The 144179-nt window shown below is 43.1% G+C and overlaps 6 protein-coding genes and 1 pseudogene across 6 annotated transcripts; 3 read left to right on the forward strand and 4 right to left on the reverse strand.

The window, feature by feature from the left end:
• Positions 1-47519: 47519 nt before the first annotated feature.
• LOC140536250 (uncharacterized) lies at positions 47520-71795 on the reverse strand. Its single transcript, XM_072657971.1, has 7 exons — positions 71729-71795; positions 70586-70771; positions 69823-70176; positions 69320-69682; positions 51806-51930; positions 49634-49816; positions 47520-47645 (listed from the first exon to the last, which is right to left on the reverse strand). The coding sequence occupies exons 1-7, from the start codon at positions 71793-71795 to the stop codon at positions 47520-47522; spliced, it is 1404 nt and encodes a 467-aa protein (XP_072514072.1).
• Positions 71796-74223: 2428 nt separating this feature from the next.
• LOC140536251 (C-type mannose receptor 2-like) lies at positions 74224-75910 on the reverse strand. The gene is made up of 4 exons (XM_072657972.1): positions 75868-75910; positions 75512-75676; positions 74736-75089; positions 74224-74594 (listed from the first exon to the last, which is right to left on the reverse strand). The coding sequence occupies exons 1-4, from the start codon at positions 75908-75910 to the stop codon at positions 74224-74226; spliced, it is 933 nt and encodes a 310-aa protein (XP_072514073.1).
• Positions 75911-79237: 3327 nt separating this feature from the next.
• Positions 79238-80881, forward strand: LOC140536252 (C-type mannose receptor 2-like). Its single transcript, XM_072657973.1, has 4 exons — positions 79238-79442; positions 79872-80267; positions 80404-80766; positions 80877-80881. Exons 1-4 carry the CDS (start codon positions 79238-79240, stop codon positions 80879-80881), a joined length of 969 nt encoding a protein of 322 aa, XP_072514074.1.
• A 2451-nt stretch (positions 80882-83332) lies between these two features.
• Positions 83333-85115, reverse strand: LOC140536253 (C-type mannose receptor 2-like; annotated as a pseudogene).
• Positions 85116-89129: 4014 nt separating this feature from the next.
• LOC140536255 (putative C-type lectin domain family 20 member A) lies at positions 89130-91907 on the forward strand. Its single transcript, XM_072657974.1, has 5 exons — positions 89130-89172; positions 89364-89528; positions 89952-90302; positions 90402-90764; positions 91885-91907. The coding sequence occupies exons 1-5, from the start codon at positions 89130-89132 to the stop codon at positions 91905-91907; spliced, it is 945 nt and encodes a 314-aa protein (XP_072514075.1).
• Positions 91908-93003: 1096 nt separating this feature from the next.
• On the reverse strand, positions 93004-94912 carry LOC140536256 (C-type mannose receptor 2-like). The gene is made up of 5 exons (XM_072657975.1): positions 94884-94912; positions 94536-94572; positions 94252-94441; positions 93469-93822; positions 93004-93371 (listed from the first exon to the last, which is right to left on the reverse strand). The coding sequence occupies exons 1-5, from the start codon at positions 94910-94912 to the stop codon at positions 93004-93006; spliced, it is 978 nt and encodes a 325-aa protein (XP_072514076.1).
• A 5855-nt stretch (positions 94913-100767) lies between these two features.
• On the forward strand, positions 100768-108440 carry LOC140536257 (macrophage mannose receptor 1-like). Its single transcript, XM_072657976.1, has 4 exons — positions 100768-101191; positions 102582-102929; positions 103017-103379; positions 108364-108440. The coding sequence occupies exons 1-4, from the start codon at positions 100768-100770 to the stop codon at positions 108438-108440; spliced, it is 1212 nt and encodes a 403-aa protein (XP_072514077.1).
• The last annotated feature ends 35739 nt before the right edge of the window (positions 108441-144179 follow it).

Below are 144179 nucleotides of genomic sequence, written 5' to 3' on the forward strand. Positions count from 1 at the left end.
TGGCAACACAAATCAAAGAGATTGGGGCACTTTCCTCCGAGCATAAAAGCCAAATAGCAACCACCAACGTGCAACGCTGTAGCAGTTATCTAGAAACAATTAAGCAATTCCACTAAGCAACACCATAGGAACCACCTGAAATACTATATCAACTACCTACAACAGTATAACAGCCACCTGGGATACCATACCAACCACCTATCAAAAACAATGCTGTACATGATAAAAATTGTCTCAAAAGCTGGCCCGGAATCCGGCTTTGGGTGGGTAGCAGATCTCTACATGGAATCCAGCTTCTTCACAATGAGTTTTAACTGTACAGGAAAACAGATTCAGTCCGTTAATCCGTATGGTACCATAGACCGTTAGCGACCGTATGGTACAAGTGGTGCAGATACAGTTCTGTTTATATTCCCACAAACTCTGGCATGTAGGTTTCCTCGTCGATATTCCTTCAGTAGTCCTGAGTCTGGTGCTCTGGGAAGACGCTATCCTTACAGATGGCTCTGGCTTGTCAATCGTGAAAGAAAATAAATAAGTCAACAAATAAATAAATAAACACAAGGAACACACAGACTGCCATATTACACATTTCACAGGCTTTGTGGAAGTGTTTGATGGATGTGGCAAGTCCCAAAGTCCAGTAAAAAAAAGAAAAAGATGTGTTTAAAAAGCTCGTGCCCGTGGATTCAACTGGCCGTGTAAATAACCTTTGCCGCCGTCCTCTAGAGCAACCTTTATTCCCTCCCCTGAGCACGGGCCACAGTTTTACAGACAAGCCATGAAAACGACGGCACTTTCTTACTTTCACGGCCGAAGGTGAGTTTTAATGAGACCCTGTTTCAAGAAGCAAATATTCTCAAGGTGAAAGGCTTTTCATGTAGTCTACAAACATAGTTATTGTTGTAATTTTACAGCAACGTTTAAGTGTAATTACACAAACAACATCATTATTAGGTCAAAAATGGTTTACACTTACGTTTGGTTTATATTCTGCATTTGTTCCATTTGTTTTGATGCCAAACAACAAGAAAACATGGCAAGGTTACGCCATGCTCTTATTGTCCAAAAAAGCAACCAAACAACAAAAATAAAAAAACAGCAACCACTTTGCAACACCCTAGCCACCACCAAGCAAAATCATACCAAACACCTGGAATACCATATCAACTATCTACACCAGTATAACAACCACGAGATACCATACCAAACACTTAGCAATACCATAGCAACTACACAGCACATCAAACATCTATAAACTACTTAGCCACATTCTAGCTTCCACCAAGCAACATCATACCAACCATCTGAAATACCAAATCAACTACCTACAGTATAACAGTATAACAACCACATGGGATACCATACCATATCAACCATTTAGCATCAATACCAATGCAACTTCATAGCACATCAAACACATCTAGAAAACACGCCTTTGCCACCACTAATCAACACCATAGGGACCACCTGAAATGCCAAAGAATTCACCTAGCACTATAGCACCCATCTAGCCACCACTAAGCAATAACATAGCAACCACATCAAACACATCTAGAAACCACTTAGCAATGCCTGACTCGTCAATCATATCAACCACCTGAAATACCATATCAACTACAGAAAACTTCGTGTAGGCTGGGATTTCTGCCACTGCTGGTAGACCCGTATGACCAAACACTTCCATACACCTGCAGATGCAGCTACTTCCTTCACACTATGGCCTTTGGCCACGCCCAAATGCAATCACTCCTTTTAGCCAATCATTGACATCTGCTTTGCGACCCATTTTCCACACATCCAACAAGACCCTTACTGCACTGTACTCTTCTCAATGTCTGAGCCCTGTAACACAACCCACTGGTATTTATAACCTGGTCATCCTTGTGGAGTGCCATCTGCAGGAGCCTGAAGTTACTAGACTGTCTAAGCTATGAACTAGGAACCAAAATAAGTAAGTAGTACTTTGAATTTGTACAACTATGCTAAACAAGTTAATATCTAGAACCTTTTCCATATTTCAGTGTAATCAAAATACCCAAGATACCCATCCTGTTACCCAAGATAATCCCTGAAGAATAGCTAGAGGGGCCTGTGCAAAAAGTGGCACCTCCATTCCCTGTTACTTGTTCATCCCTGCTACAAGGGTTTGGTGTCTGTAGGCTCTTCAACTACGCCTCCCCTTCACCACCCACCCGATTCCTCTCCCCTGGTCCCACTTCACCAATATCAGGCTTCGCTGCCTGGTCTTATCACGCTTGCACTAATCCTCAGCACAGATCTCCCTGATTTTCCCCTGCCGTCTGCACTTCAACACACTTTATGTCCATCTGGAAGCCTCGGATAGCATCAGACTCTTGGGGTTAGTAACAGCTCATAACAACAGCTAACACAGCAGCACGGTGGCTTTAGTGAGGTCGTTCCTCTCCAGGGAACTGAATCAAAGACTGAGGATAAAGACTCCATCTCCACTGTAAGTTCAGGTTCTGTCATCGCCATGCTAGATACTGGGGCTGAAATTGTGTGGAGGGATGGTCCAATATCCCAGCTTCATCTTCAAACATACACATCATGAGGGCCATCAAAGACCGGAGCAAGAAACTCTGAGAACTACTGGGAATTTGAACTTAGATCTCGGAGTGGCTAAGTGGTATAAAGCACTACCACTATTGCCCAGGGGTCATGCTGCTTTGCCATCAACATCCAGAGTCCTGGAGAGCACAATTAGCTGTACTCTTTCCACTCATCAATCTAAAGTAACGTTGGCTTGGATGAGCACAGACAAGCTGGGGACTTTTCTAGGCCCAGTAGTTCGAAAAAAGAGGCAGTGGCTTATGTTCCATAATTGCCATAATTGAAATAGCTCAATATCAGATTTGCACAATTCTTTAAATTAATCAAAAAAAGTGTTCTCTACAGTTTTCTTATGTGGAATTTGACCAAATGGAGAAATATTGGGACCTTGGATCATATTTGGCTTTGACCCAAAGTTTCCATATTGGTCTATCTCCAGGGTTGGGAGGGTTACTTAAAAAAATATTCTGCTATAGATTACAGATTACATATTCAAAAATGTAGCTGTCTCAGTATAGAGACAGGATCAGTATATTAAAGTAACGTAATCAGATTACTGTCAGTACTGTCAGTCTTTTTAAAGACACATAATAAAAACTTTCAGTGTAAATTTACACGAAACAATGCTGATTGTCTACACCAAACACTAGACAGTCGTGAAACAAATCCCCCATCTGCTACATTAAATGTACCATCATATAGCATAGCATCATAAATCTTTAAAATTTATGTAAAAATTCAAGGATTTTTGATGGTTTATTTTGGTCCATTCATCATAAATTGTTCAAACTTTCAGATGAAACAAAGCATGAATTCAACGTTTATCTAAAATGGTCTAAACTGGTTCATGCTGGTCCAGTTTGTTGGCGTATGCCGTATGCAGGGCAGTGTAAATGTGAAAGACATCATCTATATTGGACAGTAATATTCTTTTCCTAGCCAAAGTTTTGAAATGTTAATTAATGGATGGCATTCTCCACAGGGGGCGCTGTTGCACTCAACTAGCTCGGTATAAATCGTTAAAAAAGAAAGAAAAACAAATGGATGAACATGGTAAAAGTACCGTTAGTGATCCTGTTTAGGCTGTAATGCAGCCTTGCTAGTAATCACCCTATTTTAAATTAGGTCTAATAGGTCTAAAGACTTCACTGTAACTGATTAGCAAAATGTCGTAAACAGATATAGGGGTGTTAAAGCTGGAAGTTGGACTTTGTAGTATTTGGAACTTTCATATAAACCCCCATGTTTGCTGTCGCCAATGTCCAGCCATGTTTACCTGTTGTCCCTCGGCTAGATTCAGATCACGTCCACTCTGTAAGATCCCGATGTCTGACGGATTAATACTGCTTTCCACAGAGTGTGTATAAAGTTCTTTGTGAAACTCCTCTCGCATGGCCTTGGCTCCTTCATGTCACAGCTTGGGCCAGACGCTGCTGTGATTAAGCTAAGCCTTGAGCTATTGGGCAATATGCTAAACAGATGAGAAGGAAGATCCGTGAATAATTAACTACATTAATTAATCGGCCAACGCTCCTTGGCTCCACTTGTCCTGAGGGGGAAAAATGAAAATGAAGTCCTCCCACCTTAGAAAACTGCAAAGAGTTCAGAGGAGTTTCAATTGAGCAGTCTAGCAAGGCTACTGGTTTTGTCCATTTCAGGTACTGGATGTGTATCAGTAGAGGTTCTAAATGCTGGGCCATGAAGAAAGGAGGTTCTAGGGGATAAATGAATGAATGAATGTGCCATTAACATTAAAAATTCCAAAATTCCAAAATTCTAGCTACATTAGCTCCCTAACTCAGTGGTGTCCACATCTTCTGAAAGACTTTGGATCCAACCTTAATCCACCCCCACCCCCATGCAACTAATTGCAGCCACCAGAGGTTCTTGAATGGCTGTATCAAGCTGTTAGATTTGGGTTGGAGCTGAAACCTGTAGGAAGGTACAGCAGTTGTCCAGGAGAAAGGTTGGAAACCACTGCCCTAGCACATGGGCAGCTGGAATGGACCGGATAAACCTGCATTGAGTAGGCAGCCTTGTGCAGCCAATACAGCTCTGACTCGTCAAGCTATGGACTCTCTTTCACAAGACCTCTAAAAGCCTCCTGTGGTATCTGGTACCAAGGCAGTCTCAGCAATAGGTGCCAATGACCCTGTCGTCGGTTCACTGGTTGACCTTTCTTGGAACACTTTTGGAAGGTACATCCCAGGAACTGCATACCAGGAAGACCTGGCCTGACATGCTCTGACCCAGTTGTCTAGAACATCACAGTTTGGTTCTTGTCAAAGTGTCTCAGATTCCTGACTGTTCATTTGCTGTCAAAAGCAGTAGCATAATCCATGTCTTCACCTGTCAGTGGTGCTAATGTTATGGCTGATCTGTGTATTTTCCTTCCATAAAAAAGCTGCAACTACTATCAGTACCACACACTTACCTGATTAGCTAGAACCTGTTGGGTGTTTTAATGGTATTTTTGTTAAACTGTCTTGGAACTCACTGTCATGCATCTTACAGCATGCCAACCTCCAATGAGACATTGTCTAATAAACGACTGTCTAATTTTCTAGATGCAATTTGTTTGAATAACAACCTAAAAAGGATGGCATTTATTAAAAGAAGCATTTCATATTTGTGATGCTTTAAGATATATTTGAGCTGTCCTTGCACTCTCTCTAGTGAAGGAGAACCATCGTTCATTTTTGGTCATTTGCATTCCAGACTTTTTTCCCAAGCCAATGTGTTTCCGTAATACAGGGGTGGCGAACATTCTGTGCTTTTCCAGTATGGTTCCTTTTGACATTAATTTTGTATCCTAGAACAAATAAAAGAACATTAATCTTTTTTTAGGCACAATCTTTGTCTTTTGTGTGGAACTTCGAAAGTTCAGACTATGGAATTTCGGGAATTTCTCAAGTGATGCCCAGCATTTACCTGAAGAAAAGAAAGCTCAATTACCATTGTCGATGTCAATTAGGACACGTACACACAGCAGCTAAAAGTGGCCCAAATCTGATGAATTTTTAAATCATATGTGACACAGATGTGCTATCAGTGTGATGCATCTCAATTGGTTCTGTAATCTCAATTGGTTCTTTATGAGGGGACCTCAGGAGAATGATTCAAATCAGTCTGTAATTGGACCACGTAGAAGAACTTAGACCTGGTGGTATCTGGAGAAGCTATGATCTCCGTCTGCTAAGTTAGTCTACAAGTTTGACTAATTAAAGCATTTTCTGAACCAGCTATTGGTTTTTGTTGGGGGACTAAATTAATTTTCCTGTCATGGGAAATCCCATTCAGGATTCAGCACACCGGGGCAGCGGTGCCAACAAAACCATTTATTCCCGTCATTGTGAGGCGGCATTGTTATTTTCTATCAGAGAAGAGCTCCTTTTAACTGGGCTGCTCAGTGAGTGGGTGTGGTTTCTCAGTGATTCGGGGGTTAGTGGAGGGTGAATTAGCTGGATTTTGTGTTGCTTAATAGCAGTGCCTAGTCGAAGCCACCTGTCCGTATTCTCAGAGGCAACTTTTTTAATTAAACATTGTCTTCTCTTTCTAATCCTTTGCCCTGTCCTCCCAGCAGGGATGTGTGTGTTTGTGTGATTTGAATATAGTATATTCTAGTATATTCATGCAAAGAGGGGTTTTACTTTAGTTAGTAAAGGTCCTATAAGCCGTAGTAGGGTGGCAGTCGCAAAGCAAATTGACCTATGGGCTCAGCATGGTGAAAGTCTAACAAAGTCTATCTAGGCCTATCATTTGAAGAGCATTAGCACTAGTTGCAGAAATCTGACCATAATTATGGGGCAGTGGTCTAGCGACATGGCGGCAACGGATTCAGATTCAGACAGATTCCTTCGGATAATATTTCATTTCATTTTTTTAATACCTGCACTGGATAGCACTGTGCTGAAGCCGATGGTGTACCTACCCACCCAGCAAAGGCAAGGCCAAGTGTGCTTGGCGTTTCTCTCAGCCAGGGATGGCAGTGGTATCGCCAAGCATCAAGCAAACAAAGTCCCAATGGTCTGTCCAATCTTCTCAGGAACCCCCATCTGCACTGCCTTTCTGCCACGTCATTGGTTGTTTAGAAAACTGAATGAATGAGTTGGTAGACAGTATTAGGTTACATTTACATTTACAGCATTTAGTTGACTCACTTATTCAGAGTGACTTCCAGGGTTACTCATATTACAGGGGTGAGTCAATGTAGTGTTAGGAGTCTTGCCCAAGGACTTGGGACATTGTCACCCAGACCGGGAATCGAACCCCAGTTTCCCACATAGTGTGGTAGCTCAGTGGTGTCGCCACTGTTATATGTTGCGCCACACCAACCACTTTATTAGGTGCGAAGCACTTTATTAGGTGTTCCTATTAAAGTGCTTGGTGAGTGTATGAGTATCTGTATACAGTATAGAAATAATAATGTTCAATATATTATTGTATGTAAGAAGAATAGAAACCATAGGGTAATGTGCTTCTTTTGATGTGTGTCTTGTGTACTATGTCCAACTGCTTAAGCATTTATGAATTTATTTCTATGGAAATGGTGTGAAATGGTGTGAACTGGTGTGATGGTGTAGGAGGCATCAATAAATCATTTTGTGTTTGCTGAACATCCTTATTATTTGTTCTCTAATGAACAGGTAATAATTTTAAGCATAATTGCTTACCGCCAAGCTTTGGGTGATAATTATAGAAGATTAAAGGGGCTGGAACTGAAGTTGTCGCTTCGCTGATGCGTTAAACATGCCTGTCAGACAATTCTACTTTTGTTTGCCTTGTTTTATTTATCGTTGTCCTGCTTACTCCACCCACGGCTTCGAAGTGACAGCCACAATCTCCCTGCGAGTGGTGCATCTGATTTACCTTGGACCTTGGGCTATGCAAAACGTGGCTAATTAAACTTGATGATTACCTTCATGATCAGGGTAGCGCATGCTAACGCAACACTGGCCAATGAGGGCACTAAATATTTGAGTGTGTTGTTTTCAGGCCTCAGAATCCAGAACATTCAAGTCATTTTCCAAAAAAGACCCACCACACAGCAGCCGAGCTGGTTAACGCTAACCCTGTTTAGCATGTTCGTCTGCCATAGCAGAGCGTCTTGTGTGGCACGCACTTGCCTTGGACCACCAGGCGTAAGCCAGTGTGCGGATCGATGTGCTTTGATGGTGAGTGTGGATAAGCGGCTAACGAACGAGGCAGCTAACAGAGCCATTGATCCCCCTCACCATAGAGCCATTAGCACGCTAATTACATCAAGCACGGCCTGGCGCTGCTGCATGGAGGGCAGGAAATGGCTCTCCACCTGCCAGCGTCTTCCTCAGACATGCCAGGGAAAGAGGTGCAATGTCTCGTTGGGCTCTAAGAGTCCTAGCTCCAATCTCAACCCAAAGCTAATGTCCCGGACGTAATTAAGTCATTATATGTATTTTATTCGTCAAACCTTTAAAACATCTACTTGAAACTAATTACATAATAACCATACATCAAAATGTACACAGTCATATTAGAACATTATGACCACCTACCTTATAGTGGTAATAACCATCCTTGTGAGTTGTTGTGCCATGAAGTGTATAAGGTTGTGGAAGGTGGTCATTATAGAGGTTAGCTGGTTCACCGTGGCGTGTCCATTGCTCTGTACCACCACTTGCCAGAGTCATCGTTCCTTCTGACATCAGTGACCCAGGGACACCACAGTTATGCCTTTGGGAAGCACCTAATGTGTGAGAAGTCAATACTTGGTACCTTCACTACAGCGGGTCTAGAATATCCCACAAAGCCTGGTACCCTATTATCAAGCCGTTGTCCTTTGCCCATGTTGATCATTTAGCACTCTGCTACAACTGACTAGTGTGCTCGCTTAGGTATACCTGCAGCAGACCAGTGGTGGTCGTAATGTTCTGATACAGTAATTGCTTTAAATAATTCAATAACATTAACGTTAACATTAATGAACCACACTCACTGCCTTGCTGATGAGATCCACGGAGGACCCACCCACCTCACAACTGACACGGCGTAAAGGATCTGCTGCTAACGTTAGTCTTGGTGCCAGATCCTATTCCACAGAACACTTTCAGAGGTCTTGTGAGGGCTGCAAGGCCTAATTCTGAGACCTTCTCAGCATTAAGCAGGTGGTATTCATGTTCAGAGGCAGAGAGCATTGGACTTTCATTGGACTCTCGGTTAGACTGTACGTGCCCAGTCACTGGAAACTTGCCTTCTATTGGAAGCAAACTGACTAGTTATCAGGGTCGCATCGTCCCAGTGGCTTTTTATAGTAATTAATTTTTGAAGAAGAAGAGCTTGTGTAACAGCCCATTAAACATTTAACATCTTTGCCAAGTCATTATAGCGCTATGATCAACACTGTGCCTGAACTAGCGCATTCTGGATTTACTCTTAAAATAAAATCTACTGAGATCATGGAGTGTAAACCAGCACAAAAAAACAGCATATTAATCAAAGAAGCCCTTTGAGTGCATCAAAGCGGCTGTTTGAAGGGTGGGGGGGGGGGGGAGGCAGGAGGAGGCCTGAACAGGACAAACTGCTTCATTAGTATGATCGGCGGAGGGATCTCTGCTTTCCAAGCTGCTCTGGAGAAAAGCCAGGATGCCTCTGGAAGGAGCGAAGCAGGACCCGGTGTTTGAGCTACGCACTGTGGATCTGAAATCGGTAAATACACCGAAATAATAGCCCTGACTGGTTACTGCGATGAATTAGTAATGGACATTGAAGGGAAAAAAAACAACAACGAATGAATCACTATTGATTTGGATCCTTTCCAGACATCCTCTCCTTGGGGCCATTGCATTGGACACTGGCTCGAAGGACGTGAGACAAGGCACTTGAAATGAAGGAGAGGGACTGTGCTCACTGTCCAGTTTGGTAGAAACCGCTACCTTGTGCTAACACTCAATTGCCATCTTATGAGGTCCACCATATATATATATATATATATATATATATATATATATATATATGCCAGTGAGCTACCACACTACATGGGAGCCTGGGGTTCGATTCCTGGTCTGTGTTACACCAATAAAAGTCCTTGGGCAAGACTCCTAACACTACATTGGTAACACCTCTGTAAAACGAGTAACCTCATAAGTCACTTTGGATAAGAGCGTCAGGTAAATGCCGTAAAATGTATGTGTTCGGTTCTTGTTCCTCACAAAATGCTTCTGGTTCTGTGGGATTCCTGGGTCATCTTGTTGCTCTGCTCTTTTGAGGTCTGTCTACAGACGTTTAGCACTCAAAAGAGAGTTCGGATTTGCTTTTCTAGGAGTCCTACGGGATTAGTACACCTCCCACGACCCCCCACCCATGCTCAACCAGCCACCATCGCTTTTCATACTGATGCATTGGCTAACATGTTGGGAGAGAGAACTGTCTACCCACCCCAACAGAGCTAGGCCAGTTGTGCTCAACCAGGCTCTGGCTGCTGATGGCAAGAAAGCATGACCCAGGATTCGAACCAGCATTCCGTCCTCTGGTAGCGCCTTAGTCCCTAGTCTGCTGGACGACTCGCAACCCGCAAGTCAGGACGTCTTCTATCTTCTTCTATGCTTCTCCAGCCTTGTAGGCATCAGTTAGGTTAATGTTCAAAGTGCCTGGCAATGGCTAGAGGATGGCTAACTCTGGAGCTGGGTTTCTAGGAAAGTAGCCAATAAGCGTAACAGTTATAGTCCTTCCTGAGGGCTGGCTTTGAGAACCACTGATGTAGAGGAGGCTCCAGCAGAGTCAGAGAACGGGTGGGTTCATCAGCAGTATCAAATTTGGGAGACCAGGAAAAAAATTTACCAAAAAAAAAAAAACAGATTCAGGATGTGTCCACAGCTCTGCTCTTATAATGACGGATCCCATTGTCTTCCTAAACCGAGCAAATCCCAAGTAAGAACACAATGCTTGCCTAAGCTACGTAAGTGGGCTTTAAGAAGAAATGTCTTCTGAAGAATAAATGCCAACTAAGGCCCAATCTTAGCAATGCCCCCTAGACAGCTATTTCCAGTCACTGAAGACCAGGCTTCTATCGACTTGACTGGGGAAAGACTTGGTAAACCCAGTACTCCTGCATTCTTGTTGATGTGTTCCATCGAATGGAACCCCACCATCATCACAACCGAGAAGGAGCAAAGGAAGCTTAAGGACAGAAGACACTAGGAGTGTGTGTTTACAGCCCACTATACATTCAAACGAGACGAGACAAGCCGTATAGATATCCAATACCGAGAGAGCCGTGGGGTCAAGCTGGCGGAATAGAGGTTGGGCCCGTTAAATTCCCAGAGCAACAAAAGTGAAATCTAATCAGAAATGGGTTCTGACAGTCTCCAGGCTAAATGTAGCAGCCGAGACTCCCAGCAAGGCTAATTCATGCTAGGCTAATGTTCATTGCTTTCAGGAAAGCGCTGGCTCAGCACAGCTGTCCTCAGCCTATGAGACAAGTCCATATTCGCAGTGACATACATGTATGCAGATATTTAGCTTCGTCTCCGAAATTACTTAGTGGACGTCAAAACCCACAGCTCCTGCGTCCGTGTCGTAGCGTGCGGTGGGGAAATCGCATGTATAGTAATTTGGTATATGGTCTAGGAAAGTGATATTAACTGAACAACAGTAAGAGCCTTTGGGGGGGGGACTCATGAAGCTAGTATTGTGATACTGGCAGAAAAAAAGGTTGTCAGGAAAGGTGAAATTGGTAGACCTGTTTTTTTATTTACACAGCATTTATGCTAATTTTAGCATAAAATTGTAAAGGGGCAATGTAGCAAATTGCAAATTTGTCCAGTGGCCTGCAGGTGACCTTAATGCTTAAAGAAAATAGCAGGATACGCTCTTTTTTTTTAAAACCATTGATTTCAGAAAAAACTATGAAAGAGGAGGTGTCCCAATACTTTTGTCCACATAGCGTAGTTCTGGAATTTTTGGGAAGACAATGAGCCTCGTTTGTGCTCTGTGGTATGCATGGGATTTACCTCTCTTGATTTGACCTCTTTAGACCAATGCATATATTCGAGTACCCTGGCTCTATAATGTCAACATTATAGAGTGGGTGGGGCTAAACTGCAGAATGCTGAATAGGTGGAGGTCGCAATCACACAACATCACAACAACGAGTAAAAAATGAGCTTTTGCAGCTTTTGCTTTTGATTCCATGTAGACTATCTGGACGAAGGTGCGAATGGTACATGGTACTGGTGGTGGTGTTTGTGTCAAATCCCTGCTGGGAAATCCAGCTCATTTCCAGTTTCAAATGGTCTAAGCTGGTTTACAGGCTAACATGGTGATGGGATTTTTTTGAGGATAGTGTTTTTTAGCATATTTCTGCTTTGTGTTTCCCACTTAAACTTTGCTGATCGCTTCACTGAACACCCAAGTTTAGTGTTATACAAACAATTCAATATATTGAAACGTTTTCCTATGAGCTTTTAAAGCCCACCACACCTAAAGCCATTTTAGAAGAATTTACATCTGAAAGAATTACGGCTGAAATGAATCAGTAATACTACATGGGCTGTATTCATAATACATAATATCAGGATCTATGCATTGGTAATGTATACATCTAGGGAAATGTATATCAAATCTTCCAAGCCATTTTTCTTAACTATTAAAAGAAAGATGTAGGTAAAATGCAGCAGAATTTCATCATTTGTACCTTAGTCTGAACAAAACAATATATTAGAGACTGAAGAACATGACTGTAACAGTATGACAGTAGCCAGGGATGCTCCAAAATCAATTTTACTCCTTCTGAATAAAGCAATGAAGCACAAAAATGCTACAGCCATTTCAATAAAGGCCCAATGTACCGATCAATAACCAGAAATCTGTCTATAAAATGCTGTTTAATCCATTAAAGTACACAAATGATGAACTTTTTCAAATGTAAATAATATTTAATAATATTTCACCCAATGGCATCACATAATGACAACTGATCAGTCATTTGAACGAGCAAATTTACATATTTACGTTTGTTCTGACGATGACGTTTTCTTACCTGCAGTCCAGATGAATCACTTCACATATAGTTTCCTCCGGTGGCCGAAGTGCTGACTCCCCAGATTGCCCATTCCACTAATGTGGGCGAAAAAGTCAAGAAGTCAAGATTCCACTAGAAGCTGTTAACTGTGCTTTCGCAGGTTTTTGACCTCTAATGGAGACCAATTGCACTGCTCTTTGCCGAATCCACCGAATTGCCTGGAGGTAAAGCAGAAAACATCCCTGTTGAACTGTATTCCAAATAAGCTCACTGTAGAGGCAAAGGCTGCTAAGAGAAAGCCCAAGATCTTACCTTATGAGGTGGAATAATGCTTATTCATTCATAACAGCAGATCATGACATCATTCAATTATTAGTCAGCAGTTTTAGCATTAAAATGAGAAGGAATAAGTCAAAAGAGCATCAGATCTCACTGGTTTCTAAATGGTCTTAAAAACCATTAATAAATATCCATAGTCCACATACATCATTGGCACTGCCTTCCAAAAACGCTTTATCTTGCAAGGCAACTAGAATTGCAGACAACCTTTCCCACACCCCACCCGGACCCCTCACCCTCCTATTGCCTGGGAGGGAGAGAGAGAGAGCAAAAGAGCAATATATATGTATGTATGTATACATTATATATGAACTCAAGGTGAAGTAAATGTTTGCTAGCTGGTGCAAAAAGGGTCTAATGATTGTAAATTTGGAAGTACAGTCTATGAATGGTTGTAGCCAGTGCTATCCAGTCCAAAGAAGCTTTCAATATTTTGTTTTCTTCATTAAAAATAACTAAATAAATAAATTAAAAAACAATTTTCGGAGCAGAAACAAGCGCTGCTTACTGGAAGAAGCCTTTGTAAGTGTCTAAAATTGCTGTGATTTATTGATTTCAAGCTGCAAAAATGTTATGAATCCTAAGCTAAAGTACATGTTTGTTTTTATTATGTATTTATTTTTTTATTTGTTAGATTTACGTATTTTTTTGTGAAAGTGAAGGCGGAGTTAAGATGTTTATTCACCAGTCATGTTGATCAGCAGCCCATCTGTCTGCATCTCTTTCACACTTACACAGCACTTTAGGAGTTTTCCGACAAAAATAAATGAAATAAATAAATAAAAACAAGCTGACAGCTTCCTCCATGCTCTGTCCCATTTCTAGCCTGATCAGGAGCTCGTCTCCGAGATCAGAGGTAAAGGCAGTGTTGTTTGAACCTTTGCGATGTGTTTTAAATATTCTCCTGCTTAATCACGACACCGGTTCAATTATTAATGGAGCCGCTTCCTATAACAGGCCAGGGAGAGGGTATTAGCATAAGCAGCGCGGCTGCTGCATTTTATCTTCATGTTAGAGCGTCGAGATTACATCGTATACATCATGTTGAACAAAGGGAGAGCTTCTCTATGAGTATTTCAAAGAAGAGGAGGAGGAGGAGGTGGAGGGGTGGGGTTATATTACTTGATTATATATAAAACGTATATTTACACATATGGACATATAGAAACTACGCTGATTATTAATGACAGTTTATGGAGTTTAGAGGCTTTTATGCTGTTTCTCCAAACCTGCTTGCACTCACGAGGAGTTATGAGGATGGATAATTAACTGAAGAGCAGATTAGAGACTGTGAGTTATAGCAGGTCCCTCAGGACTGGCAAAGAAAGCCAAGCCATTGATATTATGTCCTCCACAGCTAGCATAGAAGTTGGCTTTCTTCTGAGAGCAGCAATTCTCGGGTTGCAGTCCTGAGGGACTTCTTCAGTGTACGCTTGGTTCAGCCTTATGAAAGACTTGATAATTAGCTCATGAGGTAAACCGGGTGTTAGATCTGAGGGAAACGTCAACCCGTTCAACCGCCCTCCTAAAATCAAGGGTTCCTTATTGCTTCTTGGCTCAGATAGACGGAGAGTTCTGGGAGGAAAACTGGAGGCATGGAATTGGTCTGAAACTGGCGGAGTGGAAGCGAATAGACGAGGCCAGAAAGTTAACAATTAAATATTTCTTTAATTTTTTTACAGTTTAAAATGTTCAAAATTAGAAAAAGAGCCCAGTGAAAAAGTCAGGGTACCCCAAATGTGGAATGGGCGGTCCTAAAAGTGAGTCAGGTTAACATCAGCATACCCCTGATCAATCACATCACAAGGCTAACATGGCTCCGTCCCTCTCTTCGAGTCTGAGCAAGGAGAGCTAAAGATAAGGCTAAAGCTAAACCTAGCAAGCTAAAGCTTGGGCTGTGACCGAGGGAGCAGCTGCCCCGTGTACCATGTTGTCCCTCACATCCTCTGCACATGTCCCCCTCCGAGTTGTTCTCTTTTCGAACTGCCGCCGATCCACAGCAGCAGCTTTACTAGGCGGTCGACGAGCTCGGAGGAAAGCGATGGATCCCCAGCTCTGATCCATCAGCCAACAGATGCCGGTGCTGGCCAGCATCACAATGGGAGTGATTAGGGGAAGAAAGCACCATCTACCCACCTTGAGACTGCATGGCTAATTGTGCTCTCTCAGGCTTCGGCTGCTGATGGCAAAGCAGTCGATTCTGAAAGAGTTTTGGGTTGTCTTGCTGCACTTTTGCACACCCTTTCCGGTAAAATCAGTGAAATGGTTCCTTGACCACTGGCTGCAACACAACCTCATGATCGATTCACCCCAGATGGATAGGTGTTCTTGTCATGAAAGTCTGCACCCTTCTTTCTCCAAACGTACCTTTGCTCATTGCGGCCAAAAGTCCTATTTAAGTTCATCGACCAGTTCCAACCTGTTTCAGACTTGTTTAGCATGTTAGACGTGTTTATTTAAAAGCTTCTGGCACTTCTAAATGTTGTGGTGAGGACGCAGTAAAGGTTTTGCTTCGACGACCCCTTCCATGAAGGTCTTCCTGCAATCAAACAAGCTTTTCTAGCAATCCTACAAGAAGTATTTTCCAGAAAATCTGGCCTTCCTGGTTGAGACCTTTACCATTCCTGTTAGCTGCAATTCGTAAGTACATCACAAACTTTGGAAACAGCTACTTGACAATGCTTTGCTATCTTCTTATAGTCTTCTCCTGCTTTGACGGCAGCAGTTTTCAGCAATTCTGAAGGTCCAAGTGCCCGGCTGCTGCTTAGAGGAGTCCAGGGCTACTGATTGTCGGGACCAAGTTTGAGGAGTCCGAGCATTTAAGGCTTGGACATTTGCATCAATCAAAAACAGTCAGTTCAAATGGGTGCATCTTTGCTTGTAGATAGTTTCTATATATGGACCATATGAACTTGGGAGGGAAATGCTACACGCCGAAACTTTATTTATTTACCAAAAGTGAAGAAAGTTCAGTTGTCCATGACCTGGGCCTCTTAACGATGCAACATCTTAGGAAACAGGTTACACAAACACGGATGCTGTAGAATTCGTAGCCGAGAGTGGCGTCCCTAGTGATCCGATGCTCCCGGACAATTGCCTGTTGTGCCCTGCCCACGCACTGGCCCTTGTTGTTGCTGGCTTATTTGTCTCGCAACACAATTCTGCCACCTTGAAACTGGAGAAACTCCGCGCCAAAAGTCTCCCGATTCCCCTTTTTCCGATGCATCTCATGCCAAGTGTATAGATATATCAAAGTATAGGGGGGGCTGGGGGACGATGCACCGCTCCCTTCGCTGATCAGCCAAGGCTGTGTGGAGGAGGACGTGTGAAGCCCTGTGCCCGATACTGTAGCTTGGGGAGTGGGTGGAAAGCACACCAAGGTTATTGGATTAATACCACTGCGCATCGCAGCGCGTTTGTGTACATGAATACGTATGAGGATCCGGCGCGGGACAAGGAGAAGTTAGCGTAGCATGCGGGAATAAATTAGGCAGCAAGGTTGTGGACTCAGCAGAGTTGAGCTTATGGACAGGAAAAGAATTAGGAAAGCACTCATTTGCATATCTTTAAACTTCTGGTTGGGGAAATGTTTTTGGCAAGTCGTTGGAGTGTATTTAGCGGCACCAGGCCTATTTTAATTAGACTGGTTGTGTAGCTGGTGTTGCGAGCTGGCTGCTATTTTACTGCTAAGTGTTTTTTTAGGTGGTTCCCAAGGGTTTTCCCTTGGGTTTTCCAATTGCTATGGTTTCTCAGGTGGTTGCTATGGGGTTCCCTGACTGGGAAGAAGTGGATAAGAAATTATATGGATGGATAGATAGAAGACATAGCCAAATCCAGCCAAGGCATCCAACATACAATGTATAGAATGCACTACTATGATTGATGGCATGAATAACGAAGATCTTTTCATTTTATTGGCTTTAATGTTCTCCTACCTCCACAGTTGATCTTTGGGGACACAGACTTATATTATATTCTCTGTTTGACCTCAGGAAGGCAATATTGAGAGCCTTCGCCGGCATAAATTACTTTCGTTGCCTAATAACGGCTAGCTAAACAGATTGCAAGATATCTGAGGGTAGATGTTCCAGCTCTGGCTTTGTTTGTTTTTTTATTGTAAGCCACTTTTGTGTTGCCGAGTGGAGCTCCGAGTGGACCAGCAGACTAAGGTGCTGCCACTATGACCCGAGGATCACTGGTTTGAATCCTAGGGTCAAGCTGCCATCAGCTCCCATTGGAGGGAACACAATTGGCCTCTTTTTTACCGCTTGACTTCAGTGCGATGCTAGCTGGCAAGGAAGTCTGCTAGCCAATCAGCATCGGAGCTGGATTGCCTGGCAATGTTGTGGAAACTATGGCAGTTGGCTGGTTGGGCATGTGTCAGTCCTTACCCTCTCAGTGTCTGGAGTATCACTGGAGTGTGATGGGGGAGGGTTACTGTCTATCCAAAACTGGGGGATAAAAATTGTGTAACCACAGCCAGCCTCCACGTAAACCATGCCAACATCATACCAGCATGTTTCTAAACTGCTGAAGATCTCCAGCTTTTAAACTACACAGCCAGACAGATCAAATAGGTACAAATAGCATGTGTGCATGTTCTTTCCTCAGAGTTCCTGAAAAAGGGGGGAATTCATTTGTGTAACTCCTCTTGGATCAGCTCAGATCATTTCCATATCTGTACACAAGCAGTGCGCTGGCTTAATTGGTTTGTGCCGTGCAAACCGAGACCCCTTCGGAATTAAATTAGGGAAGAAAGAGGGGGTTTTATTTTTTTTACAGAGTGCAGAATTCACAGGCTTGAATGAAAGGAGGGAAAATGAATTAACTGAGTGGTTAAAGGGTGTGTAAAAAAAAACAGTGCCTCGGAACTACAGCGCAGCACCAGAGGTGTAGGTTTCATGCAAGTTAATGGAAAATTATGTAGCCACTGTAGCTTAAAACAGCAGCTTCGGAATGATGTTGATGGTCCACTGGTTGTAATAGGGAGTACGAGGAATAGGGCACCAAGCCGGGCTGGAATGGCGGCCACTGCACTATGTAACTTTTGGGGAGGATAGCTAGCTAGCTAGCTATAACAAGAAGCTAGTGCAGAATTCCCAGGACAGACGTCTAAAAAAAGAGAAGCCAAGCTTAGCTAAGCTAGCCTTCCTGCTGTTAGACTAGTCAGTAATAATTAGCTGAGCACCTGTCATGTGTTGTTGAGCTTCCTTGATTTTGGTTTTGCTATGTTAGCATAGTTGTCCCCTCACTACCATGCTAAGCCTGGTAAGCTTAAGATGGTCAAGCTGGTTAAGATGGATGACCAGTTTAGCTCTTGTCCAGCATAGGGCATGTTTTTCTTCGAGTTTGATGGTGTAGCTGGACAATCAGCATGACCAGCAAGACCAAGCTGGTCGACTAGCGTGGCCAGCATCACCAAGCTGGTCAACCAACACAACCAGCATGACCAAGCTGGCCAAACCACCATGTCCAAAATCAAATGCAACGTACACTATACTGGCCAATCTTCTTACCAGCATGGGGTATGTTTTCACCAGCCTTCAGAAAAGCTGAATCTGGTCTTGAGCTGAATTCAGCTGGTCAAGCTCTTGTCCAGCATAGGTTATGTTTTTGTTTGAGTTTGATGGTTTAGCTGATCTACACGTATGATCAGCCTGACCAAGCTAGACCACCAGAATGACCAAGCTTGACCATGCTGAATCTAGGATAGACTGCCCGAAATCCATCTACTGACTGGTCTTGAGCTGGATTCAGCTGGTCAAGCTGGTTAAGCTAGTTGACCAGTTTAGCTCTTGTCCAGCATAGGTTATGTTTTTGTTTGAGGTTTGATGGTTTAGCATGACCAGCAAGACCACCTAGACCAGCCTAGACCATTCAATACCATCTACCAGCCAAAGCTGGTCTTAAGCTGGATTTTTCAGTGGGCTAAATTCCTCCCAGTGTCCGGTTGCTACATTCTTAGAACATGGCAATACATCCGTGCAAGAAATTGGCTGGCTGGGTTCTTCTGACCAGTCCACACTTGATAAATATGCCTCTCTCGGTGCTCAAAGGGTGAATCAGAGATCATCCTGTCCCTCTGGTGATGAGCTATGTGAAGAAAAACACATAACCTTAGGGCTAGTGGCCGGCGAAAGCTGTACTACCTCGATGATATCATCAGCTGCTTATGAAGGCCATTGTTCATGCAGCCCTTCACTGGAAGTGTGGCACATGAGAGGGTCCAAGTAGAAGGCTAGTGGTGAGCGTGCTATCAAACGAAGAAGTAAGCAGTCAGCAGTTATGCTAGTCACGTCTTGCCTCATGGATTCGTCAACACAAATCAACTACAGGTGGATCAGAAAGTGTGGTGGGCCTTCTTAGCTCCTGTATCGTCTGTAAAAGAGACACATTGGGACTCTGACTCGGTCTCAGGAGGCCAGGGAGATGCTATCATTTCCTAATGCACCACACTATTGAATCAGAACTGATAGAAAAGTGCTTTGTTCAGTTCACAAGGCTCATCTTAACACTGTTACACAGATGACACTCAACTCCATTTCACCTTTCTCCCTTCCATCTCCCAAAAGCTATCGGATTTTCTTTCTCGCCGGCGTCCCGGGAGCAGGCCCGCCACCCCCGGCTGAATCTGGACTAAATCGAATTGTTCTACCTCCACAGTAAAAGAGAGCAGGCTGTGCCCTGCCCAGGTTTAACTCGAAGAGGCTCCACTAGACGTAATGTCATTTTGTAGTTTTCACTGACTAGCGTTAAAACTCATTTGCAGTGCCAAGGGCCTTCGAGAAAACGTGGATGACCAGCTCCATTTCTCAGCTGAGGAATCAGGTACCTGCTGTTTTCTCGGAAGTGAAACTTTCAGAATTGGAAGCAAGGACTTTGAAAGAGTGCGTCTTCAGAAGAGACAAGGTGTGAATGGTGACTGTGGAGTCACTCAGATTTTCACCTTGTGAAAAGGTCTTCCTATGCACACCATCAGGGACCCTGCAGTTGATCCAGAATGCAGTGGTCCAGAAGTTCAGCCATGTTCAGCTCCTTTGCTGGGTTTTCTTCGCAGGCTACCTGCAGCGGCAGTCGGAGAAGAGGTGACGGCTGGCTTTGCATGTATCAGAGGAGGCATGGCTGGTGATGGGGGGGGGTGGGGGGGTCAGTGGTTAGGACATTGAAACACTGCTGTGTGAATTTGCTTGCATTTAGCCCCACAAGACCATTCGTGAAGTCATGTAGGGCACCTTACTGCAGGCTAACAGGAGCAATGATGGTTAAGTAGTTTAATAATACATAATTGCAAAGGGTGTCTGGAAACTTTTGGACAAAAAACATTATCAAATAAGGCTATACAGTAGGACTATGAGGTTGTTTGTGGTTTAATTATTAACTGCCCCAGCCTCCGGTCTTCACAATCACTTGGAGAAAGAGCAGTAAGGAAGAAGAAGAAGAAGAAGACCGTCTCTGCTAGCTTCCTCCTTCATAGGGGATCAATCCTACAGCCCAGAGGATTATTATTATATTGAGGGAAATTTGCTCAAATCGATGAAGGACTCAAAAGAGTGGCCAGCACTATCCATAGGGGCAGCATTGGGATTACCCAGCCACACAGCCATGTGAAAGTTAGCTTTAGGGAAAGGTTGCACTGTTGTTTCCCTCCTGAACTCTAGGCCTGTGGGGTGATTAGGCCCGGAGTTCTGTGCCTACAGGGTGGGCATGGCTCAACAAGAGATTTGGTGGTAAACGCTTCCGTTGTGGTTGTATTCGTAGCCTGGTAGCTCCAGTTTGAAGCCTAGGGACTGGAGTGGTCCATTGTGATCGCCAAGGTTGTTCCCAATTGGTCGGAAGGCTGTGCCTAACTGGTCCAAGGCTGCTAAATAAATACATCAAGCTCCTCCTCCCAAATCTAGCATCCTAGAAATTCCATCTCTACCTTGTTCACAGGTCTACAACAAGTCTACGCAACCCTCCACCATCCCGTCACCTCCCTGTTAACCCGGTCAACTTTCATTCCTGGCTTCATTTATCAGAGGGGGCCGGCTTCCTACCACTAGGCACCCTACCACGCTCAATCAATCGCTAAATCATAACATGGCCCGAACTTGCAAATTCCACGGTTTGACCAAACTAAGCACCACCTGGTTTTTACCCTGATTTTGACTGTGTCTGTGATAGTCGGCTGGTTGGGCTCCAAGTTGTGGCCCATCAAACATGACCGATTTTTTGGACCCAACTCTGAGCATAATCTAGTAGTGCATACTGGTCAGCTGCTCAATCTGAATGAGTCTTGTCCAAGGACTCTTATTGGTGTAATGCAGCATAGCCACCCAGACCAGGAATCGAACCCCAGTCTCCCACATGGTGTGGTAGTTGGCAGGTAGTGGTGTTATCTGTTGCATTACACCAACCACGTCACCCCAACCACCAAGACCTGTAGTGTACCCAAGGCTTAAGTCAGAAATTCATCATTATGAGAAAGCCACCCAATCCTGTTTGACCTCATGGGGTTCAAAGAACCTACCTTTGAATTTGTTCAGCAGTGTGACTGGAGTGGAACATGATGACTCCACAAGGGAACAGCATGCCCAGACTGCACTGTGGCTTCTAGTGCAATTGGACTTGCACCCCTCGACTATTATCTGGTCATGTAAAGCAACCATCAGAACTAATGACTTCCCAGAAATGGCCTCCTAAACCGTTATGGATCCACCACTGAGATTCTGAGGTCTGAGACTGAGGACATCCTTTGACTGCCAGAGTGTCCGATTTAGGTGTAGAAACAAGAGGAGAGACAACTCGTCAGTTAGCAGTATTCTTCTCGACTGCTGGAGGTCTCAGATTCTCTGCTTCTTCCAGCTGGTTAGGTGTCATCGTCCTGTTGACCATGGTTACCAATGGCCTCTGATTGACAGTTCCTGTCAGAACAGGGTTACAGATGTGCCGCTCCAGTGCTACGTTAGGTTTAGAGGTCACTGCGTTCTGGGGCTGGGCGACTGGTCGCGAGGGCGCTGGTCCCCCATTTCATCGCGTTCATCCTTGCCGTATGCGGCCATGGTTTCCTAGAAAGTGCTCTTTGACACGTTCACACAGTTTGAAGCTCTTGTGATGGAAGCAAGAAGTGTGGAAGCTTATCACCTTGAAACTCAACCCCAGCAAGGGCCGAGCGACTGTACATGCCTGGAACTACTGGACTTCACCACGATCTTGCCATCTCCATCGAGAAGTCACTGGTCACTCCATCTACAGTTATCATTCTCGACTCATTGCATGCAGATGTCCCCATTGTGACATCCAGAGAAGTCCTGCCCATCAGCAAAAACAGTCAATCAGCTTGCTGATGTTTTGCTAGAGCGGAGGTGTGGTCAATGTGATAATGGAGCTTCCCCCTCAAAGTGGAGATCTGCTCCAATAGCCAGAACAAGCCAAAAAGGGGCACTGGCTTGCTATCCCAAAGCACCCTACCAACCGAACTCCAGCCCAAAGTCCACTGGGTTCTCCTCTATCTCTTAGAATCTCCTCCTAAACCCTAATAAGCTGAAGGCCTGGCCTGATCTAGAAAATCCAGGGTTTGATCAAACTAAGTTCAAAGTTCTAAACCTCCTGATTTTTTTACCCTGATTTTAGCCCTGAGTCCTTGCCGGGTGGCTCTAGTCTGCAGATTCGCCAGTCAGAGTCGACAGTTGGAGAGTGAATCCATGTATTTTGTGCATTATTGAGGCTAATGCCACAAACTATTAATGAGGGTTGGATCAGATTTTATCAGTTATTTAAAATATGGCTTTGGAATGGTGACCAGACTTTCAGTTTCCAGTATTCTGGTCTCCCTTCAGTCATAAAGATCAGAGCCTGGTCTTGTGTGACTGGAAATAACTGCCCGGTGGCTTTGCAAAGATGGTTGCCTAGTGAACAGACTTTCCTACAAGGATTTTGGCCTCCATCACCAACAGCTCTGAAAGTATGTGTACAGCCAAAAAGACACATGAAATCCAGTCAGATTTCAGGACACCTCCACCACCATGTTTAACAGATGAGGTGTTATGCTTTAAATCTTGGGTTGGGGGGGTGATACTGACAGTGAGTCCTCTGACTGGACTGGAAGTGGACTGGAAATCAAATGAATGGGTGTGTGAATGTTGTGGTTGAGTCTAGGCTTTCCGTTGTAAGTAAGGAGTCTGGACAAGAGGCAGAAATGGGAGGGCGGTGGCGGGGGGTTAAAAAAGGAGCTGACAAAGCCATGCCACAGTCATTGACAGCTGCCAAGTGCCGCTAATGCTAATGGGAACCTGAGAGCATGCTGGAGCTAATCATGTTAACCCACGTGGGAGAAGATATTTGACTTGTAGCGAAGCGGCTGGGAACTCCAAATGGTATCGATCTGTTGACCGGCTGTCTGTCTGCGGGGGATTCTGCCGATATTTCAGCACTGTAAAAGCGAGGTTTCACAGTCTATCAATTCCTGCACACCGGACGCCTTTTGGCTGCGTGACCCAGCTGGGAAAAAAAACACGGACCACTAATTGACAGATTTACACTGTACAGTGTCTTAATCATGGTGTTTAGACTACGAGCCTGTTTAATGATAGAGTTGTCATCTTACTTCAGCAGTTCCCACATTATTCGATAGGTTCTACGGACAGCACACTGCAGAGGCCTTTAGGCGAGGGGTTCTACGGTGCGTTTGATGATTTATGAGAAAATACTATTTCTTAAAGAGTAACGGACTATTTGGAATAGCACTGGCCATTCCCATATGCCTAACTTCACCAAAATAGCATTTATTTATATATTTATTTATTTATAGACTAATCATTCCTCGGCTGTGGCTAATTATTGCTGGTATTGAGGGTTGACCCGTTGGCTAGGTTGTTGCCGTGCCATAGTCAGTAACTCTAACCTACAAGGGAACTGATCTAGCCCGGCAGAATGGACAGAGCAAAACGACCCAGCGTCCAGTAGACTTAATTAACTAATTAATGAATTTATTTATTCACGCTAACTTGCTTTCTCTATAAGTAATATACCGTGGCTTTATATGACAATCGCAGAGAGGAAGTAACATCATTGGGTATCATTGTTTGTTGCTTTTCCATGTTAAACAGGGTCGGTCAAGCTTAACCCAACCACCCTGTCACGCAGAATCCGTACTTTCAGGGGTATATGGGTTACAAAACTGAGAGTTCTGTCAAACTGGTGGGGCTTAGGGATGTAATGCTGGGATAGGGGATGTCGCATAACACAGCAAACAACACAGGAAACGCTAGTATCCGTCTGGAAAGCCTCTTTAAAGGAAACTGGTGGAAGGCAGAGCTGCTAAATACGTATGCTAATGATGGTAAAGCGGGGCTTTGGCCAGACCTCGTGAACCTCTGTGCTTTTCTTGCCTGTTTCACTTCCTTAGATCATTTTTAAACAGTCCTTGGAAAGCCGCATTGACCTGTTGCCGTTTTTTTCCCCCTCCGAAGCTCAGGCTCAGGCTCCGTGTTTATGTGCTGCCTGCATTGGAAAAGCCTAAAGACCTCAGCACCGGTGCAGCACGCAGCATGTCTAATTCAACAGACTGACTCAAGGCCGTGCCTTGGCAGTGCCGCTCCTCTGTGGACTGCAGAAGCTGTGAAGTTAGCATATGGCCTGCACAAATTGGCAGCTCCAGCGCAGACCCACGTCCACTACTAGAAGTGCAGCAACCCTGTGATCTTCCATTAAAGCAGACGCTGGGATGCCTCTTGCTCTCCAGAAGCACATGGTCAAAGTATGAGTCATGTAAATACGACACAGACTGTGAGTCATGGAGGTTCTCGGAGGATTCAGGAGGTCTGCAGCGCATTAGTCAGAACGCTGTATATGTTCAATAGAAGCGTGCACTTCCACTCACTGGCCACTTTATTGGAAACGCCAGCCATGTGGCCACTTCATTAGAAACACCTGCTATGTGGTCACTTTATTAGAAACACCTACCTTGTGCTTCCACTCACTGGCTGCTTTATCAGAAACACCCACCATTTGGCCACTTTATAAGAAACACCTACCGTGTGCTTCCAATTAGTGGCCACTTTATTAGAAACACCTACCATTTGGCCACTTAATTAGAAACACCTACCATGTGGCCACTTTATTAGAAAGTAGACACACTTCCCATGCGGCCACTTTATAAGAAACACCTACGTTGTGTTTCCACTCACTGGCTGCTTTATTAGAAACACCCACCATTTGGCCACTTTATAAGAAACACCTACCGTGTGCTTCCAATTAGTGGCCACTTTATTGGAAACGCCTGCCACGTGGCCACTTTATTATAAACCCCTATTTTGTGCTTCCACTCACTGGCCACTTTGTTAGAAACACCTACAATGTGCTTCCAATTAGTGGCCACTTTATTAGAAACACCTACCATTTGGCCACTTTATTAGAAACACCTACCATGTGGCCACTTTATTGGAAACGCCTGCCACGTGGCCACTTTGGTGGACACACTTCCCATGTGGCCACTTTATTAGAAACCCCTATCTTATGCTTGCACTCAATGGCCACTTTATTAGAAACACCTACAATGTGCTTCCAATTAGTGGCAACTTTATTAGAAACACCTACCATTTGGCAACTTTATTAGAAAGTAGACACACTTCCCATGCGGCCACTTTATAAGAAACACCTACCGTGTGCTTCCAATTAGTGGCCACTTTATTGGAAATGCCTGCCACGAGGCCACTTTGGTGGACACACTTCCCATGTGGCCACTTTATTAGAAACCCCTATCTTATGCTTGCACTCAATGGCCACTTTATTAGAAACACCTACAATGTGCTTCCAATTAGTGGCAACTTTATTAGAAACACCTACCATTTGGCAACTTTATTAGAAAGTAGACACACTTCCCATGCGGCCACTTTATAAGAAACACCTACATTGTGCTTCCACTCAATGGCCACTTTATTAGAAACACCTACCATGTGGCCACTTTATTGGAAACGCCTGCCACGTGGCCACTTTGGTGGACACACTTCCCATGTGGCCACTTTATTAGAAACCCCTATCTTATGCTTGCACTCAATGGCCACTTTATTAGAAACACCTACAATGTGCTTCCAATTAGTGGCAACTTTATTAGAAACACCTACCATTTGGCAACTTTATTAGAAAGTAGACACACTTCCCATGCGGCCACTTTATAAGAAACACCTACATTGTGCTTCCACTCAATGGCCACTTTATTAGAAACACCTACAATGTGCTTTCAATTAGTGGCCACTTTCTTATAAACACCAACCATTTGGCCACTTCATTAGAAACACCTACTCCATTCTTCCACCAGCATCAACAGATGTCAGTCTCTTCAGTGAATGTAGACGCCGCCTTCACGCTAACACAAACAAGTCTTAGCGTTTGAAGTGTTACCTAAAATTAGCACGGGGGGATGGGGTGACCCGCGATTGGGTCCAGATTAGTCATCCAGTCACTGTGATCTGTGCTGACCCTGCTCGAGGCCACCTCGAGTTGGCAGCCACTTCTGGGCTCCTCACAGTCTGGCAGCCGCTCTGCCGGCCCAAAAAAACAAAACAAAAAAAAGCCCTGGCGGTGCTGCTTCTCTGTTACCTAGCAACAAAAACTGGCCTTCCAAGGTGGGGCTGGGGGCCACCGGCAGGATTTGTGGTTGCAATTTACCTCATTTATTTAAGGGATTAGTCTGATGTCCGGCACCTCGGCCCCGCCTGTTGCCTTTTTCTTCGACAGTATTCAATTCCAGCTTCCTTTTTATCGTTCTGAGGAATTCGCCGGATCGATCGGATTCTCCGTTGCCGGGAGGAGGAGGGGCGCATGCAGTAAACGGGTCCGTTCCCCGTTCCTTTCGCGCCTTCTTCAAATAGACTCTTCGGCCTCGTTTCAGAGGTCGCTCGTAACGCAATTAATTCAGTCGTCATGTAATTGGACTTACGAGAGCTGCTGTTTCTGCGTGGCATTCGTCGCCGCGGCTGGCCTGGTCTGATTAGCGCAGGAGTATGCAAAACACACACTCTGTTAATTAGGATCGTGGAACTATAGGAGCAGAAAATGAGCCTGGGAAATAAATTATTTACTTTAGGAGCTTTAGGATCTTCCAGACTCGGAGCGAAATGCATGCACCAGGCGAGCGTAAGTCTGGGAAGCACACAAGCGAGGAATGCTATTGATATTTGAAAACGTCAGCTGGGAGCGCTGAGAAGTGAATGTGCGTTTCAAGGCCTGAGGCTATAAGAACTGTGAGCACCCCTGCGCCACTCACACCACACACACACTCTCACACATACACTCACAGCCTACCTGTCAAGTCATCCCTCTGTCCCGACACTCCTAGGTAAGGACAGAAGGTCACACTTTAGCGTAGCAAGCACTGGGGAACAGCGCCTCCTGCTGGACGGGCCTCTTTTGCTAATTTTGAGCAAACAGCGACGTTCACACGGACCTCATAGGTTTCCATCGTGACGTGTTTAGGACTTACACACTGCTAAAAATGAAGATGCTGCAAAGGGTTATTTGAGGGATGCCATAGAAGAACCTTGTTTGGTTCCATAAAAGAACCAACACCTTTATTTGTAAGAGTGCAGTCATACAAGTCATGCAGCAACAGTGCCGATTTGCTAAAAGCACCCAGCTCCAGCAAACAGCATCAACCTGGATGCCAGTGCCTCACAAAGAAAGAGAAGTGACCGACATCATGTTATGCTAATGGTGAATCTCTTCCATTACAATCAGAGCTCAGAATCTACAACCACACCCAGGTTTCAGATCTGGTGTATGAAGCAAGCATTTTTATTTGTGTTTTATTACCAATAAGTAGTATTTGTACATTTTCTAGTAGATCTTCTAAGAAATATCTAACACAAATAGCTAAGCGAGCAACAAATTCCCCAGCAGTAACCGGTACAGAGAGAAGAGCAAAGGCCCTACAACTGAACCTTGTGGGACTCCACAAGTAAGTAATGTTACTTGAAATGTTTTATCTTATATGCCTTCTGTTTATATCATCGAAATGATAATCAAATTCATTAATCAAGCCAAGAATTTACAAGAATTACATTACAAGTACTAAGTAAAAGCTAAGAATCTAAAAGTAAACTCTTTATTTCTTCGGATTTGATAGACAAAGGGGCGAAAGGGCCCAGCATCTCACCAAGCATTACTATTTGTGTTTTAGTACCAATAACCATCTACCAAGAAATATCTAACACAAATGGTTGAACCGATCATTTTCCAGCAGTAACAAGTACAGAAAGAAAAACAAAAAGCCTTACAACTGAACCTTGTGGGACTCCACAAGTAAGTAATGTTACTTGAAATGTTTTATTTTATATGCCTTATGTTTATGATAATCAAATTCATTATTCAAGCCAAGAATTTACAAGAATTACATTAGTAATACTAATTAAACCTCAGAATCTAAAAGTAAACACTTTATTTCTTCGGATTTGATAGACAAAAGGGCGAAATGGCCCAGCATCTCACCAAGCATCTCTATTTGTGTTTTAGTACCAATAACCATCTACCAAGAAATATCTAACACAAATGGTTGAACTGATCATTTCCCAGCAGTAACAAGTACAGAAAGAAAAACAAAAAGCCCTGCAACTGAACCTTGTGGGAAAAAATATTACTTTTGTAAGGTCTTATGTTTATGTAATTAAAATTATAATCAAAATCATGTGTTAGTTCGGAGCTGTCTTTTACAGCCAGACTCGGCCTCCCAGAATTCTCCGGGAGATCACAAGAGTCCTCATGAGACTGCAAGCTCCTATCCATGATCGCTCTCTCCGGAATTCTAAGAACTAGCACCTGTGTTTGATCATGTGATTGTATTGGGCTTGGCTCCTGTTTACTGACCTGTATTGTGGATTACATGTTTGCCTTGACCCTTTTTGGATTGATCTTGGTGTGATGTTCGTGCTTTTGCCTTTCATCTGTCTTTTGGCATTGACCCTGGACTGTGTATCGACTACGAACTTGGACTGTGAATATCCCAGTAAAGTCTCCTTTACATTTTACCCCTGCTTGTGTCTGACCCTGTTTGGCACCTTACACTTAGTACGTATTATAATTTAGATTTATCGTTTACTACATAAATTAAACACTGAATTTGTCTTTTACCCTGTAAATACATTTTACGATGCACAGGCCGCAAGAAAGGCTTTAGATTTTAATTACTTCAAAAAAAATTATAATTATAAAAGTTATAATAACTTACATTACAGATGACTAGGGCAGCTTTAGCAGGTCAGGAAATGGAAAAAGTGGAGTTGTTGGAAAGTGTCCACATACATAAAGAGGTGTATTACACTGTTTTGGGTGTTTCTTTGATGTTTCCTGGTGTTTCTAGATGTTTCTTGGAACTACTCAAACTTCTTAAACTACCAGAACCTCCTCATAACAGGTCCATATTGGTCTGCGGGTAAACACACATTACTTCCGCGAATGCTTCAGACATTCTCTTCTAAATGTCTCTCATCGTATCAGACACCAGGTAGGTGACCTTACCCTTTCTTCTCCTGCATCCTGCAGAGGAAATCATAAAAGAGCAAAAGCGCGGTAAATGTTAGCGCAGTCGTCTATGAAGGACGCTCCGCGCTGCGTGCATAACGAGAGCGATATAAGGGCTTCAGATAGTCAAGGGCGACGTCTACCTTTACTCTTCTGTGCTCACTTTTTCATGGTTTAATTAGATCTCGGGTTCTGAATGTAAACCAACTGGTTTTGGTTCCGCCGGGCTGGAATCAATTCTGATAATCCTATCTACGTCTAAGTAGCACATGTACCAGCTGCGCTTTTGACGGCCTTGATTTTATTATTTCAACACATTTTTGCTTATTTCTTGACATCTCCCTGCTAGACGCCATGCTGGAGAGAATGGAAGGGCAGCCGAGGCCCATCCTCCGGCACAGACATCAGAAACAATATAAGCGTCACTGTTGCTGTTTGCCACAATCTGTTTGTTCCGCCCTGTGTGGCAGACGCCGCAGCGCGGCACATATTTGCCCAGAACCAGCTGGCACAGAGAGATATTAAAAATCCACAGAGGGAAACAATTTGAAGAGGCTCATAAATTAAGCGCTGCTGAATATTCGCCAGGGGCAAAGTTTGGAAAGCATGAGAACTCTAATTTAAACATGAACTTCAATTTTTTCTATGAAATCACAGGGTTGTGGGGTCGATACCCAGGTCTCTGCTCCAGGGGCTCAATAACATGTACCGTGCACTTCCGAAACAAAATACAGTACAACTTTAGAATACAATTACAGCACTGGGTTATTGATCACAGGGTTGTGGGGTCGATACCCAGGTCTCTGCTCCAGGGGCTCAATAACATGTACCGTGCACTTCCGAAACAAAATACAGTACAACTTTAGAATACAATTAGAGCACTGGGTTATTGATCACAGGGTTGTGGGGTCGATACCCATGTTCACTAACTGTTGGGCACTGGTGAGCTTTTGAGCAAGCCACTTAATCTTCTCTGCTCCAGAAGTGCCATAGCATGAACCATGTTTTATTAAACACTTTTACAATGCTGGGTTTTTAATCGCAGGGTTGTGGGTTCAATACTCACATATTTTATCCTCTCTGCTCCAGGTCTACCATAACATTTCCTGTTCTGTATTGTACAACTACAATAAATGTACTTAAACCTATATTTTCAATTAAACCAAAATAAAGCACTGGGCTATCGATCAGAGGGTTGTGAGGTCTATACCCAGGTCTGTTAAGTAACTCAGTCGGGAACTACTAACTTAGTTGTGTGAGAACTGTGAAATACTTTTTTTATATTCTGCTACGTCTTTAAAAGTCCTGTAGTGTACCCAGGGCTTAAGGTGTGCAGAGCTTAGAATGTTTTCCATTCAGAGGAGTTACTAATATAGTGAAAGGATGTTGGATAGACAGGCCAATAGTGAAAATGCTTATATGACTCAAGTGTTGGAATTGTAGCAAATGTAGACACAATTTCCCTGGCATTGCCATGCTATTAGTGAATAGTGATTAGCGTTAATTTGGGTTTGGGGATTTGACCAGTGTAGGGTTTATGTAGCATCTGAAATAAATAAATAAAAAATATATAGGTTCTTGAACCTGAAAGATGAGGTCAAAGCCAAAGATGAAGTCCAGGCTTCACTACTTAGCCACTAGCTCTAATTGATTCCGTCCACTAATTACAACCTAACTCTTTGTCATGGTCAATACTGTGCCGATTTCACACGGTCAGAGGCACCCTATGGAGTCGTTGTGATGAATGACAAGTGTTCAATTATGGTGCTCTCTTCATTGTCACCACTTTTAATTTAACAGTCATCATTTCTCCGTGTCTGTAATGGCCGTGAAGATTTCATTACACCTTCGAGAGTCTCCCACTTTGCCGTGTCAGATCTAATCAGGCTTCCGGCGTCTTCCAGCATGCCAGTGAAGAAGCGCGTCATTTTAGCACAAGATCTCCACTGCTTGTCATTAAGGAGGGCCCCTACCCCCACCCCCAGCCTAAAAACCAGGCGGCGCTTCCTTAACGAAAAAATACTCCTATTTAAGATGTTAGAAAGAAGGACGTACCATAATTGATTATTCCCCTTCCACTCATGTCAGGTTGTCATGCCGTTCTGGCGATCCGGTGACCCTGTCATGCGGTGGCGTCAACTCGGCCCAAATGGTGTTGGACAGGCTATTAAAACAGACTGGCCGGTGGAGTCCGTAGCGGCATCTTAAGCTTAAGCCGCTGGTAAGAAGGCAGACCCACGCTGCTGAGGGGTCTCAGGCACAGGGGCATGAAGAGACTTAGCTTTGTCTGATGTGGTGTTGATGACATGCTGTCTTTGTTATCTTCTTTGGTTTGGCATGCAGAACTGGAGCCTTCTCTGAGGGCTTTTTGATTCCCTCCAGGGTCCCTGTTCTTTACCTAGTATGTAAGGCTAAAAGCTACCGCTAAGCTGACAGAAGAAATGAGAACGGCTGACAACAACACTACCCAGCTAGGAAATAATCACAAAAATTAGTTCTTAATGGTACAGTGCTACACTAAGCTAGGCTAAGTTATGCTATGCTATCTGGCTACTGAGGGGCCATTCCAGTGCTGTAAACCACAGAGCTTGTGTAAATGCAGAGCTTGCCATTTTTCAGTGCGTTTCACTTTTGGGGAAAAAATAACAGGGTGGTAAACAGGGTTGTGAAATCAGTATCTGGGCATTTTTCACATCAAACAAAGTCACAGATTTACAATTGATATATCAATCAACAACTTAAATACTCGGTAAATGTATTTTATGGGACTTTTCACTGAAGGTATATTAAAGTGGTGTTTCTTAGTAAAGCCAAAAACAGGAAATGATGTCAGTTATGAACTGCAAGGAGTTTTTGGAAATTGTTGGGGTAAAAAAAATATTTTGAAAGCGTTCCTAAGGTTTTATGACTGTAGTATAATTGGATGAAAATAGTCTACAGTTGAAATGCACATGAAACGTTAGCTCATTAGCTTGTTAGCTTGCTAGCTCGCTAATGTAATACAAAACGATGATTCATGCTAGCTTAAACAGACCAAGCGCTGTAGGATAAGAACGAGAATAGTACTTCCTATATCTCCGAATTTCCATCACACACACCATGCTCCGGCATTTTATGCTAAGCCGTAGCTAACGTAAGCCCGAAGTGTATAATTAGCAACATCTCCAAACCTGTTAGCGTAGGTGAAGAGAGGTGAGCAGTAACAATGCCCTGATTTCTCCTCAAAAGCTGCAATTAAGCTAATGTTAGTGCCCGGAGCTGCCCTCGAAACGATCTCTCTGCTGCCTACCCGCTAGTCACAGAGCACAGAGAGCTAACGAGAGCATGTTATTAGCCCGCCGCCGTGATTAGCGCTTTCTTTCGGCACCCTCTCCAACCTTTGTTCTCTCTCGTCGTGCAGATTGTCTCTCGGCTCGGCGAGCGGTGGCCACCCGGAGAGGGAGCAGGTCGTCTACAGCTGAAGGAGGAGACGAGAGAACAATCGAGTGGTTTCATCGCCCTCCTCTCGGCTAAATTATGGCCCTGCTCCTGCTATTCATGCCCAGGATGAGTGGCCTGACATTGAGCTCCAGATAGAGAGCGCGAGGAAGAGAGGGGGGTAATGTTACTGCTTGTTAAAACCCGGGGGGGATTGCGGACGAGTACAGTCGTGAAATTATAGGTGTAATGCTAAACTGTAGGAAGTGGAAATGAGACAATGGGTGTAATTACAGCCCCAAAAAAATCCATGTTCACATATAAAGGGATCGGGAAGGTGGCGGTGAATGGACTAAACTGGCCCTCACAGCAACAGGCCTGTAAAAGAATTGATGGTTGTTGTTTTTTTGCTGCTTAGGACGACAAGCGAGGTCATTCAAAGAAACCTAGCATGACACAGCATGCTAGGCTAAGTTGAGACCCACAGTTAATTGCGGCTAATTGCTGCAATAACGTCCAGAACCTTTCCCGGTAGAAACGCTACAAAAACAGAATGGTTCAGACTGTGCAGAGAACAGGGCGAGTCGTGTTTTCCTCCTCTACCTGACAGGTTCAGAAATAGAGATGATGGCATGTCAGACTGCTAAAGAAACCTTATATATAAGGTAAAGCTAAGGTAAAGCTAAGTTTACAGGAGTAGGAAAAACCTTCTTAACTTTTAATGGAAGTCAATGGAAAAGGATTCAATTCAGAGTCGTTTTGGAGCATTTCTATTGACTTGTTCATCATGAAATTCAACGTAAACCCTAACAACTGCCAGGTACACATTATGCTAGAAAAAAAACAAAAAAACAACCCACACTTCTATGGCCCAGTTCGAATCCTGGGCCATGCCGCTTTGCCATCAGCAGCCGGAGTCAGAGAGAGCACAATTGGCTGTGCTCTCTCCAGGTGGGTAGATGGCGCTCTCTCTCCCCTCATTACTCTTAAAGTGATGTTAGCTTGTGCAGTTTAGCTAAAGAGTGTGTCGGCTGCCTTGGTTTGCATAGGCCTTACCCTCCTAGTGTCTGGAGCATTGCTAATGCTAGGAGGAGCTATGAACAGGTGGATTAATCGGCAGTATCAAAACTGGGAGACCTGGAGCAACAGCACCAGCTTCCCAGTTTACCACAATTCGCTTCCATGATGTCCATGAACTCCATGCATCTGCAACCATTATCCAAAGCGAAACATTTATTCCCAAAAGCTAAACGGGATAAACAGATGGGTTTAGCTTGAAAATTGAGTCCCGAACTTTATCTGGAAGGTTGTTCCAGATTTGGGGGGCTTTATAAGGTAATGCTCCTCCCCCCACTGAGCCCTCTTTCTGCCTCGGTTTAATGGCCGTACAGCCTCAAATCTCCTCTATCGTCCTCTGTCTCTTTCGTTGCCGAAACCCCAGCATAATCTGCCTCAGTTTCGGTCGCCATTGCGTGTATTACGTCAGTAGAGTCAAGTAGCACAGTGGCATTGAGAACACCACCTTAGCACTGGAGTTTTCTTCCTCACCTGCAAACACGCCTAGTCTTCTTGAACGATACTCGGAACCACCACAGATCTGAACATTCACAACTGAGGAACCCATTCAGTTAGAACCCTTTAGCCTATGTTTTGCTACTGCGCTGGTTGCCATGCTCGCCCAAAATCGCTACCACCATGTTGATAAGGTCCTAGGCCATTCACATCGAAACACTGGTAAATATTGGGTCATCTTAAGGCTCAGAGGGCAAGGCTGCTGACCAAACTTTGTCCCTCAGACCAAACTATCATCTTTGAAGAGCAGTCGGACCCACTCCTGAAGATCAACGCTCCTGCTGAGCTTCGCTCCAGCCCTTCACCTGGAGATTTGGCCCTCCAGCTAAGTAGCTCCAGCAGCCCATGCAGAGAACGACACCCCTGCAGAGCTGAGCGAACTGGAGGACTTGAAAGCGGAGATCGATCGCATTCCTTCATCCTCGACCCTGAATCCAGAGATCGTCCTTCAGAGAAGTCAAGATTTCCCACCACGTGATAACACAATCTGCTGCTTCCACAGAGTCTTAGTAAACTGACAGATAGAGGGGTAGGTATGCCTGTCACATCACCCCTAGAAAAAATGGGATGAATAATGGATGAAAAACTTACCTTCCATTTGGCACCAGAAGAGGAAGAGTACAGGTAGAGGGAGTAGATAGCCTCTCAGATGTGGAGTAGGCCATGTTCTCCAAAAAACCGTGCTGCTTCCGCTGATGGAAAACAGCAGGTGAAATTGCACATTTGAGAGCAGAGCAGGAGCGAGAACCTAGTAAAAGTGTAGCCTGACAGCCCAGTGGCTAAACTAAAGGTTTTTAGCTGCAGGAGTGAAGATGCTCTGCTGCTCTTTTACACTTCATTCATTAAACAGTCTAGACCGGCCAGCCAGACGTGACCGAAGGAACTGTATAACATGTAGAGCCAGAAAAACAAACTCTTAGCAAGAGCAAGGGTCAGTTAGCATTACACAGCTTTTCATTAGCAGTACAGTTAGCATTATGTAGCCTTGCATTCTCAGTAGAGTTAGCATTATGCAGCTGTGCGTTCTTAGTAGAGTTAGCATTATGTACCTTTGCATTAGCAGTAGAGTTAGCATTATTTAGCTTTGCATTAGCAGTAGAGTTAGCATTATGTAGCTTTGCATTTTCAGTAGAGTTAGCATTATGCAGCTTTGCATTTTCAATAGAGTTAGCATTATGTAGCTGTGCATTCTCAGTAGAGTTAGCATTACACAGCTTTTCATTCTCAGTAGAGTTAGCATGATGTAGCTTTGCATTCTCAGTACAGTTAGCATTATGTAGCTTTGCATTAGCAGTAGTTAGCATTATGCAGCTGTGCATTCTCAGTAGAGTTAGCATTATGTAGCTTTGCATTTTCAGTAGTTAGCATTATGCAGCTGTGCATTCTCAGTAGAGTTAGCATGATGTAGCTTTGCATTCTCAGTAGTTTTAGCATTATGTAGCTTTGCATTCTCAGTAGAGTTAGCATGATGTAGCTTTGCATTCTCAGTAGTTAGCATTATGCAGCTGTGCATTCTCAGTAGAGTTAGCATTATGTAGCTTTGCATTCTCAGTAGAGTTAGCATTATGTAGCTTTGCATTCTCAGTAGAGTTAGCATGATGTAGCTTTGCATTCTCAGTAGTTAGCATTATGCAGCTGTGCATTCTCAGTAGAGTTAGCATTATGTAGCTTTGCATTCTCAGTAGAGTTAGCATTATGTAGCTTTGCATTTTCAGTAGTTAGCATTATGCAGCTGTGCATTCTCAGTAGAGTTAGCATTATGTAGCTTTGCATTCTCAGTAGAGTTAGCATGATGTAGCTTTGCATTCTCAGTAGTTAGCATTATGCAGCTGTGCATTCTCAGTAGAGTTAGCATTATGTAGCTTTGCATTCTCAGTAGAGTTAGCATTATGTAGCTTTGCATTCTCAGTAGAGTTAGCATGATGTAGCTTTGCATTCTCAGTAGTTAGCATTATGCAGCTGTGCATTCTCAGTAGAGTTAGCATTATGTAGCTTTGCATTCTCAGTAGAGTTAGCATTATGTAGCTTTGCATTTTCAGTAGTTAGCATTATGCAGCTGTGCATTCTCAGTAGAGTTAGCATTATGTAGCTTTGCATTCTCAGTAGAGTTAGCATGATGTAGCTTTGCATTCTCAGTAGTTAGCATTATGCAGCTGTGCATTCTCAGTAGAGTTAGCATTATGCAGCTGTGCATTCTCAGTAGAGTTAGCATGATGTAGTTTTGCATTCTCAGTAGAGTTAGCATGATGTAGCTTTGCATTCTCAGTAGAGTTAGCATGATATAGCCTTGTATTCTCAGTAGAGTAGCATTATGTAGCTTATCAACGCTCCTGCTGAGCTTCGCTCCAGCCCTTCACCTGGAGATTTGGCCCTCCAGCTAAGTAGCTCCAGCAGCCCATGCAGAGAACGACACCCCTGCAGAGCTGAGCGAACTGGAGGACTTGAAAGCGGAGATCGATCGCATTCCTTCATCCTCGACCCTGAATCCAGAGATCGTCCTTCAGAGAAGTCAAGATTTCCCACCACGTGATAACACAATCTGCTGCTTCCACAGAGTCTTAGTAAACTGACAGATAGAGGGGTAGGTATGCCTGTCACATCACCCCTAGAAAAAATGGGATGAATAATGGATGAAAAACTTACCTTCCATTTGGCACCAGAAGAGGAAGAGTACAGGTAGAGGGAGTAGATAGCCTCTCAGATGTGGAGTAGGCCATGTTCTCCAAAAAACCGTGCTGCTTCCGCTGATGGAAAACAGCAGGTGAAATTGCACATTTGAGAGCAGAGCAGGAGCGAGAACCTAGTAAAAGTGTAGCCTGACAGCCCAGTGGCTAAACTAAAGGTTTTTAGCTGCAGGAGTGAAGATGCTCTGCTGCTCTTTTACACTTCATTCATTAAACAGTCTAGACCGGCCAGCCAGACGTGACCGAAGGAACTGTATAACATGTAGAGCCAGAAAAACAAACTCTTAGCAAGAGCAAGGGTCAGTTAGCATTACACAGCTTTTCATTAGCAGTACAGTTAGCATTATGTAGCCTTGCATTCTCAGTAGAGTTAGCATTATGCAGCTGTGCGTTCTTAGTAGAGTTAGCATTATGTACCTTTGCATTAGCAGTAGAGTTAGCATTATTTAGCTTTGCATTAGCAGTAGAGTTAGCATTATGTAGCTTTGCATTTTCAGTAGAGTTAGCATTATGCAGCTTTGCATTTTCAATAGAGTTAGCATTATGTAGCTGTGCATTCTCAGTAGAGTTAGCATTACACAGCTTTTCATTCTCAGTAGAGTTAGCATGATGTAGCTTTGCATTCTCAGTACAGTTAGCATTATGTAGCTTTGCATTAGCAGTAGTTAGCATTATGCAGCTGTGCATTCTCAGTAGAGTTAGCATTATGTAGCTTTGCATTTTCAGTAGTTAGCATTATGCAGCTGTGCATTCTCAGTAGAGTTAGCATGATGTAGCTTTGCATTCTCAGTAGTTTTAGCATTATGTAGCTTTGCATTCTCAGTAGAGTTAGCATGATGTAGCTTTGCATTCTCAGTAGTTAGCATTATGCAGCTGTGCATTCTCAGTAGAGTTAGCATTATGTAGCTTTGCATTCTCAGTAGAGTTAGCATTATGTAGCTTTGCATTCTCAGTAGAGTTAGCATGATGTAGCTTTGCATTCTCAGTAGTTAGCATTATGCAGCTGTGCATTCTCAGTAGAGTTAGCATTATGTAGCTTTGCATTCTCAGTAGAGTTAGCATTATGTAGCTTTGCATTTTCAGTAGTTAGCATTATGCAGCTGTGCATTCTCAGTAGAGTTAGCATTATGTAGCTTTGCATTCTCAGTAGAGTTAGCATGATGTAGCTTTGCATTCTCAGTAGTTAGCATTATGCAGCTGTGCATTCTCAGTAGAGTTAGCATTATGTAGCTTTGCATTCTCAGTAGAGTTAGCATTATGTAGCTTTGCATTCTCAGTAGAGTTAGCATGATGTAGCTTTGCATTCTCAGTAGTTAGCATTATGCAGCTGTGCATTCTCAGTAGAGTTAGCATTATGTAGCTTTGCATTCTCAGTAGAGTTAGCATTATGTAGCTTTGCATTTTCAGTAGTTAGCATTATGCAGCTGTGCATTCTCAGTAGAGTTAGCATTATGTAGCTTTGCATTCTCAGTAGAGTTAGCATGATGTAGCTTTGCATTCTCAGTAGTTAGCATTATGCAGCTGTGCATTCTCAGTAGAGTTAGCATTATGCAGCTGTGCATTCTCAGTAGAGTTAGCATGATGTAGTTTTGCATTCTCAGTAGAGTTAGCATGATGTAGCTTTGCATTCTCAGTAGAGTTAGCATGATATAGCCTTGTATTCTCAGTAGAGTAGCATTATGTAGCTTTGCATTAGCAGAAGAGTTAGCATGATGTAGTTTTGCATTCTCAGTAGAGTTAGCATTATATCGCCTTGTATTCTCAGTGGAGTTAGCATTATGTAGCATTGCATTCTGTTAGAGTTAGCATGACAAAACTCTTCATTTAACAGAGGACTCTTTGTCTGGTGAGCTTCCAAGCTGCACCTGAATGTATGAACCTGCACCAGGGACTGTAGAACCCTCTCCCCAGTCTATCCTCATCCAGCCTTTCCTCCAACGGGCAGACTAGCACCTACCCCTCTTCCTCGGAGGCTGCAGCACAACCGAGAAACTAGCGAAGCAAGAGGACACTGATACACACACACACCCAGCGAGAGGAGAGTGTACTTGACAGTAGCGTCATACCTACTGATATCCCTTATCAATCCCCCAGACACTTAATTGTTGTGCTAATGACACCATAGCTAATGGAAATGTTTATGGACTCCGTTTTGAAATGATAGTGCGGTAATTAGCTGTACCTCAGCTCATTAAACACAGCGGGATGCAAACAGGAAGTGGCGCTCAAATAAGGGAGCAGAGGCCGATAAGCATGTTTTGGTGGGAGGGGGGTGTCGGAGTGGGTTGCTCAGTTGCTCAATGTGCCAGTGATAGTTTAGCTTTCATAAAACTTACTTATGTAAATATATATTTATATATATTTTAAGCCATAGATATTTTTCTAGATACTTTTATAAAGGTCGCCCGGGGAGCAGAGGGTGAAGGGCCTTGCTCAGGGGCCCAACAGTGGCAGCTTGCCGAGCCCGGGTATCGAACCCACAACCCTGTCATCAATAGCCCGGAGCTCTGACTGCTGACCACCACTACCCCTATAGCTGGTTTTTGCACTGTCCTCGCTAGGAAAGACCAGGTGGTGCAAATTTCAGTGCTCTTCTCAATCTCCTCAATCCTTGTCCCAAACAATCAGCAGCCCAGGGCTCCTCTAAGCAGCTGCCGAGCACTCTGGACATTAACAAAACTGCACTCATGCCCACAAAGCAGGAGAGGACAATGTTCCCTCAGTCCAATGTCCTTAAGACATGTCAATCGACAGGAACGATGGAGGTCTGCTTGCCAGATTACCAGATCAGCTCAAAATCTGAAGAGTCTGGAGTGGTGGTGCACTGTTCTACTGTGCAGCCACACCTGCACTAATATGCCACTCAGGGATAGGGATAAGTTAATACGTTGTGTAATATCTCTTGTTTGTCTGTCAGATATCTTACTGCTGAATTAAATAATGAAAAGAAATACAAAAGTAAGCAGTAGATAAATACACAAACCAATGGATACTTTCTTAAACATACATAAACTTATTACAAACACAATTAAGTTTTTACCAAATTTTGTCAATGTTTGACATCAAATCATATAGAAAAGCTGATACAAACGTAACAAGGAGGAGGTGCAGCAGCTGACAGACTGGTGTACAGTCAACAACCTTCACTGGAATGTAGAGAAGACCAAGGAAATGGTTGTTGACTTCAGGAAAACAAGACACGACCACTCTCCGCTCAGCATCAACGGCTCCTCTGTGGAGATCGTTAAGAGCACCAAGGTCCTTGGTGTCCACTTAGCGGAGAACCTCCCCTGGTCCCTGAACACCAGCTCTACAGCCAAGAAAGCCCAGCAGCGTCTCTACTTCCTCCGGAAGCTGAGAAAGGCCCGTCTCCCTCCACCCATCCTCACCCTCTCCTATAGAGGGACCATAGAGAGCATCCTAAGCAGCTGCATCACTGCCTGGTTTGGGACCTGCACAGCCTCTGACCGCAAGACCCTCCAACGTATTGTGAGGACAGCTGAGAGGATCATCGGAGTCTCTCTCCCCTCCGTCATGGACATTTACACTGCCCGCTGCATCCGCAAAGCAACCAGCATTGTGGATGACTCCACCCACCTTTTACACAGACTGTTCTCCCTCCTGCCATCAGGAAGAAGGTACCGCAGCATCCGGTTCAACACGACCAGACTCTGCAATTCTCTTCCCCAGACTCTTCCCCCAAGCCATCAGACTTGTACTGTGCTGTGTTGTATTGTCTGTCCACACTTGTATTGTGCTACACTTGTGTTCTGTATGCACTGTATCTATGTTGCACCATGGTCCTGGAGGAACATTGTTTCGTTTCACTGTGTACTCTGTATGTAGCTGAAATGACAATAAAACCCACTTGACTTGACTTGACAATACATATTATCACAAAAAAGTAAATACATCAACTTTCTATGGAAACTTACATAAACGTATTGTGTATTATAGCATGTTCAATAACTGATTTTTAATATTTAGAAATGGTTTATTAATAAACTTACAGTCTTATTTTGCAGTATGGCTGTAATGAGTACTGTGTTTACCATATTTTGTCAGTGTTTGACATCAGAATAGATAGAAAGGCTGATGCAAACCTACCAATACAGATTGTATATATATAAAAAACAACAATAATAATAAATGCATCAACGTTCTATGGAAACGTACATAAGCATTCATAAACCTACTACTATTTATGGAAATTGTTGATTTTTGTTAGTTATTAATGATTTCTTAACCTACACTCTTATTTTGCAGTACAACAAACAACACATAATTATCAATATATTTTGTCAATGTTTGATATCAAAATAGATAAAAAGGCTGATGCAAACCTACCCATATAGGTTAGAACTCAAAGAAAATAAATCCATCAACTTTCTATGGAAACATACATAAACATTCATAAACCTACTATATTTATAATTTTAATTGTTGATTTTTAATAGTTATAAATGATTTCTTAATTTCTTAACCTACACTCTTATTTTGCAGTACGACAAACAACACATAATTATCAATACATTTTGTGAATGTTTGATATAAAAATTAATAAAGATTAGAACTCAATACAAGTATCCACAAGTAGTAATCCATCAACTTTATATGGAAAGATACATAAACATTCATAAACCTTATTTATAAAGTTATTAATAAACCTAAAATTTTATTTTGCAGTACAACAAACAGCATTTAATTTCCACCATATTTTGTCAATGTTGGATCTGTAATTTCGGCGAGGTGGTGATACTCTATGGGCCACACAGACCATTTTCTGCCTTGCCAATGTAAAATTGGGCCCTTGTCCATGGCAAGCCTCATTATTTCTGAAAAGATGGCAGGACAACAAGGACTTTTATTTTACCGTCCCTCTTTCTTCCTTTGTCCCCTTAGCCATCATTCCGAAGCGCAAAGGAAGGGGAGCGTAAAGCACAATGGCTCTATTCGCCAGCCTTCACTTTGCGAGTGGTACGGCTTCATTCACAGCATACAAATAGCTTTTGGGACGGTCTGAATACACAGTCGTTGTCTCCAGTGTAAAGGGAGAATGTGTTTGATAAAAAAAACTGAAACTGAAAATAATGCACATCAGGGCAAGTGTCATGTTTGACAGTCAAACTGTTAGTGTCGAAGGGTTTCGCTGGAATTCCATGACTTTTACATCACATTTACAACGTTTGGCAAACGCTGTTTTCCAGAGCGACTTACAAAAGCACTTAGTCAGTCATTCATAACATCCACAGCTAGAATCAACAAGGTACTTTTGAGCTCTGACAGGAATATGTAATTGTGTAATCACATATCGGAATTCCACAACTTGTAATGACATTTCAGAATTCCATTACATCTCTGATTTGTTACTTTTAGCTACAAATAGCTACAAATCATCAAATCAGAAATTCCACAACTTTTTAGTTCTGTGTAATTACAAATCTGAATTACACAACTTGTCAATTAAAATCAGAATTCCGTAAGTTTGTGTAATCACATATCGGAATTCCAAATTATTTTTTGTGTGTGTAATAACATATTGGAATATGCATTTCTATAATTACATATTGGAATTCCACCACTTTTTATGTTTGTGTAGCTAGAAATCTGAATTCCACAACTTGTAATTACATTTCAGAATTCCATAACATCTCTGATTTGTTACTTTTAGCTACAAATAGCTACAAATCATCAAATCAGAAATTCCACAACTTTTTAGTTCTGTGTAATTACAAATCTGAATTACGCAACTTGTCAATTAAAATCAGAATTCCGTAAGTTTGTGTAATCACATATCGGAATTCCAAATTATTTTTTGTGTGTGTAATAACATATTGGAATATGCATTTCTATAATCATGTTTCGGAATTCCAACACTTTTTACGTTTGTGTAGCTAGAAATCTGAATTCCACAACTTTTTACTTCTGTGTAATTACAAATCTGAATTATGCAACTTTAAAATCAGTCAATTGAAATCAGAATTCCATAAGTTTATTTTTTTGTGTGTAATAACACATTGGAATTCCACAATTTGTTGTATTTCTATAATAACATATTGGAATTCCACCATTTTTTATGTTTGTGCAATCACATTTTGGAATTCCACAACTTGTTAAGTTTGTGTAGCTAGAAATCTAAATTCCACAACTTGTTAAGTTTGTGTAGCTAGAAATCTGAATTGCACAACTTGCAATTACAAATGTAGAATTCCATTCATTTTTACATTTGAGTAATCACATATTGGAATTACACAACTTGTTACATTTATGTATTTACATATAAGAATTCCTGTTTTTTTTTAAAACCCAAATTCTTTACTGCCAACCCGTACGTAACCCCCCCTTCCTGCAAGTGCAAAATAATTCTATTGATTAATATTAGATCCTTAAAGGTTTGTTGTACATTGTCCTATTAAGACCTTTGCACCCATTGCTGATAAAGCCATTTGATTGTACACACAAAGCTTGTATAGTATCCATAACCTAGCCCCCCAACATTCGTCTGTAGAGCAGTTGAACTGTGTTATTTGGCCTGACTGTATTTCAGTCCAGTACTTCAGGAGTGGCTTATATTATCCAGAACAAATCATCTAACATCAGTACCTGACCTCACTTCTGCTCTTGTGGGGATGGATGCAATCAAACCCTCTGCACAGCAATGTTCCAACATTACAGGAAACCCTTTCCAGTAGAGGTCAGACCCTCTATTCCAATGCCTTAGTCAGCAACAGGTGAAAACTAAATACCCAGGGTTCCACAGTTCCAGGTAAGCCTTTCCACTGAGGGCCTCGCTATAGTTAATATTCCTCGTACTGCTGCTGGAATTTACTGTGTGGCTTCATTCTGGCTCATTGTCTGGGCTTGGCAAGCGGCACAGGCCCAGAGGAGTCTGCCGTTCTTTCCCCCAGAGCAGCAGACAGGTGGATTAACATTCAGCAGCGTTCGCCATGCTGATCTCTACACACTCAGCCAGGCAGGGGCTGTCAGGACGCACATGCACACATTCGGGACTCCAGCGCTGGGATGCGACCGCCCCATTCATCAGCCCCGCTGCTAGGGCTTGGTCTAAATGCCTAATAGCCTCACTCAAGGGGTCTGTCTAGACGCAATTTAGTGGAAAGGCAGGTAGCTTTGGAAGTCCGTGGCCAATACATAATTAACATGGCTACAGCCTCTAAATGCTATGGGCGATGTGGCAAGGTTTTCAGTGTTTGTTGATATCCAGACGTTACTTCTGGCAGACAAGTTTACACAGCTTGCTCAGTGCTATCCGGAGGGTGGAAGCTTTTAATATTGTATGGTTGAAGTGTAAAACTAAAGACTCTATCAGACAACAAACATGCCTTGCCTGATCAACTACATTTGGAGTCACAAGTTGTATAATTTATATGATTTTAATGAGTATGCAACTGGCTGCAACACATGCCCCCCTCTGTGCTTAACAGTTGGCAAGGCATGCTTTTCATGAAATTCTGCATTTCCTTTGTTAGTGACATTAGCCCCAAAGTTCAGGTGTAAAGCTAAAAAATAGCAACTTCTAGGCAACAAACATGATTGATGTTTACATTTCTAGCAACAGTCAGATGACGTAGCATTATGAGGCTTGCCCTAGCATGGTGGTATGGTGCTTCATGCCCAGCCGGGCAAGTGAACCCTAGTCTTTGGCAGTCTTGTTACCTACTAATCGTCACCAACCACTTCTACAACTTCTGTGGGGGTAAACATCTGCAGCCAAGCAAGCCGAAAAGCTACAACACAAATCTCTTACATATTTCTCGCCCATTATATGACCAGGTGACCATGCAGAGCAATCAGAAGATGGTTGTCCATACCATACTGCTACCCACAGATTTGTGATGACATTATTGTTACTGGAACTGTCTGGACAGCTTGCATTCCATTGTGGACTTTGAGGTGTGTTTGGGACCATTCTCTTGCCGTAGAAGCCATGCTCTTCATCCTCAAGTCATTATGGACAGTGTGATGTTTGTTTGCTTCCAGAATTTGCAGGTGTTTAATGGAATCCATTCTTCTCTTTACCAGCAAACTGTTCCCCGTGCCATTGGCTGCAACACAATCCCTGTGCTTAACAGTTGGGGAGGTGTTCTTTTCATGAAGTTCTCCAATTTCTTTTTCCAAACTACCTTTGCTTCTACACCTTGTGTGGGGATAAACATCTGCAGCCAAGAGCAGAAGAGCTACAAAGCAAATTGGGCTAAACCATCAACCCTGTGTTAGTCAGCAACTGGTGCAAATTTGGGTTCATTTTTGTTTATTCAGTGTAACTCCATGTTCAGGATGTAGAACAACTACAGGGCCTCTATATGTGATGCAGAGTAAGTCCTGACTTGCATGTCATGGAAGCCAGACTGTTCTTTAAGAAGGAAAGTCTCCAGTTATTAAAAGTTTAAATTTACATTTATCCAGATCGAAAGGTTCCTCGTGTTAAAGGTCCCAAAGGTTACTCGTATTAAAGGGGCGGGTCAATGTAGTGTTCAGAGTCTTGCACAAGGACTCAAGACTTGTGCAGCATAGGTGTAGTGCAGCATAGCCACCCAGACCGAAAATTGAACCCCAGTCTCCCACATGGTGTGGTAGATCACTGGCCGGTAGTGGTTTTATCTGTTGCGCCACACCAACCATAAGTCTTATATATAGTATAATAATAATAATATTAATAATATTTTATTATTATTAATATTATAAGTAATACATTAAGTAATACTTAAGTACACAATGTGATGTTTCTTTGCTTTTAGGAATCACAGTGAAATATTCCCTGTGCCACTGGCTGCAACACAAGCCCTGTTCTTAACAGTTGGAAAGGTGTTCTTCTCGTGAAGTTCTGCACCTTGTTTTCTCCAAACTACCTTTGCTTGTTGGGGCCAGAAAGTTCATTTTTAACTCGTGTCCTAACATCAGACTTGTTAAGATGTTCCTATGAACTTGAACTTCTGCCACTGACTTTTGTAGTGAGGACGTGGGAAAGGTTTTCATCTCCCATGATCCAGATCAATGCACAGTAGAACCGTGAACCACCACTCCTGAGGACGCTTGGTGGAGCCCATGACTGCTGATTGTTTGAACAAGGAATGCACATGTTTGAGAACTGAACTTGTCTTGTCTAATCCTTTATATTTGTGCTAATAGGAAAGTTGTGTTTCCTAAAGCAGATAAGACCTGGGATGGCAGAGGAGTGGGAAAGTTAGGACGAGCACTGAAATGATGAATCTGGAGCCAGTACTCTGTTCTTCCAGTGCCTTCAAGGTGGCTGATGATAGGTTTGTGGACCCGGCAAGTAAAACGATATGGCATATAAATTCTAATGAGCGTGGCATATCAGTGACAAACAGACTTAAGTTCATCTACGTGAGTAAATAGAATAAAGGGAGTGCGCAAATCCTTGCCGTGTCAATTATCCAGAACGTAGGCGTGCCTGTGTCGCAGAAGAACAGGATTAATGCAGGTTAAGACTGAGTGGAGGATTAATGTCTGCTGGAATTGCTGGCACCAAGTCTGCTTCTCAGCTGCAGCTAATCAGAATCCTGTTCCACTCATTAAGCACCACTTTGGCAGCGTCACTTTATTAGAAACCCCTGCCTTGTAGTACACACTACTGTACAGTTGGCTTGTTTGTTGATGCTGTTTGTGTTGGTCCTTGTCAAAATCCTTCCAGCAGTTTGTTGGAATTTTCCACTTTTTCCCCAATTGGTATATTCCCAATTGTCCCAGCTCTTCGTACCTTACCCAGCACTAGCAATGTTCCCAGCACTAAGAGGGTAAGGACTTAACACTAAACTCTCTTGATACATGCAAAGTCAGCCACCGTCTCTTTTCGAACTGCTCAGAGGAAAGCACCGGGTCCCCAGCTCTACTGCACCTGCTAACAGATGGCCTGTGCCAGCCAGTTGCCAGTGATATTCCAAGCAAGGAGGCCCAACCGCAGCCTCTTGCCTCTTCAAGGCAACTAGAGCAAGGGCTTCTCATGAATAGATTCAACCCTGAAAGTGCCTGTTTTACTGTTTATCTCTTAAGTGAGGATCAGTCACAGAAGTGACAGCCATTGCCATCTTGATCAGTTCTGACTTTCTGAGGGACAGTACTGCGGTTTTCTAGTATTTTTTTTTTGTATTTCGTTTGTTAGAGGAGATACCACAAGTTCCACCGCTGACAGCAAGATACAGAAACAGCAACTACAAAACCCTATAAAGCCGAAGACTAAGTGTTCTGCCGTTTTTGTGACTCATACAAAACTCTCTTCAGAGCAGCACATGCAAACATCGATTCCTAAGGCCTTAAAATACGTCTTTTAAAAGCAGCAGGGAACAAAATCCATCCCTCAGAATGTAAAAGAACAGTGTAACTCTCAGTCAGAGAGGTTTCACTCTCTACAGACCATGTCTTTAGCATATAGGGTTGATTATTATGCCATTTGGACCAGGTCATAGACCAGAACCAAGCTGAGACAGGAGCAGTTCAGGCCCAGGCTGGTGGTGGCGACCAGGAGAGGTCCAGCAGAGCAACTGCAAGCAGGGGTCCTGGGACAGCTGGTACCCCAGTCTGGTGGCCTGGGGTCACGCGACAAGTACAGCCAGCAACAGCATGGAGTAGAACTCACCCGACTGCTCTCTGGAAGGGCTTTTTATCCTGGTGTAGGAGCAGCGGGTGATCTGGACCAGGTGGCTCATTTAGTGCTCTCCAGCCATGCGTCGTTGCGCTGCTCCTCCCTCTAGCCTTGGCATGGTTTTGGTGGCCAGTCAACAGTCAACAATGGTGCTGAACTGCCTCTCAAGGCTTTCAGAACCCTGGACAGCGCACCATCTCTCCGTGGAATCCTCCGATGTTCCTAGCTGTAACAGCCATGCTGTCCACCATAATGGCAAAGCTTCCCTCCCCCCAACCAAAGTCACTCATGTATCATATATATATATATATATATATATATATATATATATATATATATATATAAAGTATATATATATATATATAAAGTATATGGCCAGAAGTATTGGGATGCCTGCTCATCCATTGTTTCTTCTGAAAACAAGGCTGTCAAAAGAGTTTTTGCTTTTGTTGAAGTAACGTAAGTCTCTCCTGTTCAGGGAGAAAGGCATTCGACTAGATTTTGGAGGAGTATTGCTGTGAGGATTTGATTGTGACAGCATTAGTGTGGTCAGGATGCTGGATGTTTGATCACTATCCCCACCTCATCATCTCCAAAAGTACAGAATCACAGTTCTTCCACTGTGCCACAGCTCAATGCTGGGGGGCTTCATACCCCTCTAGCCCATGCCTGGCCCACACATTAGGCAGCATGGTGCCAATAGGTTCATGTTGATCTGCTCCAGAGAGTCCTATTCTATTGACGGTGAAAATGAACAATTTGAATTTGAAAAATGCTCTGTAAATGTGTTCTGTGGCTCTTTGGGCTGTTTTATGTAGTGAAAATGTCTTATTCCACTGGTAGCTGTAATGATAGTGGAGACTTGCAAGAGGCTTTAATGAAGACAAAAGGCTGGTCAAAGATCAGCAGCGAGCAGGGCATTGCAGGGCAGACAGGCTGGTAGTCAGACAACAGGCAACGAGCCAAACATAAACCAGGCAGACGATCAAAGAAATGCTAAAAAGAAGAACAGAGACTATGCTGAGTAGATACTGTAGAAGGTTTGGGGAAATGGGTCCAGGACCAGGATAAGGGTCAAAGTTATTGATGACTAGTTAGTGAAGCTGTGTCCACAAACATTTGCCCAAAAGCTGGTTGGTGAAAAAGCTCTTCCTCAAAGCACAGACTATGATGGTGAGCAATGGAGAGTAGAAGATGGTGTGTGGAAGAGCTGCCTTTTCATTTCTGAGCATTCCACTATAGGGGCCAAAATGTACAATAAATAAAATAAAACTATGCTGTTAGTTCTGCGATTTTGCCAAATCTGGTGGCTGTTGCTTGAAAAATGTGACCTGTAGAGGAGTTTGCGACCTTTAAAAGTTTACGGACACATTTCAATGCATTCCTATGGAAGTGTTTTGGCCACAGTAATTTTTTTTTTTTACATTTAATGTACAATTACTGCAAGCACGCTATTCCAGATCAAGATGGACATGTCAGAGTTGGAATGGTGTTGATGTCTTGAAAATGGTAGGAGGAGAACTTCTTAAGAACAATAGTGTGACTGCAATCACGCTAATAAAAGGTCCGATAACAGCTGCTTTGCAGAACGGCACCATCATCATTCCAAAAAGCGGTGGTAGTGGTTCTGTAGAGAACCATGGGCACTTAAAAGATCCCAAAAGATAAAAGTTCCTGGTTAAAGGTTCTTCGGATTGGGGGAAAATCTTTTGTTGATGGTTCTTTTAAAGTTAAAGAAACTTCTTTCAGTCCAATTTCACATCCCAACCTTTGCAGATCAAAGGCAGCAACTGCTAAAGTGTTAATCAAACCTCAGAGGTTTGGCTGAAAAGCTTTGGAGAATCATGCAGAGCAGCTTCATCTCTGTGAGGTTTTCTTGAGAAGGTGGGCCTGGAATGCTAGAAGTAAGAAAAGCTGGAGAACGACCCAAACCCGACACGGCCGAGTCACGTTGGCAGTTCTGAAGCTCTCTTCAAAGGCCTTTCGTCTGCCTGGTTCTCCAAGGAACGCTCCTTTCCCCAGCTTTTGCGCTCTCAGAATGAGCGAGCGCGAATCGCTCTTTCCTCCGCTGGAAAAAGGAGGCCTCTGCCACACGGCGCCGCTTTGAGAAGGAGCCTGTGAAGAGAAGACGTGGGGGAAAGGAGCGGAAATCGATGCCAAAGCCTGACAAAAGCAAAGCAAACAGTTTCCCCACCTTCCTTCCGATGGGATCCGTTCGGGAAAGGGCGGCCGCGTCATCTCACCTCGCCTCCACGCCTCGTCTCGTGTTTTGGGGTTGGGGGGGAGGTGGGGGGTGGGGTATGAAGGTGGTTCTTCAAAGCTGCCACTCTCGCATCTCGCCTCAAACGCATTCGAACTTTCGCTTTTACACTCGCGTCTTCCTCTCTCTCTCTCTTTCTCTCTTCCTCCCACGTGTTTACTTACCTTTTCTTCCCTCCGTCTCCCCTTCAGGCTTTATTCCCTACAGAAACGCTTGGCTTACAAGAAAGGGTGGTTGAGGGGGGTGGAGGGGGGGGTGATATAACTGAGTGGAAGTGGTGCATCAAGAGCGCTTGCTTGCTTACTTGCTCAGCCCTAATGTGCCTGTAATCGCTGTTCTTCAGCACTCAGATATGTGCTTTGGTCTGAAGCATAGCTTTTGTTGAAAGAGCTAATCTGGAAGCTAAGCTGGAAGAAGTGAGTAGATCTGACTCCTTGAACCATAGACCTAGAAGAGCTCGACTCCTCGAGTCCTATTATTATACAGTAGTTACACTAATCCTGTGATTAGTCTGTTCACAGTTTGGGTCTTTGCAATGCAGACTGAAGTACTCCGTGCCACTAGGTGGTGCTCTTTTGGTAAGGGGCATTGTCTTGGTCTTGTTCTGTAGTGCAGCACTGTATCTCTCACTACAATACCCAGCATGCATCGTGCAGACAAGTACATCATACACTGCTAATGCCAACACATGTGTCCCGGTACCGTATTTACCCACCGTCTAGTAAGTGGGGTAAGTGATTTTCAGCTACCTAGCATTAGCTACCTAGATATCTAGGTTCCTTCTGCATTAGCTAGTCACCCTCAAAGCAAAGGTCCTTTCCAGTGGGGCTCAGAGTGATACGGCAGCCGGAGCCGGAGTCTGAGAGAGCACAATTTGGCCTTGCTCTTTCAGGGGTTGGTTGATGGTACTTCCTCCCCACAGTCTACCTAGCGATATTGCATCAGCAGGAGTTCGGAACGAGGCTGGCTTCACCTGTGTTAGTGTTGGGGGCATTGTTGGTGATTGCTAGTGATAGCAATGAACAGGGGATTGGACAACTGGCCTTCCAAATTGGGTTGAAAATGGGGTAAAGATAGGATTTAAAATAAATAAATAACTTTACAAAACGCCATGAGAAGGAGATTCTCTTAGGCTTCAATCCGGAGTTTATTCAGGAATCACTGCATTATTCAAGCAGGCACGCTTGCCAATCCCATATAGGCACTAGCAGAGACTAGCATTATAGGGGCACTGGTAGCCTATTTCATTGTAAAATACATGAACTGCACTTATACCATAGGAGCATTCCACTTACCAGACAAACCGGCTATCCAGGGGGACAATACGCTTTGCTTGTAGTCTTTTAGCCTGAGCTGTAATCTCAGTGAAAGTGGTCTCAGACACACTTGCTCTGGAAGAAGGGGTCGGGTCTACCAAACGAGTAGGGTTGCTGGTTCTGCCTCTGGTCTGTACTGTACAGAGTCTGGCTCAGCGGGCAAATGCGAAGTCACTATGGCTCAGGGGGTCATGGCTTTGCCATCGACGGCCACAGTCCCGTCTCTCCGGGTGGGTAGACAGCACAGTCGTCTGTTAGCTGGTGCGGTGAAGCCGGGGACCCTTCAGACTGGCGATGCTACATCTGAAAAGGGGCGGTGGCTGACTTAACGTATATCAAAGGACACATGTATTAAGCCCTTACCCTTAGTTTCCCTATTGTGAACCGCAAAGACCTTTGCGATCCCTTCCATATTGGTGCACCTCTACCTCATAGGGCTGGGATATCACAAGATGTTATTGAATGTACTTCGTCTTCATACACAGCTTAAACGGGGAAACCGAATGAGCTCCTCCAGAAACTACTGACCTTTCCCTGCTCCTGTATGAGGAGGGACTCTCTATCCTCGTCCTCAGCCCTGTGGTGGACGGCCTGCAGTAATGACTCCTGGGATCGTCCTTGAACCGCCGAGTTCTGAAAGGAATTAATCCAGACTGGCAGCCAATTAAAGGCACAATCAGGGATTTCAGAGCAACAAATTGAGAGAGTGCCAGCACTGAATTCTCTTAATCAGTGAGGGACACTGGATGGGGGTGGGGGAGTGTTGCTGTGCTGCAAATCTTAGAGATCTGGTGTCAAGAAGCAATGGAGGAGCATGAGTTGAAGTGAAGAACTGGACTGGAAAAACGAGAGTAAGCTTAAACGGCATCCTGAAGAAAACATATGTAGATATTGGGATTGTGACTCCACAAAAACTCCTTCCTTTCATAGTGATTGTAACATTCACTAGTCTTCGAACGAGCAGGGAGTGCTCCGAGAGTAGAAGCTGGCACCCACTTCGGTGGGTCACCTGTGTTTCCATGCTGCCAGCCTGCCAACTTCACCATACACAGATGCCACGCTACAGGTGCCACACACAGGCGCCATGCTTTGAACTGGAGTCTTGCAGAGAGAAGAAATCTCATCCCCGAGACACATTACCACACAACAACACAATGCAGCCCAGCATTTGAGTTCTATCCTTGCAAACAAAAGACCCCCCCAGCCTATTTGTACCCAGTTTTCCCTTCCTAACCCACCCTATCACAGGTAATTCTCCCGACACTAGGAGGGTGAGGACCGATACATGCCTCCGACACATGAGCGACCAGCCTCCGCCTCTTTTCCAACGACCACCAATGCGACGGCACCAGGCAACCAACTAACATGCTCAGAAGTAAGGTCTTACCAGTGAGCATTACACTGAAGTGATGAGGGAAGAAAGAGCCATCTACTCACCCAGACCGAGCAAGGCCAATTGGGCTGCTGCTGGTGATTGTGATAAAGGCCTACCATCCAAAAGCAATGGACTGGACCCCAGCCCATCACATTCCATCTCAGCCCATTCAAGTGTTGACCAGGCCCAATCCAGCCTAGCTTCTGAGATCAATCAAATCAGGTATTTTCAGGATGATATGGCCTTGGAAAAGTACATAAAAAAACTCAAATGGACACTGGATTTCCAGAATCTACCCGTTGGGGGAAATTCCTATAAGTGGTCACTTTAATTGGTCAAGGCAATCATGAGCATTGTTACCAAATATCCCAAATGCTCAGAGCAAGTGGTCCAGAAATAAAGCTATAGTGTGAAAAAGCCCTTAGAGGCCGGCATGGGCTAGGAGATAAAATTTAGTGAGACATAATTTATGCAGTCTTTACGAAATCCTGCTGTTGTCTGGGTCAATGCCCCATGCAAGACATAGGCGATAACACCTCACCCCCAACAGAACCGCAGCACGGACTCCTGGCTGGCAGGGTGGGCAGAATTTGTACACAGATTACACAAGGCCTTCCAAGTCTTGGGTGGACGTCAGAAGTGGACTTGGCCCAGCTCGGGCTCCATATGCAGGAAGAGGCAGCTACTAAGGAGAGACTGGCATGGTGAGAGCAGCAGCAGAGCCAGGGCCGCCCCGTCTGGAGAACGCACCTGTCAGAAGATCCTGGGATTAAAAGAGAGAAGATGACTGGACATGGAACTCGCAGTCGAAACCCTGCTGAATGCTGCAGCTCCGAGCCCAGGGCATTGCAAACCAACCCAAAATGCAGAATTCATTAAGAGTAGGGATCAATATGAACAGACGGTTGTTTGTTTAGTCAGAAGGAACGTGATGGAATTGGCTATAACAGCGCATGACACTAAACATGACACTTATTTCTGGTAACACTTATTAGATCCTTCAAGACCATGACTTGCAGTTCTTCAGGTTCCTGCTCCTCTGGACCTGGACCTGAAGACGCTTGCCTCGCCGATCTTCTGTAAGAAGATGGCAATGAAACAGTCGGGCTGTACGGGACAAAGCCACATCCTACACAACTCGCCAACCCCCCCTCTGTCAAGTACAAGAGCAGCTCGGTTAGGGTGACCTTGAGGGTGTGTAAATGTGTGTGTGGGCCTGGGATTCGGTGTCCTACTGTCAGAGAGTGTCCTAACACACCCCCAATATCTCTCTGTCTCTCTCTGTGTCAGGAAGCACCCATGCAGTAACGCCATGCCTGAGGACACCCAACATTTATCATGTCTGCACTCAGCCACCAGCCATCGCTGACGACAAAGATGTGTGTGTGTGTGTGTGGTGGCCAAGACCGCAAATGACTTCTCTCTTTAATTATTATAATAATGAAGGGGAAAAAATACTTTTTAAAGTATTCATTTAGTTATGTATTTGTATGTTTACTTGGATTGTAGTTATGTTTATTGTTATTTGTTTATTATAACCCTTTTAGAGCATTTAGAGCATAATTAAGGACTGAACATAAAGGAGCTTAGTCGTTGTTTTATTTTTTTATTTTTTAGTCGTTTTTTTATTTTCTATTTATTTATTTATCTTATATATACTTTTAAGGAAAACATATATTAATAATAATAACAATCATAAAAATAATAAAACAGTATTATTCAAGTAAATTACCAGCATTTGTATGATTATTGTTGTTTTAGAAAATATATATAAATATTTCAGCACCTCCTGAAAAAACATAGACATAGATAAATTAATAAATCCTGTAGAGAAAAAAATAAAATATGTGATGTGTTAATGTTTTTTAATGTAACTTTTAAACATAAAACATAACTTCACATTTCCCATAAATTTGTAAATTTGTAAATTGTAAATTTCCCCACTGCGGGACTAATAAAGGATTATCTTATCTAAAGGATTATCTTATCTTATAACTTTTGTACATGCCAAGTTTTTATTTACTTATTTTATTTATTTATTTATTTGCAGTAAAATAGGGTTCATTTAGTAACATTCTGTAAACACACACAAATTGTTTATATATATATGTCTATCTAGAAGGTAGAGTAATTTGAATTTACACACACAAACACACAGCTGCTCTTCTCCACGGACAAGCCATCCATTTAAAAAGGTAAAGGTAAAGGTGCACGTATTTGTCACTGTACAGTGTAGCATTTTCTCCACTAAAGAAACTAAAACATACAGTATCTATAAACCCCCTTTATTTGTTCTGTTGAATTGCACGCCTCACTCCTCGATTTTATTCTGTTTTATTTGTATTTCATTTAGTTTTGTTTGTTGCTGCTTCTTTCCCACCCGCTTATAATAAGTATTTATTACTATTAATAATATAAAACTTCATGAGTATTACTAGCACGTCTGCCCACCCTCCCCCTGAGTACTCCCCTCAGAGACAGACTGCTTACTGAATGCTCTCACATCCAGAAAAATGTGCACTCTGCTCTAATAGCCCCCTATTTCACGCTCTGCCTTTGCAGCTCTCTGATTGGCTGGGACTGAGATGATAGGGCTGTATGAGAATCCGCAAGAGGGAGACCTAGAGCCACACTGCTCCCAAAAAAATGGCACTGGGCTGCAGCGTCCAAGTTTTTGGAAGCTTAAATCAGTGCTGTGACCCGGCTTTCATTAAGGAAAGTGCAAACACTCTGATTCCCATTAAGGGTGTAACAGCTAAGCCTCACCCGATCCCTGAAGAGCAGAGGAAGGAATGGGGTTCAGCACATTATCCTAATGGGAGGAAAAGCGCTAATGACATTATCACATGGGGACGTGAGAGGCAGGCAAATAATGACAGTGCTCAGGTTGTGAGAAGAGTAACACCTTAGTATGTGTCTCTTTTTGTGTGTGAGGGTGGATGTGGGGGATGGGGTGGTGAGGGAAGGAGGGGGGGGGGTTGTCACCAGTGGGTCAGCACCTTTATTCCCTTCTACTGGTTTTGAATTTAAAGTGTATTCACAATTAAACGAATATGATGTAAAGACAGTCAGAGTAGTGTAGTGTGAAATATTATATTCTACTGATATTTAAAATAGTCAGAATTGCTCACAGTGGTTGTGAATGGAACTACTAAAAGCTCCCTCACTGAACGTTATTACACCAAACTGTTATGAATGAGAAATGGAATTTTGGCCTATTAAAATCCACTCTTTGGTGGATGTTGTAAAACAAAATAGAACTCAAAGGAGCTCAATATTATATCTATAAAAATCAAAAACAAAATATAAATATAAATTTCTTTCATAAAGGATTATTGGTCATGTTGAATATAAAATAAAAAATCGTTATTTACTATGTATTCGTTATGTCCAGTTTCTATCACTACCACGGTAAAGAAAACTGAATTTAATGTGTTTACTTGTATATAAATAAATAAATTATCAAAATATACCTTTTTGCTAAACACCCGTAAAAAAGCATCCTGTATAGAAAGACTGTCTTTTGCATTGCCCATCTAAATTCTGCTCGTTTGTAGGGATGTCCTAATCTGATTCAGTGGATTTTAACAGATCAGTAATCAGCATTTCTGGTTCTGCAGTGTGGTTCTGCAGCGTTTCAAATGCTCTGTTTTATCAGCAGGAGAACCATTTGTTTTTCTTTGTTTTTAAACCAGCAATAAAGAGCACATTCACAACCGAGTGGAGGCCAAAAATCAAAGATCGCTGGAATACATCAGTAATTTATGCGGAGTGGCTTCAGGCAGGACGACGTAGAGAAGGTAAAGCAAATAATGTGTTATATTTACATCGATGGTGAGTCATTATCATCTGCATATGTAAATAAAGCTGATTCTAACTTTCTGTGGCATATTTAGGGCAGCCTATTTCCATTTGTTTATAAATTTTGTTAGCGCCTATGTCATTTAAACAGCCATTATTTGTAGGACTCGCAGGACAATGCAGCAAAACACTGGTGTACAAATGCTACATTTACATTATCAGGTCAAAGTACCTCAAACCATATGTGAAATCTGATTATCAGTTTGGCATATACAGAGTTAAACACTTTGCAGCCACCACAGTGTTTTAGTGCCATGGTTACATTTCAGGAATGACACCAATTTGCCTAGATCCATGAATACATATCTAATTTGTGCAAAAATCCAAACTGATTAACGAGGCTTGTAATGTAACTGTACCCTAAATTTGCATGATACCTTTTCGTCCAGACATGGAATTTGTTCACTCAACATGGATGCTGAACAGGTATGAACAGGGCCTAAGAAACTTTGAGGAATGTCGAAATGGATGGTGGGAAGGAGGTGTGGGGCGGTCCTGCCATCTGCACAAAGTGTTCCTGCCAACGCTCTAATCAGGCTATCCATCACATCCCTACCTGCCTCTGCCAAACGCTCCCTGATCCAGTCGCTGGCCGCAATGCCAAACAAATCGGCAGAGCATTTACATGTCCCTCTAAACCCTCTGCACCTGAGGCCGTGCTGAGCCAGGCCAGCACTTGCTAATGCAGCTCTCAAACAGAATGACTGATAATGTGCATCAAAATGCAGGCTAACTAAAGCCCAGGCCATGTTCAAGACCAGGCTGCACATGTCTAAGGTGACGGTGTTTACTAAAAACATCTAGGACATTTTAAAGTAGTGTGACGGTGGGTCCGACAGGTGGTTTTGCTTCTGATTGACTGCTAATTTTCTTCCAGTGAGCTATACAATTTATTTATTATAGTTAAACACAGAGATGGGGACTCGAGTCACAAATTTTAGGACTTGAGACGTGCTTGACTAACACTCATAAAAGAGTCGACTTGACTTTGACTTGGTATTAATGACTTGGGACTTGCTTGGGACTTGTTCCAGGCTTCAGTGCCAGTCTGGCAACTGGTCTCTGCACCCCATAGCTACAAAGTCCTTACATTGGCATTTTACTATTAAATCAAACTAAGCTCAGCATCCTGTAGCTGTTCTGAAATAGTGAAATAGTAGAACCCTCTTTCCTAGTCAGGGTCTAGATTACATCATAAGGATCTACTGCAACAAAATAGATTCTAGAGATCTCCAGCATTCTCCCGGTAAGTACTTTCTATTACATTTACTCAAACAATGTTCATTCCTTTGTAGGCTACACCATCTGCCATGCTCCTGTCCTTCCAAGATCTGCTGTGGATCTTCCCAGACCCCTAGAAGAGGATTTCCACAGTGGCATCATCTAGTAACGTTGTCGCTGCTGTCTTCGTCAAGCTGTCAACTTTGCATGGCAAGATTGGGGCATTCAACCCTAAGAACACTCAACCAACTGTTAAGCATGGTGGTGGTAGAACCTTGCTCTGGGGCTGTTCTGCTGCCAGTGAAACTGGGTGGAATCATAAAGAAGGAGGACCAACTCTGAATTCTTCAACAGAACCTCAAACCATCCCAGCTTGACGGTTCAAACCTGGACACAATTGGATGTTCCAACAGGACGGTGACCCCAAACACACATCAAAGGTGGTCATGGAGTTGATAAAGAAGGTTCGAATGGCTTTCCTCAACTCTATGTGATCGCATGATGGAAGCTGGGTACCGCCTTGACTGGGTGCTCGCCTTGCTTTGACAGAACATGCCATATTTTTTGAGGTGTATTTGATAATGCTTTAGTAAATGGCTGCATTCATAGAGACTTCATAACACATACATAAACATTGCGTAAGACATGTATAAAGCCCAAAGCTGACTACAAAGTGACCAGTGATGAATGGGGTGCAGGCGGGTAAACAATCATGGTCTCCAGCTTACACATACCAACCGATTTGACCAGGTTCAGTCAGCTAAACGTTGACTACAGCTCTGCACAGAAGACACCAAAGGGAAGTTACGCTGGTAACTTTTCCAGTGCTTTAAGGCCACTGCAAACAATTACATAACCTGCTATCAAAGCTCCAATCTCATGCTGGGTCCTGGAGATCCTGCTGATCTCACTTTGAGAATCCATTCTCATTGCAGTCAATCTCGCTGCTCTGTACATGTGTTTTCCACGCTGCACTTTCTTGCTACTTGGACCCATCTTCAAAGCCTCTTTTTCCGCTCAACACAGCACCAACCAGAGATCAGAGACGAGCCAAAGGCATCTTCTTGGCTGCGCCCTCCGCTAACGATCAGCTTCAACAGCGCAGCAGGGCTAACCACCAACAATCTCCAGTCTTTTAGTTTTGTCTTCACCCTGCAAGTCCTACGAGTTGAGCTGAACGCTCTTTAAAAGGAGGCTGCCAAAGAGTTGCTTGCTACTGGATGGTATCAGCCCTTCTTTAAAGGACCTTCATGTGATGTAGAGTTTCCAGGAAAGACAAGGAAACTGAAGTTCTTCTGTTGTATCACTTCAAAGAAGCTTTCTGGGACATTTTTTATTTAAATACATTCTGACCCAATTCTTCTCCCCAATTTTTCAGTTACCCAACACTCGCCCTAAGCCGTAGACCACATATTTGCTAGTGTTTAGATGTGAAGGTCCCAGGACTTCACGAACATGGCTGCGGGGGCGATGCTGGTGCAGCAGTGATGCTAACGCAGTAGCGATGCTGGGCAAGTCTGGCAGTCTCAATCAAACTTCAAGTAATGAGACCCAACCTCAGCCCAACCTCAGCTTACCTAAGATCACAGCTCCTCTCAGTAGCACAGATACTCGTGTAAGCTTTGTGGCTAAATGTAGCCCTCAGACTGTCCATACCAGGAAATGTCTTTTTAGGAGGCAAACAGGAGGCACATTCATGTTTCCCACAAAGTCCGTCAGTTACTCAGTCAGTCACAAATTGCCACCTCTAGGCCGGCCCACTAGGCGGTCTGGCAAAACATGTACAATGGTTCCTAAACAAATCAATATTCTCACTAAACCTAAGACAATATGGCTCATCTGAGTATTATTATAGCCAAAACTATATAACCAACCCCCGTTCCTAGTCAGAGTCTAGATTGTCTACAGTTTCTTTGTAGGCTACATTGTCTACCTTCCTCCCAAGATCTGCTGTGGATCTTCCCAGTATCTAGAAGATGAAGGATTTATACAGCGGCTACACAGTACTAGCAACTTGGCATGGCAATTATGGGGCATTCAACCCCAAGAACACTCTACTTAACTTACAACTGTTAAGCATAGTGGTGGTAGAGTCTTACTCTGGGGCTGCATCATGAACAAGTAGGACCAACTCTGGACCAGTTCTCCAGCAGAACCTCAAACCATCACAGCTTGATGGTACAAACCTGGACACAATTGGTTCCAACAGGATGGTGACCCCAAACATACATTGAAGGTGGTCATGGAGTTGATAAAACAAGTGCTGACCTTAACCCTATGTGGTACCATTGTTTTCCCGTTATGGAAGCTGGGTACCACCTTGACCGCCCTGACTGACTGAGGCCTTAGAGGTTCAAAACCTGCAATCCTCACAAGATCTGTCACATTAGGTCATAAGATGTGAACTATTGTGGATTTATAATCAGCTATAATGGGCTGATCATTTTTGAGGGGGAACACAAGACTAGTTAACATGAAATGAAGACAACAGTCGGGTTTAATAAACAATAAAAAAACGAATTAAATGAATAGCTTACAGTAGGAGCACCGACTTCCTAACTGTGTAGACATCCCTCATCCTCATTTCTCGCTGCCAGAGGAGCGTTACTCCTGGCTAGAGCCTTTAGGAGCGTGGAAATCCATCTGAATAAAAAGCTAATGGGCTTAATGGGCTGCTGTGTTTTTGTGTCTATCTCTCTCTCTCTTTGTCTCACTCGCTCTCTTTCTCTGCCTCGTTCGTTTGGCCCCTTTTCTCTGCATATGAGTGCCATTGAATATCTTTGATGCTTCCAGAATGCTCTTTCTCTCTCTCTCTCTCTCTCTCTTACACTCTCTCTATTACTCTCACTCTCTCTCTCTCTCTCCTGCTCTCTCGCTTGCTCTGTAGGTCTGGCAGCGAAAGCCAGAATGAATTTTAAACACCTGTTCTGGCCCCTGTGATGTGACTGGGCATGAGCAGCCTCACTTCAGACAAATTAAATCTCTCAGCAAAGAGGCACACACACACCATTCACTATTCAACTCGAAAGCACAAGAGGGCAGCACCAATATGCAGGGCAGGCGGAGGAGATCAGGTGTGGAAATTCACCGTCCACCCTTTGGGCTGGACGTCCCCCAACGGTCATTTAAACCGCCCACGGCCGCTTAGCAGCTGCCACTGCTTGCTATAAATGGGCCCGTATTCCGCTTCTGTAATAATTTCAGGAGCAGCGTAGACCCATCTGTTCAGGCAGGCTAATGTATACAGCCTCAGCCAGACCAAAGCCAACTGGAGTAATCACACCCCCTGTACGGCCTAATGGATCGCCCACAGCTAACACTAGGCTAGGAGTGTGTTAGTGTGTTATTAGAGCTCAGCCGCCAAAAAGGTGGAACACCACATTCCTGGAGCTGAAACTCCCAAATATTGTGGATTTCAGGACTGAAATTTTCAATCAGAATCAGTCATACCCTGCTGAAAAGTCCAGCTCAAGACCAGCTTTTGCTGGGAGCTGGTCTCAGGAGGTCTGAACTGGTCTCTGGAGGTCTAAGCTGTTCTCAGGAGGTCTGAATGGTCTCTGGGGGTCTAAGCTGGTCTCAGGAGGTCTAAGCTGGTCTTTGGAGGTATAAGCTGGTCTCAGAAGGTCTGAGGTGGTCTTTGGAGGTCCGAACTGGTCTCATGAGGTCTAAGCTGGTCTTAGGAGGTCTATGCTGGTCTTAGGAGGTCTATGCTGGTCTCTGAAGGCCTAAGCTGGTCTCTGGGGGTCTAAGCTGGTCCCAGGAGGTCTAAGCTGGTCTCAGGAGGTCTGAGCTGATCTCAGGAGGTCTGAACTGGTCTCTGGAGGTCTAAGCTGGTCTTAGGAGGTCTGAGATGGTCTCGGGAGGTCTAAGCTGGTCTTAGGAGGTCTGAGATGGTCTCGGGAGGTCTAAACTGGTCTTTGGAGGTGTAAGCTGGTCTCCGAAGGTCTGAGGTGGTCTTTGGAGGTCCGAGCTGGTCTCATGAGGTCTAAGCTGGTCTTAGGAGGTCTATGCTGGTCTCTGAAGGCCTAAGCTGGTCTCTGGGGGTCTAAGCTGGTCCCAGGAGGTCTAAGCTGGTCTCAGGAGGTCTGAGCTGATCTCAGGAGGTCTGAACTGGTCTCTGGAGGTCTAAGCTGGTCTTAGGAGGTCTGAGATGGTCTCGGGAGGTCTAAACTGGTATTAGGAGGTCTACGCTGGTCTCTGAAGGCCTAAGCTGGTCTCTGGAGGTCTAAGCTGGTCTCTGGAGGTCTGAGCTGGTCTCAGACAGTCGGAACTGGACTCAGGAGGTCTGAGCTGGTCTTAGAAGGTCTGAGCTGGTCTCTGGAGGTCTAAGCTGGTCTCAGGAGGTCTGAACTGGTCTTTGGTGGTCTAAGCTGATCTCAGGAGGTCTAAGATGGTCTCTGGGGTCTAAGCTGGTCTCAGGAGGTCTAAGCTGGTCTCAGGAGAAGCACAAAGTAGGTATTTCTGATAAAGTGGCCAGTGAGTGGAAGCACAAGGTGGGTGTTTCTAATAAAATGGCCAGTGAGTGGAAGCACAAGGTGGGTGTTTCTAATAAAGTGACCAGTGAGTGAAAGCACAAGGTGGGTGTTTCTAATGAAGTGGCCAGTGGGGGGAAGCACAAGGTAGGTGTTTCTAATAAAATGGGCAGTGAGTATAAGCTCAAGGTGGGTGTTTCTAATAAAATGGCCAGTGAGTGGAAGCTCAAGGTGGGTGTTTCTAATAAAGTGGCCAGTTACTGGAAGCAGAAAATATGGATATCTAGTACATTGCATCTTCTTGAGTATTCTTATTGCTCCTCTCCACATGTTCTTGGCCACTTGCCTCAGTAGGCCGACTCCATTATTTATCAGCACACACACTCACACACACTCGGATACAGACACACACTTCTAGCTCTATCTTGGGCCCCTGAGGCTGCCAGGCAGTGTAAATGGTGCAGAATAATCTTCCCTCACCCTCAGCAGTACACAAAGGCGGTGGAGTGATATGAGATAAAGGAACTCAGGGCTGTGAGGACACACCGCTGCAGGTCCCCACGCCGCTGTGATTACAACACCAGCGTATAACGTCAGTTTCCTTGTAGGGACGTTGCTCGGGGGAACCGCTGTAATGATGTAATGTGCTTGTGTGAATTTGTTTAGCAAAAAAGGCAAAACATACTTATGGACAAAAGTATTGGGACACATGATTATTCATAGCTTCTTCTAAAATCAAGGGCATTAAAAAAGAGCCGATTCTGCTTCAGTTGAAGTAACTGTCTCTACTGTCCTCCTAGATTTTGGAGGAGCATTGCTATAAGAATTTGATTGCATTCAGCGACAAGAGCGTGACCTCAGTTCCCCAACTCATCCCAAAAGTATTGAATTGAGTTCCATCCATCCATCTTCCACTGCTCCACAGTTCAGTGCTGGGGACCCTATACCCCCTCTACACCTGGCATTAGGTATGATGCCAATAATAGGTTCTTGTTTATCTGAAGGATATTTCAGTGCTATTAGCGCCCCCTTGTGGGCGGACAAACATGAATGGCTGAGTGTGTGAGTTCTGTGATTTCCTGGTTATTCAGTGGATTTCAGTCTCAATGCTAAAGGTGGTGGGGATCATAGCATCAGCATGGCCCTTTCAATAATTCTTCATAATGCAAGTGCCAATCACCTTCTCTCATTCACTTGAGAGCTATGGAGATATCTTCGGCCTGACGTGCTGTCAGTGATTTGCCTGCGAGTTATTTGCAGTCATTGTGCTGCAGAATGACTACTTTGCCAGACCCCCCCGAAAGTGCTCTGTAATCTTCTGAGAGCTTCTGAGTGCTGCGTCTATCTTAGCATGACGCATTAGCCGCCGCTCTGCTGAGCGGTTAAGACCAGGCTCTTCTCTGTATAGTTAGACTTATTACAGGAGTATTCCGGGGAGGCACCAGTTTAGTTTCCGTGTTTAAGGTGCCGTAGAATGCTTTTACTGAGTGTTTAGGATGTTATTCGAGGTATAAGCAGTAAGTGTGTGACTTTAGTTGGGGTAAAAATGTGCTGTGCAAACTAAGGTTTTTAGCTTTTAGCCCAGCACAAGCTTGCTTCTCCAACTGTAGCTTCCGACTTTTTTTTTTTGCCACATGAAACATTTGCTTCATTTGCCTCAAATCCAAGCCTCATTTGCTTGTGGTTTCAGATCTGATTCAGCTTGAATTTCTGGACGTACAGCATCAGAGCTGGAACTGATACATGAAAAAGTTTGTGGACACCCCTTTTAACGAATGCGTTCAGCTATTTTACGTTAGACCCATTGCAGACACAGCTTGTCTAGCCCCTGTAAAGAGGTACTGCCATGTGTATGTGGCTCTCTGGAGCATATAAACATGAACCTATTGGAGGGATATAAAGTAGAACTGTGAAATGATGGGTGGTACTCCATTCAAAAGTTTTGGGGTGAGTTGGGGAGTTGAGGACGGGGTGGGATGGCTTAAAAAAAACCCCAGCAACTAATTTCATAAAACCCATCTACCAAGCTAATTACTCCGACAAAAGCAGGATAAAATAGGCCAGCATAGAAGAGGTCATTTAGTGCACTGACTGGCTGACTTACGATCCTTATTGAAACTGCCTCATTTGCCTAGAAGAGACATTTTCTGGTACTACATTTAGCCACAAAGCTAACACGTATCTATGCTGCTGAGAGGAGCTGAAATCTTGCTTGTAATATTGCTATTAAGGGAAGTGGCGTTAAGATACACTGTGTCAAAGCCAGTAGCAATAGCATGTCAACTCAACATCGCTACCACAGCGTTAGCATTGCTATTGCAGTGTTGGCATTGCATACCATGCTGACCACCTGCCTAGTCCAGCATTGTTACCACGGTTTTAGTCCCTAGCCATGTTCAAAGGCTTTTAACTCTCATTCTTGAAACACCACTGTCTGTTCTATGCAGCCACTAGCGGTTCGGCAAAACTGGGCTAGTTTTAATACTGTGTCCAAATACTTTTGTATCCGAATAGTGTTTTTAGATTTACTTAAAGCACCTGCTAGCATGGTGGCCAACCTCATCTGCTGACCAGATCAGCCTACAATAATGTCATGTAACTGATGGCCTGTCCCTGTCTACTTCAGTGCCTGTTGTTAAGGTGGGCTAGGTAAGGGAATGTGACTCAAGCCTCACCATACCAGATGCATTTGGTCTCTCACCTCGAAAAATGAACATGCAGATGATCCGATTTCAGAAATCTGATTTGGTATTCAGTGTTTTGAACAGTGCTAGCGGGGGTGTGGGTGTTCTCAACCACATGAAACGAAGCATGAAATGGTAAAAAGGTATTATGGCTCTCCTCAGCTGTCACTCCCCTCACCCCCACCGACATTTCCGAAACTTCATCGTCATCCTAGAAGCCTAATGGTGTAACAGTGTCAGACAGTGTCAGACGACTGCACAGGAATTATGGAAATGAGAGGACAACACACACCTTTGTGGCTGGCAGTGTTTTTTACATTAAGCAAAGTAAGAGGAAGTGTCCTGAGGTGGAAGTCAACAGGCTATGCTCTCTTTGTCCCGTTCTAAAACAATAACAGGAAATTCCGTATCTGCTGCCTACAGAAGATGTGGTTGGATTTGATTCAGACTTAGCTTAACCCTACCTTTGATATCACCTAATGTTCTGATGGATCTTTAATGAAGCTAAGTTATTGTGAGGGTTACAGTTTTGCTAGTTTTGCTAGTTATGGCCTGTAGGCCTCACTGATCCGAGCTCATACAATTTACTTTTACACCTGAAAGCTTGAACGTAGAACCAGTCCACAGCTCAAAGCTAGTGGGGTGTTCCTGGTACGCAGTGGTCAGTACCTACCAAAGGTGCTTCAAGGAACTGTAGACAGGGTCATGGACACCCAAGGCTCATTGATGCTCATGGAGGCCACACCTTACAATCTACAGGGCTTAAAGCATCTGCTGCCAACAGTAGTCTGCCAGATACCACAGGACACCAGGTATACCAGGCATGGGCTAGAGGGGTTGGGAAATTTGGGGATGAGGTGGGATGGTGGTTGCCCAACCAAAAAATAAAGCCTCCCAGTGTTGAGCTGTGGAGCAGTGGAAGAACTGTGTTCTCTGGAATGATGGTGGTGGAGCTCCATCCAGTACTTTTGGGATGAGTTGGAAAGTTGGGGATGATGAGGGTGGAGTGGTGCTCATCCAGCATCTCATCTTGAGCTCACTGACACATTTGTTGCTGAATGCAATCAACTTCTCACAGCAATGCTCCTCTAAAATCTAGTAAAATCTACCTCCAACAACAGTTACTCCAACAAAAGCAGTGATTTCAGATGGAACAATGAACGAGCAGGTGTCCAAATACCTTTAAATGTTAATGCCAATAGCCTGGGTATATATATAAATATATATAGTTATTCTAAAGTATATCCAGTCGCTCTGGGCAGTAGCTCATTACTGTATTTGTTCATACCGCTAGCCATGCTATGGCGTAGGTGGACATTTGCATAAAGCTGTGGTATGCAAGCCACCAACACATGCACCCAGGCCACTGCAGTAGCTAACATCAGCTGTCTAACTGGTCCATGAAGATAGTTGACCCTTGCATGTCTGGCTTTATATCATCTGTATGGACTGGCACCTCAGAGAGGACCAGGGACCTGTCCTATGTTCAAACCCAAAGACTGTTGTAGTACACCAATCAGCCATAACATTAAAACCACTGGCATATCATTGAGTGACTCCTGTCAAGAAGTGGATATATTGGGCAATTCTTAAAGCTGATGGGCAAGTGTAAGAATCTGAAGAAACTGATGTTCTAGATGATTCAGACTGGGTCAGAGCATCTCCAAAACATCAGGAAGGTCTCGTGAGGTGTTCCCGGTATGCAGTGGTCAGTACTTATTATCAAAGGTGTTTCAAGAAAGAACAACCAGAGAACTGGCGACAGGGTCATAGGCACCCAAGGCTCATGAATGCTCATGCTGGGACTGATGATGCTTCACAGAAGGTCTACAGGAACACCAGCACAGACAAGGATGTAGATTGACCAAATGAACTGGCCAAAAATTGAGAACCTTGGGATTAAAATAGCCGATACCTGAACCATTGTGCCTGGATTGGGATCGCAATCGGGACGTCCCTACTGATTATGTAGCGCAGTGCCATGTATTCTGTTACCACCCAACCCTGCTTGTGTCTTATCTCAACATGGTGTATTGGTTGTGTCTAGCTATCAGGCCTGGTGCACCTTGTGCACTGACCACTGCATCTGGGAGTATCTTAGCTCAAGGTCTATCTATAGACTGACATATCTACAGTATATTAGCTAGGGATATTTTCTGAGAGGACCATGGAGCAACAGAGTGTCTACTAAATTCTGTAAACATCAGTGTATTGAGTTCAACCGGACTAGTCTTTGTCATCTTATGGTAGTCTTTAATTGGCTGTGTAGAAGACAATATTGATTTATAGTAAAAAAAAAAATCTATTAAAAAAATACAGCTGACAATGATTTTAACAGATTTATTGAACTCATCTTGTTCAAAAAGATTTATAATGAATAAAATAACTAATTTGTGACATAAATTAAGATTAAGACAAATAAAAAGAAGGAACAGTAAAAAATAATAATACAATGAAATAAGAAATCTTAATGCTTTCTAATAGTCAAACAGTCGAGCAGAACATTTAGCTCTACACACTGAACCCTGCTACCTCTATCAGCAGTAAACACCAGTGACTCAACTCTATTGGCAGCCATAACATGCCCATGTCATAACAGTACCTCCACCATGTTTGACAGATGATGTGGTATGCTTCCAATCAAATAGCTTCAGTTCTTTAAAGAGTCTTTTTCCAGGACTGGGCAGGCTCTTGTAGATGGGTACTAGTATATATATAGTCAGAGTATAGTCTGTGTATGGTGTTGTTGAGCGCGCCAGTGCTTTTCTTTTTTCTTTTTTTTAATTAATTGTCCAGATTGTTGATTTGGCCCCCTCTAAAGTTTCTGCTCACGATGATATTGTATTGGGGTTTTTTCTGGCTAATGACGACCTCCTTCACTTGCACTGACACCACTAATAGACCTCATTCTGAGAGTTCCCATTAAAAGCTACCAAATGCAAATTCGACACTTGGAATCAAGCCCAGACCTTTTATCCTCTTAATTTGTCAGGACTACAACGAGGGAACAGGCCACACCTGGCCTACTTTTCAGCCTGTAAAAATGGCTGTAATTCCTAATCTAATTGTTTCATGCTGAATTTTGGTTGAACCTCTTGAAGTAGGGCCCCTGGGAACCTAAATCATTCTTTCAAATTAAGTGGATCTGACTTCTCAGGGCCCCCAGTGTAAATGTTTAAAGTATATCTTATGAAGATCTTCCCAAAGTCTAATAAATGTATCAGCATATTCCTGACCTATTGCAGGTTTAACCTGGCTCTGCCTTCTCTTTCAGTCCGAGCAACCTGGAGAGCTGAAGCTAACTTAGCAAGCATCTTAGTAAGCTAGCTGTTTAGCCAGCTCTTTGCGTGTTTGGTACGTCTGAGGTTTGTTCAGCCAGTTAGGCCGGCATTCCATGTGTGTTTATGTGTGCATGTCCCTGAATGCCCATCTAACAGGAAAGTGGGCCTGACCTTCTACAACACAACGAGCATATGTAGCTAGTAATCATCTCACTGAGGGTGGCTTCCTGGGGCTGCTGATGCTCAAATGGGTGTAACGTAGGCTAGGTGGGTTCAGGTGGGCCTGAGTGGGTTTGTACATGTGTTGCTACTAGGACCAAGTTGGGCTTCCCAAATGGTCCCCATCATAACAGCCCAACCTAATCTCACATGGGTCCAATCTAGGTCCCATATGAAGTGTACAACCCAGATGGGGCCCATGTTTAACCCCTCCTGGTCCCATCATTGACCTTGGTGGGACCCTAGTGGGCATCCATATGTGGGGCTAACATGGAACCCATGGACAAAACTTTCTGGTTCGCGGTTGGACTACCCATACAGGGCCAACATGGGCAAGTTATCTAGACCATGATGTTGTGTATCTATATACGGGCTGGTAAATCGGTTCCAGATAACAGAACCTCAGTAATCCCTAAAGATCAGTTAAATCACAACCGCAGATCAAAGTAAGTAGCTCTCCATCTCAAGGCAAATTATGTTGGCCACTGTTAGACAAATATAAATGTTGATTAGAATATTAAGACCACGCCCAGAGGAGTGCATTTGTGGGAAATTTGAGGAGTGTATAATCAGATATATAAAAATAATTCAACATATAAGAATTACACAGATTAAGTTACCATCCAAATACTTAAGCTTGTTTAACTTTGTAGTCAACTAGTCAATGAACGGGTACAGAAACTAGGTAAGCAGACACACATATGGAAGGAGTACATGCATTTACCTTTACAGTGACAGTGCATACAGTATGAGCCACTACCATAAGCAAAATATTATTGTGGTACAACTGTAGAGCCGCTAATGCTGAGTGACAAGAGACTTCACATCTGGTTTCAATCTTGTTGGAGAAAGAAAAAAAAAATAATCAGGGTTTCATGTGATATCTATGTTCAACGTTCTACACACATCACACACACACACAAACTGACCTTCATAGGTGGTGCAGATGAAGTTGAGCGTCTGGTTCTCGGGCAGACTGACCCACTGCTGCTCTCCTCCAGCCTGCACCGCCCCAGTTCTCTCGACAGTACTGCAGTTTTCTCCCTCTGTCCCATTACCTGGAGCCCAGTTCTGGTAGCAGACAGATTCTCCACTCACCCAGAACCAGAAGCTGAGGGTGCAGGTGTGACGCAAACCCAACCACACATGTTCAGTGGAGGCATTCTGAGCCACCTTCATCGCCCAGAGCTGGATCTCCTCAGAGTGAGCTGAGACCAGGTCCACATGATGCTGTCTGCAGTATCTCAGAGCTTCTCTCCAGCTCCGATTCTGCTGGATCAAGATCAGCTTATCTGGAGAGGAATGGGGGTAAATGGAATTTTAACGCACAACTAAACACACAAACAGATTTAAAAAATGTAAAACAATCATAAAACAATTTAATTTAACCATGAAAATAAAGACGTTACTGAATAAGTGTAGTGGAACTCACTCTTATGGCAGATGAATGGGAGCTGTTTGTTGCAGTTGTCATCATGCCACTGACCCTGGTCAGTCACAAACACTGCTGTACAGTTCTCATTTCCACCCAGATTGTCCGGCTGGTCAGACCTCCAGTACCGGAAGGAGGAGTGACTCTGATCTGACCACTTCCAGGCGTCGTTAAACAGGCCGATCCAAACATGATCACTTTTTGAGTATGTTGCCACACTGCAGATCTGCTGGTTCTCAGTCTGGTTCCTCACTTTCACCAGGCCTGTGTGATTCTCTCTGCAGTAGCTCTGAGCTTCAGTCCAGTTCTTTGACTCATTAATGAATACGTATCTCTCAGTGTTTGTCTTCTTTTCTGAAAGAAATTCAGTTCACATTATTCAAAACTGAGGTACCTCTCATAAGATTCCACCTTCAGACCTCCTGAAAGAACGCTGCCCTATAATGATCAAGAATAAGAATGATACACAAACTAACAGCCAGATCAGATTTCAGTATTCTCCACATCCATTTCATGAAGTGATGGTGCTTTTCATTAACATGAATCTAATAGTTCTTACCATTAAAACACACAAAGGTATATGGGTTCCGACAGCTATCATCAATCCAGGTTCCATTTTCTTTCTTCATCGCAACACAGAACTCATTCTTTCCAACATTATTTGGTTCTCCGCTGCTTCAGTTCTGGTACTCATTTCCCCCACTGTAGAAACCTCCATCTGCCAGAGACCACTGCCATCTCCCAGTGTTCCCTCTGTCCAGACCGATCCAAACAAGGCTTCTAGCTTTATCTTTCAGAGTGTTGTTCAGCTTCTTCATCTGGTCCATGTTGTTGATGGTGGCCAGATCAGTGTAGGTTCGTCTGCAGTAGCTCTGAGCTTCAGTCCAGGTTTTATTCTCCTTCACAAAGTGATACCGATGAGGAACGTATGGAGATACACCACAGATCGCTGTGAAGAACAGAAGAATGTGTATGATAGTTAGTGTCATTGTCAGTGAAGTCTCCTGAGCACAAAGATCATGACTGGAACACATAACACCATGCAGATCCCTGCACTGAGGAACGTTCCCAACTAAATTACTGAATGGACTAAATGATGCTCTTACTGGAGACAGAGTAAACACTGACCTGAGAACAGGAAGAGCAAGACTGAGATCCACTTCTGATCCATTTTTGAGAGAAAATATAGTCCCAGTTTAGATATTCAGATCAGACTTTATTTTCTCCCTCCTGATGTGTTCCTGTACTGAATCTCACCTCTCTATAACGCTCTCTAATAACCGCCCCACCTCTTTTGCATGCAATCCTGTAGAGATACCATCAGTTTTGGTTTTTTTTCATCAGCCATTGGGCAGTGTTAGCTCCTCCTAAGGCCAGAGGACAGGTTTAGCAAAGAGGAAATGTGAAGCTCTTTGCCTGTGGCTTCCTTATGAAGAATTTCCAAATCAAATGATCAGCATATCATTAATGCTACCTTTCTTTTATGTCTTGTGTCATGAATAGAAATTTAAATAGATATTTTTTGACAAGCATGACATAAGTCCAGTCAGAGCCTGAGGAGCAGCAGTGTGTTACCTGAGTTTTCAGTTGGTGGGTTTGTTTTATTAATCACTTAAAAATGAAAATGGTGGACTCAGGACTTCATTTATTAAAGAAGGGGCATGATGAAGAGGTCATGTCCTGCAACATTCCAAGGTGCACAAGCTGGATGCCACTCACGTCCCTCCACCGATGACGTGAAACCTCTAGATGGACATACACATTAAAGACTAGTGGGAATAAGTCAACGTGATAAGTAAAGTATTTCACCAAAACAAAATTTCTTCTATTTAATGGTTTATTTAAATGATTACCCACCTCATTTAATTTGATTGAAATTGCATTAAGAGCAGAACAAATAACAGACAAACAAGAATAACTGGAAAGAAAAGGTGTGATAATGAAGAGCTATGGCAAATGTGAAAGCAGTTCATGAGTTATGGGAATGTAGGTGAGTGTAGGACACATTCTCGGGGTAAAGTGAAAGACCATGCTGGTTAGACAGTAATATCCACAGCTATGGAGTATCTAAAGTGGTATGAATGCATCAATGCGAGAATGCAGAGCAGGACAGCAATCACAACAGGCGGCAGGGTGCTTGAGATCTGGGTCAGGCAGTGCCAGGACAGAACAGTAGGAACAAGGGATATTAGTCACTGGGGAAAAAATGCAGAAAGCATAAAGGAAGGTAAAAGGTATTAGAAGGATTGCAGCAAGTATTGGTGATTTTATACAGTAGGAGAGCCTGATGCAGAGGGTAGGCAGGCAGCAGCACACAACCACGAGTAGATTCTCACCAGCAGTGTGCAGATAGCAGGCTGCAGCTCAGGACATGGCAGAAGGAGGAAAGGAAGAAGGTGTTTAGGAATATAAATAGTCTGGGATATATAGTAAGTAGTTAGAAAGACATCAGCAAGAATAATCAGAGCAGTACGGAAATATAGCGAAGAAAACAGTAGCCTGTAATGGAGGATTATGTGAAAGCTTTTGGAAAGGGAAACGTTTTGAATTTAAATTTAAACACTGAGAGTGTGTCTGAATCAGGAAGTTTATTCCAGAGTTGAGGAGCTTCTGCATCTACATCATGTGTTATCTTTCTTTTCATTTGTTGGATGGATTTTTGTCGTTTTTGGTAGAAAATGAATCTGGCAATTGTTCTTTCATGATGACCGGACCAATAGAAATGTTCTATAATGAATTTGGATCAAACATCTTTTTTGTGTGACAGCAATAATCTACACAAAATACACTAAGTACAAAAGTATTGGGACACCTGCTCATTGCTTGTTTCTTAGGACATCATGGGAATTAAAAAGGAGTATATTGCTTTGTATCCAGGGAAGGCTTTCAACTAGTTTTTAGAGCATTGCTGTGGAATTTATTTATTCGCATTCAGCGACAAAAGCATGTGAAGGGTCAGGATGTTGGATAATCACCATCCTACCTCATCCTCAACTCTCCAGCTCATCACTAAACTGTTGGATGGAGCGTCAACATCAATCCAGAGAACACATATCCACTACTCCACAGCTCAATGCTGGGGGACTTTATAGCTCTCTATCCCACACTAAAAGTGGTGTCCACAAACATACATTGCGTATATAGATTAAAAGAGATAAAAGTTTTATATTGTAAACTAAAATACTGTAGACGTACACTAAAATAAAATTTTCACATTTATTTTAATTGAGAGAAGTTATGACGCATTTACAGTTGAAAATCCTTTTAAACACAAATCAAACCTTAAATGCTGTGATGTTATGTAATAACATCTACAAATACAGGCTCACTAGTTGGAACAGATTTTTACAAAATAATAACTCAATTAAAACATTAAATAACCATCAACAACAATTACAATGCTTTACTATAACATTTAGATGGAAAAGAATGTGAAAAAAGTGAAATCCACACCAAACATACTGGACTATTTAACTTGTACAGTGGAATGCAGAAATTAAGGCAACACTGGACAAAAATGCTGTGCTCCTTTGGGGGACGGGCCAGTGATGTTTTGGGTATGGAGTTGGACTTGCTGATGGCGAAGAGTCGGAGAGGAGGATGCTGTCTAAGCTGCAAGACTCATTCCACCGAAATGCACCACAAAGCGCCACAGGAGGTCATTCCAACCTGTTGCCATCAAACTCTACCACTCCTCCCTCAGTGTGTGACACTATGGTTCCGCTGTGAAATACTCAAATTCTACTGTTCAAATGTGCAATAACAATAGTACTGTAATTCACTTTAATGTGTGCAATAATTCAGATGCGATAAGTTTCCATATTTATTATCACAGTGCCACTTTACTATATTCATAAAATATATATATGTGCATTTTTAAGTCTTTTTTTATCATTTTTTCTCTCCTGAGATCAATAAAGTATTTCTGATTCTGATCCGCCATGTAGTGTACAAATCACAATCACCACACAAGATTCCCGATTACAATACAACACGTTGTGTGGTGTGAAGGGCACAACCATCTGATCACTCTGAAGGTTGTGTAGTGTGAATCTGGCATTAGCTGTTTCCATATCAATGAAGAAAATACTTTCTACTAAGGGTGACTGAACATTTGCATTCCACTGGAGAATCTCGAAACAATGACTGAAGGGTCAGCTTTAATGGAGAATCTCTTTTTCAGCACTGTAAGCTTTTACATATGCTGGACACTGTAACTCACAGTTAATACAACTCTAATACAACAGGAAGTCCATTGATGCTGGGATGCTCAGAGGAGGGATCCCACCTGCCTTAAGTCTTCATTGTTGGACCAAGAGAAGAAAACAAAGAGATTTTGAATGTAATCTACACCAATACTCCAGAAAACACACACACACACAGAAACACACACACATTCACTTACTGACCTTCATAGGTGGTGCAGATGAAGTTGAGAGCCTGGTTCTCCGGCAGACTGACCCACTGCTGTTCTCCTCCAGCCTGCACCGCCCCGGTTCTCTCGACAGGACTGCAGTCTTCTCCCACTGTCCCGTTACCTGGAGCCCAGTTCTGGTAGCAGACAGATTCTCCACTCACCCAGAACCAGAAGCTGAGGGTGCAGGTATGACATAGGCCCAGCCACACATGTTCAGTGGAGGCTTTCTGAGCCAGCTCCATAACACAGACCTGGATCTCCTCAGAGTGAGCCGAGACCAGGTCCACATGATTCTCCCTGCAGTATTTTAAGGCTTTCCTCCAGCTCAGATTTTGCTGGATCAAAACCAGCTTATCTGGAGAGGATGGGGGGGGGGGGGTGGTATATGCACAATTGCATGAAATATTTATGAACAGAAACACAATATCACATTTCAAAAACTATTTAATTTAACCTGCAAATAAAGACGTTACTGAATAAGTGTAGTGGAACTCACTCTTATGGCAGATGAATGGGAGCTGATTGTTGCAGTTGACATCATGCCACTGACCCTGGTCAGTCACAAACACTGCTGCACAGTTCTCAATTCCACCCTGATTGTCCGGCTGGTCAGACCCCCAGTACCGGAAGGAGGAGTTACTCTGATCTGACCACTCCCAGGCATCGTTAAACAGGCCAATCCAAACATGATCACTTTTTGAGTATGTTGCCACACTGCAGATCTTCTGGTTCTCCGCCTTGTTCCTCACCTTTACCAGGTCGGTGTGATGCTCTCTGCAGTAGCCCCGAGCTTCAGTCCAGTTCTTTGTCTCATTAATGAATATGTATCTCTCAGAGTTTGTCTTCTTTTCTGAAAGAAATTCAGTTCACATTATTCAAAACTGAGGTACCTCTCATGGGATTCCACCTTCAGACCTCCTAAAAGAAAACTGCCCAATAATGATCAAGAATGTGCATAATATACAAACTAACAGCCAATCAGAATTGTTCAGATCAATTTCCTGAAGTGATGGTGCCTTTCATTAACATGAATCTAATAGTTCTTACCATTAAAACACACAAAGGTATATGGGTTCCGACAGCTATCATCAATCCAGGTTCCATCTCCTTTCTTCATCGCAACACAGAACTCATTCTTTCCAGCATTATTTGGTTCTCCGCTGTTCCAGTTCCGGTATTCATTTCCCCCACTGTGGAAACCTCCATCTGCCAGAGTCCACTGCCATCTCCCAGTGTTCCCTCTGTCCAGACCGACCCAAACAGCGCTTCTACCTTCATCTTTCAGAGTTTTGTACAGCTTCTTCATCTCGCCCATGTTGTTGATGGTGGCCAGATCAGTGTAGGTTCGTCTGCAGTAGCTCTGAGCTTCAGTCCAGGTTTTACTCTCATTCACAAAGTGATACCAATGAGGAACGTATGGAGATACACCACAGACCGCTGTGAAGAACAGAAGAATGTATATGATAGTTAGAGTCATTGTCTTAAAATGCTGGAGTGAAGTCTCCTGACCACAAAGATCATGACTGGAACACGTAACACCATGCAGATCCCTGCACTAAGGAACGTTCCCAACTAAATGACTGAACGGACTAAATGATGCTCTTACTGGAGACAGAGTGAACACTGACCTGAGAACAGCAAGAGCAAGACTGAGATCCACTTCTGATCCATTTCTGAGAGAAAATATAGTCCCAGTTTAGATCTTCAGATCAGACTCAGATTCAGATCTTCTCCCTCCTGATGTGTTTCTGTTGTTCTTCACCTTCTACTCTGTTCCTGTACTGTCTCTCACCTCTCTATAATGCTCTCTAATAACTGCCCCACCTCTTTTGCATGTAATCCTGTAGAGATACCATCAGTTTTGGTTTGCTATCATCAGCCATTGGGCAGTGTTAGTTCCTCTTATGGCCAGAGGACAGTTCCTGTAAAGAGGAAATGTGAAGCTCTTTGCCTGTGGCTTCCTCATGATATGATTCCTCATATCATCAACGGTGCATTTCTTTTCTGTCTAGAGGTTCATAAATACAAAATCCAAAGCTTCATTGTGCATCATTTTAATGAAGGATTAACAAAGTGGGTCACAGATTACCTCTAATACTAATTTGATCAAATTCTTTTAAATTCAATTAGATTCAGACTGAGGTGTTTATGTGTAAACTCTACTTACCACCTACTGAAAACTTTGCATGGTTAATCCTTATATTAAGAACATTAACAACAAAACTGAGTACAGAAGCTATAAATACCACATTCCAAAAGAGAAGCTGAGCTGTAATTCCAGTGGCCTCCATCTGAACTTCAGAATGATGTATATTGTGAACATCACTGAATTAAATTGTGATATTCAAATTGGTTCTATATGATAAACTGCATTTACTAGAAGGAAATTCACTACTAAGAATGAAGAAGGAACCAAGACTCAAAAAGAAGAACCCACCCTCCTCATTCCAGACAGAAATAGTATCATTGTGATGAGCTATGTGAGAGCAGGTAATGGGTTCCCGGAGTCTGAGTGAGTGTAGGACACATTCTAAGGGTTAAAGTGAAAGCCCATGCTGGCAATTGTGTCATATGCACATCTAAGTAATATCTTAGAAGAGTGGTGTGATTGCATAGATGCAAAAACTGGCAGTACTGGGACAGAACAGTAGGAATAGTGCATACCAGTCCATGGAAAAGAAAAAGCAAAAAGGAAGATCAAAAGGATTAGAAGGATTGTGGAGAATATTGCCGAGTTTACACAATGGAAGAACCTAATACAGAGGGTAGGCAGGAAGCAGCACCCAACCACGAATAGACCTTTAAAAAAAGACAACTGCAATGATGATAAATAGTAGTATACACATGTGGACAAAATTGTTGGTACCCCTCGGTTAATGAAAAAAAAACTTGAATCTGACAAAAGTAATAATAGATAAAAATTCTATCAAAATGAACAATCTGACATTGATTTTGAACCATGCTTCAAAATAATTATTTAAAAAAGTAAACTCATTAAACAGGCCTGGACAGAATGGTACCCATTAAAATGCCAAGACACACCAGCTCCATGTTCACAGATGGATAAATTAAGCATATCAAGAAAAGAACACTGTCCCTACTGTGAAACATGGAGGAGGCTCTGTTATGTTCTGGGGCTGCTTTGCTGCATCTGGCACTGCATCTGTGCAGGCTACAATGAAATCTCAAGACAATCAAGGGATTCTAGAGAGAAAGTGTCAGAAAGCTCAACACAGACCAGAGGAAGCGAAGGAAAGAGTTGTCTCGGGAGATTAGAAAAAAAATTATAGACAAGCATGTTAAAGGTAAAGGTTATAAGATCATCTCCAACAGAAAATGACAGAAACAGAAAGAAATGAAGCATATCAAAAAAAGAACACTGTCCCTACTGTGAAGCATGGAGGAGGCTCTGTTATGTTCTGGGGCTGCTTCACTGCATCTGGCACAGAGTGTATTGAATCTCTGCACAACCACTAGATAGATTGGCCAAACTTATCAGTCTATGCCTCAGGTCCACATTGTCAGGGGACCCATCTAGGACACAAGGACACATCTTAATATATTTCCAGTCCCTGGAGGAGCACGTAGGGCATGTCTGATGGGACGCCAAGTCCAAAGTACTGACTTTTAAAGGCAACACAGTAATTTTGCTGGAGTCAGAGGATCAGGAGCGGTCTTATAGGAGCTGGTGGGCTGGCACTTTGGGCAGCAGAGGCAATGATTCTTCACCTTGGCTGGGGTGGTGGGGTGGTGGTGAGTCAAATGCATTATGATGTCCATGTGGGAGTGTGGGATGAGGAGTTGGAGCCACGAGATGGAGCTTTTTACATACAGTAAAATAGGGTGTGGGGGTGGGGCTAGCTTATGGTGGCATGTCTCTGATGTTTCAGATCTATGCAAAACTGTGTGACTGTTATCGGATTTAAATGAATTCACCAACAGATGACGGATATACACTGTATAGACAGAAGTATTGGGACACTTGCTTACTTAGTTTCTTCTGAAATCAAGTGCATATGAAATTAAGCTTTAATCTTTGATTTCCCTTGCTACCCTTGAGACCTTGTTGTGCCTCACTAGTCTATGCTTGTGGCAATATTTATTATATGGTCTCTTAAACATTACCATGGGTTACACTACTTTTCACACATGATCAGAGTGCATGTGTGCATCTTTTGGCTGCAGAATGTTGTTTTTGCCTAAGAAGAGCTATGCTAATTCAGAAAACCAGATTAACCACTGTCAAACATGGTGGCGGTTGTGTCATGTCACAAGGATAATTCACTGCAGTGGGTCTTAAAACTAAGCTCATTCTAAACTTGGTGTTCAGCTGGAGCTGCATAAGTAGCTCCGTTGGTATGGTTGTAACGTGATGTACCAAAGTCATGTCTTTTCTTTGGACACCACAGTCATAGCTCACCAGACAGTGACCAATGCTCTTTGGTTTATTCTTGTATGCTATGACACACAACAATGCTTTGAAATTTGTATTTATGAACCTCAACACAAAAAAGAAAGTAATCATTGATGATATGCTGATCATTTGATATAATTAAGAGGAACTAACACTGCCTGATGGCTAAAGATAGCAAACCAAAACTGATGGTATCTCTACAGGATTACGTGCAAAAGAGGTGGGGCGGTTATTGGAGAGCATTATAGAGAGGTGAGATTCAGGAATAAAGCAGGAGGTGAAGAACAACAGAAACATATCAGGAGGGAGAAGATAAAGTCTGATCTGAAGATCTAAACTGGGATTATATTTTCTCTCAGAAATGGATCAGAAGTGGATCTCAGTCTTGCTCTTGCTGTTCTCAGGTCAGTGTTCACTCTGTCTCCAGTAAGAGCATCATTTAGTCCGTTCAGTCATTTAGTACTAAATTAACCATCAGCTAACACGTTTCTAGATGTTGGGAACGTTCCTCAGTGCAGGGATCTGCATGTTGTTCCAGTCATGATCTTTGTGCTTGGGAGACTTCAGTCCAGCATTTTGAGACAATGACTCCAACTATCATACACATTCTTCTGTTCTTCACAGCGGTCAGTGGTGTATCTCCATACGTTCCTCATCGGTATCACTTTGTGAATGAGAATAAAACCTGGACTGAAGCTCAGAGCTACTGCAGACGAACCTACACTGATCTGGCCACCATCAACAACATGGACCAGATGAAGAAGCTGAACGACACTCTGAAAGATAAAGGTAGAAGCGTTGTTTGGATCGGTCTGGACAGAGGGAACACTGGGAGATGGCAGTGGTCTCTGGCAGATGGAGGTTTCTACAGTGGGGGAAATGAGTACCGAAACTGGAGCAACGGAGAACCAAATAATGCTGGAAAGAATGAGTTCTGTGTTGCGATGAAGAAAGCAGATGGAACCTGGATTGATAATGGTTGTGATAAAACATATACCTTTGTATGTTTTAATAGTAAGAACTATTAGATTTATGCTCATGAAAGGCACCATCACTTCATGAAATGGATCTGGACAATACAATAATCTGATTGGCTGTTAGTTTGTGTATCATGCTTATTCTTGATCATTATTGGGTGGTTTTCTTTTAGGAGGTCTGAAGGTGGAATCCTATGAGAGGTACCTCAGTTTTAAATAATGTGAACTGAATGTCTTACAGAAAAGAAGACAAACACTGAGAGATATGTATTCATTAATGAGACAAAGACCTGGACTGAAGCTCAGAGCTATTGCAGAGAGCATCACACAGACCTGGTGAAAGTAAGGAACCAGACTGAGAACCAGCAGATCTGCAGTGTGGCAACATACTCAAAAAGTGATTGTGTTTGGATTGGCCTGTTTAACGATGCTTGGAAGTGGTCAGATCAGAGTCACTCTTCCTTCCGTTACTGGAGGTCTGGCCAGCCGAACAATCTGGGTGGAATTGAGAACTGTACAGCAGTGTTTGTGGCTGACCAGGGTCAGTGGCATGATGATAACTGCAACAAACAGCTCCCATTCATCTGCCATAAGAGTGAGTTCCACTACACTTATTCAGTAACGTCTTTATTTGCAGGTTAAATTAAATTGTTATATGGTTTAAATAAAAAAATCTGTTGTTTTACAAATGTGATATTGTGTTCATCTGTTTACAAATATTGAATGTCATTTTGCAGTAATATTCCATGCCCCCTCCCCCCAATCTTCTCCAGATGAGCTGGTCTTGATCCAGCAGAATCTGACCTGGAGAGAAGCTATAAGTTACTGCAGGGAGAAACATGTGGACCTGGTCTCGGTTCACTCTGAGGAGATCCAGCTCTGGGTAATGGAGGCAGCACGGAAAGCCTCCACTGAACACGTGTGGCTGGGCATGCGTTACACCTGCACTCAGGGTTTCTGGTTCTGGGTGAGTGGGTTTTCCGTCTGCTACCAGAACTGGGCTCCAGGTAACGGGACAGTGGGAGAAGACTGCAGTCCTGTCGAGAGAACCGGGGCGGTGCAGGCTGGAGGGGAGCAGCAGTGGGTCAGCCTGCCTAAGACCCAGACTCTCAACTTCATCTGCTCCACCTATGAAGGTCAGTTTGTGTGTGTGTGTGTGTGTGTGTGTGTGTGTGTGTGTGTGTGTTCTGGAGTATTGATTACTTTTTAAATCCTCTACATTTTCTTTCCCTTTCCAACGATGAAGACTGAAGGCAGGTGGGATCCCTCCTCCGAGCCCAGCATCAGTGGATTCCCAGTTTTACCAGTTCCATTATCTGTATGATGTAATAAAGGGTTCTATGGGTCTATCAATATTAAATATATTTATTGTACATAAAGGTTTGGTCACCCTGTATGGTCAATATAGATTTGAGCTTTTTTTTTCATTTTCTCATCCATCTTAATGAAATAATGATATATTTTAAAATATTAAATATTCTAATAAAGATGTTTTTAATTAATGCTGGTCATTTAAATATAAGTTATTTGTACAATTCTTACTACTGCTGGGTACACTGGTCATATATGACTGTTAGCTGGTTAGCTCTGCTGCTGTCCTGTACATTTAATAGAACTCCCTGCTTTAACCCTTGCAACTCGGAAAGGACTTAATGAGCTGATTAGGTATGTTGGGAGCAGGGAGGAGCCTCCTGGACTGGAGTTGAAAAAGCCCAAGAGTTTATTTAGCATAACTGAGCCATTTTTCAGGTTTAAAATGTTCCGGTGTAGGTTTCCCCTTTACATAATGGTAAAAGCAGACCTATGGATATTTGGGTGATGTCACCAATTATACCATGTTAATACATCCACTGAAATGTGTATACCACCCTGATATGTGTATCTATGGCCATGTATCCTGTATCATGTGTGCTCTGAGTATGTCGGTTGCCTGGTGATGCCACATTGTTGGCAGTTTGAAAAGAGGTAGTGTATGGCTTTGTATGTTTCAGAGGAGGTATGTGTTAAGTTGTTCTAGTGTCGGGTGCACTGCTAGTGCTAGGTGGTGTGTTAATTGGTTGTACCAAACTGGGAGAAAAAGGGGAAATTTTCAAAAACAAATTTGTCAGATACACAAGTGGAAAAATTTGTTGGTACCCCTCGGTTAATGAAAGAAAAACCTACAATGGTCACAGAAATAACTTGAACCTGACAAATGATGAACCTGTACATAAAAATAAATAAATGAATGAATAAATGAACAAATGAAAATCTGACACTGATTTTGAACCATGCTTCAACAGAATTCAAAAAAATTCATAAACAGGCCTGGACAAAAATGATGGTACCCATAACTTAACTTTTTGTTGCACAACTTTTTGAGGCAATCACTGCAATCAAACGATTCCTGTAACTGTCAATGAGACTTCTGCACCTCTCAGCGGGTTTTTTGGCCCACTCCTCATGAGCAAACTTCTCCAGTTTTCTCAGGTTTGGAGGGTACCTTTTCCAGACAGCATGTTTCAGCTCCTTCCAAAGATGCTCAATAGGATTTAGGTCAGGGCTCATAGAAGGCCACTTCAGAGTAGTCCATTGTTTCCTCTTAGCCATTCTTGGGTGTTTTTAGCTGTGTGTTTTGGGTCATTATCCCATGACCTGCGACTGAGACCAAACTTTCTGACACTGGGCAGCACATTTCTCTCTAGAATCCCTTGATAGTCTTGAGATTTTATTGTACCCTGCACAGAGTCAAGACACCCCGTTCCAGATGCAGTAAAGCAGCCCCAGAACATAACAGAGCCTCCTCTATGTTTCACAGTAGGGACAGTATTCTTTTTTTGATATGCTTAATTTTTCAGTTTGTTTACATAGAGTTGATGTGCCTTGGCAAAAAGTTCCATTTTTGTCTCACCTGTCCATAGGACATTCTCCCAGAAGCTTTGGGGCTTGTCAACATGTAGTTTGGCAAATTTCAGTCTGGCTTTTTTATGATTTGTTTTCCTTGGTCATCTCCAATGAAGTCTACTTTGGCTCAAAAAAGGACGGATGGTCCGATCTGACACTTTTGTTCCTTGAGCTTGAAGTTCACATTTAATCTCTTTAGAAGTTTTTCTGGGCTCTTTTTTTACCTTTCGTATTGTCTGTCTCTTTGATTTGTCATCAATTTTACTCCTGCAGCCACATCCAAGGAGGTTGGCTACAGTCCCATGGATCTTAAATTTCTGAATAATTTGTGCAACTATAGTCACAGGAACATCAAGCTGCTTGGAGATGATCTTATAACCTTTACCTTTAACATGCTTGTCTAACTTTCTAATCTCCTGAGACAACTATTTCCTTGCTTCCTCTGGTCCATGGTGAATGTGATACACACCATGTAACCAAACAGCACAGTGACTACCTGTAGCCCTATATATAGGCCCACTGACTGATTACAAGATTGCAGACACCTGTGATGCTAATTAGTGGACACACCTTGATTTAACATGTCCCTTTGGTCACAGTATTTTTAGGGGTACCATCATGTTTAATGAGTTTACTTAAATAATTCTGTTGAAGCATGGTTCAAAATCAATGTTGAATTTCATTTGTTCATTTTCATAGAATTTTTATTTATTATTACTTTTGTCAGATTCAAGTTATTTCTATGACCATTGTGGGTTTTTCTTTCATCAGAAACCAACAATTTTGTCCACGTGTGTATTTGGCAAGTGTGTAAGGCATTCACAGCTGAGATCCGTCTAGTCTTTTGACCTTTTTGGAGATTTTGCATGGAGGCTGCAAACCAGAAAGAGCTCTGTTAAATGGTGCAGGTGAAAGTTTGCTAGTGCTGCTGTTCAGAGCTGAAAGTGTTGATGCAGTGTTTTGCCACTTAGTCTGACTAAGTTGGAATGTTCTGGCCTGAATGTGCATATTCTCTATACCGATAAGTACAAGCTAAATCATTAAAGAGTGAAAAAGCTAATGGGAGAGAAGGTAAAAGAATCTTTAATCACCGCAAACCTGGAGTATACTGAACATACACCCACAAAGACCCCATACAATATCCGCTATGTAGGAACAGACATTAACACCAATGGAAATATAATCGGATTGGAAACTCAGGATGATGAACCCCTGGTTTCAGAAACACATCAACAAGAGAGTAGGCCTACAGCAGTGTTCCACACCACAAACACTCACTCCCTGACCTTCATAGGTGGTGCAGATAAAGTTGAGAATCTGGTTCTCAGGCAGGCTGACCCACTGCTGCTCTCCTCCAGCCTGCACCGCTCCGGTTCTCTCAACTGTACCGCAGTCTTCTCCATCTGTCCCATTACCTGGAGCCCAGTTCTGGTAGCAGACAGATTCTCCACTCACCCAGAACCAGAAGCTGTGGGTGCAGGTGTGATGTAGGCCCAGCCACACATGTTCAGTGGAGGCATTCTGAGCCACCTCCATCACCCAGAGCTGGATCTCCTCAGAATGAACCGAGACCAGGTCCACATGTTTCTCCCTGCAGTATCTCAGAGCTTCTCTCCAGGTTCGATTCTGCTGGATCAAGATCAGCTTATCTGGAGAGAATTGTGGGAGTGTATATGCACAATTACATTAAATATTTATTTAAAAAAAAACAAAATATCACATTTAAACTTAAATTAACCTGCGAATAAAGATGTTACTGAATAAGTGTAGTGGAACTTACTCTCATGGCAGATAAAAGGGAGCGCTTTGTTGCAGTTGTCATCATGCCACTGACCCTGGTCAATCACAAACACTGCTGCACAGTTTTCATTTCTACCCTGATTGTCCGGCTGGTCAGACCTCCAGTACCGGAAGGAGGAGTTACTCTGATCTGACCATTTCCAGGAGTCGTTAAACAGGCCGGTCCAAATAAGATCACTATTGAAATATTTTACCATATTACAGATCTTCTGGTTTTCCGCCTGGTTCCACACTTTCGGTGTCGGTGTAATGCTCTCTGCAGCTCTGAGCTCCAGTCCAGGTCTTTGTCTCATTAATGAATACGTATCTCTCAGAGTTTGTCTTCTTTTCTGAAAAACATTCAGTTCACATTATTCAAAACTCAGGTACCTCTCATAGGATTCCACCTTCAGACCTCTTGAAAGAACGATGCCCTATAATGATCAAGAATGTGCATAATATACAAACTAACAGCCAATCAGATTTCAGTATTGTTCACACGCATTTCATGAAGTGATGGTGCCTTTCATTAACATGAATCTAATAGTTCTTACCATTAAAACACACAAAGGTATATGTTTTTTCACAACCATCATCAATCCAGGTTCCATCTGCTTTCTTCATCGCAACACAGAACTCATTCTTTCCAGCTTTATTTGGTTCTTTTATGCTCCAGTTCCAGTATTCATTTCCCTTGCTGTAAAAAAACTCCATCTGCCAGAGTCCACTGCCATCTCCCAGTGTTCCCTCTGTCCAGACCAATCCAAACAGAGCTTCTACCTTTATCTTTCAGAGTGTCATTCAGCTTCTTGATCTCGCCCATGTTGTTGATGATGGGCAGATCAGTGTAGGTCCGTCTGCAGTAGCTCTGAGCTTCAGTGTCCAGTTTTTACGCTCATTCACAAAGTGATACTGATGAGAAACGTATGGAGATACACCACAGACCGCTGTGAAGAACAGAAGAATGTCTATGATAGTTAGAGTTATTGTCCTAAAATGCTGGAGTGAAGTCTCCTGAGCCCAAAGATCATGACTGGAACACATAACACCATGCAGATCCCTGCACTGAGGAACGTTCCCAACTAAATGACTGAACGGACTAAATGATGCTCTTACTGGAGACAGAGTGAACACTGACCTAAGAACAGAAAGAGCAAGACTGAGATCCACTTCTGATCCATTTCTGAGAGAAAATATAGTCCCAGTTTAGATCTTCAGATCAGACTTTATCTTCTCCCTCCTGATGTGTTTCTGTTGTTCTTCACCTCCTGCTCTGTTCCTGTACTGTCTCTCACCTCTCTATAATGCTCTCTAATAACTGCCCCACCTCTTTTGCATGTAATCCTGTAGAGATACCATCAGTTTTGGTTTGCAATCATCAGCCATTGAGCAGTGTTATTTCTTCTTATGGCCAGAGGACAGTTCCTGTAAAGAGGAAATGTAAAGCTCTTTGCCTGTGAATTCCTCATGCTATGATTCCTCATATCATCAATGGTACATTTCTTTTTTGTCTAGAGTACAAAATACAAAATTCAAAGCTTTATTGTGCATCATTTTAATGAAGGATTGACAATGTGGGTGACTGACTTTGTTTACATGCACAGATTTCCTCTTATCCTAATCCAATAGATCCAATAATTTTCAATTCTAAATTCAGATTGTGGTGTTTATGTGTAAACTCTACTTACAACCTACTGAAAACTTTGCATGGTTAATCCATATATTAAGAACATTAACAACAAACACCTAAGAAGTATTTTAGAAGAGTGGTGTGATTGCGCATAAATAGTAGTATATACACATGGACTAATGGATTAATGAAAGAAAAACCCACAATGGTCACAGAAATAACTTGAATCTGACAAAAAGTAATAATAGATACAAATTATATCAAAATGAAAAAATAAAAATCTGAAATGAATTTTAAACCATGCTTCAACAGAATTAGTAAAAAAGTAAACCCATTAAACAGGCCTGGACAGAAATTATGGTACCCCTGAAAATAATGTGACCAAAGGGACATGTTAAATCAAGGTGTGTCCACTTATTAGCATCACAGGTGTCTGCAATCTGGTAAATGTGGTGTGTACCACTCTCAACACAGACCAGAGGAAGCCAAGGAAAGAGTTGTCTCAGGAGATTAGAAAGAAAATTATAGACAAACATGTTAAGTTATAAGACCATCTCCAACAGAAAATTACAGAAACAGACAGAAAAATTAAGCATATCAAGAAAAGAACAATATCCCTACTGTAAAACATGGAGGAGGCTCTGTTATGTTCTGGAGCTGCTTTGCTGCATCTGGCATAGGGTGTCATTGAATCTGTACAGGGTACAATCCAATTTCAAGACTATCAAGGGTTTCTAGAGAGAAATGTGCTGCCCAGTGTCAGAAAGTTTGGTCTCAGTCACAGGTCATAGGTCTTGCAACAGGATAATGACCCAAAACACACCGCTACTGCCACTAATGAATGGCTAAGAGGAAAACATTGAACTATTCTGAAGTGGCCTTCTATGAGCCCTGACCTAAATCCTATTGAGCATCTTTGGAAGGAGCTGAAACATGCCGTCTGGAATAGGCACCCTTTAAACCTGAGACAACTGGAGCAGTTTGCTCATGAGGAGTGGGCCAAAATACCTGCTGAGAGGTGCAGAAGTCTCAGTTACTGGAACAGTTACAGGAATCATTTGATTGCAGTGATTGCCTTAAAAGGCTGTGCAACAAAATATTATGTTCAGGGTACCATCATTTCTGTCCAGGCCTGTTTTATGAGTTTATTTTTTTAATAGTTCTTTTAAAGCATGGTTCGAATTTCATTTGTCATTTTCATATAATTTCTATTTATTATTACTTTTGTCAGATTCAAGTTATTTCTGTGACCGTTGTGGGTTTTTCTTTTTTTATTAACCGAGGGGTATCAACAATTCTGTCCACATATGTAATGATAGCTGATTGTAGAAACCCTTGAAGAAAGTGACCCCATTATCCCCTCCAAACTCACCAACAAGTGATCTTGTACTAGTAATCTGGTACTCCATGGAGTCCATGTGTCACTGGATTTCCAATTTTCTCACAGACAGACCACAAGCAGTACAGGTAAGCAAAACTGTCCCACCCACTCTCAGGACTGGAGCCCCAGAGTGTTGTGTCCTGAGCCCCTTGTTCTACTCACTGTTCACCTATGACTGCATTGCCATCATTAGTATAGTTTATACAGGGTATTGCTGCTCTTCGGGCAGGAGAGTTAAGCCATAAGTACAAGCTTCTATCAGCTTTTAACTGGCAGGATTCTCCTGTATATGAACAGCATACATATGCAGACAATATTGTATTGTTTTGCTATTGATTTGGCAAACTGGTCAGTTTACGCCTCAGATCCACATTGTCAGGGGAGCCATCTAGGACACAAGGAAGTGGCCCTTCTATAACCTGGTCCATATACGGCAGGGAGTTGAAAACAGCTCTCATTATCCGTACAGGGCTTTACAAGTACTGAGTCATGCCCTTTGGCCTAATGAATGTCCCAGCAGTCTTCCAGTGTCTCATTAACGACACTACAAGAGATCCTGGACTATTTCATATATGTCTACCTTTATGACATCTTAATACATTTCCAGTCCCTGGAGGAGAACGTAGGGCATGTCTGATGGTCTGATTCGGACTTCAAGTCCAAAGTACTGACTTTTAAAGGCAACATAGTAATACTGCTGGAGTCAGAGGAGCAGGAGTGGTCTTATTGGAGCTGATGGGCTGGCACTTTGGGCAGCAGAGGCAATGATTCTTCACCTTGGCTGGGATGGTGGGGTGGTGGTGAGTCAAATGCATTATGATGTCAATGTGGGAGTGTGGGATGAGGAGTTGGAGCCACGAGATGGAGCTTTTTACATACAGTAAAATAGGGTGTGGGGGTGGGACTAGCTTATGGTGGCATATCTCTGATGTTTCAGATCTATGCAAAACTGTGTGACTATTATCTGATTTAAATGAATTCACCAGCAGATGACGCATATACAATATATGGACAGAAGTATTGGGACACCTTACTTACTGTTTCTTCTGAAATCAAGTGCATATGAAATTAAGCTTTAAACTTTAATTTCCCTTGCTACCCTTGAGACCTTGTTGTGCCTCACTAGTCTATGCTTGTGGCAATATTTATTATACGGTCCCTTAAACATTACCATGGGTTACACTACTTTTCACACATGATCAAAGTGCATGTGTACATCTTTTGGCTGCAGAATATTGTTTTTGCCTAAGAAGAGCTATGCTAATTCAGAAAACCAGCTTAATCACTGTCAAACATGGTGGTGGTTGTTTCATGTCACAAGGATAATTCACTGCAGTGGGTCTTAAAACTAAGCTCATTCTAAACTTGGTGTTCAGCTGGAGCTGCATTAGTAGCTCAGTTGGTATGGGCGTAACGTGATGTACCAAAGTCATGTCTTTTCTTTGGACACCACAGTCATAGCTGACCAGACAGTGACCAGTGCTCTTTGGTTTATCCTTGTATGCTATGACACGCAACAATGCTTTGAAATTTGTATTTATGAACCTCAACACAGAAAAGAAAGTAACCATTGATGATATGCTGATCATTTGATATAATTAAGAGGAACTAACACTGCCTGATGGCTAAAGATAGCAAAACAAAACTGATGGTATCTTTACAGGATTACGTGCAAAAGAGGTGGGGCGGTTATTGGAGAGCATTATAGAGATGTAAGAGACAGTACAAGTACAAAGCAGGAGGTGAAGAACAACAGAAACACATCAGGAGGGAGAAGATAAAGTCTGATCTGAAGATATAAACTAGGACTATATTTTCTCTCAGAAATGGATCAGAAGTGGATCTCAGTCTTGCTCTTTCTATTCTCAGGTCAGTGTTCACTCTGTCTCCAGTAAGAGCATCATTTAGTCCTTTCAGTCATTTAGTTGGGAACGTTCCTCAATGCAGGGATCTGCATGGTGTTACGTGTTCCAGTCATGATCTTTGTGTTCGGGAGACTTCACTCCAGCATTTTAAGACAATGACTCTAACTATCATACACATTCTTCTGTTCTTTACAGCGGTCTGTGGTGTATCTCCATACGTTCCTCATCGGTATCACTTTGTGAATGAGAGTAAAACCTGGACTGAAGCTCAGAGCTATTGCAGACGAACCTACACTGATCTGGCCACCATCAACAACATGGAACAGATGAAGAAGCTGAATGACACTCTGAAAGATAAAGGTAGAAGCGTTGTTTGGATCGGTCTGGACAGAGGGAACACTGGGAGATGGCAGTGGACTCTGGCAGATGCAGGTTTCTACAGTGAGGGAAATGAGTACCGGAACTGGAGCAGCGGAGAACCAAGTAATGCTGGAAATGAGTTCTGTGTTGCGATGAAGAAAGCAGATGGAACCTGGATTGATGATGGCTGTTGGAACCCATATACCTTTGTGTGTTTTAATGGTAAACTCTATTAGATTCATGTTAATGAAAGTCACTGTCACTTCATGAAATGGGTCTGGAGAATACTGAAATCTGATTGGCTGTTAGTTTGTGTATCATTCTTATTCTTGATCATTATAGAGCAGTTTTTTAGGAGGTCTGAAGGTGGAATCCTATGAGAGGTACCTCAGTTTTGATTATTGTGAACTGAATTTCTTTCAGAAAAGAAGACAAACTCTGAAAGATACGTATTCATTAATGAGACAAAGACCTGGACTGGAGCTCAGAGCTACTGCAGAGAGCATCACACCGACCTGGTAAAGGTGAGGAACCAGACTGAGAACCAGAAGATCTACAGTGTGGCAAAATACTCAAGTACACCTGTTTGGATTGGCCTTTTTAACGACGCCTGGAAGTGGTCAGATCAGAGTCGCTCCTCCTTCCGGTACTGGAGGTCTGACCAGCCGGACAATCTGGGTGGAATTGAGAACTGTGCAGCAGTGTTTTTGACTGACCAGGGTCAGTGGCATGATGACAACTGCAACAAACAGCTCCCATTCATCTGCCATGAGAGTGAGTTCCACTACACTTATTCAGTAACGTCTTTATTTGCAGGTTAAATCATTTTTGCAATAATATTCCATGCCTCCCCCCCTCCCCAATCTTCTCCAGATAAGTTGGTCTTGATCCAGCAGAATCGGACCTGGAGAGAAGCTATAAGTTACTGCAGGGAGAAACATGTGGACCTGGTCTCGGTTCACTCTGAGGAGATCCAGCTCTGGGTGATGGAGGCAGCACGGACCGCCTCCTCTGAACACGTGTGGCTGGGCATGCGTTACACCTGCACTCAGGGTTTCTGGTACTGGGTGAGTGGGTTTTCCGTCTGCTACCAGAACTGGGCTCCAGGTAACGGGACAGAGGGAGAAGACTGCAGTCCTGTCAAGAGAACCGGGGCGGTGCAGGCTGGAGGAGAACAACAGTGGGTCAGCCTGCCTGAGACCCATACTCTCAACTTCATCTGCACCACCTATGAAGGTCAGTTAGTATGTGTGTGTGTGTGTGTGTCTGTGTGTGTTTGTTCTGGAGTATTGATTACTTTCAAATCTTACTTTAAATCCTGTACATTTTCGTTTCCCTTTCCAACGATGAAGACTGAAGGCAGGTGGGATCCCTCCTCCGAGCCCAGCGTCAGTGGATTCCCCGTTTTACCAGTTCCATTATCTGTATGATGTGATAAAGGGTTCTATGGGTCTATCAATATTAAATATATTTAGGAGTGTACGTAAAAGTTTGGTCACTCTGTATGGTCAATATAGATTTTAGCTTTTTTCCACTTTCTCGTCCATTTTAATGAAATAATGTTATATTTTTAAAATATTAAATATTCCAATAAAGATGATTGTAATTAATGCTGGTCGTTTAAATATGAGTTATTTGTACAATTCTTACATCTGCTGGGTACACTGGACAAGTTGAAAAAGCCCAAGAGGTCATTTAGCATAACTGAGCCATTTTTCTGATTTAAATCATTAATAATAAAAAACATTATGGTAAAAGCAGACCTATGGAGATGAAATCTATCACCGATGGTGATGTCATTGATTATATCATGTTAATACTTTTAAAAAAGTGGATACCACCCTGATATGTGTATCTATGGCCATGTATCTGATATCCGTATGAGTATAAATACAACCATTGTGATCCGTTGGAACATCTGTATTTGTCATTGATTCATACAGTACATAGCTGAGTAGATAAATGGACTTAGAAATGACCGGTTCTTCATGCCCAGCTGTTTGTAAACCTCCATAAAAACAGTGCAGTCTGTTTAAAGGGGGAATTCTGGCCTAAATCTAGCTTTTATTATGTTGATTGTGGTGGTGTGTAATATTCACGATTGTTTATTCGTCCACCATCGTCCTCAAACTACAATTCCGAGCATGTAATACAGAAATTACACAAACACATTGCCTGAAAACTTTTTCACATTGATTTTAATTGACTGATGTATATAATGAAGCAATCAGAAGTGCCATGGCTTAACAAAGACAGGGTATACACATGCCCCCTTCAGGTATGAATACATACAGTTCATAAAGAATAAAGCAAAACTGACCAAAACCTTTTTATGTGGAATCTTATTTTTTTATAGAAGCTATGGAGGGTCTGCAGTGACCCCAGCCAACTGTGCCACGCCCACTGAGTAGCAAAAAAGACTGACTGATAGGCAGCGTTAGCGCTCTGAGTGAATGCAATGCAACAGAAAAAAAACAAAAATGGGAAATAGCTGTAGAAATAGATTCAGCAAAAATTCAGAGCTATTCTTTCACATACTGCCGAATTTTTGTATTAGGGGAGGATGGTAGCCAGTGTTAGCTAGCTGAAACAAACACCGGTTTCCTTAACATTACTCCACAGAGCACAGTCAGCCTCACAGTTAGCCAATAACTATGTAGCTTTGGGCCATTGCCATCAGCAGTCGGAGTCTGAAAGAGCACAACTGGCCATGCGATGTTGGCTGGCACAGGCGTCTGTTAGCTGGTGTGAAACTGTGGATCCTATGATTTCCCACGATTACCGATTTCCTGGGGTCCTACGATATCCTCCGAGCGTGTCGGTTGCCTGGTGATGCTGCATCGTCGGCAGTTGAAAAGGCAGTGAAAAGAGGTGGTGTCTGGCTTTGTATGTGTTAAGTCCTTACCCTTATAGTGTCAGGTGCACTGCTAGTGCTAGGGGAAGCTACGAATGGGTGAGTTAATTGGTTGTACCAAACTGTGAGAAAAAGGGGGAAATTGAGGAAACCAATTTATCAGATATATATTTGAAGGCATTCCCTGCTGAGCTCTGTCTAGTCTTTTGTCCATTTTGGAGATTTTGCATGGAGGCGCAACGGTGCAGGTGGAAGTTTGCTAGCGCTGCTGTTCAGAGCTGAAAGTGTTGATGCAGAGACTGTCTTGCCACTCAGTCTGACTAAGTGGGTGTGTTCTGGCCTGAATGTGCATATTCTCTATACCAATAACTACAAGCTAAATCATTAAAGAGTGGAAAAGCTAATTGGAGAGAAGGTAAAAGAATCTTTAATCATCGCAAACCTGGATATTACTGAACACCCACAAAGACCCCATACAATATCCGCTATGTAGGAACAGACATTAACACCAATGGAAATATAATCGGATTGGAAACTCAGGATGATGAACCCCTGGTTTCAGAACCACATCAACAAGAGAGTAGGCCTACAGCAGTGTTCCACACCACAAACACTCACTCCCTAACCTTCATAGGTGGTGCAGATAAAGTTGAGCATCTGGTTCTCAGGCAGGCTGACCCACTGTTGCTGTCCTCCAGCCTGCACCGCCCCGGTTCTCTCGACAGTACCGCAGTCTTCTCCCTCTGTCCCGTTACCTGGAGCCCAGTTCTGGTAGCAGATAGACTCTCCATCCACCCAAAACCAGAAGCTGAGGGTGCAGGTGTGATGCAAACCCAACCACACATGTTCAGTGGAGGCGTTCTTAGCCACCTTCATCACCCAGAGCTGGTTCTCCTCAGAGTGAACTGAGACCAAGTCCACATGATGCTGTCTGCAGTATCTCAGAGCTTCTCTCCAGGTCCGATTCTGCTGGATCAAGATCAGCTTATCTGGAGAGGATTGGGGTAAATGGAATATTAACACACAGATAAACACAAAAACATATTTCAGACATAGACGTTACTGAATAAGTGTAGTGGAACTCACTCTCATGGCAGATGAATGGGAGCTGATTGGTGCAGTTATCATCATGCCACTGACCCTGGTCAGTCACAAACACTGCTGTACAGTTCTCATTTCCACCCAGATTGTCCGGCTGGTCAGACCTCCAGTACCGGAAGGAGGAGTGACTCTGATCTGACCACTCCCAGGTGTCATTAAACAGGCCGATCCAAACATGATCACTTTTTGAGTATGTTGCCACACTGCAGATCTGCTGGTTCTCAGTCTGGTTCCTCACTTTCACCAGGCCTGTGTGATTCTCTCTGCAGTAGCTCTGAGCTTCAGTCCAGTTCTTTGACTCATTAATGAATACATATCTCTCAGTGTTTGTCTTCTTTTCTGAAAGAAATTCAGTTCACATTATTCAAAACTGAGGTACCTCTCATAAGATTCCACCTTCAGACCTCCTGAAAGAACGCTGCCCTATAATGATCAAGAATAATAATGATACACAAACTAACAGCCAATCAGATTTCAGTATTGTCCAGATCCATTTCATGAAGTGACAGTGACTTTCATTAACATGAATCTAATAGTTCTTACCGTCAAAACACACAAAGGTATATGTGTTCCGACAGCTATCATCAATCCAGGTTCCATTTCCTTTCTTCATCGCAACACAGAACTCATTCTTTCCAGCATTATTTGGTTCTCCGCTGCTCCAGTTCCAGTACTCATTTCCCCCACTGTAGAAACCTCCATCTGCCAAAGACCACTGCCATCTCCCAGTGTTCCCTCTGTCCAGACCGATCCAAACAACGCTTCTACCTTTATCTTTCAGAGTGTCGTTCAGCTTCTTCATATGGTCCATGTTGTTGATGGTGGCCAGATCAGTGTAGGTCTCTCTGCAGTAGCTCTGAGCTTCAGTCCAGGTTTTACTCTCATTCACAAAGTGATACCGATGAGGATCGTATGGAGATACACCACAGACAGCTGTGAAGAAAAGAAGAATTGAATTCTATTATTATTAGTTGCGCTGTTTATTATTATTAGTCTGCTTTGGTGGGATATCTGGTCTTGCGTTCACAGATGTCCTCAACACCCCTTCTGACCATATCCAGAACTTCCGACTCAAAATATATCTCCTGACTGAAAGATAACAGGTAAACACATAACAGGTAACTTGCTTGGTCAAGACCATCCCACCCATGCAGGGTTGTATAGCGAGATCCAAGAGCCCAGACTAGCCCACCTACCTTAAGCCCTCAAGCTCTTATTTAACCATCCATGTACCTCAGCCACAGTAACCAAGAACCTGTACTGCGTTACAGCAGGCTATGTGGGAACTCATTTGTTGGGAAACTACTTTTGGCTGGAGGATTTACATAAGTATTAAAGCATGTTTAGCATGAAATTCTAAAAACTGAATTTGGCTAAAAACAAACGATCAGCACCTGTACCTGACAGCAGGAAGATGACTGAGATCCATCTCTGGTCCATTTCTGAGGAAAAGAAGTAAAGTTTCCATGTCTGTAGATCTTTCTGGTTAACATCACATCAATAATATACACATAAAGTGTGGACCACAATGTTTACCACCTCAACCACCCCAGGAAACAAGCTTTCATGCTGAATAGTAAGTCAGTGAATGTAAGTCCTACCTGAGTGTTGGTTGCTCTCTCTCTCTCTATGATCATGTATGTCTCTGTATCTCCTATCTTTATATCAGTACTTTCCAACCCCTCCTACCTCGGTTTTCTGGGTCTCGTTTTTGAACAGCAGTCAGTTTCAATGTCTAGTTTGCATGAGTTTCTGCAAACACACAGTCAGCACAAAAGAGCTGTTTGTTTAACATTCATTCCAGATTAGTCAAATAATCTACATCGTTAAAAAGAAAGGTTCTTCAGAGGGTTCTTTGATCGATGCCATAAGAAGAACCACTTTTGGTTTTAAGAATGAGAAGATCGAGTGAGTGAAGAACGGTTTTGAGAAGTTGTACGTAAAAGTTCTAGACCAATGTAAATATTCTTCATACTTCCAGCTTGTTGTTTATGGAACCATGAGTGGTTCTTCAGAGGCATCCATCAAAATTATTTTTTATTATTTTAAGTGTACAGTCATTTAAACCCACTATATCAGTAGAACATCTAAATTAGACCTTTTCCTGACAGGGATTTGCCCTGAATACTGCTGGTGCACATATTTTGCATATGTACACATGTATAGGCCGTCGTAGACAAAGAGGGGCACATAACATGATTTGCAGGAAGTACTGGGCTTGAATTGCCCTTCAGCCTCCAGACATCACGCGTCCACCATATTTCCTCAGGCCGAAAAACAGGTCTCAATGATCCAGTCAGAAGTTCTCACATTGCAGTAGGACACCCCATGTAACCTTTTAAAATTCATGGTCTCTTTTCCACTGCTGGGCCGAACTGTTCTGAGCACAGAGGGTAACCATTCCCCATGTTGGTTGGCTTGGCCTGGGGTTCCCAGCACGATTAGCTGACCGTACCTGGGGCCACAAAACTGTTCAGTGGAAGGGTTTAATGGCATAGGGATCTACTGATCCACTGGCTCCAGTTGATGGGTCAGAGCTGGTGGTTTTAATGTTTTCACCATGTCAAGTCAGTGTCAGAGCGGTGGTGACAATGACCCCTGAGAGTGGTGGTCAGTCCTGTGGGGTCCTGAGCATTGAATGACAGGGTGAAAGAAGGCTGATAACAGAGTCTGCAGAAAAACTGATGGATACAGTCTAGACACAGTGCTCCTATATGGTGATGTACAGATATCACTTTTTACAACTATTATTTGCATATGAGTTTTTTTCGAAGTAGGCATGCTTCCTGGTAGTTTTCCATGCCCACCCCACATTATCAACACCATCTTTCAGGTCTACTCTGCGCGGAATACAACATATTTGCATATGTGTTTATCAGTGTGTACGGCAAGGACTAATGTAAACACCACATGTTGTCTGACTGAAACTCTGCAGAACCAGATGAGCTATGCTCTCTAATATACCTATGCATATCGGGAACACCCCACAAGACCTGCCTGATGTTTTGGAGATATTCTGACCTAGTCGTTGTCTAGAACATCACAGATTCTTAGATTTCATCACCTTCAAGAACCGATTGTTCACTCGCTGCCTGAAATATCCACCCACACTGGTGAAATAGCCACTGGAACCAGATCATCAACATCATTCACTCAAGCTTAATATGATGGCTGATTGGTGTATAAACACTGCTGTCAATGTTTATTAGCACTCAAACCACAGCCTGGGCCCCGCCCTGACCTGACCTTGCACACCTGGAGCCAGTAAAGGCAATCAACTCCAGGTGGTGCTTAAAGGCCCTCAATGGGCTTTCAGCCATGTCTGTTTAAGATCCGTTTTGGTGTGAGGTGGCGGGTGGTGTTTATAAAGATCTACCAGGTCACCGTGGCCACATCCCCTTCCCATGAGGGACGTGTCAGAAGTTGCCAGCATCAGATTCAAAACCTTGACGCTGGCCTACAAAACCAAGACTGGACCAGCCAGCCCCTCTGTACTTGATGGCGATGGTCAAAAGCCGATCCGCATCAATTGCCCTTCGAGCTTCAAGTACGGCTCGGCTCGACCCACTGTCCTTTAAGATCCACGGAAGACGAGCGTCCAGACTTTTCTCTGTCCTGCACCGAAGTGATGGAACGAACTTCCCCTGGGTGTCCGAACAGCTCGCTGTCATCAAACCCAGCCTGAAGACCCTCCTCTTCTGAGAGTACTTGGGCGAATAGCAGAGTGACTTACTGACTTGTGTTTAGTAGAGTCTAAGATTAGAGAATCTTTAAATTATTAGTCTATTCAAACTAGCTGAGGTTTTTCTTGGGTAAATAGCAAAGCACTTTTGTAAGTCGCTCTGGATAAGAGCGTCTGCTTAATGCCTAAAATTGAAAAGGTAAATGATGTTTTGTTGATCGCACAACAAGGCCATGGTCTTGGTGCATGCCACATTATGGGCTGGTTTCCTTGACCAGGGATTAAGCCTAGTCCTGAACTACACAGCATTCTGAGCAGTAGTCCAGTCTGCCAGGTGGTGTCCAGGACACCGACCCTAGCAGGGTGCCCAATTGTTTTTAGTCTACCGCTGTACATAAATACATAAACAAACACGGTTAGACCCGTAGACTCCATTTAGCAGGATTAGGTACTGAGGGACAATGTGCACAGCTGGGTTTTAGTGAAGCCACTGATCTAATTTATAAGAACCCTTAAATGAAGCTGCACACATACACAAACAGAGGCGGGAGCTCAGCTGTGTAATGTGTACTAAATGGAAAAGTCGTTCAGAAAGTCACTGGTGAAATACAGTACAGTTTCTGTGTGTGTGTGTGTGTGTGTGTGAGCTGATGGGCCGTCACAGGAAGGCCTGTACTGTCTAATTTCCTGCTCCCTTGTCAGCCTGCATGCAGGACTCACCTCTAATGAAAACACAATCATCTGAAGGGAGCTGGTTATTACGCTTGTTTACCCTTATTGAAATTAGCAGCTCTGCCTGCCAGGAGACTCTCTGCCCAATTAGGATCCAGGCCTCATGCTAATGCTGCAGCGTAGGACGCTAATTGCATGCAGTTCCATCGCTGCGCTATTATCAAGAACAGCACCCTCATCCAGGAGGTGCGTCGAGGTACCACTGCTGTCAGATTCTGCTGCTTTCTATTTCAGCAGCCTTGGTCGTATGCAAATAACATGTATGTAAACAAGTTTTGCATGCACGTAGCTTCGTATCTGCTGCATGGCGCTTATCAGGGGAAAAAAAACAAACCAACAAAAAAAACATTTCTTTAAGCCACTTTTGTGCTTAAAGGGCAGGACATTGGGACATGTGCTTAAAGTCTATGGGATTTACAGCGCTCTAGCCATCCTAGGCAGAGGAGGCTGGGGCTTTAAAGATAACACAGGGGCTGAGAATAGGGCCGGGGAAGAATGAATGCCGAATGCTGAAGATGAAAAGCCGGATTTGAGGGAATGGTATGGAAATAGTCATTTTTGACGTCCAGCTGGCGCTACTGTTGGAGGGCTGCCTGTGACCTCCTACGTTGTCAACTTCCAGCCAATAATGCTAACATGCTTAAAAATGAAGGTGCCTGAAATCGTTGTCCAAGCAAGGCCATGGAGGAACCATTACTGGAAGTAAAGAACTTTTTATGAAGGTCTTTTTTTAAAAAAAAAAACATTTTTTAAAGTGGTTCTTTAATGGCATCCCTCAATTTGTAACAGTGTAACAGGGTGGTAAGATTTAGCCCATTGTGTCACTAGGCCCATGAGAGCCCAAAAGGTCATTTTGTTTAAAAAGGTCAACTGTCAGACTGTTCATTATACAGTTGAAACCAGAAGTTGACATACACTATATTAAATTATATTTAAAAAATTATTTCTATTTGCTAAATGCCAGAATAATAAGAGAGGGCATTTAAAGGCAATTTCTATTACTTTCTTCAAAGTCAAAAGTTTAAATACACCAACATTACCATCCCTTACATTACCATCCCCAACTGTGAAACACAGGATGGCATGATCATGTTGTGGGGTTGTTTTGCTGAAGGAGGGACTGGTGCACTTCACAAAATAAATGGCATCATGAGGAAAGAACATTATGTGGAGATACTAAAGCAACATTCCAAGACATCAGCCAGGAAGTTAAAGCTTGGGCCCAAATGGGTCTTTCAAAGGGACAATGACCCAAAGCAAACTGCCAAACTGGTTACAAAGTGGCTTAAGGAGAACAAAGTCAGTGTTTTGGAGTGGCCATCACAAAGCCCTGATCTCAATCCTATTGAATATTTATGGGCAAAGCTGAAAAGGCATGTGGCGGCCTACAAACATGGCTCAGTTACACCAGTTCTGTCAGGAGGAATGGGCCAAAATTCCTGCCAACTATTGTGTCCAAGTCATACAGTTTAAGGGCAATGGTAGCAAATACTAATGAAGTGTATTTAAACTTTTAACTTTGAAAAAAGCAGTAAAAATTTAAAATAATGGAAATGGGTTATGGAAAATAGGGTACATTTAAAAAGAAATTATTTAAAAACAAACAAAAACTGTATTTTTAATACATTTGACAATTAAATCTTACTAACAATACGCCACAAATAAAATATATAATAATAATAATGGATTAATAAAAGACTATGAGAATAGCAACACACACTAAAAATAAATGAATTCATAATCAGGACTTCAAGATCAAGATCACTGCAGTCAAAATCGAAGCTCAGAGGAATGAAGTTCAGGTAAGATAAAGACACCCAATCTCATGCAAAACTTTGGGCACCCCCATTCAAATGATGTTTTGTTGATTTATACAAGGCCAAGGCCTCAGTACAGGTTACATTATGCACTGGTTTCCTGGACAGAGGCACCTGTTGTGCTAATACAGTGTCATCACTGATGGAAATTCATGCAAAGGGCAGCGTGGAACTGTGGCCTTTTGCCCTGGTGTTATGTTATCCTGTCGGACTGCAAGCAAGAGGGAGAGAGGAGGACTTCACGAGAAAGGCAATATAGGACCACTGCTGTGAGCTTAAAAGTACACAGAGATTGTATCAGTGAAGAAGGAAACACTACAAAACACATGGGTGAGATTTTAACTGCACTGCATTTCTGGACATATAGTAAACAAATAATATAACATTTAACAAATTTATTGTGCTGTTTATTTCCCTTTATTTTACAGAAATGAATAGGATCCTTTCAGTTGCCTTACTGTTCTCAGGTCAGATATACACACATATATTTAAATATGTGTCAGTTTGGGATTTGATTGGCTTGTGTCCAATTGAAGAGAGTATTTGGACCTGTTATCTATGTGTATGCATGTGAACCCATACAGAAATCTGATTTATAGTCATATATCCACAGGTATAATTAAAGAATTGGGTAAATATGTCAAAATATATGTACATATATATGGTATACATATGTAGGCATCATAAATTAACAGACATATAAAAACATATACATAAATATATTTGTAATAGATACATCGGAGAAAAAATAAATAGAATTATATATGATATATATTTCATATACAGTATATCAAATTACCAGTTATATATATGCAATATATGGGTGATGCTTCCCATATATTGGTTGTATATATGACAAAAGTATTTGTCCCATATTTGAAAATGGCCATATATGTTTATGTACAATTAAAGGATTGGAACTCACACCCCCTGGGCCATAGTGGTAGCTCATTAAACCGCTGTCAGAATTGGAGTCCTCTGCTGTAACTCATTTTGTCTCAGAAAAAAAACCTAATATCATATATGTGCGCTATATAAGTGTGTTCTGATGCAATGGAGCCTCTCACCAATCTCCTTTCTTTGTTTCTGACAGCTGTTTGTGAGCTTACAGCTTACATTTCTTATCTATATCACTTTGTGAATGAGAGTAAAACCTGGACTGAAGCTCAGAGCTACTGCAGACAGCACTACACTGATCTGGCCACCGTCAACGACATGGATGAGATGAATAAGCTGAACCAAATGCTGGAAGAGAAGCTTGACGCATTTGTTTGGATTGGGCTACAGAGTGGAGGTGCTGACAGTTGGGGGTGGTCTGACACAAAATTCAGCAGACGTGGACTGAGATACAAGAACTGGAACAGTGGAGAACCGAACAACAACAATGAAAATAAGGCCTGTGTTTGGATGAATGGACATGCTAAATGGATTGACGGCGCCTGTACCTATTTATATTATTTTATGTGCTATGATGGTAAGAACCCATTAATGTTTATTTCATTTCTGTTGGAGCAACTATGAAGGTCTGAGGTTATGCTAATCCATCCACTTTGTACAATGTATAAACCTACAAACTGTAAAATTAGACAACCCAGCCAGTTTTCTGTGGTCTGTCAAGGTCAGAAAATATTGCATTCAACACACAGTTGTTCAGATTTGGCTTGTCTTGTACCTTGGCCACCAAAAAATGTGACTTAATATGGGCCTGATTTGAGAAGCTGGAAACCTAGGTAGGCAGATATAGCAGACTTCTGCTAGGACAGAGAGAGAGGTGTGAACTTAAGGTGAAATGAGAATAAATAATATAAATATATTTATATACAAATAAGAATTTGTGTAGCTGGGAAGAATAGTGATAAAAAAGGGCAAGGGTTGGATAAGGTTCCAGTGCTGATTCCCCCACCCCCATCCTTTTTCTTCACCCCTCTCAGCTATGCAAATTCCTACACTTTACCTCTTAAGTTTATTCTCATTTGTCCCTGTTTGCACTAGCCAACTAACGTTTAACTGCCAGCCATAATCTGCTTAACCTTTTAAAGAGGTTTCATTCCCTTTCCTGCAGTAAAAGGATGTTATATTATTTATATATATATATATATATATATATATATATATATATATATATATATATATATATGTGTGTGTGTGTGTGTTTTAGATTGACATAATATGATGTTATCATATATATAAATATATATATATATATATATATATATATACATTAAATCAAAGGATCAAAGTATCTTATATTTAATATATATATGGATATATAGATACATGTGTATATATATGATATCATTATATTATGTCAATCTAAAACACAATAATATACACACAATATATATACACACACAAAATATGATATCATATATATAATAAATATAAGATTCTTTGATCACACCCACACACACACACGCACATATATATGTGTGTGTGTGTGTTCATTTAATACATTTATTTTAGAGAGGGCCTTTCATACATGTTATAAACTTCTACAGTTATCTACAGAGGGAGGGGCTCCTCAAATGAGTGGGCAGTCTAATTCTACTAAATATATATATCGATATTTATATAAAATAAGTGACTTATTATATATGAAATATGCTACCATATATCATATGATTATATGCTATATGAAAATTAAAGATATTTGTTGTGTGTGTATGTATGTATCATTTCTAATACCTAATCTCTTGTATGTATATTTCGAATTTTGTGTTAAATCACTAAACGTGAGACCTGGGCAGCTCATAAAAAAATCAGATGTGTAGACACTCAAAGATACACAAATATAAATATAATATAATGAGTTTATCATAATCTGTTTTTTCAGTCTATGAATCTGTAACGAACAACATATCGTCAATGTATTTCAGCAAAGTCCAAACTATTCGTATTTATTAGTGAGTCAAAGACCTGGACTGAAGCTCAGAGCTACTGCAGAGAGCATCACACCGATCTGGCCAGTGTGGTGAGCCAGGCTAAGCAAGACGCGATCAAGAAGGCAGCCAAAGACAACACTGTTTGGATCGGCCTGTTCAGAGACTTCTGGAGCTGGTCAGATCAGAGTACCTCCTCTTTCCGATACTGGCAGGAAGGCCAACCAAACACAGTGGGCGGGAAATGCACTGCGGTGCGTGTGACGAAGGTAGACAACGCGGGTCACTGGTATAACATGAGCTGCGATAGCAAGAACCCGTTTTTCTGCCATGACAGTGAGTGGCACTGACCATATTCCAGTCAAATATCGCTGGTTCTAATTAACACAAGCTGAGAGTCAACCTTCTTCCATTCCTCTCCAGATAAGCTGGTCTTGATCCAACAGAGACGGACCTGGAGAGAAGCTCTGAGATACTGCAGGGAGAAACATGTGGACCTGGTCTCGGTTCACTCTGAGGAGATCCAGCTCTGGGTGATGGAGGTGGCTCAGAACGCCTCCACTGAACATGTGTGGCTGGGCCTACGTCACACCTGCTCCCTCAGCTTCTGGTTCTGGGTGAGTGGACAATCTGTCTGCTACCAGAACTGGGCTCCAGGTAACGGGACAGAGGACGAAGACTGCGGTCCTGTCGAGAAAACCGGGGCGGTTCAGGCTGGAGGGGAGCAGCAGTGGGTCAGTCTGCCTGAGACCCAGACGCTCAACTTCATCTGCACTAAAAGTAAAGGTTAGTGAGAGTGTTTTTGACTCTCTGTCTGATGTCTCTGGATCAGACACCACCATGAGACTAAAGCATGTCTGTTGTTGTTGTTGTTGCATCTTTTTGAAGGAGACAGCGACTGAACACATCAGCAGACCCACGGTGCTTCAACATCACTGAGGATGATGAAAACATGCAAGCTTTACCTGCTAGCATAAACAAAGCCTATGCTAACGTAACTAATGTCTTTGCTAGTTTGTCTGATGCCTTTGCTTCAGTGGTGTAATCTGTACGCTTGGTAGCCTATATGGTTATTAGTGGCCTTAACCACAACATATAGCTATGAGCTAGCATTAGCTTGTCTGTTGCCTGGCTGACTTTCTCTCAAATATGTACGAATATCCATTACTCTGCTCAAAAAATTAAACCGGAATATCAAAATAAACCGACTCTGATTGAAGATGCTGCAGCATTATCCTCCACTCTTAAAAGGTGCTACAAAGAGTTCTTCTTAAAGGTTCTTCACATCCACTGCTCATGTTTGGGGTCTTTCTGGAAACAGTGGTTCTTCTGTGGCCCATTTAGAAAGAAAAAATATATGGACACATCCTAAAACCTATTTCAGAATCTAGTGACTCTGAAGTGGTGCACTATTCTACTGTGCAGCGACATTTGCTGGTACTTCCTAGCAGCTTCAGCTTTTGCCATTAAAATCAGAGCCATGCAGAGCCAAATATCAACTGCTAGGTCAGGTTTAGATGCTTGTTCATGGCATCACTGGCATTCTGGAAAAAGGTTCTCTTTCAATACTCAATTGACACCTGCACTCATCTGCGGACGCAAATGCATGCAAAACACACACACACTTCTCTTAGACTGACATTTGAATACACAACAGGAAAAACACACACTTAAACATACCTGTTGTGGGGTTGTCCTAAGTGGTATATGGATTCATCACACATAGACAACATGTCCAAATGTTTGTGGACACCCCTTAAAAAATAGTAAATGAGTGAAAATAATTAACTCAATTAACCCACCCACTCACTAGGACTAATGCTCCCAACACTAGGAGGGTGAGGACTAGCACATACCTACCCCCTGACACGTGGATTCAGCCACCGCTTTTATCTTCCAGACATTTTGCATTTTGCAAAATCAAAATGATGATGGAAGACATATGGCTCTTTTTGAACTTTTGAGCTTTTTATTTAACTTTAAAATGCTGACAGTTTCACTGATGTTTGTCAAATTTAACTGATTAAACAGATACGGTGCAGCATGTACATACAGTTTCACCAGGACTGAAGGTGGACTTACCAAAATAAACCCTGTTCATGTGTATCCTCTTGTTGCCCCTTAGTTTTACTTTGTTTTTTTTTATTGATTTTAGGAATGTTTTTGCAAATGTTTCAGATATATATAGTTTGTTATTAGAGTTTTAGCAGATACTATGTTTTGCCCCTCCTATGTTTCAATACTATATATATACAATACTATATACATATTAATAATAATATAATAATTGGCCAGTTGGTCAATCCTTCACATTATCATTAAAAGATGTCTGACATCAGTTGGAACCATAACATATAAAATATGGGGTGCCAAAAAAAGTAATCTTGTGGCCCCATGTTAGGGGTATGTTAGTTGATCCAGCTAACAGAGTAAGACCAACAGTTATTAAACACATATTTAACCAAGCCTCTGTGTTTGGCATTTCAATTTAAAACTCTAAATATAAGCTGGCATCAGCAGCCGGAGCCTGAGGGAGCACAACTGGCCTTCCTTTTTGGGGATCTGGCTGGTGTTAATTTAATTTATAAACAATGAAGATAAATATTTGTTTTGCAGTATGGTATGCATTCACTTAATGGGCCCTTACACCCTTCTTACACCCTTGCAATACACATTGTTATCTTACACCCCGCCAACAGTCTATTTTCTCGCCAAAAGTTCGCTAAATTAGAACCCCTTACCTCACTTGCCCCTACAAGTAAGATACACTTCCCATGGTAAGCGCTGTCTCTTCCAATAAGATAAACACCACAAAGTAGAGGCTGTTATCGAAGGATGGCTGTTCAGTTATTACATGGTGTCATTGTGTCACACCTATTAATCAGGCCTTATTTTGTGGGGTCTGTAATTGCTGTGAGGAATTCGTTTAACCTCCGAGACCCTGACCACACTATTGCGGTGCATCTAATCAAACGTCTGCTCTCAGTGACACCTACAAATCAAATTAAACCATTTTACCCAATGTTCCACATCTGTGGCTCGGTCTAGTTCCCCCCAGCTCACACATTACACTGATTACTTCCTATTGACTGACGAGAATAAGACAATAAGATCGTGACAGTGTTGGATTTCACTTGGTTAAGATGTAGTATTACATCCTAAATGTGCTTTCTTCCCTGCTGAAAAAAATGGGTAGTTCAAGCTGGTAAAGATGGTCAAGCTGGTTCTGTTAATTGACCAGCTTTGCTCTCACCAGCATAGGGTGTGTGTTCATTAGATATTGATGGTTTAGCTGGTCTGCAAACATGACCAACCTGACCTGCTTGAACAGCAGCATGACCAAGTTTGACCATGAAAATGCTGGTCAACCAGCATGACCAGCATAACCAGCATGACAATGCTGGTTGACCAGAATGTCGCTGCTAGTTGACCAGCATGACTAAGCTCATTGACCATTGTGACCAGCATCACCAGGTGGTTGACCAGCAAAACCAAGCTGGTTAACCAGCAAAACTAAGCTGATTAAATTGTTCAACCAACTAAGCTCTAAGCTTAGTTTTCATTTGAGCTTTGGATTTGCTGGGCAATCAGCATGTCCAGCTTGGCCAAGCTAGTCATACTGATTGACTAGTTTTGGAAAAGATGGCTTATGAGTTGTGGTCAAGCTGGTCATACTGGTGGACTATGTGGGCATGTTGGTCGACCACCTTGGTGATCCTAGTTGACCACCTTGATCATGCAAGTCATCACTTTGATCATCAGCTTGGTTCATGTTGGTCGACTACCTTGGTCAAGTTTCTTAGGGCCTGTGGTTTGATTCCTAAGGCCTGTGACTGACCCGGCCTCTAAAAACTGTATTCATAATATTATTTTTTCACTTATTTTATCACCTTTTGGCAGAATTTGTTAGAACTGTGGAATATCTTTTCTTAGGGCCCAAAACTCCTGGCAGCTTCCCTTGCTGGTAGACCAGCTAAACCGTCCGACTTAAACAAAAACTGTTTTTTTTTCTTGCTGGTCACAAGCTATACTGGTCAACCAGCTTAACCAGCTTGAGCTAATCAGAGTTCAGCAGTTCTGTTCCTGATCATCATCATCATCCAAGTTCATGAGCAATCTCCAAGAACTAGGGCATTGCCATATAGCATCACAGTAGACCCCTAGCTCCCACTGCTTAGGCTGGGTAGCTACCACCCATGTGTTTATGTACATATGAGCTAATGGGAGAAGACAGGCATTTGGACTAAACTTGCCTGCAGCACCTTAAACATCTCAGCAGGGCTGCTTTGCTACCTGCACACCTCCACATTGCTGCAGGGCATCAGACACAGAACCCTTCCACCATATAATGTATATAACCCATCAACATGACAGACTGGACACACATTGAGGAAGAAAAGTTTGGGCATGTCATGAGCCATTTGAGAACGGCAACTGGAGAGAGGAAACTTGAGGGGCAACAGGATGACTGACTATCTCCGACGTCTGCTGCCCTGCTCCTGAATGAGTTTAGACACAAGCAAAATTTGCCACATCTGACCCAATCCATCAACTTTACTATGCAGACAAGGTTCTTTTAAGGTTCCTCAGGGGAAATCTAGAGAACTGCTGTATATCTGTTGCTACTGATTCACAGAGGAGGTTTAGAAGTGTTCTTGCTCTTGCATTAAACATTTGGTGAGAGTACACTGTTAAAAGAACAAGATACTTAAAGTACGTTTGAATTTAAAAAAAAAATTAAACTGTGAAGGAACCTCTTAAGGTACTTTAAGGAACCTTCTTTCTTCTAAAAAACCTTTTCTTGAAGGTTCAAGAAAGCACATTAAAAGGATCCTCCACAGGTTCAAATGGAAGAACCGCTAAAGGATCTTGTTTTTTTAAAGTAGCACTTTGACCTCTAGGTTTGTAGAAACCTCTAGAACCTAGAGAGTTCCAAGAACTCAAACATTCTTCATTGCTCTTAGAGGTGCTTTTAAGAACCTTTGGGATTCCTCAGTATGAAATCTGGTTCCTCGAAGATGCCATTCAAATTAAGGTTCCTAGGCTACAATATTTGGATCCAACTATCTCATGCAAATAAACTGTAGCTCTTTGCAAAGTCCTTCATCCTAAAGATTGTCTTCCTTTAAGAACCTCTTCTCAAAGGTTCCTTAAAGCACCTAAAGCACCTCCAAATTGAAACAGTGTTCATTGAAACATCCAATACCCCAACCTACTGTACTGTTGAAAGGATGAGATCTTTGAGGAACATTGCAAAGTTCAAGAAGTTCCTCATAGTTGGATCCAAATATAGTAGCCTAGGAACCTTCATTTATATGCAAACTCTGAGGAACCAGATTTCAAACTTTTTCAAATCTTACAGGCATCTCTAAGAACATTGACCCAGATAACATGCCCGTTCTGTTCATGAATACCATGCTGGTTCTGCATATGGATGGGTTAAACATGGGCCCATCTGGGTTGGACATTGCACATGGGGCCTAGACAATGAGGCCAGCTCTGCACCAGCAACAACACATGTCCAAACCCACCTAGTCCATGTTCCACCCATTTGAGCCCCACATGAGCATGTTGACCTAAAGGTTCTTCAAGGAACTGTTCATTCTGTACAATGCAGTCCCACCTAATTGGAGGCAGCATAGGGTACCAGGCTCTCTTCTATGATTTACCTGGCTAGCCGAAACCACCCCACTGTGCTTCTAAAGTTTGTGTACTCGTCAGGCAGTATTTCTTTGTGCAGTGTTTTCATATTACCTGTGGTCTCCTCCAGTCTCCGAACAGCAGGTGAACATCTGTCCCACGTCCTCAGAGACTGCAGCAGAGAGTCCAGAGATCAATTCTGCATAATGGCATTAATACAGCGAGAGAGGAAGTGAGGGAGAGAGAGATGCGTGTAAACAAAACCGAGGCAAAGTACTTGACACTACTGTACTTACCCGCAATCCCCTAGAGAGATAATTGTGCTAATGATCCTGCAGCTGATGGAATTGTTATTTTCTCCCTGACCGTGCAGTTAACTCCCCCCCCGCCCCCCAGCTAATTAGCCAAAAATTGGATGTGTGTGTGTAAGGGCAGGGGTTGTAGAAGTTAGTAAACTGTTTATATACAAACTTTCCATACGGCTTTCGCAATTTCAGTGAGTGAGTGAAGCAAGGACCACAAAGCTAACAAGTATCTGAGCTGGCGAGAGAAGATGTAGGCTTGATTAAGTTAAGGTTGGATCTCCTTGCTTGAAATATCATTGGAAGTATGATTTTAAGTAGTGCAACGACATGCTGTAGCATTAATACATCGACATCGCTACCACGGCATTAGCAGAAGCTTTCCCATCTAGGCCACAATCTCACACATGATTCATCCACCCTGTGCTCAACAGTGGGTAAGGAGTTCTTTTCATGAAATTCTGCACCCCTTCTTCCAACAAATGATCTCTATAGATTGCTTATTTGAATTGTAGATGTTAGGCTAATGGTGGATCTTGTGTCGGTCTGGCCTACACAGGACAGCCTCTGTTGCCTCTGACCAGTCACCAGGCCCCATCAATTTAGCCCTTGTCAGAGAAACTGAGATCTTCAGGAGAGCTAGGTATCAATGCTACTCCCTTAATCCTGGAGTGGTGACCAACATCTCATTTACCTTCCTGCAGGTTTATCAAATAAACATTACTGATAATGGTATTGTGGTGGATTCTGGTTGGAGTTAAAGTCTATGTCAAGGTAGATCTCCAAGAGGGTTCGCAAGGTTCACAAGGTTGTCCCCGATTCTTCTCCTCAGGACAGCCTGGAGGATTTGCCACTGTGATTAGCTCAGTTCGGCCTACCCAGCTCTCCACAGCTTCTGATTTCTCCGTCATGTCTCCGTACATTAAGCTGGTTGACGTCTCTTCGGGCGGATTTAGAATGAGGTGTGAAGCTGAGCCTGAGCATTTGGGAAGAACTACGAAGCCCAGGGGACTAACAGGGTGAGCAGACGAAGCCCCTTCATGCCCTCAATTGGGCTACAGACTTGACGTGTAATTAAAAACACCTCTTTCCACCCATCAAACACCTTCCCCCGGCCAGCCACAACCATCTGCTCCATCAGCTGCCTGGCTGCATCAGTTCACGTACACTACTACTGCTACTACTACACTGTGTTTGCCCTAGCAGGAGAAACTCCACGCAAGCTTTACACTGCAGTGTACACCGATCAGCCATAACATCCATTCACACCACCTGGCTAATAGTGAGCAGGTCCCCCTCTTGATGTCGGACCATTCAAGGCATGGCTCCACAAAACCTCTGAAGTGTGTCCTGTGGTATCCGGCACCAAGACTGATGTTAGCAGGAGATCCTTTAAGTCCTGTAAGTTGTGAGGTCAGGCCTCCATGAGCCTTTGGCATCTACGACCCTTCGTCGCTGGTTCACCGGTTGTCCTTTCTTGGTCCATTTTTGGTGGGTACTGACCACTGCATACCAGGAACACCAGACAAGACCAGCCTGATGCTTTGGAGATGTTCTGACCCAGTCATCTAGAACATCACATTTCGGTATACAAGTTTTGTTTTTAGTTTTTAAATTTGTTGAAAAATTGTTCTGTATGAAACCAAAAGTGGTTCTTTTATGGTATCGCTCAAAGAACCCTTTGTAGCACCTTTATTTTTAATAGTTCGGAGCGATTTTAAGGACGCAACTGATGTATTCTTCTTGGGCCACGGCACAAGTGCCAGTAAATGAAGCCTTTGGAGCAGCGTTTGTATAAGAATGTTAGTTTTCATAGTCCAATTCAGTCAATCAAGCTTTCCAGTGATGTCATCACACAGCCTGGTTATAGGTCAATGGGCTACTAGGAAGGAGTCCTCATAGGAAAGTCGTACCGAGGACCTGCCCTACCTTGGCTGCAGCCTAGGCTTTGAAACGTAGTGATACTGAAACTCTTAGGAGCGCGGTATGTCGACCTACATCTGGGTCACTTGTACTATATGGTCAAGATAGGGCCTTTTCATCTGACCACTTTTCCAGCAATGCTGAAGTAGCACCACATTTAACCCCTTTTTTTGGGGGGAGGAGGGTTTATTTTTTTCTAATGCTTTCATCCACCACAAGCCGAAACCTGGCATCAGGCTGCTGTGGGTTATGAAGACAAATGAGCCGTTTGCTGGAGTAATTCCCTCATCATCCGTTAGATTAGAGGCCTGTGGAGGCATGACCACAAACAGAAGGCCGTGCACTCACAAGAAAGAGAAACGAGGTAAGTGCATTTACTGGGGTGCTGATAAATAACCCAGCTTGTTCTTTAATGCTGTGTGTTGTGGCTAGTGTGTGTTTGTGTGTGTGTGTGTGTGTGTGTTTCCGACCACCGTGCTGTTAGCAATGGTGGTATAGAGGCAGCAGTAATAAGCAGTTATTGGAGCCCTGAGGAGACCGTTTTCTCCAGATTGCAGAGCCAGTGCGCTCAACTGCCTGCTGAGTGGACTACTCCACCACACTGATCCACACCAACATGCAGCAGAGTCCAATAAAACGCTCGGCATCTCAGCTGACTGTTTCTGCTGGACACAGCAGAGGCCTGACCACAAGCAATGGCCAGCTGAGTGGGCTAAGTGATTTTTCCAGCGGGTTTAGTAGATTAAGCCTTAGGGCTAATGCCAGGGATTACACTACGCCATTTTTAGCCCCGATTCTCAGTCTAGCTGAGTCTGGGCTGGTCGGCTCTCATCCGCAGATTTTCTGGCAGTGGGAGTCGACAGTTGGAGAGATAATCCAATAGTGTGTGAGGGGCGTGGTTTTTGGCCTCCCGAAGGAGTTTTAGACCAGTCTGAGCATATCGAACACGTTTAATGGTGGTTCTGACCACCCATCAGCAACATCACCCATAGCAAACACCTGGGATATATAATCACAGCAACTACTTTTCAACAGCATAGCAACCACCTGGGATCCCATAGCAATCACTTTGCACCACCATAGCACCACCTGGGATCCCATAGCAACCACTTTGCACCACCGTAGCAAGCACCTGAGATACCGTAACTGCCACTTAGCAGCGCTGTAGCAACCACTTAGTAACACCATAGAAATAACCTAACCATTGGATAACATTTCGACACCAAAACAACCACCTTGGATAACATAGCAACAAGACAGCAAAACCCCAAGCTGCCCACCCCTGCACTAGATGCTGAAGCCCCCTTGCTTGGAGATGGGGACACATAGGGGACAGTGCTCCAGTGCTGCTGACAAATGGAGGCCATGTACGTGCCGGAACCAATTTATGTGCAGGAAAGCCCTCTCACTGGGGGGGGGGCTCTCTTCTTTTTCTGTCCTTTCAGCGGTGGTTCTTGGCATGCCGAAGAACAGGAAAGAAAGCCGCCACGAAGTTCCCTCCCCAGAGGCGGATCTGATTTTCCTTTTCTGACGATGGCGGTTTAAATCCATCAACGGAAATGTCACGGATCGAGGGCGGCTTAGGGGGAAAATGCTACGTTTCTGACTGTAAAATTTTCTTCTGGAAGGGGGAGCGCCTTATTTTCAATGCCTGGATTTTATTAGCGTGAGGTTTTTATATCACAAGCTCTTATTATATTTAAACGGTTTCTTTAAAGTATAATTAAGACCAACCGTCACACGCTGTACCACCCCTGTCATCTTCTTTAGCCGTGATTTATAACTTCTTCTGTAGAAGTTTTTTTTAACTTTTTTGACACTTTAAACCTTGTACTGCCACTCAGATACTTAACAAGCAACTGTTTAAAGACCTGAAAACTCAAGTAATCAACAGCCACAAGCCACGAGGCAGGAAAGGCTATGAAGAAGACGACGGGGAACTGTGGAGGTCAAGATGAGATCTGGACGGCCAAGAAATCTCTTGGAAATATGCTTATATGCTGGTAAGAAAGGCAAATCAAGACACAGGCCACATACTGCCAATTAACTCACCAATTTGTAGCTCCCCCTAGTGTACACTATGAATAAACCATGGCTGTCATGGACCTAAACCTGGGTTTAGAATTTAACCCCAGACATTCTGTGGTAGGTGACCGTCCAGCAGACATCAAGGTGGTTGACATCTGAGAGCATGAGGACTTATTCAGGAGCCGGGAGACGTCACGCGCTGCATCGCCTTGCCTGGTGGTGATCTGTAATAAAGCGACCTGCCGCTTAATGGCTCGTCCCAGCCAATTTTCTGCTGCTGGTCTCTTCCCCAGGCCCTGAAATGAGCTTCACGGTTAATGTAGCAGCGACAGCTTCCATGGCCCAGTTCTCCAGGAAAATGGGGGGCCTGTTGTGCGATGACAAGATGCTACATATGCTGCGGCTCTTCAAGAAAGTGCCGTGTTGAGTAAGCAGTGACGGCCCATTTGTTTGAGCTTCATGAGGCTGAGTCCGCGTAGCTCCAGGAGGCAGGCAGTGACTTTAAAATGTCAGTGAAACAGTAGCGAATTAAAGGAACCGCCCACCACCCAAAAGCGCTAATGCAGCTAGCAATCACTGAAAGCTAATGGAGCCCAGCTAGCTTCACATCAATGGCATTCTTGAGCAATCTAGTTGAGTCTAGGCATTGGGCAGTGCTCTAATCAGCCAAAACCTAGTTGGCACCCCTCATGCCTCTAGAACAGCCCTGACCCAGCAAGGCATGGACTCCACAAGCCCTCTGAAGGTTAAAGTTAATGCTAGCAGCATATCCTTCATGTCCTGTAAGATGTGATGAGTTGGCGTCTCCATGATTCTCATCAATGACTGGGTCAGAATATCTCCAAAGTTTCAGGCAGGTCTTGTCCAGTGTTCCTGGTATGCAGTGGTCAATACCTACCAAATGGACAGCTCCAGGGAAGAAGGACCCCACATTTCGTTGTAAACTAAGCTGAATACGAAGCCTACGGAGGCTTCCTCAAGGGTCTGAGCTGCCAGTAGGCTAGTCTCTCCATCTGGCCTGATGATTTTAATGAGATAAACTTCCCTCAATTCATCATCATGCTGAATCGATAGTAAATTTGTTTAAATAATGGGAGGAAAGTTGTAAATAGCAGCAAATGTGACATTTGGAGCACACAATGCCATCCGCCCATCCAATACAGTCAACACAATGAGCATCGCTGTCGTTTCCGTAATCCATATTCTCATTAAGCGACACGCCTGTAATTTATTACAGCAGGCCCAGCGGTTGACTTTTTTTCTGTTGTTGTTGTTCTTCTTTTTTCACGGTGGAAGCTAAAGCGAAGCGAGGAAGGCATCGGTAATCAAACTGCGTTCCTAACAATTTCCCGGGTTCCCCTGATGGCATTTAATTTAACCGCAAAGACGGGAGCCTGGTCGGGGAAATATATAGGTGTGAAATATGGTGGGAGTTTAGGGAGGATGCATGGGAAGGCTGTTTGTGTTGGACAGGAAACATTTGCCTGAGTAATGTGATGGAAATGGATGGCTGGAATGGATATAATCACGTATCTGCATGCCGCTACTGCTGGCTGTTCCTGTAGCGGGTCTATCCATTTGCATAAATTGACTGCGGCCTCTCGAGTGACGTGCCAGTGCTTTGATGGGCTCCATTCAAACGGACGGCGTCGCCTGCAATAATGGGCAACGCTGTGGAATAGGCTGCCAATTCGAATGGTCTAGCGCTGCGCTCCCGCACGGCATCTAGGGAAGTCCCAGCGTTAGGAGCGTCTTTCTGACATCTTTCAATGCTCATTTGTCGTGACGACAGCGCAATACACTGGCTTAGCGAAGGACTTCTTCAAATATCACTTTTTAAATACACTACATATTCAAATGTTTGTGGACACCCATTGCTGATAGAGATGTGCAAATGCACACACACATAGCTGCCAAGTGTGGCCTAGACCCATAAAGCCCCCCCTCCAGCATTGAGCTGTGGAGCAGTGGAACTGCAGTGTTCTTTGGAATGATGGATGGAGCTCCAGCCAATACTTTTGGGATGAGCTGGGGAGTTGGCGATGATGAGGTGTGGTGGTGGTCATCATCCAACATCCATCATCCAAAATCCTGACCTTAATAACAAATGCTCTTGTCACTGAATGCAATCAAATCCTCACCATAATGCTCCTAAAGTGGGTTTGTGCATGTGTCAATTGTGAAGCCAGTTGGGCTTCCCAAATAGGATTCATTTTACAGCCCACCCAAGCCCCATGTGTAGTGTACAAGGGGCAGTATGGCAGCTTGATCAAATTGAAAGTCTCAAATCTCTTCAAAACCATGATGGTCCATTATGTGATTTTGATCCGTTAGGCCGGATTGATGCTTTGACAGAAGGCACATCTAGCAGACCTCCACTGAGGTTGTCTGAGCTCAGAGCTTTTGGTTTTACTGGTAAAGGCAACAATGACCCCAGTGGAGTGAATAAATTAATCCCTGTGACATTAAACCCCAGATACTCCCTCCACTATTACCGCAGGCCAACTGCTACGACTGTTCGAAGCTATGTTTACTAGCTAAGCACCGGTTAGCTTTTTGAAGTTATGCTCAAAATGTTAGCATGACAGCTACTGTAGTGTTGGACAAGCAATCACAGTGTATCGCCTAAATGAGTCGCACCAGTCCTCTAAAAGAGATGCACTGTGTGGCCACTTAGAACAGGCCATCCTCAAAAAGACTTAAGATAATGATCAGTGCACCTTCAACCAGGTGTGTCCAGTCGACTAAGGTACTGCAGAGGATCCAAGGATTTAAGAATCGCAGCCATCAGCAGCTAGAGCACAATTGGCCATGGTCTCTCAGGGATGGGTTGATGGCACTTCCTCCCCACATCATTCTCAGCATCTGTTAGAAAAGAGACGGTGCCTGGCTTTACATTTGCTGGAAGCAACCTGTGCTAGTTCTCACCCTTCTCAGCTCCTTTCAGTTCAGCCAACAACATAGCCCTACTTGAAACCCCCCAGCCACGTCATCTTGACTATGGTGGAGACCCCCCCCCCCCCCAGAGTCCTCTTTTCTGAAAACAAAAAATATGGTTACCCTACCGTTTGGATCTCGTGTGTTTTTTTTAAGATAATGATCAGCACATCTTTGGACAACCAGGTGTGTCCAAACTTTTGACTGGTACCGCATATAGTGAATGTACTCATGCTGTTTTTCCACTAACTGAGTCACCTGGGATACCCCAGTTCTAACCAAGGGCAGAGTGGCTTCAAGCTCGGACTGAGAGCCGGATGTAGCCTGGAGCTATGGAAAAGTGTAGTCGACAACCAACAGAAAATAATGAGTGCACCTAGGACTGCTGAGTCATATGGGTACAGAACAGAATGTGACTTATTTATTTTATAAATATGAAATATGATTCAGAATTGGCATGAATAACCTATTGAGTTGAGTCGAGCGTGTAGAATTATGTACAGTGGTGGTTGAAAGTTTCCGTCCACTCAACATGATCATGGGCTTTCAGGGATTTCTTTGAATGGTCGACAGACAGGCTTATTAGCCAAACTTTCAGCTGTTTGCAATAAACCAATCAAACAAGCCCAATTTAAATATCTCAACACAACTAATAGAACAAGAGCTTTCTACAAATTTAAGCCAAAATACTACTTTTAACAGCGACTGCAGACATCTCTGAATTATCCAACCCCTTAATGACAGCGCCTATAGTACTTAGTACAGCACCTTCTGCTGTTACCTGCCATTTGTTGCTCATTTTTACTGTAAAACAGAAGCCCAAAACTTTGGTGGAGCGATATGGACAAAACTGGACCTTTTCAGGTCTATGGATCAGCAGTAGATATGCGTCTGGAGAAGAAAGAAGGAAGCCTGCGCTGAAAAAAACACCCTGCCTACAGTAAAGCCTGGCGGTGGCTCAATGATGCTCTGGGGCTGCTTTACTTCCTCTGGCTCTGGAAGCCTGAAGTGGGTGGAGGCAGTGCATGGTGGAGTCAAGTATCAGGAAATCCTATGAGAAAACAGCAGGCCTCTGTGAGGAAGCTAAAGCTGGGTGTAATTGGACCTTGCAACAGGACAATGATCCTAAACATACCGCACCACCAAGGCTTGGTTTCAGAAGAAGTCCTGGAAGATTCTGGAGGAGTGATCGTCACAGTCGCCTAACTTGAACCCCATGGAAATTTTGATGGGATTTGAAGAAGAAGGTGGATGCAGAATACAGTATGAGTAAACTGGAGGCCACTGCCAATAAGAAACGGGATGAGATTCCTCAGGAATGCTGCTGCCAGAGGTGTCTGGCTAAGTCTAAAAGTCCAATTTTCCTCCCTAATTTGGAAAAGCCAACTGACCAACCCACTTTTTAGGAACTTTGCACTAATGTGATGGGAGTGGCATCTACCCACCCAGAGAGAGAGAGAGAATGGTCAGTTGTGCTCTCTCAGTCTCCGGCAGCTGATGGCAAGTAGCATGACCCAGTATTCAAACTGATCATATGGTTTAAATCATTTGCATGCTAATCTGACTATTCAGTGACCCCCTCATGCCCAGTCATCCGGAAAGAGAACATACCAGATGGTTGCTTGACCCTTCCCCCTAAGGAGTCAATAAACAATCCAATGTCAGCTTGATGAGTACTTGAACATACTGAGCTTGATCTTCAGGAACATCACTCAGTTGTGCCGTGGTCCTCCACCACCTGGGTTTGTAAACCATGATAACATTAAAGAGATTGAATAACCTCATCAGTGCAACAAAACGAGGAGCTATGGAGGGGCCTTGAGTCCATTTCACTCAGCGGGGCAAGTGAAAGCGCCAAGCCAGGTCCACTCCATGCACATAGTGTTCCTTTTCAACATATTCATTCTGGATCGATTCATAAAGAAAGGAAGCTAATGAGAAATATGAGTGGTACTGTTTGTCCTGAGAAGAGTATTCTCAGAAGACCTTGAAAGAGCACCTGGAGTGGCATTAGCTTAGCTTAATGGGCCATGTGAAGTGCAGTGCTGGGGACGAAAACCCTGTGGGTATAGGGCTTTTTACATGACAGATGTAAGGTTGGGTTTTTAGCTTTTTTAGCTGCTCAAAATGAACATTTCTGAAATTGGTATCTTAGTCCTCAAAAAATACAGCAATAAATATAGCCGAAAGCTATATATCTGGGTAAGGCCTAGAGAATTAGAACATTGCTGTAGTACCCCCTATCATGCCATCTGTGTCATTTCATTAAGTAATCCCAAGAATTCAATGAACCCTCTCATTCAGTAACCTTTAATCAAGACGCAATTAGGCTTCTCATCAGAATCAAACTTCATGAGCTTCAAAAAAAAAGCCTCTCAATCATGGCTTGTAGGTGAATTATGTGCCTTGGCTGCTCTTGGGTTGTTCTTGACCGTCTGAACCAAACTCTGCTGAGCTGAGGCTGTGATTTGCGGCTTAACGGGGGGACAGATTTACTCATGTTTGTAGTTGTAGAAAGGCTAGCTCGCTAAACTCGAAGATCAACGTTAATCTTCTTTGCTATCTGTGGTGTCCAGGGCGCTCGCTAACAGAGCTAATGTTGGTAATGTTGCTAATGTTGTTTATATGGACTGAGGGGGAATCCTAGAGGATTCTCTGGACTCTCCGGCGCTTGAACGCCACTACTTTACACCCTGAACATATTCACCGCTGAGCTCCAATGTGCTTCAGCCAAGACAAAGTAGCCTTTCGTTCGTGTCAGAGGAACCTCCAGACATGCTAACTGCCCTCCTGTTAGCTGTGCTTGAAACCCTACGAAGATTTCGGAGGGAGGTTGAAATCCGGCGTTGCAGGCACAATTTCGATAATACTACTGTTCAGCAAAGGCAAAGGGTTTTACATGATACCAGTTCACAAATATGGGGTTTTGGCTGTGGTTGAAGAATCACTCAAAATCAGTATCTTAGTACCCAGAAGTTCCAGATGTTTTGGTGTCATTTGAACGACCTTGTTTCAGGAAGCTCTCTTATTCAGGAACCCAAAAAGTACATTTTGTGGGACTTGTCCCAATTAGGCCTCTCGTCAGAGTCAAACCTCATGAGCTTCAAAAAAAGCCTCTCAATTACAGCTTTCAGGCAAAGTCAGCAGAAAAGTGGGATTGCTCAGGGACTTATTACTCCCATAGACAGCTACGTGAGAGTCAGTCTGTGATTTGTGCAGATCAGATGTCCTCAGGACGATTGAACACATGGACATTTGATGTAGGGACATGTAGCTCCATAAAATATTCAGATAACTATATATAACTATATATATATATATATATATATATATATATATATATATATATGAACCATTAAAACCATTAGGGGTGCAGTGGCACACAAAAGTCATGGTTCAGTTCACTCCGTGGTCTGGACCTCACAGTTTGGGCTAAAGGTCAAAGCTCTTAATAATGTTGGGCTCTCAGAGCCCATGCCTACCTGGAAGTCACCTAGCCCACATTTCACCCATGTGAGCCCCACATGAGCGTGTTGGCTGGGTGTGGAAGAATTGCTTGGGTAGGTCAGTTCTCTGTGACTGTAATAGAAAGTAATAAACTCCCACTCTGTCGCCCGCAGGCTAACAAACACATCAAGCATACCTACTATAACAGGGACATGGGTATCTTACTGTCTTTCTGATCTTTAAAAAATACATGAAAGGCAAGAACAAAAAAATCCATAAAACAAACAGTGGTATAAGATCACTTCACAGAAACCAGTGATTGATAAAAAGTAAAACCTAAAAAACTTTAAAGGTGATTTTAAAGGCAGTTCACCACTTGATGTTCCTCTTCATATTACCAATGTGTTCTCTGTGCCTAAATTAATTAGTTAGGAACTAATAAATGAGTTTGTAAGGGAATGGGAATGATTAATGGGTTAGGAATTAATGAATTGGTTATGAACGAATGGGTTAGGAATTTATAAATGCAGTAGAAATTGATTAATGGGTTAGAAACTAATTAATGGGTTCGAAATTAATGAATGGGTTAGTCACTAATGGGTTAGGGACTAATTAATGGGTTACGAACTAATTACCAGGGTGGAGACAAAGTAATGGGTGAGTTACTAATAGGCTAGGGACTAATGACTGGGTTAGGAACTAATGAATGAGTTTGTAACAAATGGGTTAGGAATTCATTAATGGAGTAGAAACTGATTAATGGATTAAAAATGAAATGATGGGCCGGTCACTAATTCATGTGTAACTAATGAGTAACTAATTAATAAGTTTGTAATTGGTTATGGACTAATTAATGGGTTATGAAATAATTAATGGGTTTGTAACTAATGGGTTAGGAACTCGTCAATGCAGTAGAAATTTATTAATGGGCTAGGAACTAACTAATGGGTCAGTCACTAATGGGTTAGGGACTAATTAATGGCTTAGGAACTAAGTATTGGGGTGGGGACTAATGGGTTAGGAACTAATTATTGGGGTAGGGATTAATTAATGGGTCAGTCACTAATGGGATAGAAACTAATTACTAGATATGTCACAAATTAATGGGTTTGTAACTAATAGGTGAGTAACTAATTAATCAGTTTGTAATGGGTTAGGAACTAATTAATGGGTTATGAACTAATTATTGGGATAATCACTAATGGGTTAGGAAGTAATTATTGGGGTAGTCACTAATGGGTTAGGAAGTAATTATTGGGGTAGTCACTAATGGGTTAGGAACTAATTATTGGGATAGTCACTAATGGGTTAGGAACTAATTAATGGTGTAGTCACTAATGGGTTAGGGACTAATTAATGGGTTAGGAATTAATTAATGGGTTAGGAACTAATTATTGGGGTAGTCACTAATGGGTTAGAAACTAATTAATGGGTTAGGAACTAATTATTGGGGTAGTCACTATTGGTTTAGGATTTAATTGATAAGTTAGGAACTAATTAATGGGCCAGTCACTAATGGATCAGGAACTAACTAACTAAATAAATAAATAACTGGTTACTAACTAATGGGATAGGAAACAATGGGTTAGTAACTAGGCTAATGATTAGTATATAAGTTATTTAATAGTTTCCATCATTACTTCCAAAAGGCTCCTCTTATCCCTTCATTAGTTAATGTTTTCCGCCGACTCTCATCCTGCCCATGCTTGGCTGCCTTTATCACATATTTAAAGTTATTTCATGCTCTCTAAAGTTGTCTTTGCTTTCAGATCCTCATTTGAGAAGTAACTTTAATCTAGCTCGCTACTTCTGCATATTTATTATCACAAGCATATTTCTTAGAGCTTTTTTAGCGAGCTTCGGGTCTCTGAGGACAGCTCTGAAGGAGCAAAGCTACTTTCATTCAAAGAAAACTTAACAGCGTATTGAGCCACATTTTCAAAGATGCTCCCCTGCTGTTCTCCGAGTTCGAGTGTCTTCTCCTGCACAAGGGTTCTCGGCATCAGTCTGAGAGAAGACAGGAAACAAATGCCGTTTGTTGACAAGTTCCAGTCGCCATGAGCGCTGCAGAAACATCTGGAATTAGCACGTCTGCCGCTGTGAACGCTGCTAGAATGAGCCTTTCGCTACATAGATCTTCAGCATTGACCTTAATTATCTTGTTAGGCTTGTGACATTCACAATGAGGTTCACAACCCATTCAGGTGAGTCCAATTTCCTCAATTTTCTCACATCAGCCAGCAGCCATGGGTTCCTCTAAGCAGCTGCTCCAGCTCTGGAGTCTTAAACTGCACAAAACCAGTCACCCACACCCAAATAAGCTCAAATAAGAACAAGCCTACGCCTGTTAGTGAGGCCAGGATGTGGGATCATGATCACCACCTCACCTCATCATCCCCAACTCCTCCACTCATCCCTAGAGTACTGGATGGAACAGCATGATACCCCTCTAGCCCGTGCCTGGCATTAGTCATGGTGCCCATAGGGTCATGTTGAGGCCTATTCTATTGGCAGTACTTTTCTAAAGGGACTAGACAAGCTGGTGTCTAATTGGTGTCATGAAGTTCGCATTAGCTAGCATTGATGCTAAGTTGATGCCTATTCATTCATCAATTATTCATACTCCGTCTAAATAAACATACAGCACATCTAATATTTGCTCAGATTAACCTTAGCAGGTTTTACCATGACCAGTCAGCAAGCTGAATGCCTTCATTAGAAGGGGTGTCCACAAACTTTTCAACATATAGTGCATCATCAGCGAGGCAGAGTGAAATGCCCAGCAGTCAAAGCCATATGCTGAACCTTTCCTTTGTTCCTTGGTTCCTCAAAGCACCTGAAGAGCTTCCTCCAGAGTTTCAAACTGAAGAACCTCCAAAGGTTCCTCAAGGATCTTCTATTTGTAAGAGTGGAGAACCATTAGCTTTGGGACTGAAATTGTGTAATGCAGCAGGAGCTTAGCTCTTAGCTCTTATCTCTTTTCTTGGCTCTCCTACAAGGCCAGGAAATAGTTTTAATTACAACCTCCAAAAATAGCAGCTGAACAATTCAAATGATTGTAATTACATAATCACGCTGGAGTGAAACGCAAGGTGACAATGCTGGGGTTGCTAACTGATGTCTGATGTGGATGTACATGGACAAAGAGACCAGAATGATTACTTGTTTATGTAGCTGTGGTGATTACCGAGTGCATACCTCAAACTCAGGCAGCGCGGAAACAAGCCCTGTTTTGAAGTAGGTAGTAGCGAGAAGGCCCCGAGGCCTCTGTGAAGTTAGCGAGATCCAGAAACGGGAGTGTTGAAAAATAAAAAAAGCGAAATCCTTGTAAGGACAATGCTGTCGGGCAAGACTGTTCATTAGAACCTCCGGAAAAGTGAAGGGTCGTTCAACCTGAGTGGCCATTCAAGGCATGGTCTGGTAATAATGAGGATATTTGAGAAGATAGTGCTGTACTGAAGGACAGCTTTATGAGGCTACACGGCAACTGCTCTAATCCCTGTACAAGAATAAGCTACATAAACATGCATTAACACTGACTCTAATTGGTGTCATGAAGTTCGCATTAGCTAGCACTGATGCTAAGTTGACATAACACCTGTCATGTCAGGTGACATATTCATACTCAGTCTAAATATACATACAGCACATCTAATATTTGCTCAGATTAGCAGGTTTTACCATGACCAGTCAGCAAGCTTCTGGTAGGACTTTGATTGGATTTTTGGATTGTGCTGTGTATGTGCTCATCGGTGTCAGAAATGGGTGCATCTTAAAGCAGCTGAATGCCTTCATTAGAAGGGGTGTCCACAAACATTTTGACATATAGTGCATCATCAGCAAGGCCAAGTGAAATGCCCAGCAGTCAAAGCCAGATGCTGAACCTTTCCTTTGTAGGTTCCTCAAAGCACCTGAAGAGCTTCCTCCACAGTTTCAAACTGAAGAACCTCCAAAGATTCCTCAAGGATCTTCTATTTGTACCTATGTCAGGTGAGTCATTGTAAATATACATACACTTTTGTTAGCACTCAGAAAGCTTTGGGTAGAACTTTGATTAGAAATTTATGATTTTGGTAGAGTTGGTCGTGGTCAATTATACTTTATTGCTTTTCTTGGTACAGACCGGACTTTTAATAGGGTTGAGGTCAGGACCATACTTTCCCAGGCTATGTGTGTTTGGGCTCATCGTCCTGTTGCAACACCCATCCCATGCACCAGTTCCACTGGCAGCAAAACAGCCCAAGAGCATGATGCTACCACCACCATGCTTAACAGTTGGTCCAGTGTTCATGCCTCGCCTCCTGAAGGCTTCCCAGCCACCATGCTCATGTGGGGCTCACTTGGGTGGACTGTGGGCTGGGTGGGTTCCAGGTGCACATGGGTCCAGCGTGAAACCTGAGTGAAGCCTGAGTTGGGCTATCCATTCAGGCTCCATGTGGGTATGTAAGCTAGGTTTTTATTGTCCATGTGGTCAGCTGCAAACCTTGGTCATGGGTGGCAGGCCATGGTGAGATACAACGGTAGTGTTCAATGAGCTTCCTGGTTCATAGCAAACCAGTGCCTTGATGGTTCTTGGGTTGTTCCTGACCATCCAAACCCATTTCTGTCTGCCCTTAATGTCCATGATGGGTATCCACAACATTTCGGACAGGCTTATGGACATTGCCTTACAGTAAAACATTGTCAGCATAGTAAGTTAGTTGGGTTTGGACCAGGTTTTGAAGGCCACTGAGTCTGTCTAAGACATCTTTTTAAAGCTCCAATCAGTTAAACACTCATATATGCAATGATATGAGGTGGCGGTCACTTTTTTTTACTTTCTGCTTTTCCAAAGTTCTCAGCTACATCAGTACCGAAATGCCTAATGTCTTTTTTTCCCGAGTATCCGTGTAGGCTTTTCTAAAGTTTTGACCCAGTTATGAAATGCTCAGGATTAGTCCGCTGCACGCCACGCAGAGATCCGTTTCTGCAGAGGGCTGATGAAGGGCTCTCTTGAGGAATATATTGGCAATAAGCTACGTTTCAGAATTCAAGCCAACAATACCCGTCCACCCAACCATGCAGGCCCGCAGAATCTCGGCTGGAGGCTTGCTTTCAGACTCTGGCTTTGTCAGAGATCACTCACCCTGTCTACACCATCGACGGCTGTAAGACATCAAGCCTTTATCCGAAAACCTTGGGTATGCTTGTGCATGTCCTCACACTCTCACACTCTCTCACACACACACACACACATGCCCTTCAATCTATTGCCAGCAACACTTCCATGCTGCTACCAATTAACTTTCTTTCCACAACAAATTACTGTGCGGGAATAACTACATCTGTGAACTGGCAGGAAGTCCTGGTGAGACCACAGCTCACAGTGTTGTGCGACAGCCTGTCAGCCAATTAGGAATGCAAATTGGACTAATGCGCAGCTGCCAAATCTCACTAAAAGAAATAGGATACATAGCAGTGCCAAGCACGCTAAAGTGTGCTAGCTGAGAAAAGACACTGATACCAGTTGCCAACAGCTACGTGTTAGGGGTCCAAGCACCAGAGTGCTAGAGATTGAGTCCACGCGTCTTCATCCATTACTTTTGGGGATACAGGACTGTTCACTGGCGCTAGCTTCTGCAGTAGGGGCATTTCTAGACTACAGATGTACCCCTTGGCTTGCCTAATATTACTAGTTAATAATAATGATAATATAAATGCTAGTTATTGTGATCATTATTATTATTATTATTACATTATATTAGCAATATTAGTCAAGTCAAGTCAGATTTATTTGTAGAGCTTTTTACAACTGTTGTCGTCACAAAGCAGCTTTACATAATTAGTCATTAGTAAAACCCTCAGAGCTGGATGAAGAAACCTTGGGAGGAACCAAGACTCACAAGGGGGACCCGACCCATCCTCCTCTGATCAGAACTATTTATTAATTAGTTTGGTATATTAAAATTACCAAACCAGATACAGCAGATAGTTAATAGTGGTGATATTAATAGTGGCAGATAGTAATGAGTCCATTCAGGTTTGAACATGGTCATTAAACAGGTAGCAGTGGTAGAAGGGTGTGCTGCTGGTCTGGTATGGGTGGTGGTGGGTAGGTGGCAGCTGGTCTGATGCAGGTAGAAGGGGCCTTAGCAAATAATCTTCCAGCAGGAAGTTTACAGTGCATCCGGAAAGTATTCACAGCGCTTCACTTTTTCCACATTTTGTTAGGTTACAGCCTTATTCCAAATTGTATTAAATTAATCTCTTTCCTCAAAATTCTACACAAAATACCCCATTATGACCATGTGAAAAAAGTTTTCTTGAGAGTTCTGAAAATTTATTAAAATTAAAAAACAAAGAAATCATATTTACATAAGTATTCACAGCCTTTGCTTAATACTTTGTAGAACCACCCTTGGCAGCAACTACAGCCTCAAGTCTTTTTGAATATGATGCCACAAGCTTGGCACACCTCTCTTTAGGCAGTTTTGCCCATTCTTCTTTGCAGTACCTCTGAAGCTCCATCAGGTTGGATGGGAGACGTCTGTGCACAGCCATTTTCAGATCTCTCCAGAGATGTTCAATCGGATTCAAGTCTGGGCTCTGGCTGGGCCACTCCAGGACATTCACAGAGTGGTCCTGAAGCCACTCCTTTGAGATCTTGGCTGTGTGCTTCGGATCGTTGTCCTGCTGAAAAATGAACCGTCACCCCAGTCTGAGGTCAAGAGCGCTATGGACTAGGTTTTCATCCAGGATGTCTCTGTACATTGCTGCATTCATCTTTCCCTCTATCCTGACTAGTCTGGCAGTTCCTGCTGCTGAAAAACATCCCCATAGCATGATGCTGCCACCACCATGCTTGACTGTAGGGATGGTATTGGCCTCGTGATGAGCAGTGCCTGGTTTCCTCCAAACATGACGCCTGGCATTCACACCAAAGAGTTCAATCTTTGTCTCATCAGACCAGAGAATTTTGTTTCTCATGGTCTGAGAGTCCTTCAGGTGCCTTTTGGCAAATTCCAGACAGGCTGCCTTGTGCCTTTTACTAAGGAGTGGCTTTCGCCTGGCCACTCTGCCATACAGGCCTGATTGGTGGATTGCTGCAGAGATGGTTGTCCTTCTGCAAGGTTCTCCTCTCTCCACAGAGGAACGCTGGAGCTCTGACAGAGTGACCATCGGGTTCTTGGTCACCTCCCTGACCAAGGCCCTTCTCCCCCGATCGCTCAATTTAGATGGCCGGCCAGCTCTAGGAAGAGTCCTGGTGGTTCCAAACTTCTTCCATTTACGGATGATGGAGGCCACTGTGCTCATTGGGACCTTCAAAGCAGCAGAAATTTTTCTGTATCCTTCCCCAGATTTGTGCCTCGAGACTGTTTTGTCTCGGAGGTCTACAGACAATTCCTTTGACTTCATGCTTGGTGTTTGCGCTCTGACATGCAGTCAACTGTGGGACCTTATATAGACAGGTGTGTGCCTTTCCAAATCATGTCCAATCAACTGGATTTACCACAGGGGGACTCCATTTAAGCTGTAGAAACATCTCAAGGATGATCAGTGGAAACAGGATGCACCTGAGCTCAATTTTGAGCTTCATGGCGAAGGCTGTGAATACTTACGTAAATGTGATTTCTTAGTTTTTTATTTTTAATAAATTTTCAGAACTCTCAAGAAAACTTTTTTCACATGGTCATAATGGGGTATTTTGTGTAGAATTTTGAGGAAAGAGATTAATTTAATACAATTTGGAATAAGGCTGTAACCTAACAAAATGTGGAAAAAGTGGAGCGCTGTGAATACTTTCCGGATGCACTGTATTAGTCACACATATGCATAAAATATTTTCCTTGTGTATCGTTGCACCATCAGTTCAAGCTAGCTAGATAACACAGGCCTTTAAAATATTATTGTATCATGATACTGACAATATCACAATGCTCACTATGCAAGCCCCTTTTACTAGCTAGCATAAGTATAGCTTATGCTAACATAACTGATCCCCCTGCAAGTTTAATTAATTCCTTTGCTTCAGTGGTCTAATCTGTATTTTGGTGGTTACACAGTTATAAGTGGCCTTAACTACAGCACGTCATCAATGAGCTATCATTAGCTTGTCTGTAGCGTCACTGACTTTCTTTGAAAGGATGGCAAATATTCAATACTCAGCTCAAAAATACGGAATAGTGGTTGGTGTGGCACAACAGATAACACCACTACCTGCCACTAAGCTACCACACCATGTGGGAGACTGGGGTTCGATTCCCGGTCTGGGTGACTATGCTGTGCTACACCAATAAGAGTCCTTGGGCAAGACTCCTAACACTACATTGGCCCACCTCTGTAATATGAGTAACCTTGTAAGTTGCTCTGGATAAGAGCATCTGCTAAATGCCATAAATGTAAATGTAAATGGAATAAATTGACTCTGATTAAAGATGCTGGGGGATTATGGGAAATGTAGTGCCCTGTAGTGAATCTGAGTGGAGTGTCCTGTAGTTCTTCTCAACAAAGAGACCCTCGAAGCAAAATTACTGTAGATCCTTGGAGGGAAACAGATGACTGAACGATGATTACTGGAGCCATAGGGATTAGGAGAAGGGATAGGAGAAGGGTTGTACAAGTTATGTAACCAGAATAGTAATTAGGGTCTCACTTTCATTGGTTACTAGAGGTTAAGAGAGATATACTAAGGCTTTCGTCCACATCCACATCTGGATAGAGTTTTGGCCTCCCATCCACCTAAAAGCAGAGCTTTTGGAAAACGTTCTCCAAGTTGGAGCTTTGTTTTTTTTTTGTGTTGTTGTGGGGATGGAAAAACAGAGCGTTATTAAGACACTGACTGGCTGAAACTCCAATACCCCCTTACTCCCTATATAGTGAACTACAAAAGTCATAAAACTACAGCGTCTACACGTAGATAGCTCTAGAGTTCAGATTTCCACAGATAAATACATGTAGATACGGTTCTACTACAGGTATATAAATAACTCTCTGTTCAGAGTCCGTAATTTCCTGACTTGTATAGGATTGTTAGAGTTTAACAGTTTAACAGTTTTTTTTGGACTGGTTGCAGTCTGGTGGAGGTCAAAAAGAGGAGAATTCTGAGGAGGTCCTCTTTCTTAATTTCATCTTCTTTATGCAATGCACAAGTTCCACTGGCAGAAGAACAGCCCCAGAGCATGATACTACCACCACCATGCTTAACAGCTGGTACAGTGTTCTTGGGTCTGAATGGTCGTTATTGCCAAACAACTCAATCACCGTTTCTTCTGACCATAGAACTGTCCTCCAGAAGGCTTTTTCTTTGTCCTTGTGGTTTAGCTGCGAACTTTAGTCAAGGTTGAAGGTGTTGATTTTTGGAACAGGGCCTTCTTTTTTGGATGGCAGCCTCTTAGTCAATGGCGACGTAAAAAACTTGCTTGACTGTAGACAGTAACACTGGTGTTCCAGCAGCTCCCAGTTTAGAGCAGGCCTGTGCTGTGGTGGTTCTTTGGTGGTTTCTTGATCATCTAAACCAGTTTCCTCTCAGGGAGAGAAAAAAATAGGTTGGCAGCATCATTCATCCCTGAGCGGTAACCCTGGGTAATGTGTTCCACAAACTTGAATACAGTAGAGGAAATTAAATTACAACCCCACGCTAATTTTGTTTAAATACCTTGATCAAATTTGAGCTGTTTGGTACTGACGGTTAAATGAAATGGGGATGGTATTTTTAGAGACAAAAGGTGTAGCGGGGAAGAAGAGAATTAACGAGGCGGGGGAGATTCATTAGGCAGTTAACAAGGCAATTAGGCAGCATGTGTTATGGATTTCTGCTCTCAGCGCACACATGGTATTTAAGCTCTCAGTAAAGCTATAAAGACTTCAGAAGACCTTAATGAGTTTACCTCCTGTCAGACTCAGTGCCGAGACATGTTCAGGAATGTAGGATCCAGAGTGCAACTGTTGTCAAGGCTCTAGAATTAAGTTTGGAACTGGGGATCACTGTTTACATACTCGCCATTTTTGATTTTATCACTGGAAACATTCTAGCCATAACATCCCCAGACAAAACAATTGTCACCTTGCATGTTTAAGATGGTAGTAACTTCATGCAGATGGGACTGCACAAGGATGATGAGGGTATAAATACCTGCAGGGTGTGTGACAGGACTCATACTTTGAGAAGAGTACAGTGAGTGTCTCATTGGATGTGTGGAAAATGGGTGGCAAAGCAGATGTTAATGATTGGCTAAAAGGAGTGATGCATTTGGGCGTTGCCAAAGACCACAGTGTAATGGAAGTAGTTGAATCTGAAGGTGTATGAAAGCATACAGTCATACTGGTCTACCAGCAGTGGCAGAACTGCGAGTCTACAGGAAATTCTCCTCAGAATTGTGGCCGAAAGAGTCCAGTTTCCAGTTTTCGCTTCGCTTACCACTGCAATGACTTTGCAAGACTGATGGTTAAGGCTGAGACAAGTCTGAGTACAAATAGGCTAGTACTGAGTCCCTGCCTGAAGTCTGAGATGCTGGAAAAACTCTTAAGTCTAGACTCAAGTCTGGGACCCGCAATACAGCACTATGTAATGGGCTCTATGAAATAACCTTAAATTTAGCTAAAAATCTCCAGTTTTCAGTGTGACCATGTTAGCTGTATCGCAAAAGGTTGATTGAGCTGCTAAATAGACTTCTGTTTATTCGCTCACTAGTCTGTAAATGACTTGCGTAATGCAGACACACAAACAGCTTTTCACCACATGACTCTAACTACATTAGCTTAGGAACATTGACATTTTATGTTTTTCCTTGTAAAATATGGATGGATTCATAATAAGAGGTTGCCCGAGGCATCTGTAATGTTCAGAGTCAGAGATGATGCAGCCTTCTCAAATGTTTTCCTCGCACCAGCAGAGAGAAGAGAGCAGCTGGGAACATCATGGCAATTAACGGCGGGGAACGCGGTGTGACTACGGCGAATATTCGCTCGCCAGATGGTATTAGGTTATCACAATGACACCACAGTCATGGCACATGTTCAGGCTCCTGGGGAAGAACTGGAAACTAAGGTAATACCATTCGTGTTTTGTTATTACTGAATCTGTTTGGAAGTAATCATTTCATTTGTTTGTTTAGGAGGTTAACAGTTGGAAGGACCCTTACTAAGTTGTTGTCCTAAGCTATTCATGAAGCAGAGATGACAGAACCATGTTCTAGATGTTCTAGACGACTGGCTCAGGACATCTCCGAAACATCAGGTAGGTCTTGTGGGCTGTTCCCGGTATGCCGTGGTCGATACCCACCAAAGGTGCTGTACAACCAGTGGTTCAGCAAAAGGGAATTGGGAGCACAGAGCTCATTGATGCAATCCATGGAGGCCTTATTGAGCTCACCTGGAAGCCACCTGCAGTTTGAGAGAATGCCAATACTAGCGAAGGAGGCCATCGAGACACCTAGGACTACTCTGAACTCAATGGTATTGGCCGAGTTCTTCACCAGTCAGAGCTTTATGGGAGATCAAAAAGAGGCATCAAAAAGAGTTCAACCTCCACTACAGATTCAGGATCAACTGGAAGTAGGCGAGACCAAAATGGAGCTTTTTGGCATTCAGACTAGACACTATATTTGGCTGACCATCACCACAAATACACCATCCCTACTGATGCTGCCACCACCTTTCCATGCTGTAGGGATGATGTATTTGTGGTGATGGTCAGCGTTTAGTGTCTGCCAAATATAGTGTCTAGTCTGACCATCACCACAAATACACCATCCCTACTGTATAGAAAGGTGGTGGCAGCATCAGTTTAACTCCTTCAGAGCAGTCCTAGGTTTCTTGGTGGCCTCCCCTGTGGCCAGGAGTACTGATTAACCCATGGCTGGACCTTCCAGACAGGTGTGAGATTACTAGCACTGACTGCCTGCTGGACCGGTTGAATTAGGGGTGGAGACTTTTTATAGGTGCTGCATGTCAAGTCAGCAGAAAGCTAGGCTTAGAAACAAAAAGAAAGGCCGTGATCTCATTTGCTCTGAGACGTACCTTCAGATCCTACTGATTTGGTCTTTTATACTGTAATGAGAGCAGCGTCTCTTTGAAAAATCAGGCTCTTTGAAGTGTTTGAGGAAGGAAGGAGAGTGCAGATGGCTGAAAGGATATGACAGAAAAAACACAGAGCATGGCTTCATTAGCTACACTGTGCTGCCATTCAGACCACCACCAACGCTAAACGGGACATTTTTCCATTGGTTTGATTCAATGTCATCTGAGTTTGTGGCATTTTACACATCAGAGCCGTAGTTTCTGAGGTGGTTTGAGTGGCCTAAACCCACACTCGCTGAGAAGTTTGGTTGCTTCTGCAAAATAATGACTTCGTACAAGCACTGAACAACTCCCAGAACTACATTCTAGGAACTTCTAAGGCTGTTCAGACCAGATTACTTTCTCAAACAACATCTACTAAGATGACTGTCCAGAAATGACAAACCTATAGACCTTTATCACAGGAGTGCTATTGAACTTCCACCTGCAAGTGCTCACCGGTTTTCAACCTCCCTCAGAAATGTTCTTTGGGCTTCAGCACAGCCAACAGGAGGGCAGTTAGCATCGCCTGCAAGTCCTCCCAGCGCGGACAAAAGGCTAGCTCACTGTTTACCGTTGCACTAAGCTCAGTGGTGAACGTGTTTAGTGTGGAAAGCAGCAGCAGAAACAATCAATCAATAGGTTCATGTTTATCCACTACAGAGAGTCCTATTCTATTAGCAGTACTTCTCTACAGGGAGTAGGCCAGCTGTTAGTGTGTGCATTTGCACATCTGTGTCAGCAATGGGTGCGACTTCAAGTAGCTGAATGCATTCATTAGAAGGGGTGTCCACAAGCAGAGGTTTGCCGATCTCCACACGACCTTCAAATCAGAAAGGGCTAGTTAATGAGCTGATTAGTTGGAACGGTTGTGTTGATAGCAGTGTAAACACTAAAATGTGTAGTACAGGGGGTTCTCCAGGACTGGGGTTGGGAAGCACTGATCTTTACTGTGCTAGTTTACAGAGATGGCAGGACTCTCCCTCAATGGAAAGACCATTTGCAGGTTTGACCTTGGAGTCTGAGGACTGTAGCTTGCGTCCTTTATTGCAGACTGACAGCAACATTGATTCGCCGAACTTTCCAGATGCCCGTCAGAAAAGAGTGAGTAATGAACCCAATTAACGACTCTAATTAGGCCTCTAAATCACCACTCAACATGCTGCCCACGGATTTGATGGACTGAGCCTTGGTTACGAGAAGCTTCGCCTGAACGGTCGCTCGTAAAAGGATTTACTGCCGCGGCCGGCGGCCTCTCGATGTGTAAATAAATCTGCAGAATATGTGTGGGAAGGCCATATTTCCTCCACTCCCAGAGGGCACATCCATCCAGCAGGGGTTTCGGCCCACTTCAGTAGCGCTTAAGCAGCTCATTACGGAGAGCTATCTGTCAGTAATCGACAATAGGGTTGGCCACACAAATGCTGGCAGTTGGAGAAAGGGCATCCCAGTCACAGAGGCATGTACTGGGAATGACAAAGCACTGGTGTCACCGGAAAAGACGTTCCACATACAACAATCCTATATACCTAAGCTCATGAGCACTAGGTATGGGCTGTAGGGTATGCATTTGTATGACCTAACCCCCTCCTCTTCCTGAGTTATAGACATAGATATGCTTTGCCATCAGCAGCCGGAGCCAGAGAGAGCACAATTGGCCTTGCACTCTCTGGTCGGGTAAATGGTGCTCTCGCCCTTCATTACTCCCATTGTGATGCTGGCTGGCACCGCCATATGTTGACTGGTGTATTTCTTAGGTGGGGTGCTTTCCTCAGAGTGAGTTGGCTGCCTAGTGATGCCTAGTTCGAAAAGAAGCTGTGTCGGACTTCACACGTATCGGAGGAGGCATGTGCTTGTCCTCATCCTCAGCCTAGTGTCTATAATTGTGTAAAATAAATAAATAAATAAATAACTGTGAAACTCCACTGACGTCTAAAAGGGAGAATAGCATCTCTATCATCATTGCTACCTCGGGCAAGTCAGTCTGCATGCTCCTTCACCTTTCTGTGATGCTTCTTAGCTTCTCAGATCTCTCTCAGCTTGTCCAGAAATGCATGTGAAAAGTGTGTCTATCTTGTGACATGGCTCAAAGCTTAAATTCCACTCCCTAACTGTAGGGGGAGCCAAGGAATAAGAAATCATATAATAAAGCTGTGCGTTCATATTCAAAACTAGGTGGGAATTTCTCATGGGTTCTGTGAGTTTGCTGTAAGATGCAACATTATTAACATCCCCAGGTTGGGGTGCAAGGGGGTGCTTAGATAGTAGTTCCAAGCGTCCTCCAAAAAAATGGTTTGCCTTTTAGACTTTTAACATTTATTTGACCTAAAAAAGCCTTAGCCTTGGTGATTTTAAATATACATACCAACTGTACCAACTGGGGGTTGAATTTGCCTGTCTTACCAGCATATGAGCAGTTCTGATGTCTGTCTATACAGGACCACTTTAAAAGGGTTCAGTGTTATGGAAGCAATAAAAAAACTATGTGTGTTATTTGTCATATTGTGGCCATTTATAAAACACAGAGTATCAAGGAACTCTGACAAGATTACTGAGATCTCAGGGAACCATGTCAGGACAATTTTACAAATGCATCCTTCAGAACTGCCACAACATAGTGGCTGCTGCTGTCAGCCATTGTCATTCTTGTGTTGTATTTGCTTTTAAACAGTATTGCATCATCACAGAGTGAGTGTCGAATCCATGCTGAACTGATCTAAATGTTTGTTGGCCCTAAATCTAACCCCGTTACCTGGTCCTAACCTTAACCCTAAACATATCCTCAAACCAAATCCAAGTCCTAGCATTATTAGTGGTCTTAATGGTAACTGTAACCTTTCCTTTTAGTGATGTGTATCGAGTTGTTTCAATCTTAGGGTTGCTTTCTGACATGACCTGGGATTAGACCCGGTGATCCTCCGGACCTAGAAACATGTACAGGGAGAACCTAAGATAGAGCCCTGAGGTACTTAGCGAGTAAATTCTGCAGATGAGGAGATCTTTCCCAGCTGTTTTTAAGGTAGAAATCAAACCATTCTAGAGCAAATCCTTAAGGATACCCGTGAGGATACCAACTGAAGTAACCAAACGCTAAAGTGATGCTGGGAGTGATAGAGAGCGCCATCTACCCACCTGGAGAAAGCTGGGAACCCGCCACTTTACTTTGTGCTGGTTGGTTGCTCGCTGACTTTGCATCAGTGGAGGATGTAAAAGAGGCGGTGGCTGGTTGCACATGTGTCGGACGAAGGCCTGTCAGTCCTTACCCTCCCAGTGTCGGGAGCATTACATGGGATAGGGGGAGAGTTGGAGTGTGTGGGTTGGGTAATTGGCTAATCTGGGTAGAAAAATTGGATGGATTCGTAAGTATTTGCTTTTCTCAGAATAGCTCGTGTCCTAGTGATATAGCGTCTATGCCATACTCAGAGAGAATGGGAAAGCGGTGAGACTGGCGAGAGTGAAGGTAGGTGATATGTCTGAAAAGCTTTGGTTTGAGTCAACTCTCTATTCTTATCCTCCAAGAAGACTGACGACCGAGCGTGGGCTCTTTGATACAAGCCGTGTGCAGTGGCCAGATAAGGCCAGCTATTACATCTTGTGTTGACTGGTAGCTTTACAGGCACTGTTAACAGGTATTTCAGGGATCACCAGGGGTTATAATAACCGTAGAGCCCCACAGCTGCATTTTCTCAACACTGGAGGAAAGCACTGAGGGTTTGTTGCCCTTATCCAAATGTATTTTTCACACACAGCTGGAAATGCATAAGCCAATAGTCCAGTATTTGCAGCAATTACTTACAGTATAAGTCCAAATGTTTGTGGACACCCCTTCTAATGAATGCATTCAGCTACTTTAAGTTGCACCCATTGCTGACACAGATGTGCAAATGCACACACAGACAGCTCCTATAGTCCCTGTAGAGAAGTATTTCCAATAGAATAAGATTTCAGACATCAGCCTATTGGCACCATACCTAACGCCAGTAAGGCCCCAGAGCCTGTAAACTGTAGTAGCTGCTAGACTTTGGCCGATGGTCAAAGTGTCAAATTCGGGTTAGCATTAGTGTTATTGTGAGTCAGCAATCCGTTGTTAAATATAAGCATAAATCTCAAACAAACACCACAGTCCAGAATAATGGAAACCCTTGTATTTCTCGACAGAACCATCCTTTTTTTAGTAATCCACCAAAGGAATGACATGGATGACATCAAAGTGCCTTCAACTGATGTGTGTTTGTATGTGTGTAGGTGGTCAGTGCTCTCAGCAACCGTCCAAAAAACAGTGGCCGCCTGCCATGACCACAGGCCAGTGGGTCTCCCACACATTTCTCTATGAGCTTTCGCGTAAAAGGCTCAACAACATGAAGTCAAACACAAAGAGCAGGGTCAAAACGGCCTTCGCCAGTGAGCTAAAACGGTCCTTCCAGTCTAAAACCTACATGAAACACAAGTTTCCTCTTCAAATATGAAGAAATAGAGACAAAAAAAACAGCGATCAGCACAAATGAATAAACATGGTGCTCAGGAAAGAATAGGAAGCTCAATAAACCCGGTGGGCAGCAATCAAAAGGGGTCAAAACAAGTTTCTTATTCTTTCAGCAAATCATCAAATATAGCCTTTGTAGGTAATCCAATATGCAGTGTGTTATTAATTTAATCAATTAACTAGACCTGAAACTACGGAAGCACTGCGCTTGGTATGCTGCGCTACACCAATAAGAGTCCTTGGGCAAGAGTCCTAACACTACATTGGCCCACCTCTGTAATACCAGTAACCTTGTAGGTCGTAAATATAGCTTTTTTTTCATCATCAGGAATCGAACATGTAATTTATTGATGACTAAATTTGTATGATTTAATGTAGCTATACGTTTGTTAGGGTATGTTTTTTTTTGCCACCTTGACCGTCAAAGACCAGCTTAGACCATCTGAAACCAGCTACCAGCAAAAAAGCTGGCCCAAAAGACCAGCAAGTTAATCAGGCCATATCTGAGCATCTTTCTCAATGGACGTTAAATGGACGTTAGTTCACAGGGACACCAAAGGGGGTCAGAAAGAGCAGTCTGAGAATAGATAGTCTGCTTTCTGCTTCTGTCCAGAACCAAACCAAGACCTTTTTAATCACTCTCACTTTCTTCTCCGTCACAGCCACCCCCCACTAACACCCCCCCACCAAAACACACTCTTCAGTACTCCCAGATAGCCGGAAGCAGAGTTCATCAACAGAACTCAGAAGAATGAAGATAAAGCACACACACACACACGACTCAGTTGCACAATAGCAGGCTGTGCTTTTATTATTTCCTTCAGTAGCCTCACCACCGACTGGGTCTCGGACCGTGCTGTATCTCCTGCTGCACCGGCTGTCGTTTCCCAGCATTTCATCACCATTGCTACACAGCAAAATAACCAGTGGACACTCTGCGGGCAAGTTAGTCAAAAACACTTTGTGGCGAGTCTGCCTGAATGAGGATGCATTATTTATACAGCTCGCAGTGTCCATTCTCTGACCACAGCAGCTGGACTATAAATACAACAAATGGGAATTTCAGGTGCTTGGTGGTTTCATCGATCAACCCCTTGTCCACTCTCCAATGTCTCGCAACTCGACTCCTGTCTGTGGTCCTGTACCCGGATCATGGTTCACTGGCCACCAGCTCACCTCATTCAGTTCTACTGACCACCAGGACCACCTCTATGGGGTCAGAGACCAGGCTGAGGACTGGCCTACATGTATTTTGGCCTGCTGTCCACTTTTGGAAAATGCTTAGGCACAATATACTAATACTACAATCAGTGTCCACCCCCTTTAGTCATGTCCAGTTCCACCAGATAATTACTGTAGACCAGTCTGATTGTAGACTGTCCAGAAGGTAAATTCTCAAACTTGCTCACTCTTGTGTAGCAGGCTGAGCATTCTCCACAAGGGGTCGCTATTGTATAAATGACACAGTGTGCTTGTGTCAGGTGGTCGGTACCTTGATCGATTTCTTCCCCACTTCCTCGCAACTCAACCCCTGTCTATTGTCACTTTGGGGCAGGAGAGGTAATGTAGCATAGCTGTGGTTCATTGACCACCAACTTGTTCATTGGTTCATTGACCAGTCTTCAGTGGCCAGACTGAAGACTGGTCTGCATGTATTTTGGCCTCCTGTCCAGAAGGTAAATTCTCAAAACTCGCTCACTAATGTGTAGCAGGCTGAAGATTCTCCACAAGGGGGTGCTATTAGTACTCTGTGCATTGTATAAATGACACTGTGTGCTTGTTTTGTTCTGGTTCTTACTACTAAATAAAAAAAAAGTTTTTTTTTGGTCGGAACCTTGATCAGTTACTTGGTCTATGGTCCCTTTGGGGCAGGAGAGGCAAAGTAGCATAGCCTGGGTTCACTGACCACCAACTCACCTGTCCAGAAGACAAAGGCAAAAGGCAAATTCTTAAACTCACTCATGTGTAGCAGACTGAATATTCTCCAGAAGGGGGCGCTATTGTATAAATAAAACAGTGTGCTTGTGCCAGGTGGTCGGTACCTTGATCGATGACTTATTCACTGACTTCATTCACTTCTGAATATTGTGACTCTCGAGGTCAGTGGCCAGACTGAAGACTGGTCTACATGTATTTTGATGTATCATGTATCAAATTCTCAATCTTGCTTACTTGTAGGCTAAATATTCTCCACAAGGGGGCACTATTCGTCCTCAGCCACGTAGCTTTCAGTGCTTTGCTAAGATAACAGTGTGCACTTGTTCTTGTACTTGTTCTTGCTTTGGTAACGCACTGATTCTTCCAACGTCATGCACCCCCTTCCGTCGAGTACGCTCGCTATTGTTTTTAGGTTCCGAGCTAAGAATTAAAGAAGGAAATTAATAAATAAACGTCGGCAAACCTGGCAGCTTTCCATCATTTTAATGATGCACTCACATGCCGTAATGGGGTTTAATTCAGCAATATCCTGCCGCATGAAGACAAAGCGAATGATTTGTGCCTGGTGGCAAACAATGCAGTGTGTTAGCCATATCGTTATTGATTCCTTTGTTTTCGCCTGAATGCTTTCAGGCAAATACCCAATTTGTGAGTGCATGTGTGTGCGTTAGCGTGTGTTTATGTGCGAGTGTGTGATCTACAAAGTCTCCCTGTGTGAAAAAGGCTTGCTATTTATTCCGTGTTTGTCTCACAACAAGACAAATTAGCAACTCTGTTAAATTCATGCGTTCGCTCCCCTTTTTAATCACTCTTGTAGCGGTTAGAGTATCCGTCCACGAAGGTAATCTATCAGTGGGACTGTGGAAGCGTTTGTTCTCATTTAGAAATGTAGAATTTACTGTTTATGTGATATAATATGATGCGTTAGATTGACAAAAGTATTGGGACACCTTTGCTCATTCATGTTTTTTTTTTAAATCAAGGCTATTAAAAAGAGCTTATCCTGCTTTTGTTGGAGTCTTGCTGTCTCTGCTGTCCAGGGAAAAATACTTTACTAGATTTTGCAGGAGCATTGCTGTGAGGATTTGATTGTAGCAATGCATTCAGCGACAAGAGAGAATCACTATGTCACCTCATCCCAAAACTCATCAAAGAAGTGAATGGAGCACTGTCCATCATTCCAGAGAACACAGCTCCACGGCTCAATGCTGGGAGGCCTTATACCCCTTTATCCACCCCTGGCATTAGGCAGCATGGTGCCAATAGGTTCATGTTTATCTGCTCCAGAGAGTCCTATTCTATTGTCAGTACACTACTCTCTACAGGGACTAGACAAGCTGTGAATCTGTGTCAGCAATGGGCTAAACTTAAAGAAGCAGAATGGAGTCATTAGAAGGGGTGTCCACAAACATTTGGACGTATATTGTATACCATGAGCTCACATGCAGCCTATGAAATAAAAGGAAAAAAACATAGTGCATCCAACAATAAAGGCAGACTCATGGATCTGCTATACAGTGACAAATCATAGCAGCTCACAAAGTTCCTATTCAGCATGCTTTCGAGCTGTTTTCCTACGACAAGGGTGGTGGACATGCGTAGGCTTTTCGTAGACTTTGGACTTTAGACTTTAGACTTTTCTGGCAGCAGATTTAGCCGAAATACAAAAAATCAAAATTCAAAAATCTAATTAAATTAGGCCTTCAGTTGCTTAGAAGTTACCTCAGGTTCCTTTCTAAAGGGTTCACAATGTCCAAACACCACTGTAACACATTTGCAGTTTGTTTTCAGTATTAATAAAATGACTCCACCATTCAGAACAGCTACTGCACTGGTGCTTTCATCCGGTTGATTCAACACGGTTTCTTAAAACCCTAAAAAAAACAAATACTGGACCAAAATAAATTAATTCCTTCTCTGATGCTTCAGAGGAGACCAAGGAGGCCAAGGATGTAGGCCAAACAAGAAGAAACCACCCAGTCACCGCTTAAGCTTTTGTGTTAGCATTGAGCTACATTGTTGGAATGATGGATTTTAAGCTGCAGGGTTCTTCTGCTGGCCACACCAGCGAACATGCCTCCTCTCAAGCTCTCCAACTCATCCCTCCCTCTATGTCTTTACTCCACAACAACCGGCTCCAGGGCATCATCTGCTCCTGCTGACAGCAGATCCATCATGTTCGTATTCATTCAGCCTCTGTAGCTACTCAAAGCTCAAGCACTGTATTGAGGAGCCGAGAGGAGTTGGAGGCCCGCGATTATTAAATACAGGCCTGTTTGAATATAATAGATGTGAATAGGTATGGATCTTACTTTGGGAACGTCTAGTTACGTCAACCAACAGGACGAAAGGGGACAAAAGCAATGGTTTACGGCTAATAGTGTGCGCTGAAAAAACATTCATCATGATTCCTCACCAACAGCTCAATAATTCAGGGTTGTTTTTCACCCGCCGCTGCTGTAGAAGCTTTAGCCGGTCGTTACATCACCTCCTAGCTCAGCTCAAGGCTGCTCTGTGCTCCAGTCTGACCGGAGGTGCCAAGGAGAGAAAGGGAATCACAGTGGTTTCCACAAAAAACTCGCAATGTATGGTTTGTTAATTGTCATCATGATCTTGGCCTCAGGGGCGCTGCCAGGGGTTTTGGGCCCAATGAAAAGATATCACACTGGGTCCAAGCACCCCACTGCCCCCCGAAATAATGTTATAATGCAATTTAGGGCCCCTGTCAATCACAGGCCCTTAGAATCATCCTACCTCCTGCGGCGCCCCTGCTGGATCTTCACACCCTGACCAATCACAGCACAGTTCTGAGGGGGCGGGGGACAGGGCGGGGGTGGAGGCGCTGATAAATCTAATATTTAATAATGGTTTAAGCTGTTTTGAGAAGAATATCGCAGGGCAATTTTTAACCAGAGGTGGCAGTATGGCTCAAAAAGGGGTAAAAAAGTTTGTGGACACCTTTTCTAATGAATGCATTCAACTGCTTTAAGCTGCACACATTGCTGACATGCATTCAGACTGCTTGTCTAGTGCCAGTAAAGAAGTACTGCCAAAAGATTAGGATGTGGGCTAGAGGGGTATAAAGCCCCCCAGCATTGAACTGTGTTCTCTGGAATGCTGGTGGTGCTCCATCTAGTACTTCTGGAATGGGTAATGAAGCTGGGTGGTGATTATCATCCAACTTCACTGACCTCACTAACTAACATTCTCGTTGCTGAATGCAATCAAATCCAAAAGCAACGTTCTTCTTAATACCCTTGATTTCAGAATAAACAATGAATGAGCAGATGTCCCAATACTTCCGTCAATACAGTATATTTTATGTTAATGTCATTATTGGTGAATAAATGCTGTTCTTTTAGTGTTTTATGTTGGCCTGCTATCCTCCCAAAACAACACTTTACTGTCCTTAGAGTAACTAAAGCCGCGACAACGACACACCACAAGGTGGCGCTGCCTCGGACTGATTCATCCAGCTTTAAACACCAACTGTGGCTCAAAACTGTATCATCTCACACTGAAGACAGCATTACCTGTATCGTGGATGTGTTTATATTTAGTAAAGTACGTAGCCGTGGGAGCTAAGCTAAGCTAACTGAGCGAACAGCTAGCCAAGAATGTCTGTTATTGTAAATTGTTGGATTTTGGAAGTGGCTAGAACGAGGCTACCTAGATAGCTAGGTGGTGTTGATAGGTCATTGATTATTGATCAGAATTATAGGTTGAAATATTGATAACAGTAGTATGTTGGATCATGGGTACAGTTCATGACCCATTTAGCTAGGTATGTGGGAATTGCCAGTTGAGTTAGATTGTGCATCCTTGGTCATCCTCCTGGTCAGCTATATTATATATGTATAAATGTATAGAGGATGCACAAGCTAACTCAACTGGCTAGGTGGTGTTGATAGATCATTGATTAATAATTAGAATCATAATTTTGGTTGAGGTTGAAAGTTTCATATCAGTATTATTAATGGTACAGTTTTCATGACCTGCTTGGGTCTGTGTGAATTGCCAGTTGAGTTAGCACTAGCTTGTGCACATGGTCTTCCAGTCAGCTATATTATATATATATATATATATACACACACACATATTTATATAGTATAGCTGACCAGGAGACCATGTGACCGAGGATGCAGAAGCTAGTGCTAACTCAACTGGCAATTCACACAGACCCAAGTGGACGCTTACAGATAACCGCTGCCTCTGAGGTAAGAAAAACTTTCCAAAATGTAAAACTGTTACATTTCTGAGAGATTAGTGATAATACATATCAGTTCTAACTGAATATTAATTATTTACAATCAATTACCTTTACATTACTGAGGTAAACTACCTGGTTGTGACTGAGATGTTGGCTAGTTAGCTAACTGTTCAGCTGTTAATGGAAATGCATTACTTTTACTGCTTATTTTGGTCGTTAGCATTGGGAGCTAGGTGACGATAACGTGAATAGGTGGATTTTCATTATAATGAGGAGAATTTAATTAGCTAGCGTTTTAGCGTTTTTGAAAATTATATATATTTTTAAAAAGACGTCAAATGTTTCAACCTTTTTAACATTGCCAAGCTTGTTGGATGAGCTTTTTAACACCATACTGACTTTAATTCTTAAAATCTCTGAGCAAGGTAAGATCTTCTAACATTTGTACATATACAAGTGAAAGTGTTCCTCAAGAAATTCCCGACATTGGCATTCTGTTTCAGCTCACATTACAGCTCCTGTCAACTGGTGGCGCTGTTTTGCCAAAATCTCCCATGAAGCTGAAGAAGAATTGAAGAAACAGTCAGCACAGCCATGCTGCAGTCATGCTGCTTCTCTCTGAGCTTCAGAAAAAGGGATCAGTGATGGAAAGTCCTGCAGAAACGGTAAGAACTTCACATTCTACTGAGGTTAGGTTCAGGGTCGGGGTTAGGTTGAGAATAGAGCTAGGTTAAGTTTAGGTGAAGGTTGGATTAGGGGTGAAGTTTTGATTAGACTAAGGTTAGAATTAGGTTTAGGTACAGTAGGTTAAGTTCAGGTCTAGGTAGAGTAGGTTAGGTTTAGGTACAGTAGGTTAGACTTAGGTACAGTAGGTTAAGTTCAGGTTTAGGTACAGTAGGTTAGGTTTAGGTGCAGTAGGTTACATTTAGGTTTAGGTGCAGTAGGTTAAGTTCAGGTTTAGGTACAGTAGGTAAGGTTTAGATACAGTAGGTTAGGTTTAGGTGCAGTAGGTTAAGTTCACGTTTAGGTACAGTAGGTTAAGTTCAGGTTTAGGTACAGTAGGTTAGGTTTAGATACAGTAGGTTAGGTTTAGGTGCAGTAGGTTAAGTTCACGTTTAGGTACAGTAGGTTAGGTTTAGGTGCAGTAAGTTAAGTTAGGTTTAGGTACAGTAAGTTCAGGTTTAGGTACAGTAGGTTAAGTTCAGATTTAGGTGCAAGAGGTTAAGTTCAGGTTTAGGTACAAGAGGTTAAGTTCAGGTTTAGGTACAGTAGGTTAGGTTTAGGTGCAGTAGGTTAGGTTCAGGTTTAGGTACAGTAAGTTCAGGTTTAGGTACAGTAGGTTAAGTTCACGTGTAGGTACAGTAGGTTACGTTCAGGTTTAGGTGCAAGTGGTTACGTTCAGGTTTAGGTACAAGAGGTTAAGTTCGGGTTTAGGTACATATGAATAAGTTTATGTGCAGTAGGCTAAGTCTGAATTCAGGTACAGTAGGTTAGGTTTAGGTACAGTAGATTAAGTTTAGGTTTAGGTACATAAGGTTAAGTTTATGAACAGTAGGTACGTTTCGGTTAGTTTTAGGTTGGTTATCAGAATTTCAATCTCAACCAAAATTATGATTCTGATCCAAAATCAATGATGCATCAACATCCCCTCGCTATCCGAGGAGATTCCACTGAGATATGAGAAACAGTAACCAACGTTCTCCTGAGCTCCTCTGTCTTGTATTGTCTCAGAATCAAATTGTGAAATGAATGTATCTGCGGATGTTAACTGCACTCTCCGGACAAGTGAGTTGGCAGCCAGACAACACTGTAGATAAGGTGGATAAGGTGCTGGTGCCACCCCTGGAAAGGTGCCACCCTAGGCAATAGCCTACATGGCCTGTGCCAGGAATTGCTATTGGGAACTACAGAAAAAGCCATGGAAGCATTTTCATGGCTAAACCCCAAATAGTCCTAAAAGCCTGTGCAGATCAGCTAGCCCCGGTATTCACAGACATCTTCAATCTCTCACTGACGCAGGGGATTGTTCCATCGTGCTTCAAACAGTCCATCATCGTTCCTGTCCCGAAGAAACCACAGCCAGCCTGCCTCAACGACTACCGCCCAGTCGCCCTCACATCAGTCGTGATGAAGTGCTTCGAGAAGCTGGTGAGAGACTTCATCACATCCACGCTGCCCGACACCCTGGACCCGTTTCAGTTTGCATACTGTCCAAACCGTTCCACAGATGATGCCATCGCTCACCTTCTCCACACATCGATGACACATCTGGATGCTGGGAGGGGTAATTATATTAAAATGCTGTTTGTGGACTACAGTTCAGCATTTAACACTATTATTCCCTCAAGACTCACCACAAAGCTGGAAGACCTAGGTCTCCACCCATCCATCTGTGACTGGATCTCCAACTTCCTGACTAACAGACCACAAGCTGTTCGGGTAGGCAAGCATGTCTCACCCACCCTCACCCTCAGTACTGGAGCCCCTCAGGGCTGTGTCCTTAGCCCTCTGCTGTACTCGCTGTACACCTCAGACTGCAAAGCCACTTCCAGCTTCCAGACACAGTTGTGGTGGGCCTGATCTCAGGAAATAACGAGAAGGCCTACCTGGAAGAGATTAGAACCCTGGAGAACTGGTGCCAG

The sequence above is a fragment of the Salminus brasiliensis genome, chromosome 15 (genome assembly GCF_030463535.1).
Source record: "Salminus brasiliensis chromosome 15, fSalBra1.hap2, whole genome shotgun sequence".
NCBI lineage: Eukaryota > Metazoa > Chordata > Actinopteri > Characiformes > Bryconidae > Salminus > Salminus brasiliensis.

Bases quoted from the DNA above. Each gene is read 5' to 3' on its own strand.
- LOC140536250 (XM_072657971.1), bottom strand. From the start codon at position 71,795: ATGAACTGCTTTCACATTTGCCATAGCTCTTCATTATCACACCTTTTC. The intron at 70,772-71,728 runs GTCTGTTATTTG...TGTTCTTCACAG, and splicing joins CTTTCCAGTTATTCTTGTTT to CGATCTGTGGTGTATCTCCA. The intron at 51,931-69,319 runs GTCAGTTTGTGT...ATTGGCTGCCAG, and splicing joins CATCTGCACCACCTATGAAG to TCTGGATTAATTCCTTTCAG.
- LOC140536251 (XM_072657972.1), bottom strand. From the start codon at position 75,910: ATGGATCAGAAGTGGATCTCAGTCTTGCTCTTGCTGTTCTCAG. The intron at 75,677-75,867 runs GTCAGTGTTCAC...TGTTCTTCACAG, and splicing joins CTTGCTCTTGCTGTTCTCAG to CGGTCTGTGGTGTATCTCCA. The intron at 75,090-75,511 runs GTAGAAGCGCTG...AATTTCTTTCAG, and splicing joins CAAAACTCTGAAAGATGAAG to AAAAGAAGACAAACTCTGAG.
- LOC140536252 (XM_072657973.1), top strand. From the start codon at position 79,238: ATGACTCCAACTATCATACACATTCTTCTGTTCTTCACAGCGGTCAGT. The intron at 79,443-79,871 runs GTAGAAGCGTTG...AATGTCTTACAG, and splicing joins CGACACTCTGAAAGATAAAG to AAAAGAAGACAAACACTGAG. The intron at 80,268-80,403 runs GTTAAATTAAAT...AATCTTCTCCAG, and splicing joins AGTAACGTCTTTATTTGCAG to ATGAGCTGGTCTTGATCCAG.
- LOC140536255 (XM_072657974.1), top strand. From the start codon at position 89,130: ATGGATCAGAAGTGGATCTCAGTCTTGCTCTTTCTATTCTCAG. The intron at 89,173-89,363 runs GTCAGTGTTCAC...TGTTCTTTACAG, and splicing joins CTTGCTCTTTCTATTCTCAG to CGGTCTGTGGTGTATCTCCA. The intron at 90,765-91,884 runs GTCAGTTAGTAT...ATTTTTTTATAG, and splicing joins CATCTGCACCACCTATGAAG to AAGCTATGGAGGGTCTGCAG.
- LOC140536256 (XM_072657975.1), bottom strand. From the start codon at position 94,912: ATGGATCTCAGTCATCTTCCTGCTGTCAG. The intron at 94,442-94,535 runs GTCAGAAGGGGT...TAATAATAATAG, and splicing joins AGTCGGAAGTTCTGGATATG to AATTCAATTCTTCTTTTCTT. The intron at 93,372-93,468 runs GTGAGTTCCACT...AATCCTCTCCAG, and splicing joins CCCATTCATCTGCCATGAGA to ATAAGCTGATCTTGATCCAG.
- LOC140536257 (XM_072657976.1), top strand. From the start codon at position 100,768: ATGGAGCCTCTCACCAATCTCCTTTCTTTGTTTCTGACAGCTGTTTGT. The intron at 102,930-103,016 runs GTGAGTGGCACT...ATTCCTCTCCAG, and splicing joins CCCGTTTTTCTGCCATGACA to ATAAGCTGGTCTTGATCCAA. The intron at 103,380-108,363 runs GTTAGTGAGAGT...GGTCTCCTCCAG, and splicing joins CATCTGCACTAAAAGTAAAG to TCTCCGAACAGCAGGTGAAC.